The sequence below is a fragment of the Panthera pardus genome, unplaced genomic scaffold (genome assembly GCF_024362965.1).
Source record: "Panthera pardus isolate Hobbes unplaced genomic scaffold, ASM2436296v1 HiC_scaffold_2, whole genome shotgun sequence".
Lineage (NCBI taxonomy): Eukaryota > Metazoa > Chordata > Mammalia > Carnivora > Felidae > Panthera > Panthera pardus.
The window spans coordinates 149,095,171-149,239,349 of record NW_026526765.1 but is presented as its reverse complement, the minus strand read 5'-3'; the positions used below and the strand labels follow the sequence as shown (position 1 = coordinate 149,239,349).

Here is a 144,179-nt window from a genome sequence, read left to right as displayed (position 1 = left end):
CAGAGTCCTTAAAAATCTCTTCTTTTTTAAGAAGAAGTTTCGCATCACTCACCACTATGTCAAGGAAATAATTTTGCAAATAGAATATCTTCCTAAAGTAAACACCAGTGGCAATGAGTCCTCCACTAGTAGAGCAGAATTTTTCCAAATATATGAACAGTTTGTCCGCTAAGGACTCATCATCCTTTTCAGTTGAGAGCAAGTGGGGTGACACAAGGTTTGCCTTGAGTTTCTCCACTGACACGTGCAAGTCCTTGGCCACGGTTTCTGAGGATTCATCATCCAGTCCAAAGTAAGACCTGTAGAGAGTTAAAGTCTCCTTTAAAGTCTCCACATCATTTTCACTGATGAAGCCCACCAAAGGGATGGTGGCAGATGCTCCAGCCTTCAGGGCCTCCAGCCAGACCTTCTGTTTCAGGGAGTCCTTCTTCCGGTCAATGGCGGCCTCGGTAACATTTGGCAGGTATTGCATGGAGATGTGGCTTGTGGGCTGGGAGCTCCTTCAGAAGGGTGGTCTCTAGGCTTTGGAAATCATAACTAGACAACTCAAAGCTGGAGACTAAGAAGATCGGAGCCTCCCTTATATTGGCCTTCTGCAAATTTGTCACACAGTCTTTGCGGAGATTTTGCAGGAGTTCGTCCTTATTGAATGTGGAGGGTTTACTCACTTTTAGATTATATACATCACTGTCCACTTTAGTTCGGACAAAGTAGAACTTCTTCTTCATTTTTCTTATTGCTGTAGCCAAATGCGCATCACTATCTTTGAAGCGTGTAGCAGAGATGATAATAAAGAAGTCATACCAAATTTCATTTCCCGCAGATACTTATGTGCCTGAAATTTAGTGGTCCCCATGCCAGGCAGGTCCCATAATGTCACATTGGGAAATTTCTTGTGTGTGTATGGGGTTCTCACCATGGTTGTCTCCACTGGCCGGGTGAGGGCAGCCCCATCTTCCTCCTGCCCCACCCCCCGCAGGGCATTGATGAAGCTGGACTTTCCTGTCCCAGACTCCCCGGTAACAGCAATGTTCAATGGAGCATTGTCAATGTCTCTCAAAGCATTATTGATTGCAGAAACTACACTCTAAACGTTCCCTTCCTCCAGGTGTGATTGAATCTTTGTGATAGTTTCCTGAGAGACTATTGTGCTTTCCAGCTTGAAATCCTTAAAAAACTTTGTCAAGGCTGAGGGCCAAACTACCACCATGTATATCAGAGGTTGTGGAAGAGGACTGACCCATGGCTGAGCAGTAGAGGGCACTAGGGGGAGGAGAGAAGAGGGAAAGAAAAAGAGCACAACAAGGGGTGGTTTGCTGTTATGGGCATGGAGAACCTCAGTCCTGGCCACAACATTGCATCCAGGAGCCTTTCTCTGTCCAGGCACTGTGTGGACTTCTACCTGGATGTAAATTTGCCCTTGCTCAGGCTCTTGAGTTATCTTGGAAAGCTCTTCTGTAATATACTCTTCATTATTCCAGACTAATTTCAAAGCCTGATTATTCTATCCAAACTTACATTCCCAGATTAGTCTTTATTTTTCTTGCTTTAGTTTTCTTTATTTTTAATGTTATGAAAATAATACACCTTCATGGTAGCAAATCTAATAAGACAGCACCAGCTTTTGCCCCCATACCCATTCCTATCTGTGGTGTAAGACCCTCCAGAAAAAACACTTCTGATAACCTCCAACATCATCATGTAATAGACATTGGTTCTCATATAAGGAAGTTGAATAAGGATGAGTGACTCCTTTCCTTCTCAGAAAAGATAATGTATATCATCATAAGGAGATAGAAACCTTCAAATTTGCAAATGTGTTTTCTTTTACCTAGAAAGTATGCTGACTCATGAAGTGAGGTGTTGAAAAGACTCTTGGTTTTGTCTAGAGCAGAAACAGCATGTGGCATGGATTCCAGTGTTGTAAAAAACCATGTTCGACTATCCACCTGGGACTTGCTATAAGCCACCCTAATTGTCCTGTGAGACTCCACCTATCACCTGCTTCATGCCTGTGTATAAAATGGGACAGAAATCAAGTGGGGGGAGTAATCCAGCTGGGGAACTGAGTGCTGTATAAAGTGTCATTGATGCAAAAGGTGGTGTGAGCAAAGACTGAGGCAGGAGCTGAATGGGATGTAAGAAGTCAGCTATGATAAGGAGGTCCCTGATGTCCTTCTGACGTCCTTCTCTGATGTCAATTAAACTGAACCAGTTCTGGAGTCCTGGACCTATCTGATCACTGGAGACTTATACTTAGAAATGGGGCACCAGAAAAAATCATGTACCCAGGACTAAAGGTAATGTGAGAGATTTGTATACCTCCCTTTGTGGAGACTGAGAGCAGAGACTGAGAACAGGAAGCAAGTAAGTTCATCATCACTGATATCTGGGAAGCATGCAGGCTGGAGAGATATCCTTTGTCTAAAAGTGAGAGATCAGGCCCATTCTTTAGGGCTTTCTGGTAGCCACAGGCTGCAGCCCAGAAGAGGATGGCAAAAAAATATTTTGGGATGAAATTATGCAAAGCAAGTACACATTGTTTGGACTGGTATACATATGAATAGGGAGTGCAAACATCCTTCTTAGAAGAAAGAACTATGGGAATCTAGCTCATCAAGGATGAAAGGCAGCTATTAAGCAACTAAGAAACATGGTGTCAGCACTTCTGGCTGCCCAGCAGGAATATTCATCACATATATTGTGAAATCCTGACTATCTGGAATGAATAGGGGCAACCTCTTGCTGTGTGGAGGGAAAACCATCCCACCACCCATTTGGACAGCAGGCAGCACACAAACCAGAATGAGCAAGCCTGAATGAGGAAGAGGGATATACAACCTGGACCTTAAGGAGGAGCAAACAAAGTGAGACTTCAACCTCATCAGGTGTAATCTAATGCCTGTGCATTCCCAGAGGATGTGGAAAGAATTCACAGGAGAGTGAGGAAATCTATGACTGAGACAAGTCCTGTAGAATGGAATAAATAAAGAGAAAGGGAACCAAAAGACAGGGTCAGGAGAACAAGCAGATACTAACTGCAAAATTTTGTGTCCTCAGCAAACTTCAACCACTAAAGCCATGTGCTACTGTTAAGGTTCCATACCTCACCTTATGTTGTATGTGAAGTTCTCTTAAATAACATTTTCTGCTGCAACAGCAATGCAGGGGTAGCAGGGGCAAGACTGCCTTTTATGATATCTTTAGAAGCACCTCTAACAGTGTGCCCTCTGTAGCTGGAGTAGAAATGGGAGGGAATGTGAGAAATCCATGCCAATAAACCTTAGATGTGCATTTATACATACATTTCTCATCTCATCCTCTTAACAACCCTACAAGGACATTATAATCATTTCCACCTTCAAATTAAGAATCAAATAAATGATGAGGTAGAGAGAGAGACATTGAAGGTCCCACCATTAGCAAAGCTCAGAACTGGAGTTCAAATGAGGGGCCTCATCCAAGAGCAGAGCTCTGTCTCAGGAAGCAAAGGCAGAGCCCACAATTGGGTGGGGAGAGTTGAAACTAGGACTCAAAATGAAGTCAGTGTCAGACACACAGGATTTATATTTTTATGAAGAAATGTGTTATAAAGAAAGCCACAGGGCCATAGTAGAGCCATTTAAGATAAAGCCCCATGTCAGTATGCCTGAGAGCGGTTTCAATCCCCAGGGATGTAATCCATCACCAGTCACCATGGGAACTTCCTGGTCAGCACTAAAAACTGTACTGACAGTTCCTTTCTCTCCCCTCAGGAGGGCAACCTTGCCTAAAACAATGGATTCTTTGCTAATAATTTTTTCTGCTTTCTCTCTTCACTTAAAATATCTTTCCATGTTTTCAGCTCAATGGAACTCCTTTTTATTTGCTATATGGAATACTACCCAATTCAAAAATTATTTAATAAAGCCAATTAGGTCTTTAGAATTCACTTGGTTGAATTTTTTTAAAACAGATTTGGTTGGCAGTGTCTGGATCCAAAGCAAACTGTGACTGTATTTGGGGACAACAAGAAACACAGGTGTAGCATCCCATGAATACTTTTGAGTCATTGTCTTTCTCAACATTTCCAAGGCCCATTGCTAAGTTCATCTTGGTTTAAGGTCTGCACTTTTTTGCATTAGAGCTCCAGATTCAATTGCTTTTCCAGCCCAAGGTTAATGAATCACTCTGTCACTGACAGAAGGCTCTGACAGAGCACCAGTCCTTAGTCCGTGGTTCAATGCATAAGTCCACATAGGAATCCCTTCCCCACTTCCAGTCCAGTCTCCATTTTCTGCTGTTTGCTGGCTTAGTCTGTTCCTCATTTCCTGTCTGCAGTCTCCATCAATGGAATCTGCTGGTTTAGCCCGTGATGGAAATTGATGGTGAGGTGTAGAGAGCATTCTCTTGAATAGTCCACAGTAACTTCTAAACCTAGCCCTTGGTTCTGAACTCAGATTTCAAGTTGGGAACTGTTGGTGGCAGCCACACTTCTCCATGTGTGTGGAATCACTCTGTAGTCCCCATTCTTGGAGGTCTGATGGTTCAGTTCTTACCCCAACAAGTCCCTAGTTCTTTGGCTATGGTTGATGTCCATGGTTCCACTACCTCAATACTGGTGGTTTTTGTTAATATGTACATGAAGTAAAAGCTAGGCTTAAGGAAAAATAGTAAATAATCAAATGAATAAAGAAACAAACAAAAATTAAATGGGAGCTTTAAAATCCAAAGAGTTAAGTTTTCAACTCTCTGGCATATTGTTTATTTCATATCCAAGAACTATAGTTCTGCATCTTTCCTTCTTGGTGGGAATGCAAACTGGTGCAGCCACTCTGGAAAGCAGTTTGAAGTTTCCTCAAAAATTTAAAAATAGAACTACCCTATGATCTAGCAATTGCACTACTAGGTATTTACCAAAAGGATACAAAAATACTGATCTGAAGGACACATACAGTCTGATATTTATAGCAGCGTTATCAACAATCACCTTATTATGGAAAGGGCCCAAATGTCCATCAACTGATGAATGGATAAAGAAGATGTGATATATATATATATATATATATATATATATATATATATACACACACACAATGGCATATTATATATGTATTGTGTATTGTACTGTGTTATATATATTGACAATATATACAATGACATATTACTTAGCTATAAAAATAATGAAATCTTGCCATTTGCATCCAATGGATGGAGGTAAAGTATTACACTAAGCAAAATAAGTCAGTGAATGAAAGATTAATACCATATGATTTCATTCATATGTGAAAATTAAGAAACAAAACAAATGATAATAGGGGAGAAAAGAAAAACACAAACCAAGAAACAGACTCTTAACTATAGATAGCAAACTGATGGTTACCAGAGGGTAGGTAAGGGGATGGGTGAAATAGGTAATGGGGATTAAGAAATGCACTTGTGAGAGAGGGAAGATGGTGGCGTAGGAGGATGCTGGGCTCACCGCGTGTCCTGCTGATCACTTAGATTCCACCTACACCTGCCTAAATAACCCAGAAAACCGCCAGAGGATTAGCAGAACAGAGTCTCCGGAGCCAAGCACAGACGAGAGGCCCACAGAAAAGGGTAGGAAGGGCGGCGAGGCAGTGCACGCTCCACGGACTGGCGGGAGGGAGCCAGGGCGGAGGGGCGGCTCACTGGCCAAGCAGAGCCCCCGAGTCTGGCTGGCAAAAGCGGAGAGGCCTGATGGACTGTGTTCCGACAGCAAGCACAACTTAGCGTCTGGGAGGTCATAAGTTAACAGCTCTGCTCAGAAAGCGGGAAGGCTGGAGGACAAAGGGAGGGAGAGCTGCTGAACCCCCGGACGACAGACTTCAGTTTGGTGGGGAACAAAGGCGCTCGCCAGCGCCATCTCCCTCGCCCATCCCCCAGCCAAAATCCCAAAGGGAACCAGTTCCTGCCAGGGAACTTGCTCGCTCTGCGCAAACACCCAACTCTGTGCTTCTGCGGAGCCAAACCTCCCGCAGCGGATCTGACTCCCTCCCGCTGCCACAGGGCCCCTCCTGAAGTGGATCACCTAAGGAGAAGCGAGCTAAGCCTGCCCCTCCTGCCCCCATGCACCTTGCCTACCCACCCCAGCTAATACGCCAGATCCCCAGCACCACAAGCCTGGCAGTGTGCAATTAGCCCAGACGGGCCACGCCACCCCACAGTGAATCCCGCCCTTAGGAGAGGGGAAGAGAAGGCACACACCTGTCTGACTGTGGCCCCAGCGGTGGGCTGGGGGCAGACATCAGGTAGGACTGCGGCCCCGCCCACCAACTCCAGTTATACACCACAGCACAGGGGAAGTGCCCTGCAGGTCCTCACCACTCCAGGGACTATCCAAAATGACCAAACGGAAGAATTCCCCTCAGAAGAATCTCCAGGAAATAACAACAGCTAATGAACTGATCAAAAAGGATTTAAATAATATAACAGAAAGTGAATTTAGAATAATAGTCATAAAATTAATCGCTGGGCTTGAAAACAGTATAGAGGACAGCAGAGAATCTCTTGCTACAGAGATCAAGGGACTAAGGAACAGTCACGAGGAGCTGAAAAGCGCTTTAAACGAAAAACAAAACAAAATGGAAACAACGACAGCTCGGATTGAAGAGGTAGAGGAGAGAATAGGTGAACTAGAAGATAAAGTTATGGAAAAAGAGGAAGCTGAGAGAAAGAGAGATAAAAAAATCCAGGAGTATGAGGGGAAAATTAGAGAACTAAGTGATACACTAAAAAGAAATAATATACGCATAATTGGTATCCCAGAGGAGGAAGAGGGAAGGAAAGGTGCTGAAGGGGTACTTGAAGAAATTATAGCTGAGAACTTCCCTGAACTGGGGAAGGAAAAAGGCATTGAAATCCAAGAGGCACAGAGAACTCCCTTCAGACATATCTTGAATCGATTTTCTGCACGACATATCGTAGTGAAACTGGCAAAATACAAGGATAAAGAGAAAATTCTGAAAGCAGCAAGGGATAAACGTGCCCTCACATATAAAGGGAGACCTATAAGACTCGTGACTGATCTCTCTTTTGAAACTTGGCAGGCCAGAAAGGATTGGCACAATATCTTCAGTGTGCTAAACAGAAAAAATATGCAGCCGAGAATCCTTTATCCAGCAAGTCTGTCATTTAGAATAGAAGGAGAGATAAAGGTCTTCCCAAACAAACAAAAACTGAAGGAATTTGTCACCACGAAACCAGCCCTACAAGAGATCCTAAGGGGGATCCTGTGACACAAAGTACCAGAGACATCACTACAAGTATAAAACATACAGACATCACAATGACTCTAAACCCGTATCTTTCTATAATAACACTGAATGTAAATGGATTAAATGCGCCAACCAAAAGACATAGGGTATCAGAATGGATAAAAAAACAAGACCCATCTATTTGCTGTCTACAAGAGACTCATTTTAGATCTGAGGACACCTTTAGATTGAGAGTGAGGGGATGGAGAACTATTTATCATGCTCCTGGAAGCCAAAAGAAAGCTGGAGTAGCCATACTTATATCAGACAAACTAGACTTTAAATTAAAGGCTGTAACAAGAGATGAAGAAGGGCATTATATAATAATTACAGGGTCTATCCATCAGGAAGAGCTAACAATTATAAATGTCTATGCGCCGAATACCGGAGCCCCCAAATATATAAAACAATTACTCATAAACATAAGCAACCTTATTGATAAGAATGTGGTAATTGCAGGGGACTTTAACACCCCACTTACAGAAATGGATAGATCATCTAGACACACGGTCAATAAAGAAACAAGGGCCCTGAATGATACATTGGATCAGGTGGACTTGACACATATATTTAGAACTCTGCATCCCAAAGCAACAGAATATGCTTTCTTCTCGAGTGCACATGGAACATTCTCCAAGATAGATCATATACTGGGTCACAAAACAGCCCTTCATAAGTTTACAAGAATTGAAATTATACCATGCATACTTTCAGACCACAATGCTATGAAGCTTGAAATCAACCACAGGAAAAAGTCTGGAAAACCTCCAAAAGCATGGAGGTTAAAGAACACCCTACTAACGAATGAGTGGGTCAACCAGGCAATTAGAGAAGAAATTAAAACATATATGGAAACAAACGAAAATGAAAATACAACAATCCAAACACTTTGGGACGCAGCGAAGGCAGTCCTGAGAGGAAAATACATCGCAATCCAGGCCTATCTCAAGAAACAAGAAAAATCCCAAATACAAAATCTAACAGCACACCTAAAGGAAATAGAAGCAGAACAGCAAAGGCAGCCTAAACCCAGCAGAAGAAGAGAAATAATAAAGATCAGAGCAGAAATAAACAATATAGAATCTAAAAAAACTGTAGAGCAGATCAACGAAACCAAGAGTTGGTTTTTTGAAAAAATAAACAAAATTGACAAACCTCTAGCCAGGCTTCTCAAAAAGAAAAGAGAGATGACCCAAATAGATAAAATCATGAATGAAAATGGAATTATTACAACCAATCCCTCAGAGATACAATTAGCAGGGAATACTATGAAAAATTATATGCCAACAAATTGAACAACCTAAAAGAAATGGACAAATTCCTAAACACCCACACTCTTCCAAAACTCAATCAGGAGGAAATAGAAAGCTTGAACAGACCCATAACCAGTGAAGAAATTGAATCGGTTATCAAAGATCTCCCAACAAAGAAGAGTCCAGGACCAGATGGCTTCCCAGGGGAGTTCTACCAGACGTTTAAAGGAGAGATAATACCTATCCTTCTCAAGCTATTCCAAGAAATAGAAAGGGAAGGAAAACTTCCAGACTCATTCTATGAAGCCAGTATTACTTTGATTCCTAAACCAGACAGAGACCCAGTAAAAAAAGGGAACTACAGGCCAATATCCCTGATGAATATGGATGCAAAAATTCTCAATAAGATATTAGCAAATCGAATTCAACGGCATATAAAAAGAATTATTCACCATGATCAAGTGGGATTCATTCCTGGGATGCAGGGCTGGTTCAACATTCGCAAATCAATCAACGTGACACATCACATTAATAAAAAAAAAGAGAAGAACCATATGATCCTGTCAATCGATGCAGAAAAGGCCTTCGACAAAATCCAGCACCCTTTCTTAATAAAAACCCTTGAGAAAGTCGGGATAGAAGGAACATACTTAAAGATCATAAAAGCCATTTATGAAAAGCCCACAGCTAACATCATCCTCAATGGGGAAAAACTGAGAGCTTTTTCCCTGAGATCAGGAACACGACAGGGATGCACACTCTCACCGCTGTTGTTTAACATAGTGCTGGAAGTTCTAGCATCAGCAATCAGACAACAAAAGGAAATCAAAGACATCAAAATTGGAAAAGATGAAGTCAAGCTTTCGCTTTTTGCAGATGACATGATATTATACATGGAAAATCCGATAGACTCCACCAAAAGTCTGCTAGAACTGATACATGAATTCAGCAAAGTTGCAGGATACAAAATCAATGTGCAGAAATCAGTTGCATTCTTATACACTAACAATGAAGCAACAGAAAGACAAATAAAGAAACTGATCCCATTCACAATTGCACCAAGAAGCATAAAATACCTAGGAATAAATCTAACCAAACATGTAAAAGATCTGTATGCTGAAAACTATAGAAAGCTTATGAAGGTAATTGAAGAAGATATAAAGAAATGGAAAGACATTCCCTGCTCATGGATTGGAAGAATAAATATTGTCAAAATGTCAATACTACCCAAAGCTATCTACACATTCAATGCAATCCCAATCAAAATAGCACCAGCATTCTTCTCGAAACTAGAACAAGCAATCCTAAAATTCATATGGAACTACAAAAGGCCCCGAATAGCCAAAGTAATTTTGAAGAAGAAGACCAAAGCAGGAAGCATCACAATCCCAGACTTTAGCCTCTACTACAAAGCTGTCATCATCAAGACAGCATGGTATTGGCACAAAAACAGACACATAGACCAATGGAATAGAATAGAAACCCCAGAACTAGACCCACAAACGTATGGCCAACTCATCTTTGACAAAGCAGGAAAGAACATCCAATGGAAAAAAGACAGTCTCTTTAACAAATGGTGCTGGGAGAACTGGACAGCAACATGCAGAAGGTTGAAACTAGACCACTTTCTCACGCCATTCACAAAAATAAACTCAAAATGGATAAAGGACCTGAATGTGAGACAGGAAACCATCAAAACCTTAGAGGAGAAAGCAGGAAAAGACCTCTCTGACCTCAGCCGTAGCAATCTCTTACTCGACACATCCCCAAAGGCAAGGGAATTAAAAGCAAAAGTTAATTACTGGGACCTTATGAAGATAAAAAGCTTCTGCACAGCAAAGGAAACAACCAACAAAACTAAAAGGCAACCAACGGAATGGGAAAAGATATTTGCAAATGACACATCGGACAAAGGGCTAGTATCCAAAATCTATAAAGAGCTCACCAAACTCCACACCCGAAAAACAAATAACCCAGTGAAGAAATGGGCAGAAAACATGAATAGACACTTCTCTAAAGAAGACATCCGGATGGCCAACAAGCACATGAAAAGATGTTCAACGTCGCTCCTTATCAGGGAAATACAAATCAAAACCACACTCAAATATCACCTCACGCCAGTCAGAGTGGCCAAAATGAACAAATCAGGAGACTATAGATGCTGGCGAGGATGTGGAGAAATGGGAACCCTCTTGCACTGTTGGTGGGAATGCAAATTGGTGCAGCCGCTCTGGAAAGCAGTGTGGAGGTTCCTCAGAAAATTAAAAATAGACCTACCCTATGACCCAGCAATAGCACTGCTAGGAATTTACCCAAGGGATACAGGAGTACTGATGCATAGGGGCACTTGTACCCCAATGTCTATAGCAGGACTCTCAACAATTACTTTGTATTTTAATGGACTAAATATTCCAGTTGAAAGGCATCGGTTATCACAATGGGTAAAAAAAACAAGACCCGTCTGTATGCTGACTACAAGAGATTTATTTTAGACATAAAAACACCAGAATGAAAGTGAGGAGATGGAGAAACACTTACCATTCAAATGGATATCAAAAGAAAGCCAGAGTAGCCATACTTATATCAGAAAATTAGATATTAAACCAAAGAATGTTACAAAACATGAAGAAGGACACTGTATCAAAATTAAGAGGTCTATCCAACAAGATCTGACAATTGTAAATATTTATACTCACAACTTGTAAGCACCCAAATATATAAATCAATTAATAACAAACATAAAGGAACTCATTGATAATAATACAATAATAGTAGGGGACTTTAACCCCCCACTTACAATGGACCAATCATCTAAGCAGAAAATCAACAAGGAAACAAAGGCTTTGTATGACACACTGGACCAGATGGATTTAACAAATATATTCAGAAAATTTCATTCTAAAGCTGCAGAATACATCTTCTTTTCAAGTGCACATAGAACTTTCTCCAGAGTAGATCACTTATTGGGTCACAAATCAGGTCTCAATAAGTACAAAAAGACTGAGATCATACCATGCATCTTTTCTGAACACTGCTATGAAACTTGAAGTAAACCACAAGAAAAAATTTAGAAAGACCACAAATGCATGGAGGGTAAACAATATGCTACCAAACAATGAATGGGTCAACCAGGAAATCAAAGAAGAAATTAAAAAATAGCAGAAAACAGGGGCGCCTGGGGGGCTTGGTCGGTTAAGCTTCCCGCTTCGGCTCAGGTCATGATCTTGCGGTCCGTGAGTTCGAGCCCCGCGTTGGGCTCTATGCTGACAGCTCAGAGCCTGGAGCCTGTTTCAGATTCTGTGTCTCCCTCTCTCTCTGCCCCTCCCCTGTTCATACTCTGTCTCTCTCTGTCTCAAAAATAAATAAACGTTAAAAAAAAATAGCAGAAAACAAATGAAAATATAAATGCAATGGTCCAAAACCTTTGGGATATAGCAAAAGCAGTCCTAAGAGGGAAGTATATAGCAAACCAGGTCTACCTCAAGAAGCATGAAAAATCTGAAATAAAGAACCTAACCTTACACGTAAAGGAGATAGAAACAGCATAAAAAACAAAGCCTAAAGGTAGCAGATGAAGGGAAATAATAAAGATTAGAGAAGACATAAATGATATAGACACTAAAACCAAGAGGAGAACAGAAAAATGAAACCAGAAGCTGGTTCTTTGAAAAAAGTAATAAAATTAATAAACACCTAACAAGACTTATCAAAAAGTAAAGAGAAAGGACACAAATAAATAAAATCACAAATGAGAGAGGGAAAAAAAACCCAACACCACAGAAATAGAAACAATTATAAAAGAATATTATGAAAAATTAAATGCCAACAAATTGGACAACCTCAAAAAAATGGATAAATTCCTAGAAACATAAACTACCAAAAATGAAACAGGAAGAAATAGTAAATGTGAACAGACTAATAAACAGCAAAAAATTGAATTGGTAATGAAAAAACTCTCAACAAACAAAAGTTGAGGACCAGATGGCTTCATGGGGGGATTCTACCAAACATTTTAAAAAGAGTTAATACCCTTCCTTCTCAAATTATTCCAAAAAATAGAAAAGGAGGGAGAACCTCCAAATTTATTCTATGAGTCCAGCATTACCCTTATTCCAAAATTAGACAAAGATGCCACTAAAAAGAACTACAGGCCAATATCTTTGATGAACATGCATGCAAAAATTTTCAGTGATACTTCATTCTTTCTCATTGCCATGTAGTATTCCATTGTGTATATAAACCACAATTTCTTTATCCATTCATCAGTTGATGGACATTTAGGCTCTTTCCATAATTTGGCTATTGTTGAGAGTGCTGCTATAAACATTGGGGTACAAGTGCCCCTATGCATCAGTGGGAGAGAGCCAAAGGATAAGAGACTGTTAAAAACTGAGAACAAACTGAGGGTTGATGGGGGGTGGGAGGGAGGGGAGGGTGGGTGATGGGTATTGAGGAGGGCACCTTTTGGGATGAGCACTGGGTGTTGTATGGAAACCAATTTGACAATAAATTTCATATATTAAAAAATTTTTTTTCAGTGATATACTAGCAAACCAAATCCAACAGCACACTCAAGATTCATTCACTATGATTAAGTGGATTTATTCTTAGGCTGCAATCGTAGTTCAATATTCACAAGTCAATCAAAGTGATAAACCTGATTAATAAAAGAAAGGATAAGAACCATATGATCCTTTCAATATGCAGAAAAGGTATTTGAAAAAGTGCAAATCCATTCATGATAACAGACACATAGATAAATGAAACAATAGAAAACCCATAAATGATCCCACAGCCATATGGTCAATTAATATTCAACAAAGCAGGAAAGAACATCCAATGGAAAAACACAGTCTCTTCAACAAACGATGTTGGGAAAAGAGGACAGCAACATGCAATGGAAAGAAACCACTTTCTTTACACCATACACAAAAATAAATTCAAAATGGATTAAAGACCTAAATGTGAGATCTGAAACCATAAAGATTCTAGAAGAGAACACAGGCAGTAACTTCTTTGACAGGGGATGTAGCAACTTCTTTCTAGATATGTCCCCTGAAACAAGGGAAACCAACACAAAAATAAACTATTGGGACCTCATCAAAATAAAAAACTTCTGCACAGCAAAGGAAACAATCAACAAAACTAAATGGCATTCTATGGAATGGAAAATATATTTGTAAATGATGTATCTGATAAAGTGTTAGTATCCAAAATATATAAAGAACTTATAAACAGAACACCACCAAAACAAATAATCCAATTAAAAAATGGGCTGGACAGATGGACAGACATTTCTCCAAAGGAGACATCCAGATGGCCAACCGACACATGAAAAGAGTTCATCAGCCCTTAGCCTAAGAGAAGGGCAATCAAAGCTACAGTAGGATATCACCTCACACTTGTCAGAATGGCTAAAATAAAAAACACAAGAAACAAGAAGTGTTGGCTAGGCTGTGGAGAAAAAGGAATCGTCTTGCACTATTGGTGGCAATGTAAACTTGTGCAGCAACTCTGGAAAACAGAATGGAGGTTTCTCAAAAGGTTAAAAATAGGACTACCTTGTGATCTAGCAATCTCACTACTGGATAATTATACAAAACATACAAAAACACTAATTCAGAGGGATATGTGCACCCCTATGTATATAGCAACATTATTTACAACAGCCAAATTAGGGAATCAGCCCATGTCCATTGACTGATGAATGGATAAAGAAGAGGTGGTATATATACACAATGGAATATTAGTCATAGTAAAAATGAAATCTTATCATTTGCAATGACATGGATGGAGCTAGAAAATATCATGCTATGTGAAATAAATCAGAGAAAGACAAATACCATATGGTCTCATTCATATGTGAAATTTAAGAAACAAAACAAATAAGCAATGGGAAAAGAGAGAGATGGAGAGACCCAAGTCAAGAAACCCACTCTTAGTTATAGAGAAAAATGTTATACTTATCAGAGGGGAGTTGGGTGGGGGAACAGAATAAATAGGTGGTGGGGATTAAGGAGTCCACTTGTAATGAAGATCACTGGGTGATATATTGAATTGTTGAGTTGCTATATTTTACACCTGAAACTAATGTTTATTATACTGGAATTTCAAAAATTTACATTTGTTTTTAAAATAAAGTGTAAAAAAGTACTATCTAGATTTCTCTTCTTCTTCAAATGCCATCCAATATGTCTTCTCCCCTTTACAGGTGCAGGAAAGATCCTTTGAAAGTTGTTTCTACTCCAGGTTTCTATTCCTTACCTTTCACTCTTAAAATATCAGCAAAATACAAAACTGCTCTTATAATCACTCTAAAGCGTATGTTGCTAATCCCAATGTAATTTTTAACTGCAAGTTTTTTCTTTTTTGTTCTTTTTTTAATGTTTATTTATTTTCGAGAGAGAGAGAGAGAGACAAAGCATGAACGGGGGAGGGTCAGAGAGAGGGAGACACAGAATCTGAAACAGGCTTCAGGCTCTGAGCTGTCAGCACAGAGCCGGACGCGGGGCTCAAACTCACGGACCACGAGATCATGACCTGAGCCAAAGCCGGCTGCTTAACCGACTGAGCCACCCAGGCGCCCCGCATGTTTTTCTATATTCTTCTTCCGTTTACTCCTGCTCATTCCTTCCACTGGAAGAACATTCTTCACCGATCACTCCTTCTCAGGCCCCTGTGCTGGGTCCCTCTTTTCTGCTGACCTCTTTACACCCTTGTCTGCTCTCTCCGCAGTCACTCCTTGGCGCTTGCATCCAGTAATGTGGTTTTACAGCAACTACAACTGATAGGCCCACACTGACTTGCCTTTGCCCACACGCTTTACCCACATCAACAATCATATATCCAACCGCCTATATGACATCTCCATGAGGATCTGTATTAGACGTCTGAAACTGAACTGGTCCCAAACTTCACTCTGGATATCACATCCTACACCTGCTCCTCTCACCTCCCCATTAGAGACTGTGGCAATCCTTTCCTTCAGTGCACCCAGGGAAGAACACTGGAACCACCCTCCATCCACTCATCCACTCCACATCTACTCCATCAGGAAAACCTGATTGGCTGCATTTTTAAAACAATCCAGAATCCAGATTCCCTGATTCCTTTTTCCTGACTTCCTTCAGTCTTGGCTGAAACCTCATCTTCAAGACAGGTCCCTTCCTGACCACTCCTTTCAAAATACAAATCCTCCTGCCTGCACCAGGAAACCATTTTATCCTACATTTATTTTCTAACCTGCTAAATGTTATGCCTCTTTCACTGAAAAATATGAGCACATTTAACCCTCATTTGTATACTTTTGATCACTGGTACATGACCAAAAGCTGAGGAGTGCTGACTTATGGATGATATCTAACAATGAATTATTGATGACTGTTAAAACCTCAGAGATTGAGAGTTGGACACTCAGGAAATAGTTGTCAAATGATTAACTGAGACAAGAGAATGGTGCTTTAGGTTTGATGCTTTGGCGTCGGGTGCCTGTGTTATTAAAGAAGAGGGTACACTGCAAGAATGTGAATAGGAATGAATCTCTACCTTCCCAGAAGGCACAGCATCAGCATGGGAAGCATAGGATCAAACTCTGTTAAACTCACTTTCCAAGAAGGAACTCACTTATTCTCTTGATATTTTTGTACAAAAAAAAAAAAAAAAAAAAAAAAATCTGAGGTCAGCACTTTTCTCATTGGCCTGGGCACTACATGAATGTCAGCTTCATTTTGTTTATCAGGCTTATTGGTTAATTTAAAAATGTAATATTTCAGTAAGTGTACTGATTGCAAAAAGAAAAATAAAAACCGTAGAAAAATTGCTTAAATTACACATTCCTATTAATTAAAGTTCCTATTACATATTAGGGGTTCAATTAAAAATTCAGTTGGTTTAGTAGCCCCAGAACCTTAGCACTTATATTTCTTTTCAATTGAATCAATAGAGGTTTGGATGCTCCAACATAAATTATGGATCAATACTAAAGTGTCTGAGGAAAGAAATTACTCTCTGGATGGCTGTACTTTGACTAGATTAAACAAACAAACAAAAACACCCTGCTTTCTAGCGGGTGAAAACAATGAACACTCTGAGTTTACTTTCTCCTCTAGTCTTCTAGAACTCCTCAGAATAACTTCTTTGAAAATTAGAAGAAGAGATGTTTGTGACCTCAGGTGCTGACTATGATTAAAAACACTTCCAAATTTATCAAGAGAATTCTCTGCAACTCACAGAGTAATTTGTGATTCCTCTGGACAAATCAGAAAGTTCACTGTGCACAAATGGGTTTTTTCAGTCCTTGGGGATGAAGCAACCCGCCCCTCATAGCCCTGGATCCAGGCACCTGCATCCAGCTGGAGCCCATCAGAGGTGCCTCCTGAACTGCTGAGGAGCTCAGACTCAGTAAGTCCCCTCCCTGTGTGCAGCTCTTGCATGCAGGGAGAGACCTGGTCATTCTTTGCAGGAATTTTGGTTCCCTAATCCTTTCTTATGTCAAGTACATTTTCTGCTGAATACTTTGCCTGTGCTTAAAGGTAAGTCTCCTTTCTCTGTGTTTCTGCACCCACACTCCTGTACTCCTTTTTCCTTATTATTTTTTTTCTATTACATTTTTGTTGTTTTTCTTTTGTGTTACTCCTTTTACTCTGCTGTTTTCTCCCTTCATTTCTTTTCATTTATACTTAATTTTAATTTATAAGCTTTTTATACTTGTTTATATCCTAACTAATCTTCTACCCTCCATGATCTTACCAGTTTTTCCTTTCTCTGCCTTTAATTTATTTATTGCTTATGAAACTCCGGTTTTAATTTCCTCTTTAATTCCATCTTATTTTTCCTCTTATCTGCCAGCCCTTTCGTTATTCCATGCCTCCATTCTATCAATTTAAAAATATGTATTTCATTCTTTTCTGTCATTTCTTTCCATAGTTTATGGAGTTTTCCATAATCTTTTTTCATCCTTTTATAATGCCTTTCACATATTACTCACCATTATTTTGTGTTATTCATATGTATTCTGTTTACTCTTGCACATCTTCTGATTTCTAAAACTCAAAAATTTCAAGAAATTTATTTTCTCTATGATTCTTTCTTGTATATTTTTTCTTTTATGTACAATTCTTCTAAAACTCTCTTTGGAAAGTTTAATTAATGTTATTAAAAACAATTTTAAGGACCAATATTGTGTGGCATACAATTTGGATCTGTAAGAAAGACCAAGGAAATTTGCTATAAAAATTTTAAGTTATTTCAAACTTTATGTGTCTGTGTGTGTGTGTGTGTGTGTGTATTATTTTCTACATACTGCAGTATTCTCAAGGTCAGGTTCATAAACTTATTTGAAAAATAAACAACTGCTGTAAAAAAGTGCATTTCCAATATAATTTTGCTTCTATGATTCTGATTTATACTAGCTTCAATAAATTTATATTCTTTTTATCAGGATTACAGATAATATTACTAAGAGTCAGTTCAAAAGCAATCACTTAACTGTATCATAGACACTCAAAGATATTACACAAACACATTTTGCTTAAGAGGAAAATAGAGTGATCAATGATGATTTCAGTCATTAGGTCAGCTAATGTTGACCTAATGTAGGTCAATACATTAGGTCAACCTTTTACTGGAAATATGAAAGGGAAGTTTGTGCTTATGTTAACAAGTAAAAGGAATGAAGTAAAATATTTAATTCATACACAAATGCATTCAATTGTGGGAGACCATACAATGTATTATGTAACAGGTCAAATACCACCATGTCAGAATTAACTATTTAAAAGAATACTTAAAGATTTACATCAGTGTAATAACTTGTGAGCGGTTATTTCTTTTAAAGCATTATAGGCAAACATGAGGTTCCTAGAATGGCCTCATGACATCACCTTAGGGATTGGGAGACTGACTTAGAAAAATGGACAAGAGGAGCCTACAGAAAGCTCCCCCAGTTCTAGGCCATAATTGCAAAGTAGTGAGAGAGAACCAATGCTCCCTCAGAGGACTGTGGACCTAGGTCCCCAGGGAGTGAAGGCCAGCAAGAACTTGGGTACAGATAGTTCCAGAAGTTTCTGGAAACAAGCAGGAAAGCTTGAAGATCTGCATGCTTTGCTGATGTCTGATAACAGCCCAGGGAGTTCTAGCTTTACCAGTGGATAAAATTGTTTGATCGTTTTATATACACTTTGCTTCCTTTCGTGTCATCTTTCTCTTGTCCTGTTCACCCTCTTCTCTTCAGTGTATACTCCTACTCATAGCTGTGAAATTCTTACTCTTGTTCAATTTCTTATTTTTTTGTTAATCATTGGCAGTTTCCTACTACTCATTTTATTTACCACACCATTCCTGTTTCCTGTTATCTCTTCTGCTCTCAGACTCCTGTATCTTATTTATTTAAAATAATCTGCCTTCACAAATAGATTTTTAATCATGTCTCCTCTACTCTTCATCCCTAACGTGTGTGTTTTTGTCTTCTCTATTAACTTGGCATTCATTGGCTTCTATTCACTATCCAATTCATTCATCATTTATTCAGGTTTTTCTTTTTTCACATTTCAGTATTTAAATCCTTTTTCCTCTGTCCAAATTAATTACTTTTCCTTATTCATCTGTGAATGTTTTCACTCTAAAATATTTTGAAAACATTCTAATTTAATAATATTCAAGGATATTCTTTTTTTCTTTTCTCTTTATTATTTTAGTCTCCCCGACTCTCATCTTTTGTTTCTGTTACTATGGCTTCTTTTTTTTTTTTTTTTTATCATGTCCACTTTTCTTTCCTCCTCACTTCCTCTATCCTTACAATTCTTTTGTTGATTAAATCATTGATTTTTAATTCATGTGTCCATTTTTCCACTGACTGTAATAACTTATTTACTTTCTCCTTTTGGTATATATATTTTTTCATTTCTCTATTTTCTGTTGCTCTGCCATTCAATTTCTGTCACTTGTAAAGGCTTCCTGTTATTTAAATTACACAAATTTATGTCTAAGTTTTAAGACTTTTTGTTATTCCTTTTAGGGAGGAAATCTTTTTCCTCTACTCCCTTATGTTGGATATGGGAGCATGCAACCTAAGCTGACAAAAGACAGTTGAATGGGAGATGAAACCCCAAATTTATTTATGTTTCTGTGGGAGCTCACAAGAGTTTAGCTCATGGATGGCTAAAATCAAGAGTTTATATAACTAACTTCAAAAAAATTGGGAAGGGGGAGAAAAGCCTTCTATGAGAAGAACAAATTGGTTTCTAGGGGAACAAACAGAAGACAAGAAATTTTGTGATGATCATTGTCTATGCAGGTGTGATCATTGTCTATGCAGGTCTATGCCATTTTCCATCTTTCTCAAGTCACCAGAGAAGGGAATTTATAACAGTGTCATTCCCAGAAGCTTCTAGTTTTAGTTACATAGAAGAAGCTCCTAGCAGGCTTCCCCACCCCTATGTCTGTTGAATCTCAAATGTCTTTAGTTTAAAGTAATTTTCTGAGAGTCAGCTGGGTCCCCACAATCCTATCTAATAGTCTGGTAGCAATTACTTAGAAAACCAATGCTTCTAAAAAATTTTTCTTTTTCTTGATTTCCTAAAATCCCTAATTTAATGCTTTATATATATATAATGCTATATATAATGCCTATATAATGCCTATATATAATGCCTATATAATGCCTATATATCCTTATATATTTTCTATGTCATGTTAGGCTTAACTTTTTCCATAATCTTTTTTTTTTTTCACCTGTGCCTTTTTTTATTTCCACAATTTTCCTTAGGTTCTTGACTGCCCTCACTTGCTTTTCTTTGTCTTTTCCTGCTCATTATGTTCAGCTGATTTCCTGGCTGAGATGGCAATACCTTTGTTCTCTCCTGTTCTGTTTCTATTTGCACTTGTACCTTCATATTCATTGTCCCCCTCTTTTCTTTTCCATTTTGATTAACAATTGTCTCCTGATTTTAATTCTCCTTCTCATTTATTTTAAACATTCTCTTCAATAAAGCCTTGTTTCTCTTTCTTAGTTCTTCATCCTCTCCTGATCTAACAAACAAGATTTTAGAAACAACCTCTCAAGCTCAATATAACAAAAGAGTTTAGATTGTGTTGAAAATTGTGTGAAATTTTAAATATTGCTGAGAACCGTCACTTTGTGATGTAGGGTATTATGATTTATAAATGTTCTATGGAGAATTTTTTCTTTCTTAACAACTTTCAACAGATTTGTATAATTTTATCCAAGAAATTCTTACACAAATTTGAGATTATTTCATAGTATTATTATTAATCCTAAATTTTCTAAAATTACACTGTATAAAGAAATTAACTTCCAAAATAATGAGCTGTGTTACCAATTTAATACTTTTCTCTAGGTTTTCAAACTTATTTTCAGTGTTGACCATCTTATAATCAGTGAATAATGACAGTTACATCTTTTAATTTTCTAGAATGCTTATTCTTTTTCATTTGTTTATTTACCACATATATTAGGAGCGAAAATGCAATAAAATGTGTGGACATGACAGTTGTACAGTTCTAACACTATTGATTTAAAAGAGCATTGGGCTTCATTTATTAGTTCTATGTTTATATTAGCTAACTACCTTGCATAAAGTCAATAACTCCTTTATATTTATAATATACTAAGGAATTATATATTTATAATAAACAAATATTAAATATATATGAATGTTTCTTACCCATTTAATGAGATAGTCATGTGCCTTTCTTCTTTAAGATATTAATATGGAGGGGCTGCCTAGGTGGCTCAGTTGGTTGAGCACCTGATTCTTGGTTTCAGCTCAGATCATGATTTCATGGTTGGTGAGTCCAGTACCCCCGCCCCCGCAACTACCTTGGATTTGGGCTCCATGCTGACAGTGTCCCTGCTTAGGATCCTCTCTCTCTCAATAAATAAATAAATAAACTTTAAAAAAGATGTTAATATGAGACTTTCTTTAATACATTTTCTAAAGTTAAGACATTTTAACATTTTGGAGAAAATCCAAACTGTTCACAAAATATTGTACTTGCTTATACTTTGATTCATAGTTTCTAATCATTTATATGTATATGTATATATTTTATTGACATTAAATTAGCATCACATAAAAATAAACCATGTTTAAGTGTGCTAATCGGTCTGATTCATAACATTTTAAATGTTTTACTACTTTTATTAAGTTTCAAAGCGTTTCATCACCTGAAAAGAAAAACCTAGACTCCACAGTCACTCCTTTGTCCTCGCTGTCTTTAGCCCTTGCAACCACAAGTCTGCTGTCTACAGATTTAGGAATTTATATATTTTAGGATATTTCATATAAATGAATTTATGCAATACATGAGTTTTTGATTCTAGCTTCTTTTGCTTTGTTCAGATTGGTCTTGCAAATGCGGTCATGTACGTAGTAGGCTGGAGGATGGCTAGTGTTTCATATGGGTCTTGATGTTGCTTGGAGTGGAATACCTTCACATATAATTCTGGATTTGGCTTAAGATTTCCTCCATGAGGTTGCTTATTTTCATTTTCTTTTTTTAAATTTTTTAAATGTTTATTTTTGAGAGAAAGTAGCGGGGAGGGGCAGAGAGAGAGGGAGACACAGAATTTGAAGCAGGCTCCAGGCTCTGAGCTATCATCAGAGATTCCAATGCAGGGCTTGAACCCATCAATCATGAGATCATGACCTGAGCTGAAGTTGGATGCTTAACTGACTGTACCACCCAGGCGCCCCTGCTCATTTTCTAATAACCTAATAAGCTAGGATGCTTCATACGTTCACAGGAGAGCAAGCCCCACATGAAGGCACTTATCAAGATTCTGTTTGTGTTATGTTTGCTCCACAATGAATGGCAAAGCAAGTCAAAGGCTAAACCATATTCAAGGGATGGAGAAAAACACATTACAATGTCTACATAGGGAAAAATTCATAGGTATTTTTGCAGTCTACCACATTCTGGGACCAAGAGCAAATGAGATGTGAGAAACTGGAGACAAATTGAGATAATTACATGCAGGAATATTGCTCAAATGAAGGGTAGAAATGACTCAAGAAATGTGCAAGATATACACTACATCTGCATGTTGATAGGGAAATTTTGATAATGGGTGTAAGAGAAAAGAATAATGAAAGATTGGAGTCTTAAACAGAAAAGAGAACCTCAGATTTATTGCACAAATGGATGGATTAGCTATGATAAAGAGCCTTGGCAATTCATTCACAGCACCAGGGTAGAATGACAAATATACACAGAAAGAAATTAATGTAGTGGCAAGTTTTTTGGGAAATAATCTTTTGCTTATTTTAATTTTCTAAATTAAATATGCAGTGTATCAATAAATGAATAAAAATGCATATGTACATTTATGTACAAATATTTATAAAAATGGATCTTATTCACAATGGAATATTATTCAGTCAGTAAAAAGGAAATCCTGCCATTTAAGACAACATGAATAGAGTGGCGCCTGGGTGGCTCAGTCAGTTGAGCATCCCACTTTGGCTCAGGTCATGATTTCATAGTTCGTGAGTTCAAGCCCCGCGTCGGGCTCTGTGCTGACAGCTCAGAGCCTGGAACCTGCTTTAGATTCTGTGTCTCCCTCTCTCTGCCCCTTCTCCGCTCATGCTCTGTCTCTATCTCTCAAAAATGAATAAATGTTAAAAAAATTTTAAGACAACATGAATAGAACCTAATGTAAGTCAGATAAGGAAAGACAAATATTGTGTGATCTCACTTTTTTATATATGTGGTATATAAAAAAAAGATCCATTGATACAAAGAACAGATTGGTGGCTGCTATAAAAGGGGTTGAAGGGTAGGTAAAATGGGTGAAGGGAGACAAAAGGTATGAACTTCCTGTTATAAAAGAATAAGTCCTGTGGATGCAGTGTACAGCAAGGGGGTGATGATAGTTAGTAATAATATATTGTATATCTGAGGTTGCTAAGAGAGTAGATAATAAAATTTCTCATCACAAGAAAAAAGTAGTAACTATATGTGATGATGAATGTTAACTAGAGTTGCTGTAGTGATCAATTTGCAATACGATTTACGTTTGAACAACATAGTGATTAGGGCACTGAACCCCCATGCAGTTGAAAATATGCATATAAATTTTGACACCCCTAAATTTGACTGTTAGTCACCAACTGTTGGTCAGAAGCTTTACTGATAACACAATCAATTAACACATATGTTGTATCATACATGCATTATATACAGTATTCTTATGATAAAGCAAGTTAGAGAAGAAAAATGTTATTAAGAAAATGATTAGTAATACATTTGCAAAACTAGAAATACATTCACAGTATTGTACTTTTAAAAATCCACATATAAGTGCACTCAGGGACTTCAAATCTGTTTTTGAAGAGTCAACTGTATATAAAAATATCAAGTCACATGTTGTACATCTGAAACTAACATAAACTTTCATGTCCATTATATCTCAATTAAAAATGTGCAATTTGTCATCAATTGAATGTGAGATTGGGAGAGGATAGGTTGGCAGTTTAAAAATAAAGAAGTTATGAAGTAGTCATCAAGATGAGTGACAAAGTGAATACCCAAGGAATACTCTAGAAAATTTAGTGTGATTCCTGCTGAAAATAAAAGTTCACTGGATCTTAGTAGTGAAGGATTTGACATTAGTGTAGTTAACATATTTTGTGTTTTACTCCAGCCTTGATTATCTGAGCATGATGCCATGAATGAGACAGAATATTAGATTTAACAGGAGTTGATTTTTTTCCATGGTGAGTTCTAAGAAGTAGGAAAAATAAATCAGTGGAATCAGCTATTTTTTCAAGAAGTGATGATGACCTTGGATTGTGGAAGTTCAGGTAAGAAGGAGAGGCTCTGGGAGGGTTGTGGAGAGTAAAGAGATCAATGTTTCTCAGACACTGATGATGTCAAAGTAATACTGGAGTTAGAGATTAGATAAAGTAAGCTGCAAATAGTTGGTAGTAGGAGAATGAGAAATACAATGAGTCTACAATATTTGTAATGACAACTCTAGTATTTGAACAGGAGAAAAAGTGGATGTGGTTGGGGCAGTAAAAGTGTTGGAAGAGAGATCACAAATGTGAGAGGCTAGGAATATTGCACTGATCATCTGTATGGGAAATCTCCAAGAACATGACAGAATTTGAGTTGGGAAGAGTCACAATGAGTCACTAGCTACTGAGGGGAGTGACTTGGGTCAGTAGATTACTTCCACAAAGAATGATGACAAATGTTTCAAAACTGGAGTAATGGAGAATTATCTGAATATGCGTGGTATCAAAGAGAACATTCTCACTTACAGGACTAGTGATATAGGAGACAGAGGAGAGAACGATCGCACTACTTGAGAGAGATGCTGGAGAAGCAGTGACTTCCAGGTAGAACAAAGGAAGTGAATTTTCAGTACAGAGATGGCAGATGCAATGAACTGACCCATGAGCTGATCTGATATTCATTATGTGCATTGGAAAGGTCTTGGACTTGGGGAAGCATGTTGAAAGGGCCAGAAAAAAGGAATTTACAGAGCCTGATGGTCATGAGAAACTCTAGGGATGGAGTTCTTCTGGTGAATAATTACACCAGAAGTGTAACAATATGGTAATAACAATATGGTGATAATAATATGTGTTAAATATGGTAGAAATGTAATAATAAACATTAAAATACATTAGTAATTTTCTGTTGTTTATGACAGAAGATTGAAAAGCATTAAAATTATAAAATGCAATTCAGAATACATACCCAGAACTTAAATAAAATCTCCATAAATCTGAAATATTGTTTTTCATGAATAAAAAATTATCCTTCAGGATAGTCAGTTTATTTCTCAGAATTTGAGTAATGTTTTTATAAATAAGGCATGTTTTGTCTCAAACCTAATACTCCCCTGAAGTGACATCAATAATCCTTGACATACGCCTCTAGAACTAATTCTTAATTTCCTGAATACTCTTATAGAATATTTGCACAACCTACTGCCAAGATTGATCATATCTCAAGGGCTCTCCATAGAGTCCTGTTATTTCTATCAAGCTTACAGATCATTTTCTGCCTCTTTTTAGGCTGTTGAGGAGTCTATCCAGAGTAGAAGAGGCCATGAATATAATAGTTTCAAGTGATACTATTTTGGGAATATTTTTTCTCTTTCAATTTGGGATTGGTTTTATTGGAAACACATTATTACTCATGTTAAACATCAACACTTTATTTCAGCCCCCCTACAAAAAGCCTATAGATTTGATATGCACCCATTTAACTTTAGCTAATATCATGACAATTCTTTCCAGTGTGACTCCAGAAATAATAAATGCTTTTGGGGTAAGAAATTTTCTGGATGACATTGGTTGTAAGGCAGTGCTGTACATCTACAGAGTCACACGGGGTGTCTCCCTCTGCACCACGTCTTTCCTGAGTATTTTTCAGGCCATAATTATCACTCCTAGCAACTCTAGGTGGGCATGGCTCAAACCCAAAGTCTCCATGTACCTTTTTCCTGCCTTCTTTTCTTTCTGGATCATCAACATGCTGATCTACGTCCGTGTCATCATAACTGCTGTGGGCCCCTACAACATCAGTGAAGTTGGACAAGTGTATTCACTGACATATTGTAGCGGGAGAGAACCTGATAAACTTCAGGAGGCTGCTTTTCTAGGGGGCATGGTCTTACGAGATATTCTGTGTATTTGCCTCATGATCTGGACCAGTATGTATATGGTAAACTTTCTCTTCATACATCGCAAGACAGTCCAGCATGTCCATAGGACCAGCCTCTGCCCAAGACCATCTCCCGAAACCAGGGCCACCCACACAATCCTGGCACTGGTGAGCTGCTTTGTTTTCTTTTACTGGACCAACACTTGCCTTACCATTTACATAATTTACAGACATAATGTACAAAGGTTGGAGAACATTACTATTTTTCTCTCCTCTTGTTATCCAGCAATCTGCCCTTTTGTGCTGATCAAAAATAATAATAGACGATCATTTCTGAACTGTAACTTTGCAAAAATGAGAAAGTCCTCACCACAGTCTATGTCCCTTAGAGGTTTGAATGCCCTCACAAACTTCTTTGACATAAGAGCCATGTGATTACATTTTCCCACATTAAGATTTTAGTAAGGTAGAATTCTGCAAGGGTATAAATAATTTTTACTTTGGCCATTTCTTCAAACCATCCAGCTTAATGAACATATGGAGATAAATGACCACACTCATAAAATAAAACATATTGCACCTGAATGGGGCACTATTTTACCTTTTCTAAAATGATTGTAAAAAAAATTATTCTTCTCATTATTTGGATGCTTCCAGTTTGAGACATCTTCCCTAATATGACATAGGTATTAGATGAGTTATAACAACTACCCTTGCTGGTATATGCTAGACAGCCCTCATTAGACAAAATTATGTTATATCTACATTGTTGTGTACTTTAGAAGCCAACAATACTTGAGGCTACTATATGCTGTTGATTATATCTGGTTAAATCATGGATAATGATGTAACTAAATATAACCATACTTTCCCTACTCCACTGAATAACCAGGTGTCCTCAAAGCCAAATGTATTATTCTCAAATGCTTGGTGAAACACACTTGGCTTTCTATTTGTACATCTTTGTATCTGTTAGCACCATTATAAGTATTCCTTAAATGTACATTTTTTTTTGAAGACATACATTCTATATTGTAGCAGATTTTTTTTGAAGCTTTGCACTTTTATGAAGAAATATTTAGCACTTCTGAGACATAACACTATGATATATTAGAAAACCTGAAAAAATCTGCTAGAAAACAGCTAAAATCTCAGGATAATATTTAAACTTTTTTTTCATTAAGAACTGTGTTTAAACAAATGTAAGGAGGGGTGCTTGGGTGGCTCAGTTGGTTGAGTGTCTAACCTCAGATCAGGTCATGATCTCACAGTTTGTGAGTTCAAGTCCCTCATCAGGCTCTGTGCTGACAGCTCAGAGCCTGGAGCCTGCTTTGAATTCTGTGTCTCCATCTCTCTGCCCCTCCCCTGCTCATGCTCTGTCTCTCTCTGTCTCTTTCTGTCTCTCAAAAATAAATAAATGTTAAAAAAGTAAAAAAAATGTAAGGAAACTTCTGATTAGGAAAACAAGAATAAAATGAATGCTGAAAATGCAGCTGCTCTCAGCACATGTATTAATCTTACAGCACAGACCTCTGCACTTCATAACTTCTTGGGAAAGATAAACTGAAAATTAAAGCCACAGATTAGAGATTGATGAGGTAACACAGTTCACTCACATTCTTTTTACAATAGAAAGAACTGATGCACTAAAAGATTGAAACTAAAAAGGAAACATTTATATTAGACTAATAATTTACTAAAAACTTGAAGTATCTATAGCTTTGTTTGGGGAAGATGGTGAAATAAGAAGACCTTCAGTTCACCTCATCCTGTGGATACAACTAGATAACATTAAATCAGTGTGAATAACCCAGAAAATGACCTAAAGACTGGCAGAACAAACCCCACAACTAAACGTAGAGAAGAGGCCACATTGAAGGGGATAGGAAGAGCAGAGATGTGGTGGGGAGCTAAATGAGCCATGGCCATGCCTTCGAGGGAAGGAACCACAGGTGGGGAGAGGGGTGAGAAACAGACTATCACACCAGGAAGCCTGTACCCCAGGAAGAAGAATCTCTTGAAAACTAGCTGGGCCAAATTTTCAGAGTCCTTACAACCAGCAGGATTAAAGCCCGAAACTTTAAAAAATCACCAGGCTCAGCTCTGGGAGAGCTGAGAGGGCAATAGGAAACTAGGTCCACCTTTAAAGAGATAGCACAATAAGGGGTACTAAGGAATCTACTCCTGAAATCATTGTTGCACTATATGCTAACTAATTTGGATGTAAATTTTAAAAAATAAAAAATAAAACAAGTTAAAATTAAAAAATGATAATAAATAAAAAGATTAAAAAAAAGAAAGAAAGAGATAGCACAATACAAGCCCATGCTGATACAGCACATAAACAGCAATTTGAACAAAACCTGGGGCATTCAGAAGGGACAGATATTTACTAATCACAGAGCATGTCCAAGAGGGCCAGAAATCACTGAGAGACAACTCCAGGAACAAAAGAGCTGCCAGGTGCCATTTCGCCCTCTGCCCCCAAGCATAAACATGGAGGTAAGTGTGGCACTGGTTTGTTGCTGTCACTCACTACTTAACATATTACACTGTGCCCAGTGCCTACTGCTGGGCATGCCTCAGTTCTGCTGCTGTGGGCCCCTCCCCCAGAAGACCAGTGCAAACATTGTAAACACGATCTCCTTACTGTGTAGTTTAGGGGAAGTGCTCCTCATTAAAACTGCACACCCCATGCATGCATGCTTTGAAGAGTGGCCTTGGCCAACCCTGTTCTCAGCAACATAGGGACATGCCCTGTGGCTAAGAATGAGCACCGCATTGTTAAAACTGTGCACCCCACCCTCTATATTCAGGAACAGGAGATGAAACTGACTTTCTTAATACATAAAAATAGACAGAGAGTTAGATAAAATGAGGAGACAGAGGAATATAACCCACATTAAAGAAAAGGACAAAATCATAGCAAGAGAGCTAAATGAAATGGATATAAGTAATATGTATGATAAAGAATTTGAATGATCAAAATGATACTCACTGGTCTTGAGAAAAGAGTAGAGGACATCAATGAAACCCTTAACAAACAGATTTTAAAAAAATTATCAGAGATGAAGAACACAATAAGTGATATTAAAAATACATTAGATGGAATAAATAGTAGACCAGAGGAAGCAGAAGAAAAGATCAGTGACCTAGAGGACAGAGTAAGTGAAAGTAATCAAGGTGAGCAAGTGATAGAAAAAAAATAGGCCAACAGACACATGAAAAGATGCTCAATGTCACTCCTCATCAGAGTAATGCAAATCAAAACCACATCAGATACCACTTCACACCAGTCAGAGTGGCTAAAATGAACAAATCAGGAAACTACAGATGCTGGTGAGGATGTGGAGAAATGGGAACCCTCCTGCACTGTTGATGGGAATGCAAACTGGTGCAGCTGCTCTGGAAAACAGTGTGGAGTTTCCTCAAAAAATTAAAACTAGAGCTACCCTATGACCCAGCAATAGCACTGCTAGGAATTTACCCAAGGGCTACAGGAGTGCTGATGCATAGGGGCACATGTACCCCAATGTTTATAGCAGCACTTTCAACAATAGCCAAATTATGAAAAGAGCCTAAATGTCCATCAACTGATGAATGGGTAAAGAAGTTGTGGTTTATATATACAATGGAATACTACTTGGCAATGAGAAAGAATGAAATCTGGCCATTTGCAGCAACGTGGATGGAACTGGAGGGTATTACGCTAAGTGAAATATGTCAGGCAGAGAAAGACAGATACCATATGTTTTCACTCATATGTGGATCCTGAAAAATTTAACAGAAGACCATGGCGGAGGGAAGGGGGAAAAAAAGTTACAGAGAAGGAGGGAGGCAAACCATAAGAGACTCTTAAATACTGAAAACAAACTGAGGGTTGATGGGGGATGGGGAAGAGGGGAAAGTGGGTGATGGGCATTGAGGAGGGCACCTGTTGGGATGAGTACTGGGTGTTGTATGGAAACCAATTTGACGATAAATTATTTTCAATATTAAATAAATAAATAAAAATAAATTCAAAAGACAAAAAGAAAAAAATGTGCAAGATAAGAATAGATTTAGAGAATTCAGTGACACCATCAACCATAATAACATTCACATTATAGGGATCTTGGAAGGAGCAGATAGAGAAGATGGGGCAGAAAATTTATCTGAAGAAATAATAACTGAAAAATTCGTGAATTGGGGTGCCTGGGTGGCTCAGTCGGTTAAGCATTCAACTTCAGCTCAGGTCATTGTCTCGCAGTCTGTGAGTTCCAGCCCCATGTTGAACTCTGTGCTGAGAGCTCAGAGCCTGGAGCCCGCTTCAGATTCTGTGTCTCCCCCTCTCTACACCCTACCCCTGCTTGCACTCTGTCTCTCTTTCAAAGTAGAATTAAGACATAATTTTTTTTTTTAATTCCTGAATCCAGGGAAGGAGGTTCAGATCCAGGAGCTACAGAGATTTCCTCAACAAAATCAACCCAAAGGAGGTACACATCAAGATACATAGTAATCAAAATTCAAAAAATCAGTAGTAAAAAGAATTTTAAAAGCAGCAAGAGGGCGACACCTGGGTGGCTCAGTAAGTTAAGCTACCTCTTAGTTTTGGTTCAGGTCATGATCTCATGGTTTGTGAGTTCAAGCCTCATGTCAGGCTCTGCACTGACTGCAAGGAGCCTGCCTGGGATACTCTCTCTCCCTTTCTCCCTCACTCTCCCTTCCCCTCCCTTTCTCAAAATAAATGAATAATCTTAAAAAAGAAGAGGCAAGTGGAAAGAAAACAGTTACATGCAAAGGAGACCCCAAAAGGCTCTCTGCACTTTTTTCATCAGAGACTTTGCAGGTCAGAACAGAGTGGCATGATATATCCAAAGTGCTGAACAAAAAAATCTGCAATCAAGAATACCCTGTTCAGCAAGGGTATCTTTCAGAATAGAAGAAATAGTGTTACCTAGACAAACAAAAGTTAAAGGAGTTCATGATGGCCAAAGCAGCCCAAAAAGAAATGTTAAAGAGGACTCTTTCAGTGGAAAGAAAAGACCATAAGTAAGAGTAAGAAAAGTAGAAAGCATAAAAGCAGTAAAAATAAGTACAGCATATTTATAAACATCAGTCAAGGGACTCACAAAATAAAAAAGATATAACATATGACACCATATGCCTAAAATGGGGAGGGGGCAAGTAAAAATGTTTTCAAACTTAAGAGACCATCAACTTTTGATAGATAGGCATAAGATGTTATTCAAAAACATAATGTTAACCTCAAATCAAAAACCAGTAATAGATATGCAAAGAATAAAGAGAAAGAAATCCAAGTATATCACTAAAGAAAGCAAACTTATGATGAGAGAAGAGAGCAAGGGAAGGAAGAAACAAGTAACAAAATGGCAATAAATATATACATGTCAATAACTGCTTTTGATATAAATGGACTAAATGCTCCTATCAAAAGACATAGAGTGACGAAATAGATTTTTTTAAAAACACCCACCTTTATGCTGCCTATAAGAGACTCATTTCACCTAAAGACACCTAAAGATTGAAAATGAGGGGATGGAGAAACATTTATCATGGAAATGTAAGTCAAAAGAAAACCAGGGTAGCCATACTTATAACAGACCAATTTTATTTTAAAACAATACTGTAATAAGCGACAACTAAAGACACTATATAATCATTAAGGGGACAATGCAACACTAAAGCATAACCTATATTAGGTATATATATCTAGGAGCACCCAGAAACATAAAAACTTGAACATATTGGTGGTTAGAGATTTGGGTTTATGCAAAATAAAATCCGGGAACCAGGCAATGGGGAGGAAGGTTGTTTACAGAGGACATGAGGCAGCACCTCTGTTTATCTTTGCTAGCCTAAGGGATGAGACAGATAGGGAGAATAAACTCAGGGTTGACAAGCCTCCTTTTCTTTTGTTAACCATCTCTGCTCTGGGCTGCTTTGCTTGCAGTGCAGCAGTCCATAGTCCAATTCACCAATTTACCTAACCTGGCCCTATTCTCCTATGAAAGCATATTTTCTGCTATAGTACTAAATTAGGGGTGCTTCCACCCTGAATATCTAATCTTGTTTATTTCATATATCTATGTACTGGATAGATGGTACTTTGCACCATTTCTATTTTAGGCCTTTGCCTCTCTATTTTGGGGGCTCTGCACCCCTCTCTATTTTGGGGTGCCTTTGCACCTCGCTAATCCTGGAACCTTTGCACCTCCCTATTCTAGGGATGTCTTTGCACCCCCTATTCTTGGGGTGCCAATCTGACTTACCCAAACTCGGGTGTGAGCATTTTATGACTTTGTATTTCTTTATGCTTGTTAACCCATTGGTGTAAGCCCGGGGGATTCCTAAGCTTATCCCCTACAATAGAAGTGTTAATAACAAATACAAAGGAAATAATTGATAGCAATACAATAACAGTAGGGGGTGACAACACCCACTTACATCAATGGACGGATAATTTCAACAGAAAATCAACACTGACACAGTGGCTTTAAACGATAAAATATTAGTATCCAAAATATAAAAAGAACTGATACAATTCAACACCCCCAAAACAAATAATCCAATTAAAAATGGGCAGAAGAGGGGTGCCTGGGTGGCTCAGTTGGTTAAGAGTCCGACTCTTGGTTTCAGCTCATTAAGGAGTGCACTTGTGATGAGCACTGGTGATGTCCAGAGGTGTTGAAACACTATATTTTATACCTGGAATTAGTATCCACCTAATATATGAAGTATTGAAACACTATACTGTACACCTGTATGTTAACTATACTGAGATATGATAATAATGATAATAAAATGATAATAACAATGATAATAATTATAAAGACATCTTGATGGTCTTTGGCCCATACTTAATCAGAATGATACTTAATTTACAACAGATGGGGGTGCTTACTATTCTACTTCAAGAAGAACTTGGGCTGAGAGACCTTTGTCCATTATACCCTTGTAGTTACTGAATATAAAAACTGTTTAATTCAATTTCTCTTATTTCATTAAGATATAACTAGGACAGAACTTTGAATTTTCAAAAAGGTCATGTCAGTAAAAGTTTATTCCATCTCAAATTTCCCTTAAAATATTTTATTTTATTCTTTCAATTTTTATATTTAACTGTGGTTGGATTAAAGTGTTTTTAGGATTGCAGATTATTAATTCCATAGAAAGTAACAGTTTCTTCTGCCTGCAGGAACGCTGATCTTGCTCAAACTTTTCCCCCCCACAAAATATCATGTAAGATGCCCAAGATCACTCCCACTCACATAGAAAGCCTATTCACTGCCATTGCTCCACCTCCCTGGGCTTCAAGTGTGCAGATCTCCCTGCTTCCCTCCCCTGAAATTCCATTTCTTTCCCTCGCTCTGTGATGATGCTGATAGAGAGTCTCCCCATCCTCCTCTCCTATTCTGAACACTAACTGGTTTCAGGGAGAGGTTGTCTTCTGGAGGCATGTGGACAGTGCATTTAAGATACTTTGATGAGTGATTTTGATGTACCTGGTGTTGCCATAGGCTCTGGGACATAAATATGAAAAGAAAATCATTATAAATCTGAGGCTGCCTTCTCAGATGTGTGAAGAAGATTGAGTTACTATTTTTTCATTACTGAATTTAATTTCCATTCTGAGTTCATATTCCATAAGGAAATTCCAAGTAATCTTAGCATACTCAGGATTTTTCTTTTCCTAACCCTCATGACTAGGCCTAAATTTTCAGAGACTTTGTAATATCTTGATGTTGGCCAGGCTGATCTCCAGGTGTTATTACCTGTCCATGCCTGCACCTGCCAAGATGTGTATTGTTGTGTCAGATTCTGGCCACAGACCACACAGGACACAGCCATCATCTCTCATTTCATAATGAAAGTCCCTCTATCAGCTACTATTGTGCTTTCCTGGAAGGCACATTGGCAATTTGGCTGTCATCCCAAGACATTCTGGAAACAAGAAACAAGACCAACCTAGTCTTTCTTCTGTGTTGCATGGTATCTTCCTTTCATGCTGTGGCACACTCCCAAATTCCCAAAACTTTGCAGGGGATATTATTTTCCCTTTCAAACCGGACTTGGAGTGAAATTGTAGAGTGGAGCACCAGCCTTTCCTCAGGGAGTCACCCACGTCTATGCTACTCAAACATTAGTCAGATGCTCAAATGCTCAAAATTGCCCACTTGGTTAGTGTCACAAACTACCATGTCACAAAGAGTTGTTCTGATGCTGGGGTACAAGCTAGAGCTCCATGGCCCAGTCTGGGTTACCATGAAAGACTTTCATGGAGGAAATGAGGTCTAAGTGAGGCTTGAATGATGAGTTGGAATGATCTGGGCAAATTGGAAGAAGGAAAAGCCTTCCAGGTCAAAAGAAGATCATGAACAAAGACAAAAGAATGAAGCAGTTAGGTACATCTGTCTTTGGATCCTCAAGTAGATCTGTTGCTGGAACAAATAATGCAAGCTCAGTAGTGGTAGCAAATGAGGGGAGAGGTCCATTAAGTGATTCTTGAAAAATCCATTGAGCTAAAGGGACTGTGCCATCTAGGGGGCACTACGTAGGGGACTGAAGCTTGTAAAATGACCACAGAATTTATAATCTAAAGGATGACAACATGAAAAGAGAAGACTAGCACCATCCCAGCCCAGGTCACAATTGGCAAAAATTATGTATGTCCATCAATTTTTCTCAGGATAATGGCAAAAGTAAGCCTTTTAATGGCTTACTAAACCAGACATGACCTGGCCTGCTGAACCCTTCCCATGCCCTCACATCCCCCCTGTGCCCTCACCAGCTGATGTGTCTCTCCCTCTGGCTGCAGTGCTCCCCTCGCAGATTCCCTTATGCCCTTTTCCTGACTTCCTTAAGAGTTTGCGGAAACCTCATCTCCAAGACAGTGTCCTTCCTGACCACTACTTTCAACGTTCTAGCGTCTTACCTCCACCAGCAAACCTTTTATCCTTCATTTACATTCCAGCATGCTATTATGCTGCTTGTATGAAAAATAGGATCACACTTGAAGTATTAATTGTGTCTCCTTTGTTTACTGATGTATGGCCTACATCTGGAAGTACAGGCTTATAAATAATATTTAGTCACATGAATTATCAATGACTTTTAAAACCTTGGATATTAAGGGATGCCTGTGTGGCTCAGTCGGTTAAGCATCTGACTTTGGCTCAGGACATGATCTCACAGTTCCTATGTTCAAGTCCCACATCGCTGCTGTCAGTGCAGAACCCACTTCGAATCCTCTGTCCCCCACTCTCTCTACCCCTCCCTCACTTGTGCGCACACACTCTCTTGAAAATAAATGAACATTAAATTTAAACAAAAACCTTGAATATTGAAACCTGAACACTGAGTAAATAGTTGTCAAATGATTAATAGAGATAAGAGATGGCATTTTTAGGTCTGATATTGGAGTCAGGTGCCTGTCTTACTAAAGAAGGGGGTACACTCCAGGGATGGGAACAGGAAAGAAGCTCTACCTTCCCAGAAGTCACAACATTAGCTTAGAATAAAATTCTGTTAAACTCACTTCCAAAATAGGAACTCACTGATTCTGTTGATATATATATATATAATTTTATTTTTAGAGAGAGACAGAGAGCATGCGAGTGGGAGAAGAGCAGAGGGGGAGAGAGAGAGAATCTTAAGCACTGCATGCTCAGCGCAGAGCCATCACAGGGTTCCATCCCACCACCCTGGGATCACGACTTGATCTGAAATCAAGAGAGGGTCACTCAACCTGCTGAGCTACCCAGGTGCTCCTGTGTTGATAGTTTTGTACAAAAAATTCTGAGCTCAGCCTTTATCTCATTAAACTAGACACAACATGAATTTCAGGGTCATTTATTTTTCAGGCTGATTGCTTTATTACAAAATGCAAGATTTTGACAACTGTACAAATTGCACAAATTTCCACAAGGAAAATTTTTTAAAAAACAATAAATTACTTTAATTATATAGTTACATTAATTAAAGCACTTATATGTATTAGGTTTTCAATTAAAAATTCAGTTGGTTTAGTAGCCCCAGAACCTTAGCACTTATATTTCTTTTCAATTGAATCAATAGAGGTTTGGATGCTCCAACATAAATTATGGATCAATACTAAAGTGTCTGAGGAAAGAAATTACTCTCTGGATGGCTGTACTTTGACTAGATTAAACAAACAAACAAAAACACCCTGCTTTCTAGCGGGTGAAAACAATGAACACTCTGAGTTTACTTTCTCCTCTAGTCTTCTAGAACTCCTCAGAATAACTTCTTTGAAAATTAGAAGAAGAGATGTTTGTGACCTCAGGTGCTGACTATGATTAAAAACACTTCCAAATTTATCAAGAGAATTCTCTGCAACTCACAGAGTAATTTGTGATTCCTCTGGACAAATCAGAAAGTTCACTGTGCACAAATGGGTTTTTTCAGTCCTTGGGGATGAAGCAACCCGCCCCTCATAGCCCTGGATCCAGGCACCTGCATCCAGCTGGAGCCCATCAGAGGTGCCTCCTGAACTGCTGAGGAGCTCAGACTCAGTAAGTCCCCTCCCTGTGTGCAGCTCTTGCATGCAGGGAGAGACCTGGTCATTCTTTGCAGGAATTTTGGTTCCCTAATCCTTTCTTATGTCAAGTACATTTTCTGCTGAATACTTTGCCTGTGCTTAAAGGTAAGTCTCCTTTCTCTGTGTTTCTGCACCCACACTCCTGTATCCTTTTCTTTTTCTTATCATTTCTTTACTATTCCATTTCTCTCATCAGTCTTTCTTATTCCTCTTTTTATTTTGCTGAATTCTCCTGTCATTGCTCTTCCTTTATAATTCTCAGTGTTGTAATTAAAATTACTTATTATTTCTCTTACAGTCTTCAAACTTATCTTTTATGTTAATATTTGTATTTTTTTAATTAATCAATATTTTTTTTGTTTATACCTTTACTATCTTCCATCTTTCGTGGTTGTTCTCAAAAGTTCTCATTTATCACCCCTTGATTAATTTTTTCAAGTTTATTTATTTATTTTGAGAGAGAGAGGGAGAGAGTGGGGGACAGGGACAGAGAGAGAGGGAGAGAGAGAATCCCAGGCAGGCTCCATGCTGTCAGTGCAGAGCCTGATGGGGGGCTGGAACTCACAAACCATGAGATCATCACCTGAGCCGAAGTTGAGTCAGACATTTAACTGACTGAGCCACCCAGGCACCCCTCAATCATTAATTTATTTATTGTTTTTGCAATTCTATTTTTTTTAAAATTTTTTTTTATGCTTATTTATTTTTGAGACAGAGAGAGACAGAGCATGAATGGGGGAGGGTCAGAGAGAGAGGGAAACACAGAAACTGAAACAGGCTCTAGGCTCTGAGCACAGAGCCCGATGAGGGGCTCGAACTCACAGACTGCAAGATCATGACCTGAGCCGAAGTCGGACGCCCAACCGACTGAGCCACCCAGGCGCCCCATTTTGCAATTCTATTTTTTTTTTTAATTTTTTTTTATTTTTTATTTATTTTTTATTTTTATTTTTATTTTTATTTTTTTTTATTTTTTTAATATATGAAATTTACTGTCAAATTGGTTTCCATACAACACCCAGTGCTCATCCCAAAAGGTGCCCTCCTCAATACCCATCACCCACCCTGCCCTCCCTCCCACCCCCCATCAACCCTCAGTTTGTTCTCAGTTTTTAACAGTCTCTTATGCTTTGGCTCTCTCCCACTCTAACCTCTTTTTTTTTTTTTTTTTCCTTCCCCTCCCCCATGGGTTTCTGTTATGTTTCTCAGGATCCACATAAGAGTGAAACCATATGGTATCTGTCTTTCTCTGTATGGCTTATTTCACTTAGCATCACACTCTCCAGTTCCATCCATGTTGCTACAAAAGGCCATATTTCATTTTTTCTCATTGTCACGTAGTATTCCATTGTGTATATAAACCACAATTTCTTTATCCATTCATCAGTTGATGGACATTTAGGCTCTTTCCATAATTTGGCTATTGTTGAGAGTGCCGCTATAAACATTGGGGTACAGGTGCCCCTATGCATCAGTACTCCTGTATCCCTTGGACAAATTCCTAGCAGTGCTATTGCTGGGTCATAAGGTAGGTCTATTTTTAATTTTCTGAGGAACCTCCACACTGCTTTCCAGAGCGGCTGCACCAATTTGCATTCCCACCAACAGTGCAAGAGGGTTCCTGTTTCTCCACATCCTCTCCAGCATCTATAGTCTCCTGATTTCTTCATTTTGGCCACTCTGACTGGCGTGAGGTGGTATCTCAGTGTGGTTTTGATTTGTATTTCCCTGATAAGGAGCGACGTTGAACATCTTTTCATGTGCCTGTTGGCCATCCGGATGTCTTCTTTAGAGAAGTGTCTATTCATGTTTTCTGCCCATTTCTTCACTGGGTTATTTGTTTTTCGGGTGTGGAGTTTGATGAGCTCTTTATAGATTTTGGATACTAGCCCTTTGTCCGATGTGTCATTTGCAAATATCTTTTCCCATTCCGTTGGTTGCCTTTTAGTTTTGTTGGTTGTTTCCTTTGCTGTGCAGAAGCTTTTTATCTTCATAAGGTCCCAGTAATTCACTTTTGCTTTTAATTCCCTTGCCTTTGGGGATGTGCCGAGTAAGAGATTGCTACGGCTGAGGTCAGAGAGGTCTTTTCCTGCTTTCTCCTCTAAGGTTTTGATGGTTTCCTGTCTCACATTCAGGTCCTTTATCTATTTTGAGTTTATTTTTGTGAATGGTGTGAGAAAGTGGTCTAGTTTCAACCTTCTGCATGTTGCTGTCCAGTTCTCCCAGCACCATTTGTTAAAGAGACTGTCTTTTTTCCATTGGATGTTCTTTCCTGCTTTGTCAAAGATGAGTTGGCCATACGTTTGTGGGTCTAGTTCTGGGGTTTCTATTCTATTCCATTGGTCTATGTGTCTGTTTTTATGCCAATACCATGCTGTCTTGATGATGACAGCTTTGTAGTAGAGGCTAAAGTCTGAGATTGTGATGCCTCCTGCTTTGGTCTTCTTCTTCAAAATTACTTTGGCTATTCGGGGCCTTTTGTGGTTCCATATGAATTTTAGGATTGCTTGTTCTAGTTTCGAGAAGAATGCTGGTGCAATTTTGATTGGGATTGCATTGAATGTGTAGATAGCTTTGGGTAGTATTGACATTTTGACAATATTTATTCTTCCAATCCATGAGCAGGGAATGTCTTTCCATTTCTTTATATCTTCTTCAATTACCTGCATAAGCTTTCTATAGTTTTCAGCATACAGATCTTTTACATGTTTGGTTAGATTTATTCCTAGGTATTTTATGCTTCTTGGTGCAATTGTGAATGGGATCAGTTTCTTCATTTGTCTTTCTGTTGCTTCATTGTTAGTGTATAAGAATGCAACTGATTTCTGCACATTGATTTTGTATCCTGCAACTTTGCTGAATTCATGTATCAGTTCTAGCAGACTTTTGGTGGAGTCTATCGGATTTTCCATGTATAATATCATGTCATCTGCAAAAAGCGAAAGCTTGACTTCATCTTTTCCAATTTTGATGTCTTTGATTTCCTTTTGTTGTCTGATTGCTGATGCTAGAACTTCCAGCACTATGTTAAACAACAGCGGTGAGAGTGTGCATCCCTGTCGTGTTCCTGATCTCAGGGAAAAAGCTCTCAGTTTTTCCCCATTGAGGATGATGTTAGCTGTGGGCTTTTCATAAATGGCTTTTATGATCTTTAAGTATGTTCCTTCTATCCCGACTTTCTCAAGGGTTTTTATTAAGAAAGGGTGCTGGATTTTGTCGAAGGCCTTTTCTGCATCGATTGACAGGATCATATGGTTCTTCTCTTTTTTTTTATTAATGTGATGTGTCACGTTGATTGATTTGCGAATGTTGAACCAGCCCTGCATCCCAGGAATGAATCCCACTTGATCATGGTGAATAATTCTTTTTATATGCCGTTGAATTCGATTTGCTAATATCTTATTGAGAATTTTTGCATCCATATTCATCAGGGATATTGGCCTGTAGTTCCCTTTTTTTACTGGGTCTCTGTCTGGTTTAGGAATCAAAGTAATACTGGCTTCATAGAATGAGTCTGGAAGTTTTCCTTCCCTTTCTATTTCTTGGAATAGCTTGAGAAGGATAGGTATTATCTCTCCTTTAAACGTCTGGTAGAACTCCCCTGGGAAGCCATCTGGTCCTGGACTCTTCTTTGTTGGGAGATCTTTGATAACCGATTCAATTTCTTCACTGGTTATGGGTCTGTTCAAGCTTTCTATTTCCTCCTGATTGAGTTTTGGAAGAGTGTGGGTGTTTAGGAATTTGTCCATTTCTTTTAGGTTGTTCAATTTGTTGGCATATAATTTTTCATAGTATTCCCTGCTAATTGTATCTCTGAGGGATTGGTTGTAATAATTCCATTTTCATTCATGATTTTATCTATTTGGGTCATCTCTCTTTTCTTTTTGAGAAGCCTGGCTAGAGGTTTGTCAATTTTGTTTATTTTTTCAAAAAACCAACTCTTGGTTTCGTTGATCTGCTCTACAGTTTTTTTAGATTCTATATTGTTTATTTCTGCTCTGATCTTTATTATTTCTCTTCTTCTGCTGGGTTTAGGCTGCCTTTGCTGTTCTGCTTCTATTTCCTTTAGGTGTGCTGTTAGATTTTGTATTTGGGATTTTTCTTGTTTCTTGAGATAGGCCTGGATTGCGATGTATTTTCCTCTCAGGACTGCCTTCGCTGCGTCCCAAAGTGTTTGGATTGTTGTATTTTCATTTTCGTTTGTTTCCATATATGTTTTAATTTCTTCTCTAATTGCCTGGTTGACCCACTCATTCGTTAGTAGGGTGTTCTTTAACCTCCATGCTTTTGGAGGTTTTCCAGACTTTTTCCTGTGGTTGATTTCAAGCTTCATAGCATTGTGGTCTGAAAGTATGCATGGTATAATTTCAATTCTTGTAAACTTATGAAGGGCTGTTTTGTGACCCAGTATATGATCTATCTTGGAGAATGTTCCATGTGCACTCGAGAAGAAAGCATATTCTGTTGCTTTGGGATGCAGAGTTCTAAATATATGTGTCAAGTCCACCTGATCCAATGTATCATTCAGGGCCCTTGTTTCTTTATTGACCGTGTGTCTAGATGATCTATCCATTTCTGTAAGTGGGGTGTTAAAGTCCCCTGCAATGACCACATTCTTATCAATAAGGTTGCTTATGTTTATGAGTAATTGTTTTATATATCTGGGGGCTCGGGTATTTGGTGCATAGACATTTATAATAGTTAGCTCTTCCTGGTGGATAGACCCTGTGATTATTATATAATGCCCTTCTTCATCTCTTGTTACAGCCTTTAATTTAAAGTCTAGTTTGTCTGATATAAGTATGGCTACTCCAGCTTTCTTTTGGCTTCCAGGAGCATGATAAATAGTTCTCCATCCCCTCACTCTCAATCTAAAGGTGTCCTCAGATCTAAAATGAGTCTCTTGTAGACAGCAAATAGATGGGTCTTGTTTTTTTATCCATTCTGATACCCTATGTCTTTTAGTTGGCGCATTTAATCCATTTACATTCAGTGTTATTATAGAAAGATATGGGTTTAGAGTCATTGTGATGTCTGTATGTTTTATGCTTGTAGTGATGTCTCTGGTACTTTGTGTCACAGGATCCCCCTTAGGATCTCTTGTAGGGCTGGTTTCGTGGTGACAAATTCCTTCAGTTTTTGTTTGTTTGGGAAGACCTTTATCTCTCCTTCTATTCTAAATGACAGACTTGCTGGATAAAGGATTCTCGGCTGCATATTTTTTCTGTTTAGCACACTGTAGATATCGTGCCAAGCCTTTCTGGCCTGCCAAGTTTCAAAGGAGAGATCAGTCACGAGTCTTATAGGTCTCCCTTTATATATGAGGGCACGTTTATCCCTTGCTGCTTTCAGAATTTTCTCTTTATCCTTGTATTTTGCCAGTTTCACTATGATATGTCGTGCAGAAGATCGATTCAAGTTACGTCTGAAGGGAGTTCTCTGTGCCTCTTGGATTTCAATGCCTTTTTCCTTCCCCAGTTCAGGGAAGTTCTCAGCTATAATTTGTTCAAGTACCCCTTCAGCACCCTTCCCTCTCTCTTCCTCCTCTGGGATACCAATTATGCGTATATTATTTTTTTTTAGTGTATCACTTAGTTCTCTAATTTTCCCCTCATACTCCTGGATTTTTTTTATCTCTCTTTCTTTCAGCTTCCTCTTTCTCCATAACTTTATCTTCTAGTTCACCTATTCTCTCCTCTGCCTCTTCAAGCTGAGCCATCGTGGATTCCATTTTGTTTTGCAATTCGTTTAAAGTGTTTTTCAACTCCTCATGACTGTTCCTTAGTCCCTTGATCTTTGTGGCAAGAGATTCTCTGCTGTCCTGTATACTGTTTTCAAGCCCAGCGATTAATTTTATGACTATTATTCTAAATTCACTTTCTGTTATATTATTTAAATCCTTTTTGATCAGTTCATTAGCTGTTGTTATTTCCTGGAGATTCTTCTGAGGGGAATTCTTCCGTTTGGTCATTTTGGAGAGTCCCTGGCGTGGTGAGGACCTGCAGTGCACTTCCCCTGTGCTGTGGTGTATAACTGGAGTTAGTGGGCGGGGCCGCAGTCCGACCCGATGTCTGCCCCCAGCCCACTGCTGGGGCCACAGTCAGACTGGTGTGTGCCTTCTCTTCCCCTCTCCTAGGGGCGGGATTCACTGTGGGGTAGCGTGTCCCGTCTGGGCTACTTGCACACTGCCAGGCTTGTGTTGCTGGGGATCTGGCGTATTAGCTGGGGTGGGTAGGCAAGGTGCACGGGGGCTGGAGGGGCAGGCTTAGCTCGCTTCTCCTTAGGTGATCCACTTCAGGAGGAGCCCTGTGGCAGCGGGAGGGAGTCAGATCCGCTGCCGGAGGTTTGGCTCCGCAGAAGCACAGAGTTGGGTGTTTGCGCGGAGCGAGCAAGTTCTCTGGCAGGAACTGGTTCCCTTTGGGATTTTGGCTGGGGGATGGGCGGGGGAGATGGCGCTGGCGCCTTTGTTCCCCGCCAAGCTGAGCTCTGCCGTCCGGGGGCTCAGCAGCTCTCCCTCCCTTTGTCCTCCAGCCTTCCCGCTTTCCGAGCAGAGCTGTTAACTTATGACCTCCCAGACGCTAAGTCACGCTTGCTGTCGGAACAGAGTCTGTCCGGCCCCTCCGCTTTTGCCAGCCAGACTCGGGGGCTCTGCTTGGCCGGCGAGCCGCCCCTCCGCCCCTGCTCCCTCCCGCCAGTCCGTGGAGCGCGCACCGCCTCGCCGCCCTTCCTACCCTCTTCCGTGGGCCTCTAGTCTGCGCTTGACTCCGGAGACTCCCTTCTGCTAATCCTCTGGCGGTTTTCTGGGTTCTTTAGGCAGGTGTAGGTGGAATCTAAGTGATCGGCAGGACGCGCTGTGAGCCCCGCGTCCTCCTACGCCACCATCTTCCGGAACCTCCCTTAAAGGAATGCAATTCTATTTTAAATGTACTCCTGACTTGCTCCCTGCTTTTCCTCTTCTCTTCTACTTCTGACATTTCATTTCTTCCTTCTTTCACTCCCTTCTGTTATCTTAAGTGCTTATATTATATTCCTTTCTATAATTATTTACGTTCTTAACATAGTTTTCTATAATGTTTTTTCCTTTTTCCATGAAACCATTTCATGCATTACTACCATCTCCATCAGAGTATGAATGACCACTCATACCTATTCTGTCTATTCTGACATATATGCTAATATTCTAAGATCCAAAATTTTTGAATATTCAAACTAAGTTTTTTTACTCTGAATCTGTCCTGTATATTGTCCCTCTCAATCACAATTCTTCTGAATCTCTTTTGGAAAACTTATTAAGTCACTAAAAATAATTGTATAACCCATTTTGTATGGGAAAAATATGAAGATGCATGAAAATCAAGGATTTTACTTCAGGCCAGACCTCACATATTTTTTTATGTAAAATTCAGATTCATAAACTAACTTGAAACATAAACAGCTGCATTTATTTAAGATGCGTTTCCAGTAAAAATTTTCTTCTCTCATTCTTATTTATACAAGTTAGTATAAAGTTATGTTGTGTTTATTCATTCTTCTTTCTTTTTCTCTTCTTACTTCAGTCTACCCTTTCCCATCTTTAGTGTCTGCTGTTGGTGTCTCCCTTTCTTCCTCTCTCTTTATATCATGCCCTCTTCTCTTCTTGCCTCCTCTTTCCTTTAAAACTCACGACTCCTTACATTAACTGAATATTAGTTTTTTTAATTCATTTCTCCATTGCTTTCCTCATATGGTAAAAACCTCCTTTCCTTTTATTTTCTCATTCTTGTCTCTATTGTGTTGGTGTCATTTCTCTACTTTCCATTCCTTTGTCATAATATTTCTCTCACTTGTGAGTGCCTTCTGATTTTTAGATTACATAAATTTATATCCTTTTTGAATTTTACTATTTCTTACCGATCATACTGAGGAGAAAAACCTCTTCCTCTACCCTCTTATGTTGGTTATGAGGGCCTGCAAATTAAATCAATAAAAGAAGAACAAGAGAAAAAGCAAAAAAAAAATTATTCACATGCTTATGGGAGTTCATAAAAGAAGTAGCTCATAAATGGCTAAAATTAGGAGTTTATATACTCAACCTCAAAAAAAGAAAGAGGGGAGAGAAAAGGCTTCTATGGTAAGAATAAATGGGTTTTGAAGAGAACAAATAAAAGATAAGAAATTTGTATAATCACTTTTTATGCAGGTGCAAGTAGTATTTTCTTTCTTTCTCAGTACCATAAAACACCATCAGAGAAGGGAATTTATAAAAGTTTCTTTCTCAGTCGTTCCTGAATTTAGTGAGAAAGGAAAGCCTCTAGGAGGCTTATTCCTGCAGCCATTGAATCTCAAATGTGTTTGCTCTAAAGTAATATTCACTTGGAAGTTAAAAATAAAATAAAAAAAAAATAAAATCACATTAACTTGGGGAGTTCAACGGGTCTCCACAATACTATCTAAATTATTCTCATATCAAATTCTTACTCAGAAACCAAAGCTTCTCACACATTATTCTTTTTTCTTGCTTTCCTAAAATTCCCCATTTCATATTTGTAATTATTCTGATATATATCCTAATATTTTTTATTTATTATTAGGCTTCATTTTTTCTACAATCCTTTCTCTGTGCTTTTTTATTTGCACAATTTTATTTTCTTGCCTGTTTTCAATTGTATTTTTTTCTCTCCTTCCCTTGTTTTCTTTAGCTGATTTCCCTGCTGGCATGCCACTACTCTCATCCTTTTGTCTTTTTTAATTCTACTTGTACCTTCACATTTATTATTTCTCTTTACCTTTCCACCTTGATTAAACATTGTCTCCTAATTTCTATTCCCTTTCTCTCTCATTTTCTTTCATCTCCTCCACTGATCTATTAATTTATTTAAACATTGCTTCTTATTTTATTTTTATTATTTTTATTTTTTATGTTTTAGAAGTTTTTATTTAAACCCAAATTAGTTGTGGCACCTGGGTAGCTCAGATAAGCGTTGGACTTTGGCTCAGGTCATGATCTCACAGTTTGTGGGTTCCAGCCCCACATCATGACTCTGTGCTGACAGCTCAGAGCCTGGAGCCTGCTTCAGATTCTGTGTCTCCCTCTCTCCCTGCCCCTCCTGGGTAGCGCGCTCTCTCTCTCTTTCTCTCTCTCTCTCTCAAAAATAACTAAACATTAAAAACAAATCTTAACACAAGTTAGTTAACACACAGTGTAATATTAGTTTCAGGTGTACTGAGCACTTCCATACAACATGCAATGTTCACCACAAAAATATGTGCAATTTTTACTGCCTTGTTTTCCTGTTCATGTTTCTTGCCTCTACATTTGTCTCTGATCTCAAAAACAAAATTTACATACAAATTCTCCAAGTCAATGTAAGAAAGTGATTTAGATTTTGTGGGCAGTTGCAATGAGTTTTAAATATGGTTGACATGTGGCACTTCATGATATTGGGTATTCTGATTTATAAACATCCTATGTGCTACTACTATTTCTGTCTTAACAGTTTTCAATTAACTTCTGCAGTTTATTATAGAAATTCTCACATAAATTTGAAGTTACCTCACACTGTTATTGTCATCCTAAATCCTATAGTTTCTAAAATTACACTATCTATGGAAATACCTGTTAAAATAAGTAGCTGTGCTACCTACTGTAATATTTTTCTCTAGAGTTTTAAACTTATTTTCAGTGTAGACCATATTACCATCAATGAATAAGAACAATCACATTTTTGGTTTTTGGAATGCTTATCCTTCTTTTAATTCTTTTCCACATATGTTAAGAGCCCCAATGCAATAAAAAACGGGGACATAATAGGCAGTGCACTTACACTTCTCACTTGAAAGAGAATTAGTTGGGTACCATAATTTATTGTTTGTTCTATGTTTATATTAGCTATCTTTCTTGCATAAATTTAAAATCTTCTTTGTATTTACAATATACAATAGGGTTTTATTTTGTCATAAATGCATGTTAAATATATATGAGTGTACCTTTATTACCTGCTAAAATATCATGTGCCTTTCATGTTTCAGGCATTAGTATGGACAATTATGTTAATAGATTTCTTAAATATAAGGCATCTTAGAATATCTGAGAAATTTAAACTGTTTATGATATATTATTCTCTTTATACCTTGGTGCATATAGCTTACATTATTTATATGTATATTTATATACATTATTGAGATGAAATTAGCAAAACATAACATTAGCCATCTTATTTTGTGCCATTCAGTGGAACCTACATTTGCAATGTTGTGCAACCACAGCTCACATTAAGCTTCGAAACATTTCATCACTCCCAAAGAAAACCACAGAATCCCCAGTCACTCCTCTCTCCTCCCTCCCTCCATTCCCTGGAAACCAATGTCTGCTTTCTGTCTACAGATTTATGCATGTTTGGATATTTCATATAAACGGAATCAGACCATGTGTGACTTTTGTGTCTCACCCCTTTCACTTCTTTGCTGAACTCTCTCATGAGAGTGCGGGCATATCTTGACTAGAGAATGACTGGTGTCCCATATGGGTTCTAATTTTCCTTAGAATGCAATGGTCTCACATAAAATTCTGGAAATTAGCTGAAAATATCTTCCATATGTCTTGCTCATCCTCTAATAGGCTAGGCTGTTTCACAAGGTGGTATGATGGGCAAAGAGCAAGGCTTGCCTGCAGGCATTTATCAAGAGCGTGGTTGTGTCACATTTACCCCACACTGACTTGCCAAAGTGTGTCAAAGGCCAACCTATATTCAAGGTCCAAAGGAAAAGGCGATCTCTTGATTGGAACCACACATCCCATTACAAGGAAGGGAAGAACTTACAGACATTTTTCTAGTCCAGCACTTCCCGGGATCAAGAGCAACTGAGATGTGAGAAACTGGAGACAGGGAGTAAAGATGATTATTTAGAGGCATATCCCTCAACAGGAAGAGAGCAATGACTTAAGAAATGTGCAAGAAAGGCAGTACATTTGCATGTGGAGGGAAACATTTTTTAATAATGCATGAGGGAAAGGAATAACAGAAGAGAGGGTCTTAGCAAGAAGGAGAGTTCCAGATTTATTGCACAAGTGGATGGATTAGCTGTAATTAGAAACATAGACAATTCATTCACAGTACCAGAGGAGAAGGGTGCTTTTCTCAGCAAGGATATAAAAAAGGTATGATGTAGTGGTGGGATTATTTTGAAGGAGTCTTTTCACTGATTTCTTTTCTAAATGAAATATGAAGTTCACTAATGGTTAAATGAATAAATAAAATAAAGTTATATAGATATAGATAGATGATAGATAAAAGATAGGTGATAGATAGATAGATAGATAGATATGATCAATGGAATTCATTGAATACAATGGAATATTATTCAGCCATTAAAAATAGAATTCTTGCATCTGTGAAAACCTGGATGAACCTTGAGGACATGATGCCACATAAAATAAGTCAGAGCGTGAAAAACAAGCCCTGTATGATCTCGTCTATATGTGCAATCAAAAAATTTAAAACTTATCCCAATGAATTCATAGATAAAAAGAACAGATTGGTGTTTGCCTGAGGTGAGGTTCAGGAGATTGGAGAAATAGCTGACATGGTAAAAAGGTACAAAGTTCCTGTTATAAAAGAAATAAATTATGGAGCTATAATTTGCAGTGTTATGGCTATAGTTAGTAATGGCTATAGTTAGTATGGCTATAGTTATAGTAATAGTTATGGCTATAGTTAGTATAGTTAGTATAGTGTGTATATTTGAAAGCTGCTAAAAGAGTAGATCTTAAATGTTGTCATAACAAGGAAGAAAATTTATAACTATGTGTGGTGATGGATGTTAACCAGAATTATTGTGGTGATCATTTTGTGATATATACAAATATACAATTTTATGTAGTACCCCCAACACTGTCATACTACTACACATCAAATATGTATCGATAAAAATATGCAACATGGCATCAAAACAACACTGGCAGAGCATATGTTGGTGTTTTGAGAATAGAGAAAATGTTATTAAATAGTGATCAAGGGAAGTGAGAAAGTGAATACAGTAGAAATGCCATTAAAAATTTCTATGTGTTCTGGGAAGAGAAAGAAGCCCACCGGACTTAGTATTGAGGAATTTGGTATAACTTCACGTACACTGTTTTATGTTTTTATCCATCCGTGTTTATCTGACCAGGATGCCATGGACGAGGAAAAATGTTAGATTTAATGCAAGTTGTCTTTCATGTGATGAGGAGTGTGAAGTGGGGAAAAAAAGGATGGAATCACATATTTTTGCAGGAAGTGATTATAATGCTGGCTTGTGGAAGTTTAGGTAAGGAGAAGTTGTGACAAAGTTATGGAGAGTCGAGATTTTCAGACCCTGATGATAACAAAGTAATATTAAAGTCAAAGATTAGATAGACTAAGTGGAAATAGCTGCTAATAGGACAATGTGAGGCTTGAAAATGACATAATAAGTTTACTATATTGGTAATGACAACAGCTAGTGTGTAAGCAAAAGAGAGAGGAGGGGGTCGCAGGTGAGCCAAGAGTGTTGGAAGAGAGGAGATCACAAATGTCAGAGACTGAGGCTATCATGCTAACCCATTGGTGTGGATCTACAATCACTAAGACATAACATAGGTTGAGTTGGGAAGTATCATACTAAGTCAGGAGCCATGGAGGTGGGTGACTTGAGTCAGCAGATTATTTCTACAGGCACTGTGATGGATATAGACTGATAGCAAATATTTCAAAGCTGGAGGGATGGAAAATTATCTGCAAATGCTAGTGATCAAAGAGAATGTTGTCACATACAAGCCTGGTAAAAAGGAGCGGAGGGGAGACAAAGATTCCACTACCTGAGAGAGTCTCAACTGAAGCAGTGGCTTCAGGGTAGAATGAAGAAATGAAGTGAATTTTCAGGATGCAATGAATTGACCCATGTACTGAAATATATTTACTGTGTACATTGGTAGGATATTGGAGTTGCGGAAACATGAGCAGTAGGGTCAGAAAAAGGCATTTACAGAGCCTGATGGTAGGATGTGACTCTGGGGATGGAGTCTTCTTCTGATGAATGACAAAAATGATGAATGTTGGGGTGCCTGGGTGGCTCAGTCAGTTGAGCGACCGACTTCAGCTCAGGTCATGATCTCACGGTTAGTGAGTTTGGGCCCACATCTGGCTCTGTGCTGACAGCTCAGAGCCTGGAGCCTGCTTCAGATTTTGCAGCTCCCTCTCTTTCTGCCCCTCCCCCACTCGCGCTCTGTCTCTCTCTGCCTCTCAAAAATAAAGAAAAATAATAAAAAATAAAAAATAATAATAAAAAATGACGAATGCCAACTATAGTAGCAACATAATACATTAAAATTTTCTGTTGTTCATGACAATAGATTGAAACACATTCAAAATATAGAAATGAAGTTCAGAATATATACATAGAACATAAAATCATATAAATATTGTTTTTAATGCATAAATATTTTCCCTTGGGAAATTCAAGTTATTTTTGAGAAGTTTTTTTTTTGAGAATTTTTTTTTTATAAATAAGCATGTTTGTCTTAACCCTAATGTTTCTGTGAAGTGACTTTAACAATTCCTGACATTTACCTCCAAAACTGATTATTAATTTCCTCAATATTGTTACAGAGCATTCACACAATCTTCTGCTCAGGGTGATCATACATCATGGAATCTTCTTAGAGTTCTATTATTTCCATTAGGCTTAAAAATCATTTCAGTGCCCTCTTGAGTTGTGGAGGAGACGATCCATAGTATAAGAGCCAATTATTATAATGATTTCAAATGAGACTATTTTAGGAATGTTCTTTCTGTCTCAAACTGGAATTGGTTTTATTGGAAATACATTGCTACTGGTGTTATTCATCAACACTTTCTTGCCCAGCCCCATACAAAGAAACCTATAAACTTGATATTTACCCATTTAACTTTATCTAATGTCATGACAATTCTTTTCAGTGCAATCCCAGAAATAATGAATGCCTTTGGAGTAAGAAATTTCTGGATGACATTGGTTGCAAGGCAGTGCTGTACCTATACAGAGTCACCTGGGGTCTTTCCCTCTGCACCACATCTTCCCTGAGTATTTTACAAGCCATAATTATCATTTCCAGCAACTCTAGGTGGGTGGGGCTCAACCCAAAATCTCCTCATACATTTTTCCTGTCTTCTCTTCTTTCTGGATCACCAACATGTTAATCTACATCCATGTCATCATAAATGCTGTGGCCCCGTACAACACTACTGGAATTGGACAAGTGTTTTCTCTGACATACTGTAGTGGAAAAAAGTCTGATCTCCTTCCACAGACTGCTTTGCTAGGGGGCAAGGTTTTATGAGATTTCCTGTGTATGTTCCTTATGATCTACTCAAATGTGTAGCGGTAAAGTTCCTCTTCACACATCACAAGGTAGTCCAGCATCTCCACAAGACCAGCCTCTGCCCAAGACTCTCTCCTGAAACCAAGGCCACCCACACAATCCTGGCACTGGTGAGCTGCTTTGTTTTCTTTTACTGCACTATCAGCTGCCTTACTATTTACATAATGTACAGCTATAATGTACAAGGATTACAGAACATCATTATTTTTCTCTCCTGTTGTTTGCCAGCGATTTTTCCATTTGTGTTGCTCAAAAGTAATAACAGATGATCATTTCTGAACTGTGCTTTTGTAAATATGAGACAGTTCTCTCAGAGTCTCGAACACCCTCACACACTTCTCAGATACAAAGGGGCATGTGATTAGATGTTCCCACTCCACAATTTTAGTGAGGTAAAATTCTGAGAATGCATTAATAATTTTTACTTTGGGAATTTCTTCAAATCATCGAAGTGAACAGAGAAAATAAATGATTAGATACATGTAATGAAATGTTTAGAATTGTTGCACCTAGCCAGAGCACTCTTTGTCCTTTCCTAAAATTATTGTCAAAAATTCATACCTATGATTACTTGGATACCCTTATTTCTAAGAGTTCCTCCATAATGAGACATATCTATCAGTTAAAGTACGGTAACTACAATTGCTGGATTATGCTGGACTGCCTTCACTAGACAAAAAATTTTATATCTGCACTGTTGTATGTTTTGGATCCAAACAATGCTTGAATTTACCATATGCTGCTGATTATGTCTAGTTTAATCATGGAGTGTGATATATAAGTGTACATATAACCATGCTCTCTTCACTCTGTGAATACTGATCACCATTCCCCAGAGCACAAAAGTATTGCCCATTCTCAAATACTTCATAAGACCTTATGTTACCTTGTGTGTGCACAATTTTGTATCTATTTACATCACTAGAAGTATTTTTTGAATTCTTACACATTCTATTTTGTATAAGTATATTGTTGTGTCAATAGCTAATATTTTCATATGGACAGTGTTGTACTTTTATCAAAGTATTTAGCAATTCTCATATATCACAGAATGATAAATTAGAAAATTAATCTTTTCTTGAAAGCAGTCAAAATTCTCAGTAAAATTCTTATAAACAATTTTTAATAACTGCCTCAAATAAATATAAAGTTAATCTGATGAAGAAAAAGTAGTAAGCTTCATGCTAAAAGTGCAGCTGCTCTCAGCACATTTGTGACTCTTACAGCACAGACCTCTGTGCTTCAAAGCTCCTTGGGAAAGAGAAAACTGGGGGTTAGAGCCAGAATACAAAGATTTACTAATGATGTAACACAATTCAACTACATTCTTTTTACAATAGAAATAACTAATGCATGAAGACACTCAAAGATTGAAATTAAAAAGGAAAAAAAAAACTACAGTAGGCTAATTGACATAAAGCTAAATTAAACATATAAAATATGAGACAAAATTATGTGGTTGTGATGGAGGTAACTATAATAATGATAAAGGGATAAATTAACTCGGAAGAAATATCTGCCCTAAAATTGAATACAGTTAGAATAATAACTCCATAAAAATTTAGTTCTTTTAGACTCTGAACTTAGGTGACCATCAATTTAATATAGACTGCTATACAAATAAGGTGTTACACATAAATCTAATGGTAATGATGAATCAAAAGCCCGTGTTAGATACAGAAACAATAAAGAGAAAGAAAGCCAAGCTTAACATAAGAAAAGCCAATAAACCACAAAAGAAGAGAGAAAGAGAAGAAGAGAGCAGAGCAGAGCTACCAAACAACCAGAAAACAATGAACAAAATGACAATAAGTACATGTCTATCAATACTTACCTTAAATGTAAATGAGCTAGCTGTTCCATCAAAGATACAAGGTGACTAAATGAATTTTTTAAAACACCCATCGATGTGTTGCCTATAAGAGACTCATTTTGGACCTAAAGAACCATCAAGGTTGAAAATGAGGAGCTGGAAAAACATATTCCATTCAAATGGAAGTTAAAAAAAAGGAACAAGGCAGGTTAGCAATATTCTTATCAGACAAAATAAACTTTAAAACAAAGACTATAGCAAGACACAAAGAAGGACACTCCATAGTGATGAAGGCATCAATACAAGAGTTTATAACAATTGTAAATATCTATGCACCCAACATAGAAGAACCTAAATACATAATGCAACATTTAAAGACTTATAGGGAAAAATTGACAGTAATAAATAATAATAGAAGACTTCAACACCCCACTTATATCTACAGATAGATCCTCCAGGCAGAAAGTCAACAAGGAAACAGTGGTTATAAATGGAACACCAGACCAGATGGACATAGCAGAGATATGCAGAACATTTCATTCAAAAACAACAGAATGCACATTCTTTTCAAGTGTACAAGAAACATTTTCCAGAGTAGATCACATATTAAGCCACAAAAGCAGTGGCCCTATAAACTTAAGAAGATTAAAATCATGTTGAGCACCTTTTCTGATGATAACAGTATAAAATGAGACATAAACTACAAGAAAAAAACTGGGGGAAAAAAGATGTGAAGACTATGCAACATGCTACTACACAATAACTGGATCAACAAAGAAATCAAAGAGAAAACCAAAAAATATGTGGAGACAAATGAAAATGAAAACTCAATGATCAAAAATCCTTGCAAAAGCAGTTCTAAAAGGGAAGTTTATAGCAATACAGGCCTTCTCTAGAAACAAGAAAAATCTCAAATAAACAACCTAACTTTACACTTAAAGAAAGTAGAAAATGAAGAACAAATAGTGCCCAAATCTAGTAGAAAGTGGAAATAATAAAGATTCAAGCAGAAATAAATGAAATAGGGACTGAAATAGAAATAGAAAATTTCAATAAAACCAAGAGCTGATTCTTTCAAAATACAACAAAATTGACAAATCTCAAGCCAGACTCATCAATAAAAAAAGACAGAGGAGTCAAATAAATAAAATCAGAAATGAGGCAGAAAAAATAACTGACACACAGAAACACAAAGGATTGTAAGAAAATATTATATGTCAACAAACTTTTCAATCTAGAAAGAATGGATAAATGTAAATACACACACACACACACACACATTTCCAATATGAACCAAGAAGAAATAGAAATTTTCAACAGACTGATTATTACTCATGAAATTGAGTTAATAATAAAAATAACTTTTAACAACCAGAAGTCTGGATCTATACTCTGAAAACTATAATATGTTGAAAGAAATTGAACATGACATAGTTGAATGGAAAGATATACCATGCTACATAAATTGCACATATGAGTGAAATCATATGGTATTTGTCTTTCACTGACTTGTTTCACTTAGCATAATACTCTCTAGCTCAATCCACTCATTGCAAATGGCAAGATTTCATTATGGCTGGTAATATTCCATTGTATATATACAATATTCCATTATGTATACATATTCCATTTTATGGCTGGTAATATTCCATTGTGTATATATAACCACATCTTCTTTATGCATTTATCAGTTGATGAACACTTGAGCTGTTTCCAACATTGAGCTATTTTAGATAATGCTACAATTAAAAAAAATAGAGAGAGGCAAACCAAGAAACAGACTCTTAACTATAGAGAACAAACTGATGGTTACTAGAGGGGAGGTGGGTGTTGGGATTGGGCGAAATAGTGTATAGGGATTAAGGAGTACACTTGTGATGAGCACTGGGTGATGCAGGAAGTGTTTCAGTAAACCTGAAAGTAATATTACACTGTATGTTAACTGGAATTTAAATAAAAAGTTTTTAAAAAGAGTTGATTAGTACATACAGTCCAAGAGATTCCAGGGGCACATATGCACAGTGAGACAATTATCTGAAGAAGCAGCAAGAGGGTGATCACCTTCAAGTCAAAGAGATAGGTCTCAAAAGAAATCAACCCTACAGGTACCTTGCTCTTGGACCTTCAACCTCCAGAAATGTGAGAACATAAGTGTATTTTTCAAAAAAATTACACACACACACACACACACACACACCATGCTAATAGATTGGAAGAATTAATATGTTTTTTTAATTTATTTATTTTATGTTTATTTTTAAGCCAGAGAGAGACAGAGCATTAGTGGGGATGGAGCAAAGAGAGAGGGAGACACAGAATCCGAAGCAGGCTCCAGGCTCTGAGCTGCGAGCACAGAGCCTGATGCGGGGCTCGAACTCACGAGCTGTAAGATCATGACCTGAGCCGAAGCAGGACGCTCAGTCAACTGACCACCCAGGCGCCCAGAAGAATTAATATGGTTAAAATGTCCATACTGGGACACGTAGGTGGTTCAGTCAGTTGAGCTTCCAACTCTTGGTCTCAGCTCAGGTCATGATCTCACAGTTGGAGGGATCAAGCCCAGAATCAGTCTTCATGCTGAACATGGAGCCTGCCTGGGATTCTTTTCCTCTCTCCCTCTGCTCCTCTGACCCACTCATTCATTCATTGATTCATTTTCTCTCTCTCTCTCTCTCTCTCTCTCAAAATAAATAAATAAACTTTGAAAATTAAATAAATAAAATGACGATACTAGTCAAAGCAATCTATAGAGTCAATGCAATCTTTGTCGAAATTCTAATAGCACTTTTCATGGAACTAGAACAAGTAATACTAAAATTTTATCAAAACCACAAAACACCTTGAATAACTAAAGAAATATTGAGAAAGAACTAAGCTGGGCAGCATACAATTCTAGATTTTAAGACATACTACAAAGTTACAGTAATTAAAGCAGCATGCTACTGGCAGAAAAATAGAGAGATGAATGGAACAGAATAGAGTGCCCAGAAATAAGCCTGAACTATATGGTCAATTAAGGAGGCAAGACTATATGATGAGGAAAAGATAATCCTTCCAATAAATGGTTTTGGAAAAACTAGACAGCTGCATGTAAAATAATGAAATTGGAGCACTTCCTCAAGCCATACACAAAACTGATTGAATTAAAGCCTAAATGTGATATGTGAAACCACAAAATTCCTGCAGACATCAGCCTTAACAACATATTTATGGATATGTCTTTTCAGGAAAGAGAAAGAAAAGTAAAAATAAACTATTGGGCTTACATCAACATAAAAGCTTTTGCACAGTGAAGGCAACCATCATCAAAACAGAAAGGCAACCTTCTGGATGGGAGAAGGTACTTGCAAATGAAATATCAGATAAGGGGTTAATATCCAAAATATACAAAAAACTTATGCAACTTACCACAAAAACATAAATCTGATTTAAAAGTGGGCAAGAGACAGCAATAGCACTGCTAGGAATTCACCCAAGGGATACAGGAGTGCTGATGCATAGGGGCACTTGTACCCCAATGTCTACAGCAGCACTTTCAACAATAGCCAAATTGTGGAAAAAGCCTAAATGTCCATCAACTGATGAATGGATAAAGAAATTGTGGTTTATATACACAATGGAGTACTATGTGGCAATGAGAAAGAATGAAATATGGTCCTTTGTAGCAACGTGGATGGAACTGGAGAGTGTGATGCTAAGTGAAACAGAGAAAGACAGATACCATGTTTTCACTCTTGTGTGGATCCTGAGAAACTTAACAGAAACCCATGGGGGAGGGGAAGGAAATAAAAAGAGGTTAGAGTGGGAGAGAGCCAAAGCATAAGAGACTGTTAAAAACTGAGAACAAACTGAGGGTTGATGGGGGGTGGGAGGAAGGAGAGGGTAGGTGATGGGCATTGAAGAGGGCATCTTTTGGGATGAGCACTGGGTGTTGTATGGAAACCAATTTGACAATAAATTTCATATATTAAAAAAAAGAATAGTTAATGTATGTTCTCAAACTATTCCAAAAAAAAAAAAGAAAGAAAAAGAAATGGAAGAAAAACTTCCAGATTCAATCTACGAGATCAGCATTACCCTAATACCAAAACCAGATAAAGACACTACAAAAAAAAAAAAAAAGAGACCTACAGGCCAATATCCCTAATGAACATGGATGCAAAAATTCACAAAATACTAGCAAATTCAATCCAACAGTACATTAAAAAAAACATTTAAGATGATCAACGGGTTGCAAGGTTGTTCGATATTTGCAAATCAATCAGCATGATACATCAAATCAATAAGAGAAAGGATAAGAACCATATGACCATTTTAATACATGCAGAAAAAGCATTTGACAAAGTCCAACATCCATTCATCATAAAAACCCTTAATAAAGTAGGGTTAGAGGGAACACACCTCAAGATCATAAAGGCCATTTATGAAAAACCACAGGTAACATCATCCTCAATGGGGAAAAACTCAGAACTTTTCCTCTGTGGTCAGGAACACTGTCACCACTGTTATCGAACATAGTATTGGAAATCCTAGACACAGCAATGAGACAAAAAAAAGAAATAAAAGGCATCCAAGTCAGCAAGGAAGAAGTAAAACTTTCACTATTTGCAGATGATATGATATTCTATGTAGAAAACCTGAAAGCCTCCACAAAAAACTGCTAGAACTGGTAAGTGATTTCAGGTAAAATAACAAGATATAAAATCAATGTACAGATGCATTTCTGTTGCATTTCTATACACCACTAATGAAACAGAAGAAAGAAAAAATTAAGGAATCAACCCCCATTTACAATTGCACCAAAACCATAAGATTCCTAGTAATAAACCTAACCAAATAGGTGAAAGATCTGTACTCTGAAAACTATAGAACACTGATTTTTTTAATGTTTATTCATCTTTGACAGAGAGAGACAGAGTGCAAGAGGGGGAAGGGCAGAGAGAGGGGAGGACACAGAATCCAAAGCAGGCTCCTGGCTCTGAGCTGTCAGCACAGAGCCCAATGCGGGCCTCAAACTCATGGACCACAAGGTCATGACCTGAGCTGAAGTCAGACGCTTAACCGACTGAGCCACCCAGGCACCCCTAGAACACTGACTCTTTACTATAAAGAACAAACTGATGATTACCAGAGGGGAGGCAGGTGGGAGGATAGGTTAAACAGTTTATGGGAATTAAGGAGTGCACTTGTGCTGAGCACATGGTGTTGTATGGAAGTGTTGAATCACTATATTTACACCTGAAACTAATATTACACTGAATATTAACTAACTGGAATTAAAATAAAAACTTAATTTAAAAACACAACTACTTATAGCAATAATTACTAAAATGTTGTAATAGGAATATGCTAAAGACAAAAAAATTAAAAATTAAAAAAATAAATTGTTATTGCCTTTTGGCCAGACCACCATCTTCCAATAATTCGCCAAAATGACCAACACAAAGGGAAAGAGGGGAGGCACCCACTATATTCTCTAGGCCTTTTAGAAAAAGGTGTTGGAGTTGTTCCTTTGTCCACATATATGTGAATCTACAAGAAAAGTGATATTGTAGACACAAGGGAATGGGCACTGTTCAAAAAGGAGTGCCTCACAAATATTAACATGGCAAAACTAGAAGAGTCTACAGTGTCACCCAGATGCTGTTGGCATTGATGTAAACAAACAAGTTAAGGGCAAGATTCTTGCCAAGAAAATTAATGTACATATTGAGCATATTAAACACTCAAAGAGCTGAGATAGCTACCCGAAATATGTGAAGGAAAATGATCAGAAATCGGAAGAAGCCAAAGAGAAAGGTACTTGGGTTCAACTGAAGGGCAAGCCTACTCCATCCAGAGAAGAATACTTTGTGAAAACTAAAGAAGGCTGAGCTGCTGGAACCCACTTCCTATGAATTCATGACATGGTAAGTGTTTTAAAAAAATACCTCAAGACTATTAAAAAAACATGAAACATTGGCATTATCATTTTATAGATTAAGGTAATGAAGCATAGAGGTCTCTTACCTTTCCTTAAAGGGATCTGCAATTACTTACCAGTGACTCTGCATTAGACAAAGGAAAATATGCAAATTTGAAGGGCCAGTCTGGGAACTTCTAGAAGTCATGTGATAAATAGAGTTTGGGCCAAATCCATGTCAAAGTTGGTCTAGTGCATCCATAGATTAATTCTGTGTTTATTTCTCCTGGTCTTGAATACATAGTTGGAGGAAATATTCTTTCACATAAATGCATATGGAAGGAGAGCTAATTTGGCAAGGAAACCAAGTTGAAGCCCCTAGAAGTATTTCTCTATAGTAAAATCATAGAGAAAACCAATATTGCAACTCTGGTAAAAATTGCAGGGATTACAACCATCATTAAATATACGAGAGGGATCATCACCATCCTGTTTCCATTTAACTTGCTTGTTTACCTAATGCCAAGGCCACTGGGTCTTGTGGAACAAATATAGATTACCTAAAGTTAATCAGGAAGTTACAAAAATTGTAGCTTCTGTGGAATATTTGGCATCTTTGCTAGAGCAAATCAACACAGCTCCTTGTGTGGAAAATAAGAATTTCTCCATATAAATCAGCAAGGATTGTCAAAAACAGTACAATTTCACTTGAAATGGACAGCAGTATATTTTTATCATGTTCCCTCAGAGGTATCTCAACTCTTCTGTCTTCTGTCAAAATATAGTCCATAGAAACCCTGATCAAATAAAATCTCACAGTACATTGTGCTGTCCACTAGACATCAGGCCAGATGGATCTGATGTGCATTGAATTGTGAGTATCTTATGCCTTCATAAAATACATGCATGACAACAGGTAGGAGATAGGCCCCATGAGCCTATCATTTCAAGGAAGAAATGCAACATTCATTCATGTAGAGCATAAATAGATATCCCCTAAATCTCTTCTAAAGTGAAAAAAAAAAAAAAGGTGCTACACTTGAACAGTTACCTGTAAGAAAGAGTCACAGCAGTGGCTGAGCCACTTTGGATTTGGAATGCAAGATATGCCACATTTGGTTACGTTGCTTCAGGCTTCCCCCCTCCCCCCCCCCCCCATTAGTCCACATGACTGTCTCAATGCTGTACGGCAAATATAGGCTACAGTAAAAGCCAGTCTTCCACGTGGGTTTTAAGGACTAATAGATCCAACTCCAATGTTTCATAAGTTAGGGCAAATAGGGATTCTGGGTAGATCCTCTGAAAAAGCCCAATAGGTAAATGACACAAAAAGTCTTAGGGTTTTAGTGCAAAGTCATATCCTCTTCTGACATTTTCTTTTCAAGAAACAAATCCCAGATTGTTAATGGGCCCTGAGGAAGGTATATATAGAGAAGCTTCTAAGAAGAGGCACAGGAGGTGAGAATATTTCTGAGTATGTGGGTGGATATCAGTCAGCCTCTTTCTTCAGCCACTCCAATAGTTACTCAGTGGGTTGTGTATAAATTGGCAGGGGGGCTGGGAATGGAAGCTATGCACAGGCTCAGTGGCATAGATTTTTCCTTACTATGTTGATCTGCCTATCACTAGATGTGAGGGCATTCACTGCAAAAACTAAAGTTTTACATGGAGCCCTAACTATCTGTCATTCCCTGAATCCTCAAGCTATCTTTCTAAGGGCAGGTTTATTCCAACATAAAAATTTTCATCACTGTAACAGGACATATTCTACATATGGATTTGCCTTCCTTCTCTGCTATACTTCTGCATCATTATCTGTGGACTTAAGGAATGCCTCATTCATCATCATGGTATTCCACATAGCACCCTTCCAAGCTCATCTCAACATAACAAAAATGTAACAATGACTTCATGTCCATAAAAGGTATTGTTCTTTCCGTGTACCACAATATCTAGAAGTAAGTACCCTGCTAGACAATTTGGATGACCTACTGAAAAAAATGTTATCTCATCAGCTTTGATGTAACATCCTATGGGTATATATATCATGTATTATATGCTTTGTATATCTGGTATACTTTTTCCCCAAAGACAGAATACATGGGTCTGGGAATCAAGGAGCAGAAATGAGTGTGAATACTTTCATCACCTAATATCCCACTTAAGTTTTTCTTTCCATCCCCACAACCTTAAACTGTGCTGCTCTTGAGGGCTTAGTTCTCAAAAGATAAGTGTGTTAACAAGAGGACACAATGGTTATGACTTCACCTGGTGTGGTGGGCCCTCACGCCATGACTCCATTGAACTGACAATTAGTTAAGGGTATTGGTTTTTTATATGGGTTGCATGTATGCAACCCATGTATAGGATGGGTTGCATCCTATACAATGAGGATAAGAAACACTATGTTTAGAACCCATGGAATTCTCTGGGTAAGTCTTAGTACTGCCATGTTTGATAGCGTCATTCAAAAACTATGACAGTCCAACAAAGGCTCATAGTTTCCAGAAACAAAAGGTTGGTAGACCAGGTAGTGTTTGAAAGCAAAAATAACATGAACTGGATCATAAAATCATGTGATTGAAATCAATACCAGCAGTGGTCTCATGACTCATTACAGGAATGAAGACTGTGGCTGTTATAGATATTTTTATGTCTATATTAGCCAATTATTTTCTATTCTATTTATAGACCATCAACCCTGAGAAGTTACTCAGATGAGATGAAAAGTACAGTGGACAGTCCTGAAATAACGGGCTTGAGATGGACACAAAACTTGCAGGACATGTGGCCCCCTTGCTGGAGAGAGGTGGGGAGTTGCCTATGAAGGTAAGGGCCTGAATTTTCTATGAGAGGAAATATTCATAGAAGGTAAGAATGGATGCAGAATGTAATAAAGATTAATGGTAACAACCCTAAGCGTATTGGTCTCCAGATACAGTATTGCCCTTCCTTGATCTATTTAGTTTGTGGTGGGGTAGAGTGGGGATGGGATGAGGTGCTAATGACCCTGCAGGCTGTATTTCCTTGGTTCCCATATCCATAGAATATCTGGGGAGAGAATAAAGGGATAAGGTGAGCTAGTACCCCCTCCAAGTCCACTTCAGGTGGCACCTCAGGCAGTAGTAGAGGAAGGCTGCTCCTGTTCCTGCAAGAGTGGCCTGCCATGTTGGTTGCGGTTTCTTCCAGATGACCCTGCCCCTTGGGTTCTTCTAATACCAACTCTCCTTCTATCTTAAGTCTAGGGATGTTAGCAACTTCATACTGTTACTAATCTCAGGGTTTCCTCAGTATCTCCTGTTTGGATTTGCAGTTCTTTTATCACTTGTGTCACCAATGCTCTGCATTAAATGGCCTCCATTGTAAATATTTAAAGTTGTTTCTATTTTCCTAGTTAGACCCTTTCTGACACCAAGTGATCACTGACTTCATAAAAACTCAAATGATATCAATTTACCTACTGTCATGAATATGTGGCCTTCATAAGTGTTATGTCTTTGATCAGAACATCCATAATATTTATTTCTCTAATTTAGGGCTTCTCAACCTCAGCGCTGTTGACATTTGGGACTGGATAGTTCTTTGTTGTAGAAGACTATCCTGCGCATTGTACAATATTTAGCAGCATCCCTGGTTTCTACTTACGAGATGCCAGTAATACCTCCCTCCTAGGTTGTGATCACCAAAAATGTCTCTAGACATTGCAAGCATCCCCTGCAAGGGTGGGAGTGGGGCAAAACTGCCTCTTGTTGAGAACCACTGCTCTAATTGAAAAGCTGTTAAAACACTACAGTTTTTTTTCTTGCTTTGAAGTAATGATTTTTATTTGGACTAATCCCTGCCTATTGTGATTTAGTGTGGTTATTACAGTGGAGTTCAGTAGACATGGCTGCAGCTGGTCATATATATGATAATTTTATTTTCAATCTGCACCTTTAGTCACTTGCCAATACAAAATGCTCATCCTATAGAATGAAATGTTGCATATAGCATTCTAAACTTTGACATCTTCCCATATCCATGCATTCATTCAGTCCATTCATTCATTCAGCCTATTAATTATTTACAGAATGTTAGGCTCCTTCTAAGCACATGGATGAGCAATTTAAGAAAGTAATGCCTCCAGTCTATCGTAGCTGGGCATAATAGCATGACATCCAGAACCACATAAGAAAAGACTGTGCTCTTCTGAAAATGAGAGGGTGTTTTTCTCAAGTCTTGTTTTAATTAATGCAGACTTCCTCTTACAAGGATATGTCATTATACGCTGAGACAAACTTCAGAAAATTAGGATGCACTTGGGTCCCATATTAGGCCACAGAATTACTGAGCAACTTGTTAATGTCAATGTGGATTTGGAACCACGGATCATTGTTGTGTGAAAACCATTGGATGTAGCAGTGCAAATCAAGCCCCCTGACTCCTTTTGCTTTCACTTCTGTACTCAAATAGTCCTTTTTAATTCTGCACTTCTCTCCTATGAAAGTAAGCAGAGAATTCTGTTTAGAATCTCATTGACATCAGTTGCCTTGTCTCTACTTAACTCACAGTTCTCTTTATTCAGTTTTTTTTTGTGTGTGATTTTAAAATTTACAAACTGTCTTATAGCTCCAGCAAGCGAACATGTTTATTCTTATTATTCAAACACTAAATAAGATAAAATTTGACATGTCCTAAAGCCTTGCCTTGAAGTCATGGTACTCCTTTCAATTCTAAGAAACAGGATCCTTGGTATACTGTGTAGTCTCTGTCTACTTGATTCTTATTCTTTTTTCTTGTTCCACATATATTTATTCCTGATGGACAAGTATTGCATTGTATGTTACTGACTAAATCCTCCATTTTCCTAACTGTTTTGATGATGGTATAGTGAAAGTGGTGATGGAGAAAATGAAGAAACTTCTATGGCCGTGTAGCTGCTTAATAAATGTAGCAGAGTGATCATCGGTGCTATTGTAACATCTAGGAGTATGTTTGGTGGCATTTGAATAAGCTAGTAACCATGCATTGAAAATAGAAAAACATTAACAGTGGGACACAGAATTACTTGCCAGGGGAGATTGCCTTGGCCAGAGGTTCCTTTAAGGGATGGTTAGGTTTCCTTCTGGTGAGTCCCCACCCTCTAAAGATCCCAGGAATAGCTAGAGAAGAGCACACAGCAGATTTTCCAACCCCCTCACAGAAACATAAAACAAGCGCAGTTAAAGCAAGTACACCACAAGTTGTGTCGCCAGTGGTTGCCTCACCTTTCTTCCCACTCTTGATCTCCCTATACCTGCTCCATCCCCATCAAGCTCCTGACTGCTTTCTTCACATCCTTATTCCTCAGTGTGTAGACCAGAGGGTTGAGTGTGGGTGCAAGAATCATGTAAAGCACTGCCAGTGCTTTGCTCTGGTCCTGGGAGTAGTTGTCCTTGGGCTGCAGATACAAAAACATAATGGTCCCATAGAAGAGTGAGACTACCATTAGGTGGGAGGCACAGGTCCTAAAGGCCTTTTTCCTTCCCTCTGCTGAGCGCATTTTTACTACTGCCCTGGCGATGCACAGGTAAGTGGTCAGGATGATGGAGATAGGCATGCCTAGGATGATTAGCCGGGCAATAAACATTTTAGATTCTGTCGGGCCAGTATCAACGCAGGAGAGTTTAACAATGATCAATAGTTCACAGAAGAAATGGTCCACACGCCGGTTTCCACATCGAGGCAGCACCATGGCCATTGAGGACTGGAGAAAGGAGTTAGCAAAACCAGAGGACCAGGAAGCTGCTGCCAGGAGGTGACACAGCCTGGGGTGCATGATGGAGGTATAGTGTAGAGGCCAGCAAACTGCAACATAGCGATCAACTGCCATCACCGCAAGGAGCACACACTCTGTGGAGCCAAGTGCCAAGGCCACCCAGTACTGGACCATGCAGCCAGCATAGCTGATCTTTTTGTTACCTCCCCACATGTTCACCAGCATCTGGGGCACAATGCTGGTGGTGAAGCAGAGGTCAAGCACAGAGAGGTTTCTGAGGAAGAAGTACATGGGTGTATGAAGTCCAGCGTCCAGGATAGAGAGTAGGATTATGGTCACGTTGCCCACAAGAGTTATAGTGTAGAACATCAGGACAAAGAGAGAGAGGATCAGCTCTAACTTGGGCCGCTCAGAGAAGCCCACTAAGATGAAATCCCCACCTGTGCTCTCATTAGCTGTTTCCATCTCCTCTTCAGCCCTATCACTTCAGGAGATCCCACACCCTCTGTTGTGGGATTTAAGAATAATAAGTGGGTAATTAATACACATAATGGATTTAAAGGACAAGCATGGGTCCTTAGATGTGACCTAAATTCTACATTTTTGTTTTCTCTTGTCCTTTCCATCTATTTCCCCCTGCAACTGGATGAAAACTCCAGCAGATACATGACCTCCACAGTAATAAATGTATCACAACCAATTTCAGTTACAAACAGAATCTAAATCCACTAATTTGAAAACCCAATCCCATGAATACCAACAACTGAAAGCCTCACTTAGCATTCAGTCTTGTCCTCCACCAGCTATCACTCCTTCCAGGTAACCCCTTGTGCTTGAGGGATGGGCTGTGGGCAGCTTCTCTCTCTCCCCACCCTTTCTCTGCCAGCATGACAGTAGGGCCATAGGGTCTTCCTGTTTGGGCCATGCAAAGGGGAAGGAAAAGAGTCACAAAAAAGTTCTTACTCTTCCAATCTGAGCCTGGGAGGTGTTTGAAGAGCTGACTCTTCTCTCATGGGAAAAGTGGTGGGTTCTTATAAGCCTTCTTACTGGGACAATGGGCCTGTGGGTCCCCAGCCTGGACTGGTGCATCTCCCATGAAGCTTACATCACCTTTTGCAGCTTCTGGAGATCCAGCATTCTCTCCCAGCATCGTGCTACTTTTTCCCTTTGTCCCTCTGGTGGTTCCAATGGATTAGACTCAGGACAACCCTGCACTAACTCTCCCTTCACCACCACCCTCCTCCAACACACAGGAAAGTCTCTTCCATCATTTGTCTCAAAAACATTGCAGCAGCCAAGACTTTCTTGAATCTACCACTGTAGAAGCTATTGGCACTTTTCTCATCCCCCAGAATTTCCTGGTTTTTCTGCCCCTGGTTCACTCTCTGCACTCCCAACTAAAATATGCAATTAGTGAAATCTCCAAGTAGCTCTGTTGAAGTCTCCCATCTGCACACCTATTAATGTGATGGGGCAGGTACTTTAAAACACCCTTTCCTGTTGGAAGGGGATGGTTTCAGACTCAGACTACTGCTTATTTCAAATGAATATTTGCAAATTCTCTCCCCTCCTCTTTACTCTCCTGACCTGTTTAATTTTTCATGTGGATGAAACTATTCTGGATGAATACTCCAAGAATCATACAACCATTTAAAAAATCATTTTCTTATAAATACTACATATGATTGAATCTTTCCCACCCTCTATAACATTTGAGTCAGATATAAGGCAGAAAGATTCATTTTAAAATACTGGTCCTTATGTACTAGAGGCAGTGGGACACTCAGTTTCGTGGGACAAAATTTTGTGGGACATCCACTTTTTGGGGGTAGCTTCTGTCCATACCTTTCAGGAAAGTCAAGTGATAATAAGGCAACAAATCTCAAATAAATGAGCAAGAGGGTAAATTAATTTAAGCACTTATCTTAAATAGTAGTTATAAATAAAGGTACCAAGAAATAAATCAAAATTAGATAACAAATTCACTCCACTTGAATAGAAGTTGAAGGAAAAATCAAATAGGCAAAAGGTTATTTCCATACATGTCACGAATAATTTCCATGTTGATTCTTTCTGTGATTTCTCCAGTTGTCCCTCTTCTGTTAAATAGAAATACATCATAGGATTACCTTCGAGATAGATTGCCACTGACTTCAAGAAGCTTTGAGATATCCAGGTCTTTCAAATTTTATTTTCTCCTCTACTAATCACATTGTGTTCAGAAAGACTTGTTCTTAATGATACTAGCCTTCCTCCTTGCAACAGTATCTCATCTCTCCATTGGTATACAGATCATTAGCTACACTCTTATTCATGTCTTTGCACAGAGCATATTGAGATGGTAAGGGCCGGGCCCTGATGTATATACAAAGCCCTTAGTGTCCTTGTCCACAGTCATCTTGCTTCATTAGAATTACTGGTTACACAAATTTGACAGGGAATGTTTTACATACTGTAAGGGTGAATAATTTTTTACCAATTGATACTTAAATTTAAAAATCCATAATGAAAATTAGAACAAGAGAGAGGAGATAGGGGAAGTAAAATTAAGTGGGAGTAATTTGGGATTACACAGAAGCAAGAGGGGGTACACAAGGGATGTAATGGGAGAGCCAATTTATAAGTGAAAGATTGGGTTCCCAGACACCCTGGGGATGGAGCTCAGAGATGCAACAGGGAGGAAACAGGAACTTTTATTTTGTTTATCATTAAATCTCCATCAATTGTCAAGTGCCTGGCAAGTGATAAGTGTATAGTCAGTTAATATCTGTCCAGAGATCTCAAGTGTGTGACCTTTGAACCAAAGCTGGAAACTCCTATTTTGTTTGACTCAGATAAAACTTTTTAAATTAGGGGATTTTGTTAAACTATAATTTCTAGTACCTCATTTAAAAGTTTGTGACTAGTAGCACCAAGCCAATATTCATCTAAGATGATAATTTACTGGAGATAAATTTTAAGCAGACATTTGTCTCCAGTTCCCAGTCTTCACTGCATCCCATCTGCCTCACACACCCAGGTTTACCCCATCTTCTATCTGTAGCCATTTGAGCCTGAATTCCATACATCTGTTGTCTAAACCAGCATCTTGCCATCATGAGATTCTGTGTCTCAATCAGCTCCAGGGCCCACGAAGACTTTGCAAGTTGTTATGCTTTTAATTGCAAATAATTTCATGTTCTTCCTGGAAGCAGGCCTGACATATCTTATAAATCTGAGTAATATTAACTTGGCAAACAGAGACCTGGAACAAAAACCCATATACAGGTGGAGAAAACTCAATTCTTCCTTTCTTTTGACTGTTTTGAAGTCTTTAAATATTACAAGAGTCAGCTGTAATAAAAATGATCTGACAGTCGCTTTTTATTTTTTGATATCATGATAATCAAACTAAAAACTACCATTCAGTGTCTTTCTTATAGAAAACTGTTAAAATTCTCCACTGGGAGAATTAAGGAGACAAGAGAAAAGCAGTAATGGTGAAGAGAAAGGAATTAATTGCAGTAAGAGGAACAACTTCATCAGGGAGTTGGAGAGGTTTGCTAAAATTTGATAAAGGATGGGGCTCCAGGGTGCCTTAATCAATTAAGAGTCCAACTCTTGATTTCAACTCAGGTCATAATCTCTCAGTTTGTAGGAAAGAGCCTCCACATCTGGCTCTGTGCTGACAGTGCAGAGCCTGCTTGGGATTCCCTCTCTCTCTCTCTGCCTCTCCCCTGGTCATTCTCTCTCTCTCTCTCTCTCTCTCTCTCTCTCTCTGTCTCCCTCTCTCAAAATAAATAAGCATTTTTTAATTGATAAAGGAAAGAACCAATGATGATGTTAAATTCATCATAATTGATGATAGATTAACTCACTAAGTGATTCTTGTTTGAATCAACTCAGGGAACTTGAACATGAAATCAAGGACTCTGTCTGAATCGTGGATCAACCACTTACTACATGTATAAACTTGAGAAGGTCTTTAACCTTTATGGCTCTTGGTTTACTCATCTGTAATATGAAAATAACAATATCATAATATTCTTTTCATAGGGTTATCTTGAAAACTACAAAAGATTATACATACAAAAGTTAAACTGTTATCCCATAGATAATTAATAATAGTAACATGGAATAATAGGAATAATGGTAACATTTCTCAAGCTTGCAATGTATGAAGTGCTTTATGTGCATTGCCTTATTTTATATTCATATATAATCTCTGAGGTCGTTAATATCACTGCCCCATTTTGCAGAGTAGAAAACTAAAGCCTATGATGACTTAATCCTAAGGCCAAGTCCACATCCCCAATACATGGTAGAACTAGGACTTGAAATCAGAACTCACTGGTTCCAAAGTTCATGATCACTAAACTATCATACAACACTGCCTGTATTATTGTAAGTAGCTATGCATATAATCCCTTTGTAGTTATCACTCCCAATGCCTGGCACATACCGGGCACTCACTAAATGTTTACTGAGTGAAGAGAAAAGGGGGAGCTACCAGTTATTCAACAAAACCACTGCCAATCCTGATCAGTCAGAATGATAGAAAGAGGGGAGGAAAGATTGAGGGTTCATCCCCAGGGGTCATCTTTATAAACTGAAGTGTCCTTTTAATTAAGAAAAAAAACTTCCTAGAACCTTAAAAGCATTAATAACCTAGTTTTATGCCAATGTAGAAAGTCTGATTTTGGTGCTCACAAGAACAGTCTTGGCTTTTCAGTCCTTACTAGCTACAACCTGTCATTCAGAGCAATTGAAAGCAAACAATACTCACCTCCACACACAGTTTTCAGTCTGGTGTGTTAAAAGTCATGTTCTTGTCATGCTCTTTATCATCCACTTAAAGTCCTAGTGTGGGTGTGAGATCTGAATTCTTGGGGAGAGGAGAAGGGAAGCTATGTTAGGGCTGTCTCAGACACACAGGTCCCTTTTCCCTGCTATAAACAAAATCACTGCCAAAGCAGAAAGATGCAGAACAGAGTTTTCTCCTTGCCAAGACTATCAAACCTTCAGATGGAGTAAAATGTATCTGCCACACAGCAAGTTAGGACCAAAGATGCAAAGTGGGATTTGGCAAAAACTGCCAGCACCTTCCTTTGCTTCTCTTACTATTACTGTTTTCTGCTCTAGCCCACAAACTACTTGGTTTTGTCCTGTTTTCAGAAATGCTTATATGCACCCAAATCATGTACTTATCCTCTTTTCATTTCCTTACTGGGGGTGGGGGGGGGCCAATAAATTATCTTGAGTCTTTAAAAAAGAAAAGGAAGGGACATCTGTGCAGCTCAGCTGCTTAAGCATCCGAGTTTGGCTCAGATTATCTCAAGGTTTGTGAGTCGACCCCCACACTGGGCTCCTTGCTGTCAGCACGGAGCCTGCTTCAGATCCTCTGTCTTCTTCTCTCAAAAATAAATAAACATTTTTTTATTTTTATTTTTATTTATTTTATTTTATTTTATTTTATTTTATTTTTTAATATATAAAATTTACTGTCAAATTGGTTTCCATACAACACCCAGTGCTCATCCCAAAAGGTGCCCTCCTCAATACCCATCACCCACCCCATCATCCACCCTGCCCTCCCTCCCACCCGCCATCAACCCTCAGTTTGTTCTCAGTTTTTAACAGTCTCTTATGCTTAAATAAACATTTTTTTTAAAAAGGGGTTCTGTAATGGACCAAGGGTAATGTATATCTAGTATGGTTAGGGTTTCTATTAGCTAAATCGGTTTCTGGCACCTCTCAGCTGAAAGCCTGTCCATTGTGCCCAAAGACCCAGAAGACATTGATTTGACCTGGTGGCTGGGAGTTCTTTCTGCCTGTCCAAAAGACTTAGTTTGTAGTTGCAGGCAGCTTCTATAGTAAGTGCCTAGGGAGCTTTGAGAAATGTGATGTCCCCACGTTTAAAAGCCACTGCAAACTTCACTTGTTTACTCTGTAGAAACATCTCTGGAGGAAGAGCCCCAAAGTGATCAATTATTGTAAGATAGTGAGGGGCTTAGGAATAAGGTAAAAGTAGCATAGGGGGATGGAGTTACTGAGGCACTAAAGCCTATTTCTCCACATCTCCACTGAAGTTTAAAAATGCCTATATTAAGAAACATGTTATTAAATGCTTAGGTGCATTTATGCAGTCCCCAGAATTTTATTAGTTTGAATATGAAGAATAAAGCAGACACTGTTGGGGAACAAAAGAAAAGGAAAAGCCAAAAATCAAATGAGGCAGATTCCTTATTTGTAATAGTGTGTCATTTTACTACTACTAACTATGGTATTTATAGCAGTGATTTTTTGGTTGCATTTACACAAATAAGATAGTTTGGAGGAGTAACAATAAAATAAAGCTAGTTTGCAAAATGTTTTCTGTTACATTATTCAATTTACCCAATAAAAACTATCATGATCTTCAATAATACAGTAATTTCCTCTGTATTGAGGCTATTTACTCACTATGCAGACATCTTGTTTTCAAAAAATCAGTTGTATCCAGTCAATTAGTATTTTCAGTTTAAAAAGTAAAAGGCCCAGCTAAACATCACCTTATAATGTGACCCAGCAATCGCATTACTAGATATTTACCTGATTTCAAACCTTACACCCACGCAAAAAACCTGCATGTGATTGTTGATACCAGCTTTTATTGTTAATCACCCAAAACCAGAAGTAAGCAACATGTCCTTCAATAGGTAAATAATAAGTAAACTGGTACATCCATATTTAGCAATTTTTTTAAGACCATCAAGCCAAACAAAAAAATGGATGAAGCTTAAGTTAATATTGCTAAGTGAAAGAAGCCAGTCTTCATTAAATTCTCCAAGCAGGCTCTCACCTTGAAATGGGAGTCTTCTCATAGAATCTTCAGATGCAACAAAAAGTCTGGGTGTGACATCCATGACTACTTTATAAGTGGAGAGGTTTTAATCCTAGTAAGAGCATCTCACAGTTTGGGAGTTCTGCTGTTACTGTTGATCAGCATCAAAGAGCAGAGGGTTGGGTAACTGCAGAGAAAAAGACCCTGATGCCCTGTCAAGTAAAATTCTCATGTAAATACCAAGAGTATAATGAAGAAAGAATTGCCTGAAGAAATAAAAACAGAACACGCCCCAAGACAGAGGATAGTTTGTGAGGCTTTCTTCACTTCTCATAAATTGAACGTTATTCTCTGTTGATGGTGGGCGGGCGGGGTGGGGGGGGGCACTTCTTCTAAGCCTGTGGTTCCCGCAAGGTTACTGAGGCTAGCGGCTGGAGAGATCCAACGTGGAGGAGAAGTAGGGAGACCCAAAGTTCCCTCTCCTTTCAAACACAGCAGTGTTGAGGACAGAGGACTTGGAATTCCAAGAGTCGGAGCTGCAGAGTGACAGAGACATCTCCAGAGGCCCACGGGAACAACCTGGTCAGCTGTAGGTGCATGATGCGTGATTGCCAACTGGGGAAGATAAAATGGGCAGCATAGGCGTGGAGGGGAGGGATCCCCTTTTGTGGAGAGACAAAAGGAAGAGAAAGAGAGGCTGTGGAAGTGTAGGATTGTATTTGGATAAGAGAAAAACTGTGGACCAGGAATTGGAAGAAAAATGGAGAAAGATACAATGTCTAATTGCAGGGCTTTCTCCAGACGGGGCCAGCTGCCTTGTTTGTGCACCTGGGGAGGAGGGGAGCCAGCCCTGGGCTAGGTAACTAGCTCATAAATGCAGTCCACAGTGTGGGAAAGCAATCCCCTCCCTCCAGGGCTGTGGGAAGAAGGTAAATAACCATTCAAAGGACAAAGACTGCCTGTGCCCGCCAGCCAGAGGCCCTTTATTGGTGGGGTGGAGCAGCACTTTCCTGAACCAAGAAACGTGGAGGGGGATCCCTTAAGACATCAGGATTTGAATCCCAGCCAAGCACTAGGGAGGCATGGGAGTCGACAGAATGGGACAAACCACCTCCTTTGTGCATGCCAAGCACTGTGAGGAGCCAAAGGCCCTTCATCATTGGGGGAGTGGCACTTCCCAGGAACCGGAGTGCATGGAGCAGGATCCTTTAAGACATCGGGGTTTGAGTCCCAGAGGATTGCCAGGGAGACAATGGAGTCTGGAGCAAAAAAAACAAAAAACAAAACAAAAAACAAAACAAAACAAAAAACACGGCCCACTTGCACCTGTGCGGCACTGTGAGGATGGCCTGAACAGGGTTTGGGACACCCAGTCTGGGGAGAGGAGACTGGGGTGTTGCCATTTTTCTCACCATCACCAACAAGGTGGGGCTTCAGGGAACAAACAAGGGGGCACAGTGTAGGCGGGACCCGCCTACACAAGACCACGCCCCTCCACAGCTGGTAACTGTGTATCTACCAGAGCCGGATTCACGCTGACCAAGCAGACAGCCCCTCCTCCAGACCAGCACTGCCACTGGTTCCAAGAAACCCAGAGGTTTTGCATTTTCTGATTCTTGGACAATTCTTACTATATATTTTCTCCCTTTCTCCTTCTTATTTCTCCCTTTCTCTTGTCTGGTTATTCTGGCTATTGGTTTGTTTAAGCAGACATATTTAATCTATTCTTTTTACACCTGTTCTCCTTTATTTTCCTCTCTCTCTCTGGATTAAGCCATATAGTTTCTCTGCCTGGTCAATTTTCTTTTCTTTTCTTTTTTCCAGCCCCTGTCATTTCTCTCTTTTTATGGGATAAGGCCTTTTCCACCACCACCAACCCTCATTTTTTAAATTTTTTTTCCCCTAGGGTTACTTCAATGAACAAATCAAAAAACGGCTGGTGTAGGGTCCAAACAATCACTACGAGTAGGGAGATAAAGCAACCAGAGTCACAACAACACAGAGCAAGTAACACACTCCAAAAAACACCTCCTGAAGGGCCAGGCCCTGGACAGTTTATGATGCCTCTTTAATATAGTAGTGTTCACAGGTGCAGGACACATAACAAGTTTTTAAAATACATAAGGGACAGAAAACAGGCCAAAATGATGAAATGAAAGAATTCTCCTCAAAAAAATTCCAGGAAGAAATGACAGCTAAAAATTGCTCAAAACAGATATAACCAATATAACTGAGCAAGAATTTAGATTAATAGTCATAAGATTAATAGCTGGGCTTGAAAAAGGATAGAAGACAGAAGAGAATCTATTGCTGCAGAGAACAAGGAACTAAAATATAGTCATGACAAATAAATGTTGAAGTGAGGTGCAAAATAAACTAAATGTGTTGACAGCAAGGATTGAAGAGGCAGAGGGGAGAAAAGTGAAATAGAAGATAAAATTATGGAAAAAGATGAAGCTGAAATAAAGACTTAAAAAATTCTAGACCACAAGAGGAGAATTAGAGAACTAAGTGATTTAATGAAACATAATAATATCCATATCATAGGAGTTCCAGAAGAGACAGATTAAGGGAAACAGAAGATAAATTATCGAAAATTATGAAGCAGGGAAAAAGAGAAATAAAAAACTAGTAGACCACAAGGGAGAATCAGAGATAATAATATCCATATCCTAGGAGTTTCGGAAGAAGAAGAAGAGAGAGAAAGGGACAGAAAGTATACTTTAACAAATCATAGCTGAGAACTTCCCCAATCTGAGGAAAGAAGACATTGAAATCCAGGAGGCACAGAGAACTCCCTTCAAATGTAACAGGAACCAATCTTCTCCATGACATATCATAGTGAAACTGGCAAAATACAAAGATAAAGAGAGAATTCTGAAAGCAGTTAGGGACAAACGGGCCTTAACCTACAAGGGTAAACACATAAGGGTAGTAGCAGACCCGTCAACTGAATTTGGCAGGCCAGAAGGGAGTGGCAGGAAATATTCAAGGTTCTGAATAGGAAAAATATGCAGCCAAGGATCATTTATCCAGCAAGGCTGTCATTCAGAATATAAGGAGAGATAAAGGTTTTCCTACACAAACAAAAACTGAAGGAGTTCATCAACCTTTAAACAAGCCCTACAAGAGATCCTAAGGTGGACTCTGTGAGTGGAATGTTGCAAAGACTACAAAGGACCAGAGACACACCACAAGCATGAAACCTACAGATAACACAATGACACTAAATCCATATTTTTCAATAAAACGCTAAATGTAAATGGACTAAATGCTCCAAAAACACGTATCAAAATGGATAAAAAACAAAGCCCATCTATATGCTGTCTACAAGAGACCCATTTTAGGCCTGAAGCCACCTTCAGATTGAAAGTGAGGGGATGGATAACCATCTATCATGCTACTGGAAGTCAAAAGAAAGCTGGAGTAGCCATATTTATATCAGACAAACTAGATTTTAAACTAAAAACTGTAACAAGAGATGAAGAAGGGTATTATATAATAATTAGAGTCTATCCATCAAGAAGAGGTAACAGTGATAAATGTTTATGCACACAATTTGCAAGCACCCAAATATATACATCAATTAATCATGAATATAAGCAATCTTATTGATAAGAATATAGTAATTGCAGGTGATTTTAATACTCCACTTACAACAACGGACAGATCATTGAGGCAGAAAATCAATAAAGAAACAATGGCCGTGAATGATACACTGGACCAGATGGACTTGACAGATATATTCAGAACTTCTCATCCTAAAGAAGCAGAATACACATTCTTCTCAAGTGCACATGGAACATTCTCCAAGATAGATCACATACTGAGTCACAAAACAGCCCTGAATAAATATAAAAGAATTGAGATCATACCATGCAAATTTCCAGATCACAATGATATGAAACTGGAAATCAACCACAGGAAAAAGGTTGGAAAGCCTCAAATCCCTGGAGGTTAAAGAAAATCCTACTAAAGAATGAATGGGTCAACCAGTCAAAGAAGAAATTTTAAAAATATATGGAAGCAAATGAAAATGAAAACACAACAGTCGAAACCCTTTGGGATGCAGCAAATCAGTCCTAAGAGGAAAATACATTGCAGTCCAGGCCTATCTCAAGAAACAATAAAAATCCCAAATACAAAATCTAACAGCACACCTAAAGGGCCTATGAGCAGAATAGGAAAGAAACCCCAAGGCCAGCAGAAGAAGAGAAATAATAAAGAGCAGAGCAGAAGTAAACAATATAGAATCCAAAACAACAGTAGGGCAGTTCAGTGAAACTAAGAGCTGGTTTTTTGAAAAAATAAACCAAATTGATAAACCCCTAGCCAGACTTCTCAAAAAGAGAGAGAACCTAAATAGATAAAATCACAAATGATATTAGACATATCACAACCAACCCATCAGAAATACAAACAATTATCAGAGAATATTATGAAAAATTATATGCCAACAAACTGGCAAATGGACAAACCATAAGAAATGGACAAATTCCTAGACACACACACACACACACACACACACACACACACACACTACCAAAACTCAAACAGAAAGAAATAGAAAATTTGAACAGACCCATAACTAGTGAAGAAATTGAATCAGTTATCAAAAATCTCCCAACAAATAAGAGTCCTGGTCCAGATGGATTCCCAGGGGAATTCTACCAGATATTTATTTATTTATTTATTTATTTATTTATTTATTTATTTACTTATTTTTAAATTTACATCCAAATTAGGTAGCATATAGTGAACAATGATTTCAGAGTAGATTCCTTAGTGCCACTTATCCCTTTTACCCCGTCCAGCCTCCCAAAAACCCTCCAGGAACCCTCAGTTTCTTCTCCATATTTTTGAGTCTCTTATGTTTTGTCCCCCTCCCTGTTTTCATATTATTTTTGTTTCCTTTTCCTTATGTTCATCTGTTTTGTCCCTTAAAGTCCTCATATGAGTGAAGTAATGTGATATTTGTCTTTCTCTGACTAATTTCACTTAGCTTAATACCCTCCAGTTCCATCCACATAGTTGCAAATGGCAAGATTTCATTCTTTTTGATTGCCAAATACTCCATTGTATATATATACCACTTCTTCTTTATCCATTCATCCATTGATGGACATTTGGGCTCTTTCCATACTTTGGCTATTCTTTATAGTGCTGCTATAAACATTGGGGTGCATGTGTACCTTCGAAACAGCACACCTATATCCCATGGATAAATGCCTACTAGTGCAATTGCTGGGTTGTAGGGTAGGTTCTATTTTTAGTTTTTTGAGGAACCTCCATACTGTTTTCCAGAGTGGCTGCACCAGCTTGCATTGCCACTAACAATGCAAAAGAGATCCTCTTTCTCCTCATCCTCACCAACATCTGTTGTTGCCTGAGGTGTTAATGTTAGTCATTCTGACAGGTGTAAAGTGGTATCTCAGTGTGGTTTTAAATTGTATTTCCCTGATGATGAGTGATGTTGAGCATTTTTTCATGTGTCAGTTGGCCATCTGGATGTCTTCTTTGGAGAAGTGTCTATTCATGTCTTTTGCCCATTTCTTCACTGGATTATTTGTTTTTTGGGTGTTCAGTTTGGTAAGTTCTTTTTGGATTTTGGATACTAACCCTTTATCTGATATGTCTTTGCAAATATCTTCTCCCATTCTGTCAGTTGCCTTTTAGTTTTGCTGATTGTTTCCTTTGCTGTGCAGAAGCTTTTTATTTTGATGAGGTCCCAATAGTTCATTTTTGCTTTGGTCTCCCTTGCCTCCGGAGACGTGTTAAGAAGTTGCTGTGGCCAAGGTCAAAGAGGTTTTTGCCTGCTTTCTCCTCAAGGATTTTGATGGCTTCCTGTCTTAGACTGATGTCTTTCATCCATTTTGAGTTTATTTTTGTGTATGGTGTAAGAAAGTGGTCCAGGTTCATTCTTCTGCATGTCACTGTCCAGTTTTCCCAGCACCACTTGCTGAAAACACTGTCTTTATTCCATTGGATATTCGTTCCTGCTTTGTCAAAGATTAGCTGGCCATACATTTGTGGGTCCATTTCTGGGTTATCTATTCTGTTCCGTTGATCTGTCTGTTCTTGTGCCAGTACCATACTGTCTTGATGATTACGGCTTTGTAATACAGTTTGAAGTCTGGGATTATGATGTCTCCTGCTTTGGTTTTCTTTTTCAAGATTTCTTTGTCTATTCTGTGTCTTTTCTGGTTCCATACAAATTTTAGGATTGTTTGTCCTAGCTCTGTGAAGAATGCTGGTGTTACTTTGATAGGGATTGCATTGAATATGTAGATTGCTTTGGGTAGTATTGACATTTTAACAATATTTGTTCTTCCTATCCAGGAGCATGGAATCTTTTTCCATTTTTTTGTGTCTTCTTCAATTTCCTTCATAACCTTTCTATAGTTTTCAGTGTATAGATTTTTCACCTCTTTGGTTAGATTTATTCCTAGGTATTTTATAGTTTTTGGTGCAACTGTAAGTGGGATCAATTCCTTGATTTGTTTCTGTCGCTTCATTGTTGGTGTATAGGAATGCAACTGATTTCTGTGTGTTGATTTTATATCCTGCAACCTTGCTGAATTCATGAATCAGTTCTAGAAGTTTTCTGGTGGAATCTTTTGGGTATTCCATATAGAGTATCATGTTATCTGAGAAGAGTGAAGTTTGACCTCCTCTTGGCTGTTTTGGATGCCTTTTATTTCTTTGTGTTGTCTGATTGCAGAGGCTAAGACTTCCACTACTATGTTGAATAACAGTGGCGAGAGTGGACATCCCTGTCTTGTTCCTGACCTTAGGGGGAAAGCTCTCAGTTTTTCCCCATTGAGGATGATATTAGCGTTGGGTCATCCATATATGGCTTTTATGATCTCCAGGTATGCTCCTTCTATCCCTACTTTCTTGAGGGTTTTTATCAAGAAAGGATGCTGTATTTTGTCAAATGCTTTCTCTGCATCTCTTGAGAGGATTATATGGTTCTTGTCCTTTCTTTTACTGATGTGATGAATCACATTGATCGCTTTCTGGGTACTGAACCAGCCCTGCATCCCAGGTATAAATCCCACTTGGTCGTGGTGAATAATTTTTTTAATGTATTGTTGGATCTGGTTGGCTAATATCTTGTTGAGGATTTTTGCATCCATGTTCATCAGAAAAATTGATCTATTGTTCTCCTTTTTAGTGGGGTCTCTGGTTTTGGAATCAAGGTAATGCTGGCTTCATAGAAAGAGTTTGGAAGTTTTCCTTCCATTTCTATTTTTTGGAACAGTTTCAAGAGAATAGGTGTTAACTCTTCCTTAAATGTTTGGTAGAATTCCCCCGGAAAGCCATCTGGCCCTTCGACTTTTGTTTTTTTGGCAGACTTTTGATTACTAATTCAATTTCCTTACTGGTTGTGGGTCTGTTCAAAATTTTCTATTTCTTCCTGTTGCAGTTTTGGTAGTGTATATGTTTCTAGGAATTTGTCCATTTCTCCCACATTGCCCATTTTATTGGCATATAATTGCTCATAATATCCTCTTATTATTGTTTTTATTTCTGCTGTGTTGGTTGTGATCTCTCCTCTTTCATTTTTGATTTTATGTATTTGCATCCTTTCCTTTTTCTTTTTGATCAGACTGGATAGGGGTTTATCAATGTTGTTAATTCTTTCAAAGAACCAGCTTCTGGTGTCATTGATCTGTTCTACTGGGGGTTTTTTTGTTTGTTTTGGTAGCATTAATTTCTGCTCTAGTCTTTACTATTTCCTGTCTTCTGCTGGTTTTGGGTTTTATTCACTGTTCTTTTTCCAGCTCCTTAAGGTGTAAGGTTAGGTTGTGTATCTGAGATCTTTCTTCCTTCTTTAGGAAGGCCTGGATTGCTATATACTTTCCTCTTATGACCACATTTGCTGCATCCCAGGGGTTTTGGGTTGTGGTGTTATCATTTTCATTGTCTTCCATATACTTTTTAATTTCCTCTTTAACTGCTTGGTTAGCCCATTCATTCTTTAGTAGGATGTTCTTCAGTCTCCAAGTATTTGTTACCTTTCTAAATTTTTTCTTGTGGTTGATTTCGAGTTTCATAGCATTGTGGTCTCAAAATATGCACGGTATGATCTCGATCTTTTTGTACTTACTTAGGGCTGATTTGGGTCCCAGGATATGGTCTATTCTGGAGAACGTTCCATGTGCACTGGAGAAGAATGTGTATCCTGCTGCTTTAGGTCAAAATGTTCTGAATATATCTGGTTAAGTCCATCTGGTCCAGTGTGACATTCAAAGCATTGTTTCCTTGTTGATTTTTTGATTAGATGATCTGTCCATTGCTGTGAGTGGGGTATTGAAGTCTCCTACTATTATGGTACTACTATCGATGAGTTTCTTTATGTTTGTGATTAATTGATTTATATATGTGGGTACTGTCACATTTGGCACATAAATGTTTACAATTGTTAGGTCTTCTTGGTGGATAGACCCCTTGATTATGATATAATGCCCTTCTGCATCTATTGATACAGTCTTTAAAGTCTAGATTGTCTGTTATAACTATGGCTACTCCGGCTTTCTTTTGTTGACCATTAGCATGGTAGATAAGGATCCCCGTATTTTCAATCTGAATCTTTAGGTCTAAAGTGGCTCTCTTGTAAACAGCATATAGATGGATCTTGTTTTCTTATCCATTCTGTTGCCCTATATCTTTTGATTGGAGCATTGAGTCCATTGACATTTAGAGTGACTACTAAAAGATATGAATTTATTGCCATTATGATGCTTGTACAGTTGGAGTTTGTGGTGGTGTTCTCTGGCCCTTTCTAATCTTTGTTTCTTTTGGTATTTGTTTGTTTGTTTATATTTTCATCTTTTCTCCCCTCAGAAAGTCCCCCTTAAAATTTCTTGAAGGGCTGCTTTAGTAATCACAGACTCCTTTAATTTTTGTTTGTCTGGGAAACTTTTTATCTCTCCTTCTATTTTGAATGACAGCCTTGCTGAATAAAGCATTCTTGGCTGCATATTTTTCTGATTCAGCACATTGAATATATCCTGCCACTCATTTCTGGCCTCCTAAGTTTCTGTGGATAGTTCTGCTACAAACCTGATCTGTCTTCCCTTGTAGGTTAGGGACTTTTTTTCCCTTGTTGCTTTCATGATTCTCTCCTTGCCTGAGTATTTTGTGAATTTGACTATGATAAGCCTTGTTGATAGTCGGTTTTTGTTTAATCTAAAGGGGGTCCTCTGAGCTTCCTGGATTTTGATGTCTGTGTCTTTCCCCAGGTTAGGAAAGTGTTCCACTATTTTTTGCTCACATGACCCTTCTACCCCCATTTCTCTCTCTTCCTCTTCTGGGACCCTTATGATTCTGATGTTGTTCCTTTTTAATGAGTCACTGATTTCTCTAATTCTTAAATTGTGCTCTTTTGCCTTAATCTCCCTCTTTTTTTCTGCTTCATTATTCTCTGTGTCTTCTATCTCACTGATTCTTTGTTCTGCCTCATCTGTCCTTGCTGCTGTAGCATCCACCCGTGATTGCAGCTGTTATAGCATTTTTTTTATTTCATTCTGACTAGTTTTTACTTCATTTATCTCTGCAGAAAGGGATTCTAATCTATTTTCGACTCCAGATAGTATTCTTATTATCATGATTCTAAATTCTGGTTCAGATATCTTGCTTGTATCTGTGTTGGTTAAATCCCTGGCTGTCGTTCCTTTGTGCTCTTTCTTTTGGGGTGAATTCCTTCATTTTGTCATTTTGAAGGGAGAAAAGGAATTAATGAGGTAGAAAAATTGAAATAAAAAAATTAAAATAAAAAAATATTAAAATTAAACACACACACACACAAAATTGAATAAATGATGCTAGATCCTAGGTGTGTTTTTGTCTAGGTGTTGAAAGTGGTTTGACAGATTAGAGGAAAAAAAAGGGGGAAAGGAAAAAAAGGAAATCATTTGAGAATTTGAAAAAATGAATACACTGAAGTAGATTAAAATGAGATGATGGGAGTAAAATAGAATTTGAAAAAATTTACACAAATGTAAAGAATATAGTAGAAAAATTAAAGAAAAATATTTTTAATAAAAATTTTAAAAAATGAATTTTTTCTCTTTCTGTATTCAAGAAAAAGAAAAGAAATGAAAAAGAAAAAAGAGAAAAAATAAAAACGTAATCATTTGAAAATTAAAAAAGTGAGTACTCTGTAGTAGACTAAAATAAAATGATGGAAGTAAAATATAATTTGAAAAGTTATACATAAAAGTAAAAAATATAGTAAAAAATTAAAGAAAAATATTTTAATAGAAATTGAAAGTAATAATGAAGTTTTTCTCTTTCTGCCTCAAGAAATAAAAGAAAAAAGAAAAAGAATGTAAAAAAGAAAAAAAAGGAAATCGTTTGAAAATTTGAAAAACTGAATACAGTGAAGTAGATTAAAATAAAATGATGGAAGTAAAATAGAATTTGAAAAAATTTACACAAAAGTAAAAAATATAGTAAATAAGTTAAAAATATTTTTAATAAAAATTGAAAATAAAAATAAATTTTTCTTTTTCTGTATTCAAGAAAAAGAAAACAAGTGAAAAAGAAAAAAAAAGAAATAATTGAATACATGGACCTGCTAACAGATTGAAATAGGACTGAAATTACTTTGTTTTCCCTAGAAGTCAGACTATGAAGCACTTTATAGTCCTTAAACTAAGCAAGCGGTGAGACTTGTGTTCTTGAAGATCGAGATTGGCCCATTTGGGCAGGGCTCAGTGTAACGGCTCCCTTCTCCACTAGATGGTTCTGCTAGCCTACTGGAGTGGAGTGTTGTGGCATTTGTAGGTGGGAAAGCACATGCGCGGAAGCAGTGAAAATGGCACCACCCAGCTACCCAGTCCCTAGTATTGGAACTCTGCTCTCCCCACTCAGCAATTGCACACCCTTCCTTTGTCTTCAGCTTTCATCCACTCTCCGGGTTTTGTGAAAAAAAGCCCCAGGTAGTTCCTGTCTCCCGAGTTTTGTCTCAGATGCGCTGTGTTCCCCGGCCCCTTACTTCTGAAGGACTGCGGCTTTGACCCGTCCCGCCCCTCTGTGGGAGGGTCTCACCAAGCAATGGCCTAATGTCAGCTGCAACCAGGAACGCTTGCTGGACCCTGTTGCTGCCAGTGCCCGAGACTACAGCCAGGTGCCAGCCTGCCCCAGAAAAAGTTCGTGAGATAGTGTAGTAGCAGCTTTCAGGGATTATGGAAAATCACAACACACATCTGGCACCAGGCTTCACCCTTAACAACCTTTTTCCAGCACCAGCAAATGTGGCCATTCTCTGGGATCTGCTGGGATCAGGTGGCTTCAACGGTCTCTACCAAATGTCCTTCCAGCAGTGGAACCGCTTGTCCCTGTGTGGCCCAATAACCTCCCGGACCCCACTCTGCTCCTGGGGATTCACCCTTCCCACCAGAGCACCACCAGGTATCAAGCTGCAGAGTTGCAGCCTTTGTGCTCCCCTTGTTTACAGTCTTAATGGAATTTAAACCCTTTCTTTTCTCCTTTCTCCTTTCTCCCTTTTTAGTTTAGTCCCTGCAGCTGTTTCCAATTTTCCACTTTCTCTCCAGCTGTTTTTGGGGAGGGGTGCTTTTCCAGTATTTTCTCCCCCCCCCCATGTCTGTCCTCTCTCCACCTGCAAATGCACCTCACTGCCTGCCGTGGCTTCTCACTCCCCAAGTTCATGCTCCCCAAGTTCACCTCTCCATGCTGCATACCTGCTGAATTCTGTGGTTCAGGTTGTGCAGATTGTTGTGTTAATCCTCCAATCAGTTTTATAGGTGTGCAGGATGGTTTAGTGTTGGTCTGGTTGTATTTCATGGATGCGAGACACACAAAAAACTTCTATGCTGTTCCACCATCCTGGCTCCTCCTCATCTCTACCAGATATTTAAAGCAGAGTTAATACCTATCCTTCTCTAGCTGTTCTGAAAAAATAGAAATGGAAAGAAAGCTTCAGAACTCATTCTATGAAGCCAGCATTACCTTGATTCCCAAACCAGACAGAGACCCTACAAAAAAAGGAGAATTACAGGCCAATATCCCTGATGAACATGGATGCAAAAATTTTCAACAAGACACTAGCAAATTGAATTCAACAGCACATAAAAAGAATTATTCACCATGATCAAGTGGCATTCATTCCTGGGATACAGGGTTCAATATTTGCAAATCAATCAGTGTGATACATCACATTAATAAAAGAAAGGATAAGAACCATATGATCCTGCCAATAGATGCAGAAAAAACATTTGACAAAATACAGCATTCTTTCTTAATAAAAACCCTCAAGAAAGTTGGGACAGTAAGAACATACCTAAACATCATAAAAGCCATATATGAAAAGCCCACAGCTAGTATCATCCTCAATGGGGAAAAACTGAGAGCTTTCCTCCTGAGATCAGGAACACAACAGGCATGTCCACTCTCACCACTATTGTTTAACACAGTGTTGAAAGTCCTAGTATCAGCAATCAAACAATAAAATGAAATAAAAGACATCAAAATTGGCAAAGAAGAAATCAAATTTTCACTTTTTGCAGATGGCATGATACTCTACATGGAAAACCTGAAAGACTCCACCAAAAGTCTGCTAGAACTGATACATGAATTCAGCAAAGTTTCAGGACACAAAATTAATGTACAGAAATTGGTTGCATCTCTGTACACCAATAATGAAGCAACACAAAGAGAAATCAAGAAATCAAACCATTTACAATTGTACCAAGAACCATATTCCCTGCTGATGTATAATACTTAGATAACTACACCCAACAAAAAATGTTTATATCCACACTCTTTTGTATGTCTGGGATATTAGTTAGCATATTGATAGCCCAAAACAAGAGAAACAAGGGAAAAATAAAAACCGATGCTTTGATTTGATCTCTGCTAGGTGGCAGTTGCTGGGACTGGTGGTAATGACCTGGAATATATTCAGTAAATATGTTGGGCAAATAGAAAATTCTTTTTTCCCTTGGGAAACATATTATACCCATCATTCAGAATATTTTGTAATCTAAAAGAATATTTTGGCTCTGGGTTCTCCTAAAATTTTTAATTAACATATTAGCCAAGGTCCACATAATCCCATTTGTGGAGTTCTTTGTTAAGCATGAATTAATAAGATATTAGTATAGATCATAAGCATCAATGAGTTACCGCAAAACCAAAACTATGTAGCATAGAAAAAATTCTGAATATCACATCACTTAAAATCATTTTCTTGGCGATATTGTTAAAAAGGAAGTAAAAAACTAAGAAATAACAAAATACCTAAAATAGAATCAGTAACTGTCAGAGATAATTAATACAAACTTCTACTCCTGGCCATGATAGAGTAGTTTTAGAAGAGCCATACTGGAACCCAGTAAAGCTAATAATAAAGCAAAATAAAACAAATCTTTGAAAAAACTGTTAATGACCAGTATTTGAAAAACCAAGATCATAGACTAGAAAGAACTGCATGGTAATGGTCTAATAACTTATGAGAAACTTTTCCCCATGGGAATTATTCTAAACATTGACATGAGACAAAAACTATGGATGTATTGAAAACCTCTTTTAATGAGTAGAAAAGCCAGGAGAGCTTTTGGTGACCTCATAGGACCAAAGAGACAAAATTGGAGGTAAAGCTCCTAAGACAGCCAGGATTTGAGTGACAGGAATTCCAAAACGTAGGATGACCCTGAAAAGTAATTCATATTTACCCTAAGGAATTAATCAGTTCTTGCAATGTTTTTTGTTTTGTTTTGTTTTTTATTTTTTTCTTAATGTTTGTTTTTGAGAAAGAGAAAGAGAGAGAGAGTATGCACAAGTGGGAGAGCGGTAGAGAGAGAGGGAGACACAGAATCTGAAGCAGCTTCCAGGCTCTGAGCTGTCAACATAGAGCCCAACTCAGGGCTTGGACTCATGAACCACGAGATCATGACCTGAGCCAAAGTCGGACAGTTAACTGACTGAGCCACAATCAGTTCTTGCAATGTTTAAGGAAAGAGACTAAGAAGCTAAGTAGAAAGTAGCCAAATGATTGAGAATAATGTTTGCCATTTCTATGGTACCTCAGGAATCAAATTTTTAGTTCAGTATTTATTAAAGAGAAGGGGCTTACTTTAAGAGTCTAGTATTTTATTTGTCTCTTTTTTTTATTTGTACATTTGTTTTGTTTCTTAAATTCCACATAAGACTCACTTATTTCACTTATTCTACCTAGATCCATCCATGTTGTTACAAACTCTTAGTTTCAAACCTAGGAATGGGAAAACCCCGTTCATCTGGTATTAACTAGCTTACCCAAAGCATATTGAACTATGATGGTCAAAGAAAATTAACACTAATTTTTGGGAAATAAAATAAATAATATTCTGTGCATTTGCAAAATATCTTATTTTGATTGCTATAACCTTAAACAACTTAGTTATCCCAAATGATTCAATGAATAAATTTCTCTGATTTTACCTTACTTAGAGCATCTTAAAAATAATTGGCCTTAGAAAGCCCTTTAACTGTACTACATACTAAAACAAAATGGTATAGAAAACCTACTTGGAAAACCTATTCATAAAATATAAATTAAGAAGTGTGTCCTATTTTTTAAAAAGATAAAAATTATATTAAATGTAAATACTGCTTTGGGTAGAATAGGTATTTTAACAGTATTTGTTCTTCATGAGCATGGAATATCTTTCCATTTTTTGGTGTCATCTTCAATTTCTCTCATCAGTGTTTTATAGTTTCCAGAATACAGATCTTTCACTTCTTTGGTTAGGTTTATTCCTAGGTATCCTATTGTTTTTGGTACAATTGTAAATGAGATTGATTCCTTAACTTATCTTCTATGCTTCATTATTGGTTTATAGAAATATAACAGATTTCTGTATACTGACTTTGTATCCTATGACTTTACTAAATTTTTGTATTAATTTTTTGGTGGAATCTTTCAGGTTTTCTATGTGCAGTACCATGTCAGCTGAAAATAGTGAAAATTTTACTTCTTCCTTGCCATTTTTGAATGTCCGTTATTTCCTTGTGCTCTCTGACTGCTGTGGCTAGTATTCCCAGTACTATGTTCAATAAAAATGGTGAGAGTGATATTCATGTCTTGTCCATGACCATAAAGGAAAAGCTCTCAGTTTTTCTCCATTGAGGATGATGTTAGCATGGGTTTTTTATAGATAGCTTTTATTATATTGAGGTTTGTTCCCTTTAACCCTACTTTGCTGAGGACTTTTATCATGAATGGATATTTTCCTAGTCAAATGCTTCTTCTGCATCTATTAAAATGTCTATACTACCCAAAGCAATCTACACATTTAATACAATCCCTATCAAAATACCAACCTTTTTCACAGAACTAGAACAAACAATCTTAAAATTTGTATGAAACCACAAAACATCCTACATAGCAAAAGCAATATTGAAAATGAAAGGAAAAGCTGGAAGCATCACAATTCCAGACTTCAAGTTACATTACAAAGCAGTAGTGATCAAAACAGTATCATACCGGCACAAAAATAGACACATAGATCAACGGAAGAGAATAGAAAACCCAGAAATGAACCCATACTATACAGCCAATTAATCTTTTACAAAGGAGGAAAGAACATCCAATGGAAAAGGGAATGTCTCTTCAAAAAAAATGGTGTTGGGAAAACAGGACAGCAACATGCAAAAAATGAAACTGGACTACTTTCTGACATCATACACAAAAATAAACTCAAAATGGATTAAAGACCTAAATGTGAAAGCTGAAACCATAAAAATCCTACAAGAGAACATCAGCAGTAACTTCTTTGACATCGGTCATAGCAACGTCTTTCCAGATATGTCTCCTGAGGCAAGGGAAACAAAGGCAAAAATAAACTATTGGGACTTCATCAAAATAAAAAGCTTCTGCACAGTAAAAGAAACGATCAACAAAACTAAAAAGCAACCTATGGAATGTGAGAAGATATTTACAAATGACATATCTAATAAAGGGTTATTATCCAAAATATATAAAGAACTTATAAAACTCAAATAATCCCCCATATGAATAATCCAATTTAAAAATGGGCAGAAGATGAAGCACCTGTGTGGCTCAGTCACTTAAGTGTTTGACTTTGGCTCAGGTCATATGTCATAGTTCACAAGTTTGAGCCCCGCTTAATTGGATTCTGTGTCTCCCTCTCTCCCTTTGCCCCTCCACTGCTCATCCTCTCTCTCTCTCTCTCTCTCTCTCTCTCTCTCTCAAAAATACATCAACATTTTAAAAAGTAAAATAAATATAAATATAAATAGGCAGAAGATATGAAGAGATATTTTTCCAAATCAACAGCACAAGAAATAACAAGTGTTGGCAAGGATATGGAGAAAGAGGAACGCTCTTACATGGTTGGCAAGTATGCAAACATATGCAGCCACTCTGGAAAACAGTATGGAGGTCCCTTAAAACTTTAAAAATAGAACTAACTTACGATCCAGCAATTGTACTACTAGCTATTTACCCAAAGGATACAAAAATACTAATTCAAAGTGATACATTCACCCCAGTGTTTATAGCAGCATTATCTACAATAGCTAAACCATGGAAACAGCACAAGTGTCCGCTGACTGATGGATGGATAAAGATGTGGCATAGATAGATAGATAGATATAGATATAGATATAGATCTTATTCAGCTATAAAAAAGAATGAAATCTTGACATTCGCAATGATGTGGATGGAGCTAGAGCAAATTATGCTAAAGGAAATAAGTCAGAGAAAGACAAACACCATATTATTTCACTCATATGTGGAATGTAAGAAACAAAGCAAATGCACAAAAAGGAAACAAAGAAAGAGAGAAAGGCAAACCAAGAAACAGACTCTTAATTACAGAGAGAACAAACTGATGGTTACCAGAGAGGGGCATGGGTTAAATAGTTGACAGGGTTTAAGGAGGTCACTTGTGATAAGCACGGTTTAATATATGAAAATGTTGAATCACTAAATTGTACACCTAAAACTAATATTACACTGCATGTTAACTAACAAGAATTTGAATAACAGTTAAAAAATAAAAGATTAGAACCTTATTATCATTTCAGTAGATTCAGAAAAAACATCAGACAAAGTACAACATCTATCCATCCTCAACAAAGTAGGTTTAGAGAAGGGGCACCTGAGTGACTCAGTCAGTTAAGCATCTGACTTCAGCTCAGGTCATGATCTCACAATTCATGGGTTTGAGCTCCACATTGGGCTCTGTGCTGACAGCTCAGAGCCTGGAGCCTGCTTTGGATTCTGTGTCTCCCTCTCTGCCCCTCCCCTGCTCATGCTCTGTCTCTCTCTGTCTCTCAAAAATAAATAAACATTAAAAAAATTATAAAGTAAGTTTAGAGGGAACACATCTCAAATTAATATAGGCCATATACAAAAGACCCACAGCTAATGTCATTCTCAATGGGGAAAAACTGAGAACTTTTTGTCTATGGTCAGGAATATGACAGGGATGTCCACTATTTAACATAGTACTGGAAGTCTTAGTTTCAGCAATCAGACAACACCAAGAAATAAAAGGCATCCAGATCAGCAAGAAAGAAGTCAAACCTTCACTGTTTGCAGATGATATAATATTCTATATAGAAAGCCCAAAAGACTCCACCAAAAAAAAACCCTGCTAGAACTAATTGAGTAAAATCATGAATACAAAATCAATGTACAGAAATCTGTTGCATTTCTATACACCAATAATGAAACATCAAATCTGATTTTAATTTCTCAAGGCTTAGCTATGTCTAATTTTTCATCTTAAAATATATTTCTTACTTTTTAGGTTGTCCTGGCTGCACTCTAAAGATATAAGAAAGTCATGAGAAGAATGGTTTTTTTTTTTGCTTTTTTTGTTTTTTTTTAATTTTTTTAATGTTTAGTTTTTAGAGAGAGAGAGAGACAGAGAGACAAAGTATGAGCAAGGAAGGTGCAGAGAGAGAGGGAGACACAGACTCTGAAGCAGGCTCCAGGCTCTGAGCTGTCAGCACAGAGCCTGATGTGGGCTCGAACTCACGGACTGTGAGATCATGACCTGAGCTGAAGTCAGACGTTCAACCGACTGAGCTATCCAGGAGTCCCAGGACAATGTTTTAAATGGACATGATTTTGAAGATTTTCTCAATCTCTAAAATTGACCTTGGGTTACTTGGGAACTCAATGAGCTTTTTTGTTATACATATAAACTTTCATAAGACAGCCATTCAAAGGTCTGCAGACACGACCTCACCCATGTACTTTGCCAAATATCATGACAGATGGAATGTTGGCCTTCAGAATTAGACATATTTTTTTTAATAATTTTGGTTGTAAAGCTGTGATATTCTTTTAGTTTCCTGGGGTCTTTCTGTGTGAACAATTTATTTTCTAAATACCTTTCAGACCATTACTATCAGTCCTAGTAACTGTAAGTGGGCATAGCTCAAACTCAAAATCTTAACATGGATTCCCTATCTCAAGCTCAAAATTTTAACATGGATGCCCTATTTCCTTTTCTTATGGATCATCAACATGCCAATCTATATTAAGATGATTAAAACAACAGTAACCATAGCAGCACCACTAATATTAGTCCTTGGTATCACCGTACTTATTGTAAAACCAAGCAGTTTGGACCTTACCAGGCATTGGCATTCCTAAATGCCATGTTCCTATGAGATTTCCTATGTATGTTCTTCATGACCTAGATCAGTGTCCACATGATGATGCTCTTTTACAGAGAGCACAAGGCAATCCAGCATGCCAATAGGACCAGTCTCCACAATAGGACTGTATGTGCTCCTGAAACCAAGGTTACTCACATGATCCTACTCCTGGTGATACATATATGAGAAAAGCCTGAGACTAGAGATTATCACTGGTTTTCTCTCATCTTGCTACCCATCCACCCTTGGATGCTGATTAAAACTGAAAGTACCATCTCCATATTGGTCTATGCGTATTCAAAGATGAGAAATCCCTTTTCAGAGGGACAGTAGTGATGTAATAGATATCCCACAGCCTTCTGCTGCAACTAAAGAGACTTTGTAATAATTTAGGAAAAAAAGGAAAAGTTCTTGGAAATGTTTTCAGTTTATTTACAACCACTATTTTACTAAGATAACATTCTAAGAATCAATTTAGAAGTATTCTATAAATTTTTTCTAGGCATAAAGTAATAGTTGAAAAGAATGCTTACAGTGTAACATATTTATAAAATTTAATGTATGAATTATACTTTTGTAAAATTAATGTGGAAACATAAGCTATCACAAAAATAAATATAATATAATAAAACTACTCTATGATCCAGAAATTGCACTACTAGGTGTTTACACAAAGGATACAAAAATACTTATTAAAAGGGATAAATGCTCCCTGATGTTTATAGCAGCATTATCAACAATACCCAAACTATGGAAGCAGCCCAAGTGTCCACTGATAAATGAATAAAGAAGATGTGGTATATATGTATACACACACACACACACACACACACACACTGGAATATTACTCAATCATAAAAAAGAATGAAATCTTGCCATTTGCAACAACGTGAATGGAGATAGAGAGTATTATGCTTAGCAAAATAAGTCAGTCAAAGAAAGACAGATGCCATATGACTTCACTCATATGTGGAATTTAAGAAACATAACAATGAACATGGGGGCAGGGGAAAAAGGCAAACCATATACGCAGACTCTTAACTAGAGAGAACAAACTGAGGCTTGCTGGAGGGGAGATAGGTGGGTGATGGATTAAATAGGTGGTGGGTGTTAAGGAGTGCACTTGTGATGAGCAGTGGCTATTATATGTAAGTGATGAATCACTAAATCCTACACATGAAACTAATACTACACTGTATGTTAAGAAACTAATATTACACTGTATGTTAACTAACTGGAATTTAAATAAAAACTTGGGAAAAAAAGAAAATTAAAAAACAAAAAGAAAAATGTGGGCAGGATAAACACAAAATTCAGGAGTTGTTACTTTTGGGAGTGGGCTTTAGAGTTGAGGTGGAAAGGGGATATGATCAGGAAGGATAACAAGGGGGATTTTATCTGGAACTTCATGTTCTACATTCTAAGAAGTTAGATCATGGGGCACCTGGGTGGCTTAGTCGGTTAAGCACGCAACTTTGACTCAGGTCGTGAGTTCACAGTTCGTGGTTTCGGACCTCATGTCCAGCTCTGTGCTGACAGCTCAGAGCCTGGAGCCTGCTTCAGATTCTGTGGTCTCCCTCTCTCTCTGCCCTTCCCCTGCTCATGCTCTTTCTCTCAAAAATAAATACACGTTAACAAAAAAGTTAGATCATGATGTATAGATATTTTATTAGTCAGGGTTCTCTAGAGAAACAGAACCAATAGGATATTTATCTTTGTATGTATATATGTATATTTATGTATAAAAAAGATTTATTAGAAGGTATTATACCACATGACTATGGAGGCTGAGAAGTATCATGATCTACTGTCTGCAAGCTAGAGACCCAGGAAACCAGCGGCATAGTTTGAAGACAGAGAGTCAATAATGTAGATGCCCAGTCCAAGTCTGAAGGCATTAAGAATCAGGAGCAGTAAGTGCAGAAGATTGATGTCCCATTTCAGTACTCAAGCAGAGCAAATTCAACCTTCTACCACTTTTTTGTTCTATCCAGCACAAATGTATCCTTCAATGTATGGGATGATAGCCACCCACACTGAGGAGGGCCATCAACTTTATTCAGCCAACCAATTCAAATGCAAATCTCTTCCAGGGATACCCTCTCAGACACACCCGGAAATAATATTTAACCAGATATCTGGACATCCCTTAGCCCACTCAGGTTGACACAGAAAATTAACCATCACAGGTGTTTACTCCTTATAACTTTTGTCAATCTGAAATATTTTAGGATTAATAAACACTAAAATAAAACATTTCTTTCAATTTATCTACATTATCAGAATATTATTCACTTTATTATCCCATTTATTTTTTAAATTTATTTTTATTGAAATATAATTGACATGTAACATGGTACTTTTTGTGTTTTATCCATCTTATTCTCCTAACAACCCTTTACCATAAGGGTTATTACTATTCTTATATTATAAATAAAAATGCTAACATTCAGAGAGGTAAATAGGTTGAAAAAGACAGCTCATGAAGACCCAGGTCCTCCTTGCAATATCACATAGTGTCTGAAGAACTTTGGATCTGCCATCCCCTGGTTCTATCTCAGGTGGGGAGACTGAGTCCCACAGAGGGAGAAGCCCTACCTGGAACCCAGGTGCTTAGCTCCCAGTTCATTGATACCAGCTTGAGCATGATGGAGTACCCCACCTACACTCCAATGATGGGAAAGTGTGGCATTGGCCAAAGATGGAGTCAACTAGGGAGCTGAAGGCACTGATGAGGGCCCATGGGGTAGAGGACATACAGATCCTACCTGAGCTCTTTGAATCCAGGATTCATCACTTCAAACCTGGCCTCTGCATCTATCTGGTTGAAGACAGAGCTCAAAGTGGGGCAAGGCTAGTCTCCCAGTGCTGACTCACGATTAGCTCATATCTCCAGGCCTAGTCACCACATTTAGCCACCAGTACAAGGTCTGCTGATCCCCCAGACACAGCATTATGTCTGATCAGTCTGCTTTGGGCACAGCCTGCATCTTCCCATTATTTTACACCATCTTTTCTTATAACCACCTTTAACTCCAGCACAGTGTCTGCTAATCTCCCAATTGCTTACCACTCTGTGAGACCTTGGCTCCTGAACACTGTGCCCAGTGTCCTGACCTCCTTGGCCTGTGACCAAGGTCCCACCTTGTGGACAATGCTCTCAGCATTGGCTCAGCCACTCACTTTATCCCAACTCAGACCTGCAGGCTTGGTGTCAACTGAATACCTCTTTCAGAGAAAAAATTTTAAATCTGCCATCCCTGAAATGATATTTCTATAACATCTTTTTTTAATGTTTATTTATTTATTTTGAGAGAGGGGGTGGAGTGGCAGAGAGAGAGAGAGAGAGAGAGAGAGAGAGAGACTGAGAGAATCCCAAGCAGGCTCCATGTTATCAGCACAGAGCCAGACACGGGACTCTATCTCACAAACCATGAGATCATGACATGAACTGAAACCAAGAGCCAGACACTTACCTGACTGAGCCACCCAGGTGCCCAGATATTTCTGTAACATCTTGATTATAGGCCTATTTCTGGCCTTTGCCCAACCATGTTGGAGAAAGGCAGAATGTAAGAAAATATGCCTATCAAGGCTTTCCTCCCCCAGCCAGATCAACAATAAGAACTCTCAGCATTAATCCTCAGCACTGTCTTCTGGACAGACCTCCAATTACCACTCACTGGTTTCTGTCGGGTTTTTTTCCTGGGAAAACAGGCAGCCACATCTGCACTCCCCTGCAGCCAGCCTGGCCATGTGACTAATTTTGGCCAATGAGCTCTAAGCAGAATGTTGAGCATCTCTTCTGGACCATCACTTGGGTAAACGCAAGGATGATGAGTGACCTCAGCATCGTGGCAATGTGAGTTGCTTCCTATGTCTCTCTTCTTCAATTTACAACTACTAAGTCATCCATAACCCAATGAAGGTTCTTCAGCATAACACACCAGGATCTTGGAGATATCCATACACCTGTACATCAGAAAGTGGGTGTATTGGATCTCATAAAGGCAACATAACTGGGGAAGTAGCCACAGAAGCCACCATGACTCCAGTAGGTTCCAGCAATAGTGGCACCCATGACCCTTGCCCTTTCCTGAACCAGCAACCTCTGCAGCAACAGCACCTGCCACTCTGAGGGCACAAGCAGTGACTGCAAGAGCACCAGTGACACCTCTGCACAAGAGAGAGGAGGGTGGGAAGTGCAGGCTCCCAAATATATAGCTAGAAGGCAAATCAGAAAGGAAAAACCAAAAACTTGTGCTATAGTGCCATCTGCTAGAAAACTAAAGAAAGGCTTCCAATTGCCAACCTGTTGAACTGTTAGAATAAAAGTAAACAAAGCTTTACCTAAGTAAAAAAGTTGTTCACTGTTTCAAATGCACTGGTGGAGGCACCTCTATCTCATCAAACAGCATGAAAAATCATAATAATACTGTACCACAAAAAAAAAGGAAAGAAAATTATCCAGCAATCAAACTCAAAGTCACAGAATATTGGGATCTGATATAGTATTAAAAATAGCTCTGGGGGTGCCTGAATGACTCAGTTGATTAAACATACAATTCTTAGTTTTGGTTCAGGTCATGATCTTGTGGTTTGTGGGACTGAATTCCTCCTGGGACTCCTCACTGACAGCAGGGAACCTGCTTGGGATTCTCTCTCTGTCCCTCACTCCCTCTCTCTCTCTCTCTGTCCCTTCCCTGCTTGTGCACATTCTCTCACCTCTCTCTCTCTCTCTTTCTCTCAAAATAAATAAATAAATTCTTAAAAATAGCTCCTATGAAGAAATTGAATGAGCTACAAGAAAACTCAGAAATGCAGGTCAATGAACTCATAAATAAATAAAGAACAGGAGTACTTTACCAAAGAGACTGAAATTTTAAAGAAGAACCAAACATTAAAGAGTACATTATCATGATGAGCACTGAGTAATGTACAGAACTGTTGAATCACTATATAGTACACCTGAATGTAATATAACACTGTATGTTAACTACACTGGAATTAAAATTGAAAACATAATTTTAAAAAAAGAACCAAACAGAAATTCTGGAGCTGAATAATTCAATCCATGAGGTGAAGAATACATTCAAAAGCACAGAATAGAGCAGATCAGATGGAAGACAGAAAAAGTAATCTGGAAGATAAGAATCTAGAAATGATTCAGGAAGAAGAAGAGAGAGAAGTAAGATTTCAAAGAAGTGGAGAAAACCTATGAGAGCTATCACACTCCATTATAAGAGCTACCATAAAGGAGCACCTGGGTGGCTCAGTGGATTGAGGTCCAACTTTGGCTCAGGTCATGATCTCACAGTTCATGGGTTCGAGCCCCACATTGGGCTCTGTGCTAACAGCTCAGAGCCTGGAGCCTGCTTTGGATTCTATCTCCCTCTCTCAAAAGTAAATAAACATTTTTTTTAATTTTTTAAAAGAAGAGCTACCATAAAAATAATGGGTATACCTACCAGAAGAAGAGAAGTAGACGGGGGCCTTTTGTTTTGGGAAAAAATCCTAAAATATGTGTGGAACATATTGCAAAAGACTACAATTAGCCACAACAATCCTAGGAAAATAATAGTGAGGGGAGCTAAGATGGCGATAGATTAGGAGGATCCGAGGCTCCTCTCCTCCTTTGAACACTACTAGATAACTATCAAATAATTCTAAATAAATACCCCAGAAATCAACCAGAAGACTAACAGAACAAACACCACAGCAATAGGGAGAGAAGATGCCACATCAAAGAAGTTAGGAAGTGTGGAACCATGGTTTGCAAGAGAAACTGAATGGAGCCTGCGTGCTGCAGAGGGGATGGAGCCATGGTCTCAGAAAAAGGAGAGAGTATAGAGGGGAAGGAGCCATGGTGGCAGAGAAAGGAGAGAAAAGAACACAGAAGAATGCACAAGAACATTTCCCCAGAGCCATTAGCTGGGGAAATGAGAGGGGATAATTTTCGTGAGTTCTTGCAACCTAGGGACTTAACACTGGAGCTTTAAAGGTCAGTAGGCTTTGCTAGGGTAGAGTCCAAAGGGTACTAGTCTGCTCCTGGAGAGAAGGCAGACAACCAGGGGAAGCCTGGAAACAGCATTCTGAAGAATGCCTGGGTCAGAGGGGAGATTATTCACTCCTCTAGGAGTGCCTCCCTGAGAGGCAGCTTTCACAGAGAGGCCTCTCTGGGGACAAAAAGCCAGCAGGCACCATTTCCCTCCCCAACCACTCAGCATGAACACAGAGCCACCTGCTGGAAACAACATAGCACAACATTGGCTGCCTAACTTGCTTACACCAAGCCCAGCCCCCCTTTCTGGCAAGACTGCCCTTCTCAGACAAGTTTGCCTCTGTCCCAGCACAGTGGACCTCTCCCCCAGAATACCAGCACAAGCTCTTGTCCACACCATGTCCCTAAAGCCTGTTGTTTTAAGAGCAGCAGACTTGGCTGGATTAGAGCCTGGAGGCCACTGTGCTACTCCGGAAGAGAGGACAGGCAAACAGCCCAGATACATACAGTGTGGAAACAGCAATCTGAAAAATGCCTGGGAAACATAGAAGGGAGATTATTGGCTCTTCTCAGAGTGCTTCCCTGAGACGTAGCATTCAGACCCCATTGTCCTCCCCCGCCCCTAGCACAAACACAGAGCTACCTACTGTAACCAGTGTAGTGTCAACACTGGCTGTCTAATCTGTTTACACCACGTCCTACACCCCCTGCACTCTGGTGGGACTGCCCCTCTCAGTCAAGCTTGCTACAGTCCCATTGCCACAGGCCTCTTTCCCAGAAGACAAGCTGAAACCTTGCCATGTCAAGTCTCCTAATCACAGAGTTCTACGGGGCTTCAATTCTAACAGAAATAGTATCACGACTCATTTAACAAGCCAACCAAAGCAACGTGGCTAAAACTCACCAAATTCTGGCCAAGGACCAACCACTACACACTGGGGGCAAGGAGAGCCTCTGCAGACAACTGGCCTGAAGGATAGAGCAGCCAAAAAACAACAGTAGAGTGCACTCAGCACACAGCAGAGGCACTTTCTTAAATGCCAACCCCTGAACACTACATGACCTCCTCTTAATAAGGCCATCACTTACAGGAGCAGCAGATATAACTGGCTTTTCTAACACATAGAAGTAGGCAGAGATTTAGACAAAATGCCAAGATAAAGGAATTCATCCCAAATGAAAGAACAAGATAAGGACACAGCCAGAGATCTAATCAAAACAGACATAATTAATATGCCTAATGGAGAATTTAAAGCAACAATCATAAAGCAACAATCACTGGGCTTGAGAAGAGTGGAAGACATCAGGGAGACCCTTACCACAGAGATTTAAAAAGCTAAAAAATAATCAGAAATTAAAAATGCAATAACTGAGACTGGAAACAACCTTGATGCATGAATAAAAAACTGGAAGAAGCAGAGGAATGAATAAGTGATATTGAAGATAAAATAATGGAAAATAGGAAAGCTGAATGAAAGAGAGAAAAAAGAAATATGAAACATGAGAATAGACATAGGGAACTCAGTGACTCCTTTAAACATAATAACATTCAAATTATAGGCATCCTAGGAGAAGAGGAAAAAGAAGGAGGAGGAGGAGGAGGAGGAGGAGGAGGAGGAGGAGGAGAAGGAGAAGGAGAAGAAGAAGAAGGGAGAAAAGATGGCAGAAAATTTATTTGAGGAACTCACAGCTGAAAACATCCTTAATCTGGGGAAAGACACATACATCCACGTCCAGGAGACACAGAAAACTCCCAACAAAATCAACAAAAGCAGGCCAACACAAAGACTTATTGTAAAGAAATTTGCAAACTATAGTGATAGCGAAAAAATCTTTAAAGCATCAAGACAAAAGACATCTTTAATTTATAAGGGAAGACCAATAAAGTTAGTAGAATATCTCTCAGCAGAAACTTAGTAAACAAGAAGGGAGTAGTGTGATATATTCAACGTGCTGACTGAGAAAAATCTGCAGCCAAGAATATTCTATCTAGCAAGGCTGACATTCAGAATAGAAAAAGAGATAAAAAGTTTCACAAACAAAACTAAAGGAGCTCATGACCACCAAACCAGCCCTGCAAAAAATATTAAAGGGGACTCCTTGAGTGGAAAGGAAAGAACAAACGTGACAAAGATGAGAAAGGATCATAGAAAATCTCCAGAAACAACCACAAAACAAGTAACAAAATGAAAATAAGTACATATCTATCAATAAGTACTCTGAATGTAAATGGACTAAATGCTCCAATCAAAAGACATGGGGTGTCAGAATGGATAAAAAAGCAAAACTCATCTCTATGCTGCCTATAAGAGATTCATTCTAGACCTAAATACAACTGCAGATTGAAAGAGAGGGGATGGAGAAACTTTTATCATGCATGTGGACATCAAAGGAAAGGCAGATTAGCAATACTTATATCAGAAAAACTAGACTTTAAAATAAAGAATGTAACAAGAGATAAATAATCGATAATAAAGGGGACAACCCAATAAGAAGATTTAACAATTACAAATATTTATGTACTCAACATGAAAACACCCAAATATATAAAATAATTAATAACATAAAGGAACTCATTGATAATAATACAATAATAGCAGGGGACATTAATACCCCACTTACAACAATGGATAGATCATCTAAGCAGAAAACCAACAAGAAAATAATGGCTTTAAATGACACACTGGCCCAGATGGACTTAACAGATATATTCAGAATGTTCCACACTAAAGCAGCAGAAGACACATTATGTTCAAGTGCACATGGGACATCCTCCAAAATAGATCACATACTAGGTCATAAATCAGGCCTCAACAAGTACAGAGTGAGATCATACCATGCATATTTTCTGACTACAATGCTGTGAAACTTGAAATCAACCACAGGAAAAAAATTGGAAAGGCCACAAATACATGGAGGTTAAACAACATGCTATTAAACAATGAATGGGTCCACCAGGAAATCAAATAAGAAATTTAAAAAAATACATGGAAACAAATGAAAATGAAAACACAATGGTCCAAAGCAGTTGGGATGCAGTAAAAATGGTTAAGAAGGAAGTACTAGCATTACAGGCATACCTAAGGAAGCAAGAAAAATCTCAAATAAACAACCTAACCTTACACCTAAAGGAGACAGGAAAAGAGCATAAACAAAGCCTAAATCCAACAGAAGGGAAATAATAAAGACAACAGCAGAAATAAATAATATGGAAACAAAAACAAAAAACAATAGATCAATGGGGCCAGAAGCTGGTTCTTTGAAAAAATTAATAAAATTGATAACCCCCTAGTCAGACTTACCAAAAAGAGAACAAACGCAAATAAATAAAATCACAAATGAGAGAGGAGAAGTAACAATCAACACCACAGAAATACAAACAACTATAAGAGAATATCATGAAAACTATATACCAACAAATTGGACACCCTGAAAGAAATGATAAATTCCTAGAAACATATAAACTACCAAAACTGAAACAGAAAGACAGAAAACTTGAGTGTAACAATAATCAGCACAGAAATTGAATCAGTAATCAAAAATCTCCCAACAAACAAAAGTCCAGGGCCAGACAGCTTCACAGGTGAATTTTACCAAACTACTTCTTAAACTACTCCAAAAATAGAAAAGGGAGGAAAACTTCCAAATTCATGCTATGAGGCCAGCATTACCCTGATACCAAAACCAGATAAAAACTTTACTAAAAAGGAGAACTACTGGCCAATAGACTGATGAACATGGATGCGAAGTTTCTCAATAAAATACTAGCTAGCTAGATGAGTGAATGAATGAATGAATGAATTAATTAATTAATTAATAAACAAAATGCTAGCAAAACCAATCCAACAGTACACTAAGAGAATCATCCACCATAGTCAAGTGGGATTTATTCCTGGGCTGCTAGGGTGGTTCAAAATTCACAAATAAATCAATGTGATACATCACATTAATAAAAGAAAGCATAAGAATTCTATGATCCCTTCAATAGGTGCAGAAAAAGATTTTGACAAAGTACAACATTCATTCATGATAAAAACTTCCAACAAAATAGGGATTAAAGGAAACATACATAATATACTGAAGGACATATACCACAAAACCCACAGTTAATATCATCCTTAATGGGGAAAAACTCAGAGCTTTTCCTCTATGATCAGGAACACAAAAGGGAGCTCCACTCTCACCACTGTTATTTAAAATAGTATTGGAAGTTCTAGCCATAGCAATGAGACAACAAAAAGAAATAAAAGGCATCCAACTCAGTAAGAAAGAAGTAAAACTTTCACCATTTGCAGATGATATGATACTCTATATATAAAAACCTGAAAGACTCCACCAAAAAAATTGCTAGAACTGATAAATGAATTCAGTGAAGTTTCAGGATACAAAATCAATATACAGAATCTCTTGCATTTCTATACACTAACAATAAAACAGAAGGAAGAGAAATTAAGGAATCAACCCCCATTTACAATTGCACCAAAACCATAAGATAACTAGGAATAAACCTAACCAAAGAGGTGAAAGATCTGTACTCTGTAAACTATAAAACACTGATGAAAGAAATTGAAGATGACACAAAGAAATGGAAAAATATTCCATGCTCATGGATTGAAAGAACAAATGGTGTTATAATGTCTATACTACCCAAAGAAATCTATTTAATGCAATGCCTATCAAAATGCCAACAGCATTTTTCATAGAGCTAGAATAAACAATTCTAAAATTTGTATTTTAGAACAACAAAAGACCTTGAATAGCCAAAGCAATCTTGAAAAAGAAAAGACAAGCTGGAGGCATCAGAATTCTGGACTTCAAATATTACAAAGCTGTAGAGGTCAAGGCACTAAGATATTGGCATAAAAACAGACACATAGATCAATGGAGCAGAATAGAAAAAACAGAAATGAACCCATAACTATATGAGCAATTAATCTTTGACAAAGCAAGAAAAAAGACACAATGGAAGAAAGACTATGTCTTCAACAAATGGTGCTGGGAAAACTGAAGAGAAACATGCAAAAGAATGAAACAGGACCATTTTTCTTACACCATACACAAAACAAATTTAAAATGAATTAAAGACCTAAATGTGAGACAGGAGATCATCAAAATCTTAAATAAAGAACACAGGCAATAACCTCTTTGACATCAGCCGTAGCAACTTCTTTCTAGATATGTCTCCTGAGGCAATGGAAACAAAGGCAAAAATAAACTACTGGGACTTCATCAAAATAAAAACCTTCTGCACAGCAAAGCAAACACTCAACAAAACTAAAAGGCAACCTTCAGAATAGGAGAACATATTTGCAAATGACATATCTAATAAAGGGTTAGTGTCCAAAATATATAAAGAACTTCTAAAACTCAACTCCCAAAAACAAATAATCCAATTAAAAATAGGTAGAGGATATGAATAGATATTTCTCCAAAGAAGACATACAGATGGCCAACAGACCCATTAAAAGATTCTCAACATCACTTATCATCTGGGAAATGCAAATCAAAATTATAATGAAATATCACCTCACACCTGTCAGAATGGCTAAAATCAACACAAGAAACAACAGGTGTTGGTGAGGATGTGGAGAAAAGGGAACCCTTCTGCCCTGTTGGTGGAAATGCTAACTGGTGCAGCCACTCTGGAGAACAGTGGAGAAGTTAAAAATTGAGCTACCTTATGATCCAGCAAAATTGTACTACTAAGTATTAAGCCAAAGAATATGAAAATACTAAATCGAAGGAATACATGCACCCTGATGTTTATAGCAGCATTATCTACAATAGCTGAATTATGGAATAAACCCAAATGTCTACTGATTGATGAATAGATAAAAAAAGATTTCGTGTATATATACAATGGAATATTACTGAGTCATAAAAAGAATGAAATCTTACTATTTGTAATAACATAGATGGAGCTAAGGAGTATTATGTTAAGTGAAATAAGTCAGAGAAAGACAAATATCATATGATTTCACTATGTGGAATTTAAGAAACAACACAAATTATCATGGGAGGATAAAAAGAGAAGCAAACCAAAAAACAGATTCTTAACTATAGAGAACAAACTAATGGTTTCCAGAGGGAAGGTGGGTGTGGGTATGGGTTGGGTAGGTGATGGGGATTAAGGATTGTATGTGTTGTGGTAAGCACAGGCATTTTATATAAGTGTTAAATAACTAAATTACTCACCTGAAACTAATATTACACTGTATGTTAACTACCTGTAATTTAAATAAAAACTTAAAAAAAAATAACAAAGCTGGACTTATCATAATTCCTGATATCAAACTATTCTACAAAGCCATAGTAATAAAACAATATGGTACTGATACCATAAGACACATAGATGAGTGGAACAGAATAGAGAGACAAGAAATAAATACCAGCATATCTACACTTAATATTCAACAAGAAAGCCAAGAACCTAATGGGAAAAGCATACTCTCTTCAACAGCTAGTGCTGTGAAAACTGGAGAAATATGTGCAGAACAATGAAACTGGAACTTCTCACACCACTCACAAAAATTAACTCAAAATGGATCAAAGACTTAAACATAAGAGTTAACACTGTAACACTCCTAGACAAAAATATAGGAAAGAAGCTCACTTATATTAGTTTGGGTAATTTTTTGGGGGACATGGTACCATAAGCCCAAACAACAGAAGCAAAAGTCAATAAATGGGACTACATCAAACTCAAAAGCTTCTGCATAGCAAGAGAAACAATTAAAAAATGAAACAGCCTACCAAATGGGAGAAAAATTTTGCAAACCATATATTAGATAAAGGCTAATATCCAATATATATAAAGAACATAACTGTATAAAAAATAAACAATATGATTCAAAAATGGGCAGAACTGAATAGACATTTTCTAAAAAAGATATCAAAATGCTCAATAGGCACATGAAAAGATGCTCAACACCACTAATCACCAATGCAAATCAAAACCCCAGTAAGATATCACTTCACTCCTGTTAAAATGTCTATCATCACAAAGACAAGAAACAAAAGGCACTGGCCATGATGTGGTGAAAGGCAACACTTATACAATGTTGATGGGAATGTAATTGGTTCAACTCCTAATGTTCCTCAAAAAAATTAAAAAATAGATCTAACATATGACCCAGCAATTCCACTTTGGGTATATACCCAAAGGAAATGAAAACAGAATTTAAATGAGATATCTGCACACCCATGTTTATCACGTGTTTATTCACATTAGCCAAGATATGGAAACAATGCAAATGCCTATCAATGGATAACCAGATTAAAAAGATGTGGTATATATACACAATGGAATATTATTCAGTCATGAGAAAAAGGATATCCCATCATTTGTGACAACATGGTTGGACCTTGAGCATCTATGCTAAACAAGATAAGTCAGACAAAGAGAAGTAGTGTATGATATCACTTATATGTGGAATCTAGAAAAATAAAATGTATAAAAAAAGAAAAAAGAAAAAAGCAGAGTAAAATGGTGGTTACCAGGAAATGGGAGGTGGGGGCATAACACTGATGGTATTTAAGGTCACAAATTTATAAAAAGTAGTAAATAATTCATAGAGATCTAATGGATAGTATAAGCATTATAGACATAATATTGTTATATAATAACATAATGTGATAAATATTGCTTCAATGGCAATCATATTAAATATATAAATATATCAAAGTAAAACACTGTACACCTTAAATTTATAAAAAGTAACATGTCAAATTTTCAAATAAAATATATTAAGGAAAAAAATACTAGGATCATGATTGTCAGGTCATGTAATAAGCCTATGTTTACCTTCATAGGAAACTGTCAAACTGTCTTCCAAAGTGATTGTACCATTCTGCATTTCCCACCTTCTGGGTGTAATGAATGAAAGTCCCTATTATTCTGCACCCTCACCAACATTTGATACTGTCATTTTTTTGGATTTCAGCCATTCTAATAGGTAGATAGTGGTGTCTCATTGTTGTTTTAATTTGAATTTTCCAAAATAACAAATGATATTGAGCATATTCTTATACTCTTACTTGCCATTCATAGATCTACTTTGGTAGTAAATGTTCAGATCTCTTGCCCATTTTTAGATTAGATTTTATTATTGTTAAGACTTCAGTTATTTGTATGTAAGTAATGAATCACTGACTTCTACTCCTGAAACCAATATGGCAGTGTATGTTAATCAACTAAAATTTAAATTAAAACAAGACTTCCGTTATTTTAGTATTCCAGAAGTCCTTTATTAAATACATTTGTTAAATTTTTCTCCTAGTCTGTGGCTTATCTTTTATTCTTTTAGCTGTACTTTTTAAGGTTTAATTTTTTACAGCTGTTTAACTTTTTATTTAACAACAATCTTAGAGAAAGTTTGCAGAGATAGTGAAGAGTTCATGTATGCCTTTCATTCAGTTTCCTCTAATGTTAAAATTTGTACAACCATAGTAAAATTATCAAAACCAGGACATTAATATTGGTGCACTACTACTGCCACAAATCTGATTCAAATTTCACCAGTTTTTCTTCCTAATGTTCTTTTTCTGTTTCAGGACCCAATCCAGTATTCCAGAATGAATTTAATTATTATGGCTTCTTTATCCCCTCTAGTCTATGACAGTTCCTAAGTATTTTCTTGTCTTTCATGACCTTGAAGCTTTTGATGAGTATTGGTTGATTGGCTATTTGTGGAGGGCCTCTTAATTATAGTTTATCAGTTGTTTTCTCCTGAGGTTATGCATTTTTAAATTTTTTTTTAGTTTATATATTTATTTTGAGATAGAGTTGCACACCACCAGGGGAGGGGCAGAGAGAGAGGGAGAGAGAGAACCCCAAGCAGGCTCCACACTGTCAACACAGACCCCTACTCGGGTGTCGATCTCATGGCCTGAGCCAAAATCAAGGGTCCAACACTTAATCGACTGAGCCACCCAGACACCCTGAGATTATGGATTTTTTTAAAGAGTACCACAGAAGTGATGTATTCTCAGCACCTCATATCTGGGGGTACATGATATGTCCCTTTTGGGTGATGTCCTTCACTTGGCTATGGTGGCCTCTGCTGGGTTTCTTCACTGTAAACTTAGCTTCTCCTTTGTAATTATGGGATATCTTTGATAATATGAAAATACCTGTTTCTCCTAAAACTTTTGCTCACTGGTTTCATCATTCATCACCAGATCTTGCCTGAAACAATTAATCTTGTGGCCTTTGTCTAGTGATGATTTTGTAGGCCTTTCATTTCTTCAACATGTATCATTTAAATTTGCCTGTAAGGAAAACTTCTGCTCTCTCCCATTTATTTATTCAATTTTTTATATCAACATGGACTCAGTGATGTTTATTTTACTCTGTGAGTTATAATACCATACTATCATTTCTTATTTTGTTACTCAGATTGTTTCATAGGTAATTAGGAGCCATTAATCTTTAGTTTCAGTTTCTTTGAAAATTACCATCCTTTTTCAAGTACTTATTTTCTGGCACCACAGGATATTTTTTTTTTAATTTTTTTAACGTTTATTTATTTTTGAGACAGAGAGAGACACAGCATGAACGGGGGAGGGGCAGAGAGAGAGAGGGAGACACAGAATCGGAAGCAAGCTCCAGGCTCTGAGCCATCAGCCCAGAGCCCGACGCGGGGCTCGAACTCGCGAACCGGGAGATCGTGACCTGAGCTGAAGTCGGACGCTTAACCGACTGAGCCACTCAGGCGCCCCACCACAGGATATTTAAGATCATTTTGTACATTCCCTGCCCCAGCCCTGGAATCAACCACTTCTCCAACAAACCCCATTTTCTTTTACTGGGTAATGCAACATAGAAACCAAGATCTGGTCAGTAGATGTGCTCACTGCTGTTGGAGTTGGTCTTAGGCCCTCTCAGCAGACAGAGCTAGAAAATGTATATCTATGAATCCATGCACACATACACACCTCTATTTATTCAACCCTAGAATACACCTGAAGTAATTATAGTATTTCCAAACCATACTCCTGTGAGAAGTACAGCATTTGTATACAGTTCTTTTTGTCTTTAGCCTTATATTGTGCAGTCAAAATAATAACTATTTTCTAAATTTACTTAGGTGTGTGTGTTGTTGTTTTTTATTCCAGATCCCCTTCAGTGTGGTTATGGTGCACATTTGTAATAGACTTTCTCAGAGGTTAGAGGGATCTTCACTTCATACATGTGAAACCTTATCTCCTGGTTTTCTGAAGTAGTTCTGGATAAACTTAATTTTCTCTTATTAATTTATATAATATTGGGATATTTAAAGAATATTTTTATTTCATGGATGTTTTATATCTTGGACATTAAGATTTAACCTTAGGGCCTTCACCAGCCTCCCTCTTCTGCCCCTCAGTTGTTCTCAGTCTGACTTTGCTCACCACTGAGGTTGGGTGGCTGTAGGTGGGGTGGAGTGAGAGAGATCACACACTGGCATTTGGTGACTTTTTTTCCCTTTAAGATTTAATTTTCATAAGGTGCAATTATTATTTTTTCTTCCATGGATTGTGCTTTTTTTTTTTTTTACTGTACCTAAAAACTCATATCTAAAGTCAAGGTCATGAAAATTTTCTTACATTTTCTTCTAGCAGTTTTATAATTTTATGTAAATATAATTGTGTTTGTCATTGTATATAATTAAGCCTGATTCATTTTGAGTTATTTTTATGCAAAGTGTGAGGTACATATTGTTCATTTTTTAAGTACAGGTGTCCAGGTATTCTAGCACAATTTGTGAACAGATAAAACTATCTGTCTTCTACTGAATTGTCTTTATGAAACATCAGTGGTGCAAGTTTCTGTTCTACCAATCTATGTGCCCATTCTTTAACCAATACCCCCACCATTTTTATTATTGTACCTTATTAAGTCTTAAAATTTGGAAATGTGAGTTCTCTGACTGTACTTTTTCAGAACTGTTTTGGCTATTCTAGTGCCTTTGCCTTTCTATACTTTCCAAATAAATTCTAAAGTCATTTTCTCAGTTTCTACCAAAAAAAATTCAAATTTCTTGTGAATTGCATTGAAACTATAGAACAATTTGCAGAAAAGTATAATCTTAACTAATGATCCATGAACAAAATATGTTAATCTATTTATTTAGGTCTTTAATTGTCATAGACTCTGGGTCTAAAGTTCTCTCTTGTCTAGCAAGAGAGTGGGACACAGGATGAAAAGCCAAGAGATGGCTAATGTCTGAGAAAAGACAAGAGCCCCAAATAAGGGTCCTTGCCCCATTTTTGTTAGGATCAGAAGGCTTACAAACATGGTGATGGACGTGAACAAAGAGACAATGAATCTGTGAACATTAACTGAGGATGTGAGGAAAAGGGGGTCGTGAAGATATTAGGGGTTAGTGGTTTGGGTTAATAAAAAACAAAATCCTGGTGCCAGGCAGCCAGTAGAAGGTTGTTTACAGCGGACATGAGGCACCACCTCTGTTTATCTTAGCTAGTCTAGGGGATGAGACAGGTAGGACATGTGACCTCAGACTTAACAAGGCACCTTTCTTTTGTTAATCATCTCCACTCTGGGCAACTTCACCCTGCAGCGCAGAATGGCAGTCTGTAGCCCAATTTACCTGTTTACCTATCTTGGCCCTTCCTTCCTATGAAATCAGCTTTCTGCTATAGTACTAAATTGGGAGTGCTTCCGCCCTGAATACTTAATCTTGTTTATTTCATATACTTATGTTCTATATTGGGGCCTTTGCCCCTCCCTATTTTGGGCGACTTTGCCCCTCCCTACTTTATTCTGGGGGCTCCAGCCCCCCTTTACTCTATTCTGGGGCTTAAGCCCCCCTTCTCTATCCTTATTCACCTAATCTTGTTTACCCAAACTTGGGTGTGAGCATCCTATGGCTTTGTACTTCTTTATGCCTTGTTAACCCATTGGTGTAAATCCCAAGGGATTCCTAAACTTATTCCCCACATTTAATTTCTCTATATTTTTTTAGCATATAAACCTTTTCTATCTTTTATCATTTATCCCTAAGTATTTCATATTTTTGGTACTCTTGTAAATGGTTTTGATTTTTTGTTTTTAATTTCTTATTGTTTGTTGCTATTTTATAGAAACACAATTGACTTTATATATCATTCTTTATTCTCCCCAAACTCAGTTTCAATAGCTATTTTGTGGAACCCACTAGATTTTCTACATAGATAATCATGTTTCCTGTGAACATAGTTTATTTCTTCCTTTCCAATATGGATTTTTTTTTTCCTAATTACACTAATTTGAATTTCCAGAAGAATGTTGGAGAGAAGTGGTGAAAGTGGACATCCACGTATTGTCCCTAATCTTAGGGGCAAGGTATTTAGTCTTTTACCATTACATATGATATTGTTGAAATTTTTTCGCAGATGACCTTTATCAGATTAAAGAAGTTCCCTTCTATTTGTGGTTTGCTGAGACTTTTTATTGTGATTGGATGTTGGATAATGACAAGTGATTTTTCTGCATCTGAAATAATTTTTAAAAGATTAATGTGAATTATATTGATTGAATTTTAATCTTTTAAGCAAATTTTTAATGTCTATTTTTGAGAGAGAGAGAGAGAGGGAGAGAGATGGAGTGCGAGTGGGGGGAGGGGCAGAGAGAGAGGGAGACACAGAATCTGAAGCAGGCTCCAGGCTCTGAGCTGCCAGCACAGATCACAACCTGGGGGCTTAAGCTCACAAACTATGAGATCATGACCTGAGACGAAGTTGGAGGCTTAACCAACTAAACCACCCAGGCACCCTGATTGATTTTTAATCCTGCCAACCCTTAATCAATGTGGGACAAGCCCCACATCGTCATGATGCGTTATGTTTCTAATATATTGTTGGATTTGATTTGCTAAAATTGTGTTTAGAATTTTCCGTCTATGTTAACGAGAGATATTGGTCTGAGTTTTCTTCTAAAGTCTGTCTAATTTACAAAGATAATGCCAGCCTCATGAGATGAGTTACAAAGTACTCTTTTCCCTTAATTTTTTTTTTTTTTTTGGAAAAGTTGGAACATAACTGGTGGTGTTATTTCTTCCCGAGATGTTTAATAAGATTCACTAATGAACCCATCTGTGCCTGGAGTTTACTGTGTGGGATTTTAATTTCTTATGGCTATTCAGGCTATCTATTCCTTCTTGAGCAAGCTTCAGTAGTGTTTTTGTTTTTTGTTTTTTGTTTTTTTGTTTAATTGTGGTTAAAAAAAAACACATAACATAAAATTCGCCATATTACCTACTGTTACATGAACAGTTCTAGACAGTTAAGTATGTTCATAAGTATGCATAATAATGCAACAGATCCCTAGAATTTTTTCATATCACAAAACTAAAACTCTATGCCAATTGAACAAAAACTCCCCCATTTCCTCCTCCCACTATACCCTGGAAATCATCCTGTTTCTATTAGTTTGACTACTTAAGCTACTTCATATAAGTGAAATCACACAGTATTTGTCTTTTTGTAACTGGTTTCTTTCATTTAGCATAATGTTACCAAGGTTCATCCACAAGGCAGAATGTGACAGGATTTCCTTCCTTGTTGAGACTTTATACAAGGTATACATACATGCATTGTATGTATATACCACATTTTCTTTATCCATTCATCCAAAGATGGCTATTTGGTTAGCTTCCACCTCTTAGCTAATTGTAAGGCTGCAATAAACATGTAATGCAAATTTCTCTTCAAGATCCTGATTTCAATTCTTTTGGATATATACACAGCAGTGGGATTGCTGGATCACACAGTAATTCATTTCTAACTTTTTTGAGGACCTATCATAATATTTCCCATAGCAGCTGCACCATTTTATATCCTACCAACAATGCACAACAGTTCAAATTTTCCACATCCTAACAACAGTTGTTTTTTTCTTTTTCTTTTCTTTTCATACAATGAGTGTGAGACAATAGCTCATTGTAGGTTTGATTTATATTTCTCTAATTATTACTAATGTTAAGCACCTTTTCACATCCTTGTTGGTCACTTGTATATCTTCTTTGATGATATATCTATTCGAATCCTTTGCCCATTTTTTAAATGGTTATTTGGTTTGTTGTTGAGTTGTAGTTCTTTATACATCCTGAATATTAACCCCTTCTCAGATATACGCTTTGCAAATATTTTCTCCCATTCCCTATGTTACCTTTTCACTCTTGATTATTTCCTTTAATGTGCAGAATTTTTAAAATTTGATGTAGTCCCATTTGTCTAGTTTTTGCTTTTGTCACCTATGGTTTTGGTGTCATATCCAAGAAATCATTGTGAAATTCAATGTCATGAAGCTATTCCCCTACATATACTTCTAAGACTTTTCTAGTGGTCTTAGGTTTAAGTCCTTAATCCATTTTGACTTAATGTTTGTATATGATGTGACCTAAGGACTAATTTTCATTATTTTGCCAGTGGTTGTCCAGTTTTCCCAACATCATCTGTTGAAGACAGTAGCCTTTCCCCATTGGGTGGTGTTGGTACCCTTGTCAAAAATCATTTGACCATATTCGCAGGTTTTAATTTTAGGCTTTCTATTCTAATCCATTGGTCTAATGGATAATTATTTATTATTTAAGTTTTGTTATTTTTATTATTATTATTTATACTAATACCACACTCTCTTGATTACTATAGCTTTGGAATATGCTTTGAAATCTTGAAATATGAAGACTCCCAAATTGGTCTTTCTTTTTCAAGATTGTTTTGGCTATTCAGAGGCCCTTGAGATTCCATATGAAATTCAGGAGAGATTTCTCTAGTTCTACAAAAAATACCTTTGGGAATTTGATAGGGATTGCTATGAATCTGTAGATCATTTTGGGAGAATGGACATCCTAACAATAGCAAGTCTCCCAGTGAACAACAAATACTTTTCCCTTTATTTGTGTTTCTTTATTTAAGAATATATTTTTCCAGAAAAACAAAGCAGTTTTATTAATCATCTGACACATTTACATAATACTTTTTATCCTACATTTTTTAGCATAAAACAACACAATTTTGTTTCTTTTTTAAAATTTATTTAAATTTTAGTTAGATAACACACAGTGCAATATTGGTGTCAGTGATCCATCACTTACGTACAACACCCAGTGCTCATCATAATTGCCCTCCTTAATACCCATCACCCATCTATCCCATCTCCCACCAGCCTCTCTCTGTCAACCGAAGTTTGTTTTCTATTATTGAGTCTTTTGTAATTTGTTTCCCTCTCTTCTCTTTTCCCGCTGATGCTTATATATTCACCTGTTTTGTATCTTAAATTCCACTTAGGTGTGAAATCATGGTATTTGTCTTTGACTGACTTAATTCACAAGGCATAATACATTCTAGCTCCATTCACATTGTTGCAAATGCCAAGATTTCATTCTTTTTGATGGCTGAGTTATATATATATATATATATATATATATATATATATATATATATATACCAGTTTGTCTTTATCCAGTCATCAGTTGATGCACATTTAGGCTCCCTCCCTCCATACTTTGGCTACTGTTGATAGTGCTGCCATAAACATTGGGGAGCATGTACCCCTTCAAATATATTTTTGTATCCCTTGAGTAAACACCTAATAGTGCAATTGCTGGATGGTAGCATAGTTCTATTTTTTTAGTTTCTTGAGGAACCTCCATACTGTTCTTCAGAGTGGCTGCACCAGTTTTCATTCCCACCAACAGTACAAGAGGGTTTGCCTTTCTCCACATCCTTACCAACTCCTATTGTTTCTTGTGTGTTAATTTTAACCATTGTGGCAGGTGTGAGGTGGTATCTCATCATGGTTTTGATTTGTACCTCCCTGATAAAGAGTGATATTGACCATCTTTTCATGTGTCTGTTAACCATCTGGATGTCTTCTGTGGAAAAGTGTCTATTCATGTCTTCTGCCCATTTCTTAACTGTGATGTTTGTTTTCAGGATGTTGAGTTTGATAAGTTATTTATACATTTTGGACACTAACCTTTATCAAATATGTTATTTTTAAATATATTCTCCCCATTCCTTAGGCTGCCTTTTAGATTTGTTGATTGTTTCCTTTGCTATGCAGAGGATTTTTATCTTGATGAAGTCCCAATAGCTCATTTTTGCTTTTGTTTCCCTTGCGTTAAGCAATGTGTCTAGTAAGAAGTTGTTCCAGTAGAGGTTAAACTCTGGGATTGTGATGCCTCCCGCATTGGTTTTCTTCCTCAATATTACTTTGGCTATTCGGGGTCTTTTGTGGTTCCATAAAAATTTAGGATTGTTTGTTCTAGCTTTGAGAAGAATGCTGGTGCAATTTTGATTGGGATTGCATTGAATGTGTAGATTGCTTTGGGTAGTATTGACATTTTGACAATATTTATTCTTCCAATCCATGAGCATGGACTGTTTTCCCATTTCATTGTGTCTTCTTCAATTTCCTTCATAAGCTTTCTATACTTTTCAGCATACAGATCTTTTACAACTTTGGTTAAGTTTATTCCTAGGTATTTTATGGTTCTTGGTACAATTATGAATGGCATCCATTTCTTTATTTCACTTTCTGCTGCTTCATTATCAGTGTATACATGCAACCAATTTCTGTACATTGATTTTGTACCCTGCGACTTTGCTGAATTCATGTGTCAGTTCTAGCAGACTATTGGTGGAGTCTATCGGGTTTTCCGTGTATAATATCATGTCATCTGCAAAAAGTGAAAGCTCGACTTCATCTTTGCCAATTTTGATGTCTTTGATTTCCTTTTGTTGTCTGATTGCTGATGCTAGCACTTCCAACACTATGTTAAACAACAGAGGTAAGAGTGGACATCCCTGTTGTGTTCCTGATCTCAAGGGGAAAGCTCTCAGTTTTTCCCCATTGAGGATGATATTAGCTATGGGCTTTTCATAAATGGCTTTTATGATGTTAAAGTATGTTCCTTCTATCCTGACTTTCTTGAGGGTTTTTATTAAGAAACGATGCTGTAGTTTGTCAAATGCTTTTTCTGCATCAATTGACAGGATCATATGGTTCCTATCTTTTCTTTTATTAATGTGATGTATCACAATGATTTATTTGTGAATATTTAACCAGCCCTGAGCCCAGGAGTGAATCCCTCTTGATCATGGTGAATAATTTTTTTTAATATGGAACCACAAAAGATCCCAAATAACCAAAGTAATATTGAAGAAGAAAACCAAAGCGGGAGGTATCACAATCCCAGACTTCATCCTCACTACAAAGCTGTAATCATCAAGACAGTATGGTATTGGCACAAAAACATACACATAGACCAATGGAATAGAATAGAGACCACAGAATTGGACCCACAAATGTATGGGCAACTAATCTTTGACAAAGCAAGAAAGAATATCAATGGAAAACAGACAGTCTCTTTAACAAATGGTGCTGGGACAACTGGACAACAACATGCAGAAGAATGAAACTAGACCACTTTCTTACATCATACACAAAAATAAACTCAAAATGGATAAAGGACCGGAATGTGAGACAGGAAAAAATCAAAATCCTAGAGGAGAAAGCAAGCAACAACCTCTTTGACCTCAGCCACAGCAATTTCTTACTCAACACATTTCCAAAGGCAAGGGAATTAAAAGCAAAAGTGAACTATTGGAACCTCATCAAGATAAAAAAAAATCCTCTGCAATGCAAAGGAAACAATCAATAAAACTAAAAGGCAACCGACGGAATGGGAAAATATATTTGCACATGGCATATTGGATACAGGGCTAGTATCCAAAACCTATAAAGTACTCACCAAACTCCACACCCAAAAAACAAATAATCCAGTGAAGAATGGGCAGAAGACATGAATAGACACTTTTCTAAAGAAGACATCCAGATGGCCAACAGACACTTGAAAAGATGCTCAACATCACTCCTCATCAGTGAAATACAAATCAAAACCACACTGAGATACCACCTCACACCAGTCAGAGTGGCTAAAATGAACACATCAGGAGACTATAGATGCTGGCAAGGATGTAGAGAAACAGGAACCCTCTTGCACTGTTGGTGGGAATGCAAGCTGGTGCAGCTGCTCTGGAAAACAGCGTGGAGGTTCCTCAAAAAGTTAAAAGTAGAGCTACCGTATGACCCAGAAATAGCAATGCTAGGAATTTACCCAAGGGATACAGGAGTGTTGATGCATAGGGGCACATGTACCCCAATGTTTATAGCAGCACTTTCAACAATAGCCAAATTATGAAAAGAGCCTAAATGTCCATCAACTGATGAATGGATAAAGAAGATGTGATTTATATATACAATAGAATACTACTTGGCCATGAGAAAAAATGAAATCTGGCCATTTGCAGCAACATGGATGGAACTGGAGGCTATTAAGCTAAGTGAAATAAGTCAGTGAAAGACAGATACCATATGTTTTCATTCATATGTGGATCTTGAGAAATTTAACAGAAGACCATGGGGGAGGGGAAGGGGGAAAAAATTATACAGAGGGAGAAAGGCAAACCATAAGAGACTCTTAAATACTGAAAACAAACTGAGGGTTGATGGGGGTGGGAGACAGAGAAAAGTAGGTGATTGGCATTGAGGCAGGTACTTGTTGAGATGAGCACTGGGTGTTGTATGGAAACCAATTTGTCAATAAATTATATTTAAAAAAAAAAAGTTGTTCCAGCCGAAGTCAAAGAGGTTGTTCTCTGTGTTCTACTCTAGAATTTTCATGATTTCCTGTCTCACATTTAAGCCTTGCATCCATTTTGGATTTATTTTTGTGTATGGTCTAAGAAAGTGGTCCACTTTCATTCTTCTGCATGACGTCGTGAAATTTTTCCATCACCATTTGTTGAAGACACTGTCTTTTTATCATTGGCTATTCTTCCCACTTTGTTGAAGATGTGGGTCCATTTCTGGTTTTTTATCCTTTTGCAGTGACCTGTGTGTCTGTTTTTGTGCCAGAATCAAATTCTTTTGATGACTACAGATTTGTAATATAGCTTGAAATCTTGAATCATGAAGCATCAAATTTTGTTTATCTTTTTCAAGATTGCTTTAGCTATTATGGTCTTTTTCATTTGATACAAAGTTTAGGATTGTTTGTTCTACCTATGCAAAGAATGCTGCAGCTATTTTGATTGGGATTTCATTAAATGTGTAGATTACTTTGAGTAGTATAGATGTTTTAACAATCTTTGTTCTTCCAATCCATGAGAATGGAATACATTTCCAATTCTTTGTGTCCTTTTCAATTTCTTTCATAAGTGTTCTATAGTTTTCAGAATACAGGTATGTTATCTCTTTCATTAGGTTTATTCCTAGGTATCTTAATGGTTTTGGTGCAATTATAAATGGGACTGATCCCTTGATTACTTTTTCTGCTGCTTTGGTATGGGTGTATAGAAATGCAAACAGATTTCTACACATTGATTTTATATCCTGTGATTTTGCTGAATTCATGTATTAGTTCTAGCAATTTTTTGGTGGAGACTTTTGGGTTTTCTACATAGAATATCATGTCATCTACAAATATTGAATGTTTGACTTCTTCCTTGCTGATTTGTATGCCCTTTATATCTTTTTGTTGTCTGAGTGCTGCGGCTAAGACTTCTAGTACTATGTTGAATGGTAAGAGTGGGGTATCCCTGTCTTACTCCTAACCATAGAGGAAAGGCTCTCAGTTTTTCCCCATTGAGGATGATATTAGCTTAGGATCTTTCAAATATGGCCTTTATGATGTTGAGGTATGTTCCATCTATCCCTACTTTGTCGAGGGTTTTTATCGAGAATGGATGCTGTATTTTGTTAAATGTTTTTTCTGTATCTATTGACAGTATCATATGGTTCTTATTCTTTCTTTTATTAATGTGGTGTATCACATTGATTTGTGAATATTAAGCCAGCCCTGCACCCCACGAATAAATCCCACTTAATCATGGTGAATAATTATTTCAGTGTAATGTTGAATTTGATTTGCTAGTATCTTGTTGAGAATTTTTGCATCCAGGTTCATCAGGGATATTGGACTGTAATTTTCCTTTTTAGTTGGGTTTTTGTCTGGTTTTGGATTTAAGGTAATACTGGCCTCAAAGAATGAGTTTGGAAGTTTCCTTCCAATCCCATTTTTTTGGGAAACAATTTGAGAAGAATAGTTATTAACTCTTCTTTAAATGTCTAGTAGAATACCCCAGAGAGCCATCTGACCCAGGACTCTTGTTTGTTGTGAGATTTTTGATTATTGATTCAATTGCTTTGCTGGTTATGGGCCTGTTAATATTTTCTGTTGCTTCCTGTTTCAGTTTTGGTTGTTTCTAAGTTTCTAGAAATTTTTCCATTTCTTCCAGGTTGCCCAGTTTGTTGGCATATAATTTTCATAGTACTCTCTTATAATTGTTTGTATTTCTGTCGTGTTGGTTGTGATCTCCTCCCTTTCATTTGTTATTTTATCTATTTGGGTCCTTTCTCTTTTCTTTTTGATAAGTCTAGCTAGGGGTTTATCAATTTTATTTTAATTTTTTTTCAAAGAATCAGCTCTTAGTTTTATTGTTTTGTTCTACTGTGGGTGTTTTTTTGTTTTGTTTTGTTTTGCTTCTATTTCATTTCTTTCTGCTCTGATATTTATTATTTCCCTTCTTCTGCTGGGCTTAGGCTTTATTTTCTTGTCCTTTTGTAGCTCTTTTAGATGTAAGGTTGGAATATGTATTTGGGGCCTTTCTTGCCTCTTGAGATAGGCCTGAATTGCAATATACTTTTCTCTTAGATCTGCCTTTGCAGCATCCCACAGAGTTTGGACTGCCGTGTTTTCATTTTTATTTGCTTCCATGTGTTTTGTTGTTGTTGTTGTTTATTTAATTCTCTAGCTAACCCATTCATTCTTTAGTAGGATGCTCTTTAACCATGTATTTAAGGGCTTTCCAAGTTTTTTCTTATGGTTAACATCAAGTTTCATAGCATTGTGAACTGAAAATATGCATGGTATGATTTCCACATTTTTATACTTTTTGAGGGCTGATTTGTGACCCGGTATGTGACCTATTCTGGAGAATGTTCCATATGCACTCAAGAAGAATGTGTATTCTGCTGCTTTAGGATGAAACAGTCCATCTAGTCCACTGTGACTTTCAAAGCCATTGTTTCCTTGTTGATTTTCTGCTTAGACAATCTGTCTATTGCTGTAAGTGGGGTGTTAAAGTCCCCTACTATTATTGTATTATTATCAATGAGGTTTTTTAGTTTGTTACTAATTGTTTCATATATTTGGGTGTTTCAAATGGGGGGGCATATATTTACAATTGTTAGATCCTCTTGATGGATAGACCCCTTAATTATGATATAATGCCCTTCTTCATCTCCTGTTAGTCTTTGTTTTACTTTATTAGTAGTATTTTTAGAGGGAGTGAGCACACTCAGGGGAGAGAGGCAGAGGGAACGAGAGAGAATCCTAAGCAGGCTCCATGCTCAGTGCAGAATTTGAGGCTTGATCCCAGGACCCCAGAATCATGACCTGAGCCAAAACCAAGAGTGGGACACTTACCTGACTGAGCCCCCCAGAGTCCTCTACAGTCTTTGTTGTAAAAATCTAGTTTGTCTGAGGGGTGCCTGGTTGGCTCAATCAGGTAAGTGTCTGACTCTTGATCTCGGCTCAGGTCATGGTCTCATGTTTGTGAATTTGAACCCTATGTTAGGCTCTGCACAGTGAGGAGACTGCTTGGGATTCTCTTTCTCCCTCTGTCTCTGCCCCTCTCCTGCTTGCTGTCTCTCTCTCTCTCCCTCAAAATAAATAAACTTAAAAAAATAAAAATTTAGTTTGTCTGATATAAGTATGGTTACCCTAGCTTTCTTTTGATGTCCATTAGCGTGATAGATGGTTCTCCACTTCCTCACTTTAAATCTGTAGGCGTCTCTAGATCTAAAATGAGTCTCTTGTAGGCAGCATATAGACAGATCTTGGTTTTCTTATCCATCCATTCTGATATCCTATTTCTTTTTTGTTTTGTTTTGTTTTAATATATATTTATTTTTGAGAGAGAGAGAGAGCATGAGCATGAGAGGAGAAGAGAGAGAGGAAGACACAGATTCCAAAGCAGGCTCCCAGCTCTGAACTGTCAACACAGAGCCAGATGCAGGGCCCAAACCCACAAACCATAGATCATGACCTGAGCCAAAGTTGGATGCTTAACCAACTGAGCCACCCAGGCATCCCTGATACCCTATTTCTTTTGATTGGAACACTTAGTCTATTTACATTAAGAGAGACTATTGAAAGATATGAATTTAGTGCCATTGTGTTATCCATTGAGTTGTTCTTTCTGGTCTATTCTAGACTTTGTTGATGTTCTCTGGTCTATTCTAGTCTTTGGTCCTTTTATTCTCTTCTCCACTCAAAGAATACCACTTAACATTTCTTTCAGGGCTGGTTTAGTGGCCACAAACCCCTTTAGTTTTTGTTTGTGAATCTCTTTCTCTCTCCTTCTATTCTGAATGACAGCCTTGCTGGATAAAGAATTCTTGGCTGTATATTTTTCCCATTCAGCACACTGAATACTTCCCACAACTCCCTTCTGGCCTGCCAAGTTTCTGCAGACATACCTTATGTGTCTACCTTGTAGGTTAAGCACCTTTTGTCCCTAGCTGCTTTCAGAATTCTCTATCTTTGTATTTTGCAAGTTTCACTATGACATGTCATGATATTGACCTATTTTTGTTGATTTTGAGGGGAGTTCTCTGTGCATCTTGAACTTGAATGCCTGTTTCCTTCCCCAGATTAGGGAAGTTCTCAGCTATAATTTGTTCAATTAAATTTTCTGTCCCTTTTTCCCACTCTTCTTCTGGGATTCCTATGATACAGATATTGTTTTGTTTTATAGAATCACTAAGTTCCCTAAGTCTCTCTTCATGATCTAATAGTTTTCTTTCCCTCTTCTATTCAGCTTTATTATTTTCCATAATTTTATCTTCTATATCACCTATTCTCACCTCTGCTTCTCCAGTTCTCATTATGACTGTATTAAGTTGGCTTTGAATCTCAGCTATAGCATTTTTTTATTTCAGCCTGACTAGTTTTTAGGTCTCCGATCTCTACAGCAAGGGTTTATATGGTGCCTTCTATGCTTTTTTTCAAGCCCAACTAGTAGTGTTATGACTGTTGCTCTAAATTCTAGTTCATATATATTGCTTATATCTGTTTTGAGCAAGTCTCTGACTGTGATTTCTTCTTGACCTTTCTTTTGGGAAGAATTCCTCAATCTTGTCATTTGGGTGAAGTTTCTATCTTTTGCATGCTTTGAAAGCTTGTTATGTTTCCTGCATCTGAGATAATGCTATATTAAGAAAGGGTCATACACTGTCCAGGACCTGGGACTCCAGGACGTGTTCTGCTATATGCTGTGTGCACAGTGCTTTTGTGTTTTGGCTGTTCTTTCCCACTGGTCAGTCCTCTGAAGAGCTCCTCCTTGCTTGCAGTGGGCAATGTTTGGACCTTTAACTAGGTGTGCTTTTATTTATTTATTTATTTATTTATTTATTTATTTATTTATTGTTAAAATAAGCCTGGGGAAAAAAAGAGGGAAAAGAAACCTGATTCAAGAGAGAGAGAGAGAAGGAAAAAGAACAACAAAAAAAAAAAGGAATCAAAAAACTTTAAGCCTGATTCCAAAGAAAAAGGGGGGGGGGGGTGGGGAGAAAGAAAAAGGAAAAAAAAAGTCTGATCAAAAAGAAAAAAATAGAGAGAAAAAAAGAAATGAAAAAGCAGATAACTAACAAAAAACTATAAGCCTGATTCTAAAGGAAACAAAAGAAGAGGGGAGAAGGGGAACACGTAAGCCTAGTCCTATTTCCACCAGAACTTCAGGTAATGCTTTGAAGCACTCTATTTTCAGTACACTTGGTGCATGCAGGGTGCGGCCTGTACTGGTCTTCTGGATGAAAGGCCTTCTACACTGGCTCAGAGTCAGTCCTGCCCCCATAAATAAGTAGTTGCAGACATAGGGGGGCTGGATTCAATGTAAGTGGATCCTGCCTTTACTCATGGCTGCTATGTTGCTCTCTGAAGTCCCATTGTGTTGGTGTTGAGGGGGAAATTGGAGACACCCCACTCTTTTGTTCCAGGACAGGGGACTTCACAACCTCCCCCCGGCCCCCCCTTCATAAATCCCTCACAGAATAGCAATGGCAGGCAGCATCCACTGCACCACAGCTCACCTGAGTCTTTCTTTGGCGAGAGGCTGGGATTCAAAACACAAAATTGTAAAGGACCAAGCGCCATGCAGACCTGCTCCCCTTGTCAAGAGTAGAGCCACTCTGCACCTTTCTGATGTCCTTTATCCCAGAAAAACATTTCCACACCTTTGCCTTGCTCAGAATCCATGGTGTATCACTGCTAATAGCAGCAGCAACCAGGTTATCTGCCCTCTGTGGGCACCTCTGTCTCCTGCTTATGAAAGGCCTTTTGCTGGTGCCTAAAGGGTCTTTTGTCCTTGAAGATGCAATATATTCTCTTCCAAAAGTACTCCAGGAAGGGGAATGTTCTCCCCCAGTGTTCTCAGGAGATTCCTACACTGTACTATGCACTCTGGGGCCTGCTCCCTCCTCTCCAGGAGCTCCTGCCACAGCTCCATATCAGAGAAAATCATGCCCTTCCAAATCCTCAGAGTTTGAGCTCTACACGCTCTTTGCAAAAAACAAACAAACAAACAAAACAAAAAACAAAAAACCTGCAGTGCTCAGTACCTCTCACTCCATATTCCGTGGTCCCAAGAGGTTTTCCGCTTATGCAAAGTTAACACTGCACTCTCTGCACCTTTCTCTCTTTCTCTCCCTTTTGCTTCTCTACAGAAAGGGCTCCCTCTCCTCTCCCAATTCACTTCCACACACCTCACACCTGCCACACTGTCTCCTTCTAACCATGGAGACCCTTCTGCCAGTGTGCAGATGGGTTTCCTGGGTGTTCCAAGTGATCTGACCTAAACACAGCTGTGTTTGAGGGATGAGGAAAGCCCAGAGTTCCCCTACTTCACCATCTTAAATCCTTTGTTTCAGAATGTTTTATATTTTCAGTGTACAGATTGTTCACCAGCTTGGCTTATTCCAAAGTATTTTATTCTTTTGGTACTATTGTAAAGGTTTTTTTAATTTACTTTCTGGATTTTTTTAGACCCAGAGTCTATGACAGATGGTGACCCTGACGTGACAGAGGAAAGGGGACTACGGGCTGAAATGGGCAAGGAGCCCATGTGGCCAGATGGTGCCACAGAAGGACTGCAGGACACTGGGGAATGGTTAAGGAGCTCCAAGAAAAAAATGCACTGGGTACAGTCTCTACCTGACAAGGTAAGGGATAAAGTGAAACTATATTAGGATTCGCTGCTGCAGAACTTTTGAGAGATCTATCATGGGAAACTCCCTAGCCTCTGAACAAAAGTGCTATATTCAAATTCTTCAGTCCCTAGGAGACAGCAGGGACTAGTCTAAATTATAAGGCTCTCCTTAGATTATTGGCTGACCAACAAAATTGTCCTTGGTTCCCTTAAAGTGTGAGAATGAGTAGGAAAAACAGTAAAGGCCAGGCATTCTAAAGGGGCTAACGTCCCCCCTAAAGTAATCCTCACCCGGTCCATCATCCGCACCACCCTTCCCTGTTTGAGCTCAGACTGTGTATATGAAGACCTAGAGTTATTTAAAAAGGAGGAAAAACCTCTTTCCCCCTATAGTCAGACTGAACTGACTGGACTAGAGCCTCTGGCTCCTTTACAGCCAGAAGATACTCCTCCTCCCCCAGAAGGGTGGGACGATATGGAGCCTCTGAAAACCTCACCGACCAGCTCTGATAAAGTCCTCACCCCACTGCAAAAGTACATTTAAAAAGCCCACAAGGCTGGTGAATTCCAGCTGTTTCCCATTGTCAGGCAAATGGGCAGTGTGGCCATGAAGGGCTGGTCTTTCCAATTGTAAAAGAATTGCAAAAATCAGTTCACCTGTATGTCCATCACAGCCCTTTTACAATCGGTATTTTAGAAAATATTTGTGGCACTCATTCCATGTATGCCTGGGACTGGGGCTCTCTTATGAGCATCATTCGGACCCCACCCCAGTATGCTATCTGTGCTCAAGAGTTTAATGATGCTTGCATGACTCATGCTTTGCAGAACTTTGTCACTGCTATTCAGGTGTCTTTTAAACAACTGTCTGACAAGGGGCAGTATCCCCAAACAAGGCAGTGAGCCCAACTTCCAATCACTGTCAAGTAAAACAATGCACTCAAATAGTGCAGTGGATTTTACACAGGCCATCCCTAATATAGGGGATTCTAACACTCTCTCTCTTACTGTTTATCTCTATACACTCTTATTACTCTAACTATATGTGAGGGCTTCTCCCTCATTCATTCCCTGGATTAATAACCATGATAAGCCGACTGTCTCTGGCTAGTCTACCTCAGGATAGAGATTTTAAGGAATATTCCCAAGCAGCTGCTGAAACTCCGTTTGTTTCAGGGAACTTCCCTGTCTTCTCTGGCCCAACATGGACTGCCTAATTCCACTAGTGGAAAACACAACACAACACAACAAAACAAAACAAAACAAAACAAAACAAATAATACAAAACAAAACAAGAATCAGTATCTGCTCATCTATCTGAGGTGATAGGCTTTAGGACTACGTGAACTCTTTTCTCTGCCCTCGGTGCCTCAGTCTGCCTTCTGGCCTCTAGGCAGCACCTCACCTTTTCTGCCTTCCCTTCCCCTTCCTCCTGTTTCTGCACTGCCTGGGGTGTGGCCTGCAAATCTGGCTCTTCAATGCCTCAGACAACATGCTGCTCCTTGCTCCCCACTCTGTCAAAAGGCAAAAAACACCCCCTTAAACTTTAAATTTCCTCACTGGTTCCATGGGGGAAAAAATTAACAATGGTAAACTTTCAAGGGGGCACAGATAAAATATTATTAAGACAGGCATGTCTTTTAAATTATAGAACTTAATTCTACTAAGGTTGACTACAGGTCAAATAAGCTCACTTTATCTCTGTTCCAATTTGTTAGCAAACGGATGACTTAATGGTTACCTTTGCCTCATAGTTTTCATGGATAATTGTTAAGACAGATTTCAGGGTCTTTGGTAACCTAAACTTTAACGTTTTGCTTAAATGGTAAATTGAATTAAGTTCTTTGGACATTTAGGCCTCTTTCAAATCTAATGGAATGCTGAAGCATTGCTTACTAAATAGGTTTATGCTTCTGACTTCTTATAATAAATAAATGAATAAATAAATAAACTGAGAATATTTAAATCCATGCTTTATGCTTAATGGATTCATAAGTCTACCACCTAAAAATATTTTTTTTAATTTTTTAAAAAAATTTTTAACGTTTATTTATTTTTGAGAGACAGAGAGAACTAACAGGGGAGAGACAGAGAGAGACGGAGTCACAAAATCTGAAGCAGGCTCCAGGCTCTAACCTGTCAGCACAGAGCCTGACATGGGGCTTGAACCCAAGAACCATGAGATCATGACCTGAGCTGAAGTCAGTTGCTTAACTGACTGAGCCACACAGGTGCCCCCAATTTTTTTTTAAGGTTTATTTATTTTTGAGAGAGAGAGACAGAATGTGATCAGGAAGGGGCAGAGAGAGAGGGAGACACAGAATCCATAGCAGGCTCTAGGCTCCAAGTTGTCAGCACAGAGCCTGATGTGGTGCTTGAACTCACGAACTGTGAGATCATGATGAGCTGAAGTCTGACCCTTAACTGACTGAGCCACCCAGGTGTCCCCCCAAAATTTTTCTCATGTAACAGATAATTCACAATTGGTCACTACTTAGGTTTTCACTGGAGACTAAAGTTTCTAAGAGTTAAAATTCTGCTAAGTGTAGTTAAAACTGGGGCAAAAAAAAAAAAAAAACAAAACAAAAGCAACTCTGTTATGTGGAAAAGTAGGAGATACAAAAGAAAGATATAAGAAATGGAAATATATTTTTGTTAAAGGCAAAATAAAGTAATTTTGTCTTAAATGAAACTGGCTATTTTGAGAAAAATGGGTTGGGACAAAATCTAAGTGCAAAGAAAAGTTGTAAAAGGTTCATGAGGGAAAATCTTTAAAAAGGAATTTTATGTGTGGTCAGGATGGACTAAGGTTAAAATAAATGGTTTTTAAAAGTACACAGGGTTAAGATAAAGATTCCTCCTCCTTTGATCCAAAGGCTGGGAAAATGATAACAATACTCTTCATGCCAGCCTCCAAATCCTCCACATTTGCGTGGTTCCTGTTTGGCAAAAGAATGGATGCCATATAAGGGATGGATAATATAAGAAGGGCTTTTACTAAGATACAAGGGAGCCATTTTACTAAACTTATCCCATTGTATGCCATAAATGGGTATCCACGTGACTGAAACATACTTATATGGGTATTACTAAAAAAGACAGGAAAATAGACCTTAACTTTGGCTCTTTAGCCCCCTCCCTCAATGGCCAATGATCAATATGTAAGTTACTGCTGAGCAAAAATAAAATTAGTACATCCTACAACAACCACACACACAAAAAATACATTATTGTTAATGGTGATAAATAAGCAAATAAATAATTTTAACAAAAAGGGTAAAACAACAGGACAACACACCCTTTCAAGTTGTTTTACTTAAGCCTTGGTTAGAATTAACCATTCCTTATAATCCACCAGGCCAAACAGTTGTAAAATGAGCACATGATATGCTCAAAAACATGTTAAAAAACAAAAAGTGGGGGGCGCCTGGGTGGCGCAGTCGGTTAAGCGTCCGACTTCAGCCAAGTCACGATCTCGCGGTCCGTGAGTTCGAGCCCCGCGTCAGGCTCTGGGCTGATGGCTCGGAGCCTGGAGCCTGTTTCCGATTCTGTGTCTCCCTCTCTCTCTGCCCCTCCCCCGTTCATGCTCTGTCTCTCTCTGTCCCAAAAATAAATAAAAAACGTTGAAAAAAAAGAAATTAAAAAAAAAAAAAACAAAAAGTGGGAGATACCCCTGGTTGTCTGCATTACAACCTCAGCTCCTTCTTGATCTTGCTAGGATTACTCTTAACTTTTTAAATCTCAACACTCAAGGACTAACTGCAGTTGAGTGACATTCTTCAAAATAAGATAAACCCTCTCACCCTATGGTGCCATGCAAAACCCCTGAAGGGGGGTCCTAATGGACTGGGCCCACTAAACTTCTCATCTAGCGTCAAAGATATGCTTCTGTTCTTTCAGATTCTGGACTTCTCTTGTTTGGTGAAGCCTTACCATGGCATCATGGAGACCTCCAGGATATCTTCCAATGAACCAACACTTCCAGAGAATGACTCTGAGTGAGCAGCCACTGGCCCCCTTTTTTCAAGATGGAAGAAGCCTCTTCATGGACTCCTCATCCTGAAGCCACTCCACAAATGCAAGTCCTTGCCCCTGATATAACATGGGGAATCCTTAAATGCATGTCTAACCAAGACGACATCCTCTTACAACACAACGATATTGCATATACCCCTAATTCACATATGATAGCCATGATTTCTGTCATTAACAAAAATTCAATATGTGTAAGCCTGATTCTACTCCTTTCCCCTCATTTGTCCAGGCCAAGCTCAATATTCATATTGGGTTCATCTCCTTAACCCACCTATACTTGATAGCTTAACACTCCTAGCCTGAGATATTCCTATTAGCAATAATGACAAAGTTCATGGAAGGAGCCAATCTTAACCCGCCCTTCCAAACTGAACAAGAGCATTGACTTTATATGCCAAGACCTCAATGGTGGCTTACTTCAGCACCTCCTATGTGTGTTACTAAACTCAACAACTTTTCTGCTTGCCTCAAACTAAAAATCAGCTGGCTTTCGCATGTACAGCCCAAAACTTCTACAAGGCCAGAAAAATTTCCCTTTTTCTCAGCCATAAGCTTTGATATACCTCAAAAAAAAACAAGCATATCTCATACTCCTAATGTTATAGCTTGCTCTAGTCTCAAATATTCAGACCACCCCTGGAATAATACTCCTTGGACAACCTGTTATGGAGAGACTGAGCATAATCTTCACTGGGGTAATTGGACTATTATTGACAGGGGTCCTAGAGGACATCTTGAAACAAAATATTCAATAAGACCATATCCTTTGGCCAGCCTAGTAGGGAGGATAATTCTTGGAAAAACGGAGCCTTGTCCGGCCCTATAATTTCTGCACATAGGGGAAATTAAAAGGACCTTGGCTTGAAAAAAAAAAAAAAAAGCCTTGGTTTGTTAATCTTTAGAAGCTAGGTCTTCCCTTCTTTATTTGTACTATTAGCCACAGCGAAATTTATGTAAAACAACATGCTAACCTAATTTGGGCCTCCCTGTACAATAACCGATTTACACGGACCACTATTTGTGTCCTTTCTCTCTACGTTCTCTTTGCTACCTCCACCTTACAGAGCCAACAACTAGAAAATAATTTAACATCTCTACCTCCCAAGGCTGGTTTATGTCCTGCATAAGTAATGATAACAAAAAATTAAAAATAGACCTACCCTATGACCCAGCAATAGCACTGCTAGGAATTTACCCAAGGGATACAGAAGTGCTGATGCATAGGGGCACTTGTACCCCAATGTTTATAGCAGCACTCTCAACAATAGCCAAATTATGGAAAGAGCCTAAATGTCCATCAACTGACGAATGGATAAAGAAATTGTGGTTTCTGCTAGGAATTTATCCAAGGGATACAGGAGTACTGATGCATAGGGGCACTTGTACCCCAATGTTTATAGCAGCACTCTCAACAATAGCCAAATTATGGAAAGAGCCTAAATGTCCATCAACTGATGAATGAATACAGAAATTGTGGTTTATATACACAATGGAATACTATGTGGCAATGAGAAAAAATGAAATATGGCCTTTTGTAGCAATGTGGACGGAACTGGAGAGTGTAATGCTAAGTGAAATAAGCCATACAGAGAAAGACAGATACCATATGGTTTCACTCTTATGTGGATCCTGAGAAACTTAACAGAACAAAAAGGGGGAAAAAACAAAAAGGGGGAACTGTGGGGAATAAGCTTACAAATTCCCTGGGCTTACATCAATGGGTTAGCAAGGCATAAAGAATTGAAAGCCATAGGATGCTCACACCCGAGTTTGGGTAATCAAGACAAGGCAACCAAGAATAGGGAGGTGAAAGGCACCCCAGAACAGAAAGGGGGTGCACAGCCCCCAGAATAGAGAGGGAGGGGCAAAGGCCCAAAAATAGGACGGTGCAAAGGCACCAATATAGAACACAGGTATATGAAATAAGCAAGATTAGATATTCAGGATGGAAGCACCCCCCAATTTAGTACTATAGCAGAAAGCTGCTTTCACAGGAAGGACCAAGAGAGGTAAACAGGTAAATTGGGCTATGGACCGCTGCACTGCAGGTGAAGCAGCCCAGAGCAGAAATGATTAATGAAAGAGAGCCTTGTTAACTCTGAGGCTATTTCCCCTACCTGTCTCATCCCCTAGACTAGCTAAGATGAACAGAGGTAGTGCCTTATGTCGCTGTAAACAACCTTCCACCAGACTGCCCGGCATTAGGTATTTGTTTTGTATTAACCCAAACCCCTAACCCTGAATATCTTCAAGACCCTCTTTCCCTCACATCCTCAAGTTAATGTTCACAGATTCATTGTCTCTTTGTTCACGGCCATCACCGTGTTTGTAAGCCTTCTGATCCTAATAAAAAAAGGGGCAAGGACCCTTATTCGGGGCTCTTGTCTTTTCCCAGACAGTAGCCATCTCTCATGTTCTGATCCTGCATCCTGCTCTCTTGCTAGACAAGAAAGAACTTTAGACCCAGAGTCTACGACAGATTTTTCATTTTTAGTATATAGAAACACAACTATTTTTTGAGTGTACTGTATCCTGAAACTTTGTTGAATTTGTTCATTAGTTGTAAGAGTCTATTAGTGGATTCTTTAGGGCTTTCAACATACAAGATCGTGGCATCTGCAAAGATCATTTTACTTATTTCTTTCCAATTTCCTTTTATTTTTTGTCTGATAGTTCTGGCTAGGATTTCCAGTACTATGTTGAACAGAAGTGGCAAGAGTGGGCACCATTGCCTGTTCTTAGAATAGTTTTCACTCCTCACCATTGTATATGATGTCAGCTGTGGGCTTTTTATACAAGGCCTTTATTATGTTGACAGTGTCCTATTCCTAGTTTGTTGAGTGTTTTTATCATGAAAGGGTGAATTTTGTCAAGTTTTTTTCTGCATCAACTGAGATAATGTAGTTTTTGGCTTCTCTAAATTAATGTGGTATATTTACATTGATTTATTTTTGTATGTAGAACCATGCTTATGTCCCAGGAATAAATCCCACTTTGTCATGGTGTATAATCCTTTAAATGTGCTATTGGATTCAGTTTGGTAAGAATTTTGTTGACGTTTTTGCATTACAGTTCATCCAGGACATCAATCCATATTTCCTTTTCTTATACTGTCTTTGTCTGGCTTTCATATCAGGGTACTGATGGCCTCATAAAATAATTTTAGGACTGTTCCCTACTCTTCAATTTTTAGTAAGATTTTGCAAATCAGTTTAATTCTTCTTCAACTGTTGGGTAGAATCCTCCTAGAAGCCATCTGGTACTAGGCTTTTTTTTGCTGGGTTGATTACTGATTCAATCTCCTTACTTGTTATAAATTTGTTCAAATATTTTTATTTCTTAATGAATCAATATTTGTGGGTTGTTACTAGAAATTCATCCATTCTTCAAGTTATCCAATTTGTTGGCATATGATTGTTTATAGTATTCAAATTCTTTTTTATTTGTATGGCATCAGTTTTAATGTCCCCTTCCCACCTTCTATTTCTGATTTTTTTATTTGAGCCTTACCTCTTTTTTTCTTAATCTCGATAAAGGTTTGTCAGTTTTGTTTGTATATTCAAAAAACTCTAAGTTATGAGGAGGGAATAAGATGGCAGTGTGGTAGGGGGACCCTGGGCTAATCTCAAACACAGCTAGATCAACATCAAATCATTTTAACACCTAGGAAATAAATCTGAGGATTAAGAGAACAATATGCAAAATTTGAGGGATAGAACATGGCAGGTTCATGGTGTGGGGAAGGGGTTTGGGGGTGAAAAAAGCCATGGTGGTGCAGAGGAGTGGGAACCCTTTTTGCAGAGAAGAGAGAGGTGGGGGAAGAGAGAGCAGCATGTCAGGTTTGTCAAGAAAAACACTCCCCCAAAACCATCGACAGGAATCATGAGGAACTGAATATCACAAGTTTTGGCAAACAGTGGGGCTGAAATTCTGAGTTTTTGGAAGTCTGCTGGAGTAGACCCACAAGGAGAGCGGTGCTCCTGGGGAGGAGGGGAAGCCTGGGAGTGGATTGGGGACAGTGTGATGTGGATATCCCCTGGGTCACACTCGGAGGGAAAGTTCCCCTTCCCTGAGTGCATTTGGAAGAGGGTACATAGCCTCTCCAAGGACAAAAGACCCGGGTGGCACTTTTGAGTGGCTGTTCAACAACAAGGAACAAAGGCATGTACAGAGGGCTGATAAAGTGGTCACAGCTTTTCACTGTGCTCACCATAAACTCCAGGCACCTATGTGGCTGTGAGATGCCTTTCCTGGGACAGAATAGCACTAGGCTTAGTGCTGCAAGACTCTCCTCCAGAGGTGGGAAGCAGGTCCTCACCTTGCCAAGTCCTTTAATACTTGGAATTTTGAATCCCCGTCACATGCTAGTGACAAAATACAAGAGAGCTGAGGCTCCAGGTGTGTCAATGTCCTGGGCACAGAAGGGTTAAGGACAGGGATCTGACAGAAGTCTGGAACACAGGAGAAAAGATTGTTCACTTGTCTGTGAGGGGTACCTGAACAGTGGTGGGTGCCAGTTCCCCCACCCAGAATGGGACAGCAGGTGACACCACCTTCTCCTGCTCACCAGAATGGATGGACTTCAGTGAGTAACAGAGTGCCCACCCATCCAGGCTGGAGCTGCTTACACCAAGCCCCACCCCACTGCACTCTACAGGATCATCTTTATAAGAGTAGGTCTGACTATGAGCCAGCACAGCAGGCCTATCCCCCAGCATACCAACAAAGAGCCGTCCTCATGCACCAAGTCTACTGATCATAGAGTGCTCCAAAGTGTAAGCTTCAGTTCTTCAGTTCTGGTCGAAATAGGACCAGGCTTATTATTTTTTTTAATCAGATTTACAGTTTCTTTGTTCATTTGTTTTTTTATTTCATTTTCTCGTTTTTTGCAACAGGCTTCTTTTTGTCCCTGTCCCTGCTTCTTCTTCTTTTTTGTGTTCTTTTTCTTTGGAATTAAGTGCATAGTTTTTGTTTGTATATTTGGGGTTTTTTTGTTGTTGTTTCTTCTCCTTTTCTTTCTTGGATAAGGCCTTTTTTTTTTTTTTAATCAGGCTTATTTTAACAAATAAATCAAACCACACCTAAAGATCCAAACATTCCTCACTGTGTGCAAGGAGGAACTCTGTAGAGTACTGACTGGGGCAAAGAGCAGCCAAATCACAGGACAGAGTGCACACAACATACACTAGAAAACTCTGAGGTGCCAGGCCCTTGATGGTGTATGATTCCTTCTTCATATGGCATTACACTCAGGAGCAGGAAATATAACAAGCTTTCTTAACACGCAAAATACAGACACCTAGACAAAATGACAAGACAGAGGAATTCTACACCAAGGAAAGATCAAGAAGAAACCACAGCCAGGGATTTGCTCAAAACAGATATAAGTAATATATCTCAACAAGAATTTAGAATAATAGTCATAAGAATACTAGCTGGGCTTGAAAGAAACATATAAGACTCCAAGGAAATCCTTGTTGCAGAGATAAAAGACCTAAAAACTAGTCAAACTGAAATAAAAAATTCTATAACTGAATGTATAAAATATAAAAACTGGATGTAATCACAATAAGGATGGAAGAAGTATGAGGGTTGAATAGGTGATATTGAAAATAAAACTATAAAAAATAATGAAGCTGAAAAGGAGAGGAAAATAAAACTATTAGATCATGAATAGAGACGTAGATAAATCAGTGATTCTATGAAGCACAGTAATATCTGTATCATAGTAGTCCCAAAAGAAGAGTGGGGAAAAGGAACAGAAGCTTTCTTTGAACAAATTATAACTGAGAACTTCCCTAATCCAAGGAAGTAAACAGGCATTCAGTCTGAGAGGCACGGAGAACTCCCCTCAAAATCAACAAAAACAGGTCAACACCAAAACATATCATAGTGAAACTTGAAAAATACAAATTTAAAAAGAGAGTTCTGAAAGCACCTACGGATGAAAGGCCTTTAACCTACAATGGTAGATACATAAGATACATTAGCAGTAGACCTGTCCACAGACCTTGGCAGGCCAAAAGGGAGTGTCATGATATATTTAACAGGCTAAATGGGAAAAACATGCAGCCAAAAATTCTTTATCCAGCGAGGCTGTCATTCAGAATAGAAAGAGAGATAGAGTTTCCAAGACAAGCAAAAAACCAAATGAGTTCATCAACACTAAACCAGCTCCACAAGAAACACTGAGAACAAAAGAGAGACCAAAAGCAACAAAGACTAGAAAAGAACAAAAACAATCTAAAAGAATTCAACTTTACAGATAATACAATGGCACTAAATTCATATCTGTCAATAATTATTCTGAATGTAAATAGACTAAGTGCTCCAATCAAAAGACATCGGGTATCATAATGGATAAAAAAAAAAAAGATCCTGCTTACAAGAGCTGATTTTAGACCCAAAGACACCCCCAGGTTGAAAGTGGGGCGATGGAGAATGATCTATCATGCTAATGGACATCAAAAGAAAGCTGGAGTAGCCATACATATATCAGACAAGCCAGATTTTAAAACAAAGATTGTAATAAGAGATGAAGAAGAGCACTATATCATAATAGTAGAGGACATTAACACCCCACTTACAACAATGGACAGATCACCTAAGCAGAAAATCAATAAGGAAACAATGGCTTTGAATGACACAATGGACCAGATTGACTTGACATATATATTCAGAGCATTTCGACCTAAAGCAGCAGAATACACATTCTTCTTGAGTGCACATGGAACATTCTCCAGAACAGATCACATACTGGGTCGCAAATGAAGCCTCAACCAGTAGAAAAATATTGCAATGATACCATGCATATTTTCAGACCACAACACTATGAAACTTGAAGTCAATCACAAGAAAGAATTTGGAGGGATCACCAATGCATGGAGATTAAACAACATCTTACTAAAGAATGAATAGGCTAAACAGGAAATTGAAGAAATTTAAAAATACACAGAAACTGATGAAAATAAAAGCAGAACAGTCCAAAACCTTTGGTATGCAGCAAAGGCAGTCATAAGAGGAAAGTACATAGTAATTCAGGCCTTCCTAAAGATGGAAGAAAAGTCTCCAGTACACAACCTAACCCGACACCTAAACAAGCTGGAGAAAGAACAGCAAATAAAGCCAAAACCAGTAGATGAATGAAGATAATAAAGATTAGAGCAGAAACAAATGATGTTGAAATAAAAAAAAAAAATCCAGAACAGATTAACAAGTCTAGGAGCTGGTTCTTTGAAAGAATTAACAAAATTGATAAACCCCTAGTTAGAATTATCAAAAAGAAAAAGGAAAAGACCCAAATAGAAAAAATCACAAATGAAAGAGGAGAGATCACAACCAACACCACAGAATTACAATTATAGGAGACTATTATGAGCAATTATATGCCAACAAATTGGGCAACCTGGAAGAAATGAATAAATTCCTAGAAACCTATAACTACCAAAACTGAAACAGGAAGAAACAGAAAAGTTAGAGAGACCCACAACCAGTAAAGAATCAGTAATCAAAATTCTTCCAACAAACAAGAGTCCAGAGCTAGATCGCTTCCCAGGGGAATGCTACTAAATATTTGAAGAAGAATTAATAGTTATTCTTTTGAAATGTGTTCCAAACAAACAAACAAAGAAGAAATGAAAGGAAAACTCCAAACTCATTCTGCAAGGCCAGCATTACCTTGATTCCAAAACCAAAGACCCCACTAAAAAGGAGATTGCAGACCAATTTCCCTGATGAACATGGATGCATAAATTCTCAACAAGATACTAGCAAATTGAATTCAACAGTACATTAAAAGAATTAGTCACCACAATTAAGTGGGATTTATTTCTTGGATGCAGGGGTGCACAACTCTGTGAATATACTGAAAATATTGTACACTTTAAAAGGGTGACTTTTATGGTATGGTATGGTATGACTTTTATGAATTACATCTCAATAAAGTTTTTTTTTTTTAAATCACACCCCCTTTAAAAAAAAGTATATGCAAAATCAGACTTCATCATACTCTAGCTTGCCAGTTTCATGGATTCTGGTGGAAGACCCCAGACTCCAGGGCCATAGAAAAGAGATTTTATTACTCATGACACAACAGACAACATGAGCTTCCTGCTCATGGTTCCCCCCCCCCCCATGCCCCAAGTGACATGGAGGATGGGATCAGGTGGATAGGTCACAATGGGTTTGTGTCACAGCTGAGAATCTCCAAGCCTAGAAAATCCCCAATCTTTTTACAGGGGCTACAAGCAAACCTACCCACACTTTGTCCTGGAGAAAGATATTCTCTATTATCCTGGAAACCAAACAAAGCTGCTTTCTGCTCCAGAGGAAGACACTCTGCAAAGCTGCTTGTTTTTTTGTTGTTTTTATTTTTTTTAATGTTTATTTATTTTTGAGAGAGAGAAACAGAGTGTGAGCAGGGGAGGGGCAGAGAGAGAGGGAGACACAGAAACCAAAGCAGCCTCCAGGTTCTGAGCTGTCAGCACAGAGCCCAATGCAGGCCTCAAACCCACGTACTGTCAGATCATGACCTGAGCCGAAGTTGGATGCTTAACCAACTGAGCCACACAGGCACCTCTGCGGAAGCTGCTTGTTAAACAAACCTTGAAAAGCTCATCCAAATGGAAAGACAAGAGCCTCCAGGAGACCTGTCTCCCACACCTGGAACTCTCTTCCATGTCTCTGCATTATTGGGTCCTATAACGAATATACAAATGTGACTCTGGACTCATTTTTCTCAGGAGTTCAATTTCTTGGAGGAAACAAAGGCTGAGTTTGAGTCCTCTATGCTAGTCCTGATGTCCTCTGTCCTCACAGACAAATAAATGAATTGTACACTTACAGTTCTGTAAAGAACTCATGTTGTAACAAATGACCCAGAGAGAGAAATCAGACCACAGTTTGACTATCTCCTTGACAAGAAAAACCCCATTTTTCTACTGCTTCCCATGCCATGTTCACATCCACAGGGCATGTAGAGGGCCAGGAAACTGATACTGAAGCATCTCTATCCTGCAGTGGGGGTAGTGATGACCAAATTGTCCTCTGTATATCCTAAGACGTGACTTCTAAATAAAGCCCCATCCATCCACACTGCATGCAGACTGTTTCTCCCCTGAGCACATTCTATGTCTGACAAAGACTTGCTTCCACCTAGAAAAAATTTTTAAAATTTTTTTTAATGTTTATTTTTGAGGGAGAGAGACAAGAGTACAAATGGGGGAGGGGCAGAGAGAGAGGGACACAGAATCTGAAGCAGGCTCCAAGCTGTCAGCACCAAACCCGATGCAGGGCTTAAACTCAAGAACTATGAGGTCATGACCTGAGCCGAAGTCGGACGCTTAACCAACTGAGCCACCCAGGCGCCCTAAGACTTGCTTCCGTCTAAAGCCTCCGCAACACTCCCACTAGTGTTTCCTCTGATGTGTGACGAGATTTGACTTCAGGCTGAAGCCTCACCCACACTTCTTAGACACAAAGGGCTTCTCTCCTAAGTGTCTGCTGGTGTCTGAAAGGGTCACCTTTCAGCTAAAACTTTTCACTCATTCCCTACACACAAAGGGCCACTGCTCTTTCCCCGAGTGTGTTCTCTGGTGTCTGAAGACACCTCCCCCTTTTAGAGCTGAAGCCTGCATACCCTGCACACAAAGCGTTTCTCTCCCAAGTGTGTTCCCTGAGGTCTGACCAGGGCTGACTTACAGCTGAAGCCACACCCACACTCCATGCACAGAAGGCACAGCACAGCCACATGTGTGTACTGGTGCCTGAGGACCCCGAACCTCAGCCAGAAGCCCTGTCCATACTCCCTGCACAGAAAGGACTTCTGCTTCAAGTGTACTCTGTGGTGTTTCACTAGGATCGACAGCTGTCTAAAGCCATGCTCACACTGCTACACACAGAAGACTTCTACCCTGAATGCATCCTTGGATGTGCTATGAGGGTCAACTTCTCAGTAAAAATCCATCTACACTCACAGCACAGAAAACACTTCTCCCCTAAGTGTGACCTCTGATGTCTGCAAAGATTTGACTTCCAACTGCAGCTTCACCCACACTCACGGCACACGCAGGGCCGCTCCCTCACATGCATCCCCTGGGGTCTCCAGAGGGATGACTCATTGACAAAGCCTGCCCATAAGAGCCTCTCCTCTGAGTGTGCCCCATACAAGGGAGGTTTAACTGCTGGCTAAGATCCCTCTCACACTCTGCCCAACTGACTGGTCCACATCCTAAAAAGTCTACCCCCTTCAGCCCTCTGTCTCCTCAGGGATTGCCCTCTTTACCAGGCTGGGCTCTGTGCCTGCCACTCTGCTTATCTAGTTCCTTCCCTAAGGTGTAGAGGCTGTCCCAGGGCTGGGCTGCAAAGTGCTGCTAGGACCCTCTGCTTTTACTTGTCCTCCATAACAAGGACTCAGTGTCTTCCGTCTCATGTGCTTCTGCTTGGCCACCCTAGCGGGTTTGTGCAGAAAGTTGTTGTTCTTGTGCCTTTGGATCCTCTTGGCAAATATCCCCTGGCTGAAGGTGGTTTTCTGCACCCAAGACTGGGGCGATCCTAGGGGGATGGCTGAGCCAAACATGTTGGCTGAGGAAAGGTTGACTGCAGAAAGCCAGAGGGCAATCAACACAGAAATGGATTTCTGGCTTGGTTCTGCTCAAGAGAAAGCAGTTTTTGTCAGAGCGGTCCTAGATGAAGCAGCCACTCCTCCGATCTGAAGACTTGCCCCTCCAAAACACATGTGGCAGGTTTCCAACAAAAGCTCTGTATCCCACCAATAAATCCTCTACAAAAATGATTTTTCTTTCCTCTTTTACCCATAACTGAAATCCAGAAAATTCATACCAGTAGAGTTTCTAAGTGTTAGTCAGACTAGGAATCTTTCAAGTAAGCAGCAGAAGCCATTCTATAAATGGCTGTAATTACAGTCAGCCTTTTTGCCCTGCTACACTTATTTTATGATATAAATATCTGACACACTGTTTTCTCCTATTGAAGATAACAAACCATAGGTGGAAATGTCCACAGGGAACTTCCTTATAAAAACAGTGACTGAGTGGCACAAAAGTTGCCTGGTCTGGAGGGACAATCTCCCCTCAAATATAATGTGTAAACTAAATCTGAATTGAAGTGTCCAGCCTCAAAACAATGTGAGGACCACTAAGGACATGTGGACATTCAAAAGACAGAGATGGTCCAGGGCCTGATTACTGAAAGGATTTGACCTCAGATGCCCACAGCAATTCTAAGACTCTTCTCCAATTTTTACAAATCAAAAAGTAAAAATCCAGCATTCCAGACTAGAACCTGGTCATAATGTGTGCCAATTCATATTGGATGAATAGGGGTTTCTGTTCTGTTTATTGCTTTTGCTTTTGTTTAAGCTTTTATTTAAATTCCAGTTAATGTACAGTGTTTCAGATGTACAATATAGTGATTCAACACTTACATACAACACCCAGTGCTCATCACAAGTGCCCTCTTTAATGCCCATCACCTATTTCACCCATCCTGCCATGGCTCTCTACTTTGGTAACCATCACATTGTTCTCTACAATTAAGAGTCTGTTTCCTGAGGGGGCACCTGGGGGGCTTAGTGAGTTAAGCATCTGACTTCAGCTCAGGTCGCGATCTCACAGTCCATGAGTTTGAGCCCCACATCAGACTCTGTGCTGACAGCTCAGATTCTGTGTCTTCAGATTCTGTGTCTTCAGATTCTGTGTCTCCCTCTCTCTCTGCCCCTCCCCCACTCACACTCTGTCTCTCTCTCTCTCTCTTTCTGTCTGTCTCTCTCTCTCTCAAAAGTAAATAAAACATTAAAAAAGTTTTTTAAAAAAGTTAACACTCTGAATACTTACTATATACCAAAGACTGTTCGGTCACTGTGCGTGGCTTGCCTCATTCAGGCCTCTGAACAGTCCTATTTACCATCCACTCTTTACAGATAAAGAAACCAAGCACAGTTAAAGTCATGTATCTTGCTCAAATTAGTTTAGCTAAAAAGTGGCTGAGCTCTGTAAAAGGCCATGCACTTAACCTGTCAACCTGTGAGCCAGTCCTTAAGTAAGGTTGGGGGTTTGGATACAAGGTTGACCATGCATGAGTTGATAAGTGTAGGGTCTGGGAGACAGAGTCATAAGGAGACCTTGTATTATTTTCTCTACTAAAGTGAATGTTTGAATGTTTTCCATAATATAAGGTTAAAAATAAAGGTTCCAATGCCTGAAGTCCACCAGTGATGCCTGTATTTGTAAATCAGGGGCCATCTAACAGCCACCTAGGGGCTGTGACAAAGAGGCCTGGACCCAGGGGCCACCACCCTACCTCCCCCACCCAGCCACCACCAACCTCACAGTCCTAACCCTGGGAGTGGCCAGTTAATTAAGAGCCACTGTCTAAAGCAGAACCAGGCAAACCAACTCGTCATCCAGGTTTCCAGCCAAACCCAAAGACGTTTGAACCATGCCAATATCCCCCACCAGCAACAAACCATGGGACAGCAAGCCTGGAGAAAGAGAAGTTGCCCTGATCACCCAAAAACACGCGTGTAAAGGGACCTACTCCCACCCCAACCCATTCGCACCTGGGAATATTCAGCAGTTTCCTCTAAGCCAAACTTCGTTCCAGTCTCCAAAATCCCCTTTGTTCCAATCCCAAAATCTCCATGACCAAACAGCACCCCTTTCCCAGTGCGACGGGCCCAGCCAGCTTCTGCCAAACACCTTGACATCAGTCAGGTTAGAGCTCCACCACCATCACACCGCCCAGGTTTCACGCACCTCCCCTCCCACAGGAGTCACAGCGCCCCTAACCACCACCAGGGGATGTTTGCTCCCAAACCAAGACTATGTCAACACCACAAAACCCCTAAGGTCTTCCAACTTAAGCCCCAAATACCACGTGAAGAGAGAACTAGAGACGTGCCACCACTGCCACCACTACAGTGGCCTAGAACGGTCCCGCACGCCACCCGGCCTCAAAAGAAAAGCGCGGCTCCGCAATCCTGGGGCCCCTGCCGGGGCCGGAGACGTGCCCTGCAACCCTAGGATTCACCGCCGAGGCTCACATCACCCCTTATTCATTCCTCTAATTCACTCCTCAAATTCATTCCTCCAGTTGCGAGTTTACCCACCCACACCCACAAATAAAAAGAACAATTTGGGAAAGCAACCCTAAGCCTTGCCAGAGACCCAACCCTAGCCACTCCCAACTATCTTCCCCTTCCCCCAGACTCACTCCCGCCACACGGCCAAAGGCTGGGTGGGCCAGCACCCATCACTGCCCTGCTTGCCAAGAGACCAGGACCACAGTACCCAGAATCCTTTGAGCACAGGGATTGCCGCCGGCGCCGCGGAAAAGACAAAGCCACGCCCCCTGAACCACAGCCACTGGTGGCTCATCCGCTGTTTTCTCTAAACACGGCCGGAGTAGGCTCCCAGTGAAGCTCCGCCTCTTCTTGCCCCTTCTCGGCACAGACTACACTCCCCAGGGGCCCTTGCGGTCGCTTCCATCTGCCAGCCTTTGGGCGGACGTGTCCAGCGCGCCTGCGCAGGCGCCTTCTCCAACAAGGTGACGGGTTTGGTTAAGCTTGTTCCGGATTACCTCGGGGTGGGTCTTGAACCTCCCCATTAACCCCATGGGCTGCCACGTTACTTCCGGAAACTGAGGTTGGGAAAGGTAAAGCTGCATCGTCGAGGTCAGCCATTACAAGGTAGACCCAGGACGAAGTGCCCACTCTCTTGGCGCGCGAAGTGTTTTTTCGAAGGACCCACTGTTGGTGCCACTCAACCCAGCTTCTGGGAGCGGAGACTCACTCTCCCTGAGAAGTGGACTATGCTGGTGCCCTCCTCCACCCTCCCCAATTCCGAAGCTGGAGACTGGTCCTCTCTTCAGTGCTTGGGAGGGTGATCCATGCAAGTACCCCAGGTCTGCCTTCTCTCGGGGAAACCCGGATAATGGCCATAAGGGCCTCTGAGGGCCAGCTTCCCTGAAATAACTTCCTGTCGTGCCTATAGGCCCTTTGCCGCCTATTAGCCTGGAGGCAGGGTTATTGGTACTGGACAAAGACAGCCCCTAAAGGGATAACCCACCCGGAGTCGACTCAGAACGGCCTCTAGTCCCTGCGGTCTCTCAGCCAGACAGTTATCCACTCTGATAATCCACCGGTCAGGGAACGAAGCGGGGCCTGAGCCCAGGCCCTCTGAGAGGAGACCCAACACTGCAGAATGGGGTGAGGTAGAATGTGTAGGGAAGAGAGCCTGGGGACAGAGGCGAGAATGGGAGGAGTCTGGAGCCTGGAACGAGGGCAGGCAAGTCAGACCATCTGTGGTTCCAACCGTATTGCGTCCAGCATTAGCAGAACCCCAGCTACTTGATGCCCCCCATGATCTCCGCCATGCTGCCCATCTCAGAACTCGCTGGCACCCCCCCACCCGGCCCTTCCCAGCTCACGCACCTGGCGGCCTCGGACTCAGACCCAGGCAGGACCCCAGGGAGACTTCATTTCTTCCAGGACCAGTGCACAGCAGAGCGGAGCCGAGGTCGGGCAGCTGCGGGGAAGGGGGGGTGGGGGCGTGATCGCTCCACTCAGATCCTGCTGCCCTCTTTCCATACTGAAGAGGTCCGAGTGCAGACCCCCAACCCTTTGGTTGCCCCTCATAACCTCCTGATAACAGAGCCTCATCTGCACCCTTGACTGGGCCCACTTGAGGCCCTGTAGACAGAGCTCCTGGAGCGCTGCCCTGCACACGACCCCTGGGGCGCCCCCCAGAGCTGGCGGGTGGGGTACTGGGGTTCTTTCCTGAGACTTGCCCTAGGTACTCTAGGGACCGTGAGCGGAAGGCGCGGACATGTCCCCTTTGCAGGCTCAGGGTCCCCGCCTGAGATGTAACTGACCAGAGATGTAACTGACCAGGGTTGAAAAAACGACTTAAGAAACCAGAGTCTCCGCTTGTGGGTATTAATGCTGTTAACTTATTCTCTGTAAACCCTGCTTGGAACTTTTCAGTCCTGGCTCAGAAAGGCAGCTGGAGAGTGTACAACCGCAGGACATTGACAGGGGAACAGCGCCCCCTTGTGGTTAATGTTTGGTGACTTCGAAGATAATGAGAAAACCTCACAAAATGGTGAAACTCGTAATTGGAGAATCACAGAAACAGCTGGGTTTATGAGTAGTGTAGGAACAAATTAGAACAATGGAACATTGTTTCTCCTACCAGACTGCGAAGTGTTATAAAAATAGATAACACCCATCATAAATTGCCAGATGGGAGATTAAAAATGAGATGCTCTCTCTGGGAACCTTTTGGAACAAGGAATCAAAAAGCTTAGAAGTGCAACCACTTTGATCTAGCTATTCCTTTTTTAGGGATTAATCCTTAAATTTCTGACAAGCAGGAAAGGGGGTAGTAAAGGATTACACAGAATCATTGGTTATCATAGCAAAATTAAGAAAAACATGCAATTGTTTAAACGCATTAAATAAGATCCGTATAATGGACCACTATGCAATTATTTAAAATGGTGCTGTGAGTATTTTGTCATTGAAACGGCTACAAACATTGAAATGGCTAAATTAACTGGAAACAGGGTTTAAAAGAATACATACGGTTTGTAACAGGCAAGGTCCTCCAGAGCAGATGATGGAGAGACCATGGTAGGAGCGGAAGCAATTAGGGATAAACGTCTATGAAAGCAAGCAAGCAAAAGTGGGCTTGGGTAGAGGGAAAAGTCAAACCATAATGCAGGGCTAACAAAACCTCAGCCAGCTGACAGGGACTCCAGAACAAGCAGGATCCATCAGAGTTAGCTGGGTCAACACCAGGTGACCAGATCTTTATACCCATACCTCTCCCAGGCACAGGAAGGTGCTGCCAGGGAAGAGCCTGACCTCAGGAGCCATCTCTCTGCAGCCGAAGCCAACTGCTGAAACCCATAGCCTGGGGCTGTCCACTAAACAAACTCCTCCCAGGTGAGTGACAAGTCCTCCTTGATAGGTAGTAGACATCTCTGCATGTACCACACCATATATCTTTGTATATATGATATATGTGTTTTCAGAAAATAAATGACACCTGTCTACACCCATGGGGAAAAAAATCTGAAGAAAAATAAACTTTTTGTAGAACAACTGCCAAAAAGTGAAGAGCCCTGGTGATGGTTAATTTCATGTGTCAATTCACCTGGCCATGGGGTGCTCAGATTAAACATTGTTTCTGCATGTGTCTGGGAACATGTGTGTTTCTGGATTAGATTTACATTTGAATCAGCAGACTCAGTGAAGTAGATTGCCCTCCCCCATGTGGGTGGGCATCGTACAATCCCTTCAGGGCCTTGCTGGAGCAAAAAGCAGAGGAAGGAGGAATTCACCCCTTTTCTACCACATTGCTTGAGCTAAGGCATGTATCTTCTGCCCTCAGGGCTCCTGGTTCACAGACCTTCAGACCTAGACTGGAATCTGCACCATTGGCTTCCTTGGTTCTCAGGCCTTGAGAGTCCAACTAAATTACACCACCAGCTTTCCTGGGTCTCCAGTTTGCAGATGGCAGATCTTGGGATTCTGCAAACTCCATAATTAAGTAAGCATCTGACTCTTGATTTGGCTCAGGTCATAGTCTCGTGGTTTGTGAGTTTGAGCCCCAGGTCAGGCTCTACGCACTGACATCACGGACTCAGCTTGGGATTCTCTCTCTCTCCCTTTCTCTGCCCCTCTTCAACTCACGTTCTGTCTCTCTCAAAATAAACTTTAAAAAAAGCCCACAAATTTGTTACCACACAGTCTGGAGGTCAGCAGTCTTAGACTTGCCTTACAAAACTAAAATCAGTTGTCAGCAGGGCTGTGTTCCTTCTGAAAGATCTAAAGAAAAACCCATTTCCTTTTCCAGCTTCAAGAGGCTATCTGAATTCCTCCACTCTTGGCTCCTTGCACCTTTGAAGCCCAACACCTACATCACCCCAACATCTGCTTCCAGTGTCATCTAGTGACTTCTCCTTCTCTGACTCTGACCTCAGTCTCCTGCCTCCCTCTTTTTCCTGTTGGGACTCTTTATATGTTTATTTATTTTTGAGAGAGAGTGTGTGCAAACAGGGGAGGGGCAGAGAGAGAGAGGGAGACAGAGAATCCCAAGCACACTCCACACTGTCAGCACAGAGCTGGATGCGGGACTCGAACCCACCAATGGCGAGATCATGACCCGAACCAAAAATCAAGAGTCGGTCACTTAACTGACTGAGCCACCCAGGGGCCCCAGGACAAACCAAATTTTAAACACAAAAGCCATTTATTAACCATGTAATAAATTTTTAAACTCATAAAAAGCATGAGAGGCAAAAATATGATAACGTGGGAAGAAAACATAGACTGGGGAAAATGGGTATGTGTGTATGTCAGGTACATGGATAATGTGAATAATATACAGCATACGGATCTTTCAAATTGAAAACAAAAGAGAAAAGCAGTCAAAGCATCTGGGTATCCTATTCACAGAGGAGCTCAACAAAATAACAAGCACATATCTGAAAAGGACTTTCCTACTAGTGGAGAAATGCAAGTTGAAATTAGGATAAAATGATGAGACATCACCTTACTTAGGCCTATCAAACTGATACAAAATGAAAAAGCATAAAGACCCATATGGCAAGTGGTGATGCAGTCAAGTGTACTCTCCCACATTGAAGGTGCAATTGTAAAATGGAAAGCAACCTGGAAATAGAAATTAACACTTAAAATATAGAAAATAACGTGCTCAACCATCACACTCCTAGAAAGCTATTCCATAGTAGTCATAGGTAAGGAGTACACACAAGGATATTTCTTCAACACTGGCCACTGAGATGCCAAAGAATGGAAAGGGAGGGAGAGGGGAGGGAAAGAATACAGGTAGGATAGATATTATTTCTTTAAATGAAACTACTTGAATCTGGAAATTTTGTGAGGATGTTTATAATTATAAATGTAATATCTTCAGTAGATTGTAGAACTATATGGACTTTTCTTTTTTCCCTTGTGTCAGTTTTTGGGGGGGGTTGAAGTTGGTTGTTTTTTTTGTTTTGTTTTGTTTTGTTTTGTTTTAAGAGAGCTCACAAGCATGGGAAAGGGACAGAGAGAGAAGGAGACCATCTCAAGCAGGCTCCACACCCAGATCAGAGCCCAGGGCTTGATCTCATTTCCCTGTGATCATGACCTGAGCCAAAATCAAAAGTTGGATACACCCAGGCCTCTCTTGTCAGTTTTGATCTAGACAGCACCTTGGCACATTTATTGATACATTCCAAGTAAGAGTTGTAATTTTATTTGTTTTTTCTCTCTATCCTTCATCTCTATTTCTTTTAATTTCTACTTTAATCTTTATAATTTCTTTTATTTTACTTGTTTGGCATTTAATTTGCCTTCTTTTGCTAACTTCCTAAGGTGGGAGCTTTGATCATTTCTTTTTTCCCAATATAAGCACTTTAAGTTATAAATTTTCCTCAATGCTTTAACCGCATTCCACAAATTTCAATATGTTATGTTTTCATTGGGTCTAAACTATTTTCTCATTTACCCTGTGATTTCTTCCTCAACCCATGGGTTATTTTCTAGTGAGTCTTGCAATTTCCAAATGTTCTTTGCTTTTCTTGGATATTTTTGTAGGATTTCAATTGCTTGGAGTCTCTTAAGACTTGTTTATGGCCTGCCATATGGTCTGTATTGCTGAATGACACATGTGCGCTTGAAAAACGTGTATTCTGCAGTCCTTGAAGATATTGTTGTAGAAATGAATGTGAATTCAGGTAAAGGATGCTGTCACTGTGACCTACCATATCCTTCATAGTTTTGTACCTTGTTCTACTGTTTAAAGTCTGCAATTATAATTGTGAATTTATTTATTTCTCCCTTAATTTTTCAGGTTTTTATGTATTTTAAAGCTCTATGACTATATG

The 144,179-nt window shown here is 38.7% G+C and overlaps 3 protein-coding genes, 1 long non-coding RNA gene and 1 pseudogene across 5 annotated transcripts in view; 2 read left to right on the top strand and 3 right to left on the bottom strand.

Moving 5' to 3' along the window:
• Window positions 1–1,244, bottom strand: part of LOC109260643 (T-cell-specific guanine nucleotide triphosphate-binding protein 2-like) — a 1,336-nt gene extending 92 nt beyond the window's left edge. The window contains 4 exon segments of the mRNA XM_019438989.2: window positions 1–482; window positions 484–805; window positions 808–1,180; window positions 1,182–1,244. The exon segment at window positions 1–482 is cut by the window's left edge and continues 92 nt beyond it. Coding sequence (XP_019294534.2) covers window positions 1–482; window positions 484–805; window positions 808–1,180; window positions 1,182–1,244 — 1,240 coding nt within the window.
• Window positions 1,245–25,614: 24,370 nt separating this feature from the next.
• On the top strand, window positions 25,615–26,587 carry LOC109279021 (vomeronasal type-1 receptor 4). Its single transcript, XM_019469731.2, has one exon. The coding sequence runs from the start codon at window positions 25,685–25,687 to the stop codon at window positions 26,585–26,587; it is 903 nt and encodes a 300-aa protein (XP_019325276.2). The 5' UTR covers window positions 25,615–25,684.
• Window positions 26,588–48,861: 22,274 nt separating this feature from the next.
• On the top strand, window positions 48,862–51,434 carry LOC109279003 (vomeronasal type-1 receptor 4-like; annotated as a pseudogene).
• Window positions 51,435–62,683: 11,249 nt separating this feature from the next.
• On the bottom strand, window positions 62,684–66,183 carry LOC109278981 (putative olfactory receptor 2W6). The gene has a single exon (XM_019469712.2). It carries the CDS (start codon window positions 64,984–64,986, stop codon window positions 64,054–64,056), a length of 933 nt encoding a protein of 310 aa, XP_019325257.2. The 5' UTR covers window positions 64,987–66,183; the 3' UTR covers window positions 62,684–64,053.
• Window positions 66,184–77,815: 11,632 nt separating this feature from the next.
• Window positions 77,816–138,582, bottom strand: LOC109278982 (uncharacterized). Of its 2 annotated transcripts, none has more exons than XR_008423941.1 (3): window positions 138,495–138,582; window positions 83,035–83,244; window positions 77,816–80,038 (listed from the first exon to the last, which is right to left on the bottom strand). It is a non-coding gene; the product is annotated as an uncharacterized LOC109278982 (long non-coding RNA). The 2 variants fall into 2 exon arrangements; XR_008423940.1 differs by lacking the exon at window positions 138,495–138,582 and adding an exon at window positions 125,163–125,277.
• Window positions 138,583–144,179: the final 5,597 nt, after the last annotated feature.

Excerpts from the sequence above, each read along its gene's own strand:
- LOC109279021 (XM_019469731.2), top strand. The coding sequence starts at position 25,685 with ATGTTAAACATCAACACTTTATTTCAGCCCCCCTACAAAAAGCCTATA.
- LOC109278981 (XM_019469712.2), bottom strand. The coding sequence starts at position 64,986 with ATGGAAACAGCTAATGAGAGCACAGGTGGGGATTTCATCTTAGTGGGC.